At 40.0% G+C, this 144,179-nt stretch overlaps 4 protein-coding genes across 4 annotated transcripts in view; 2 read left to right on the top strand and 2 right to left on the bottom strand.

Annotated features, from left to right (window-relative positions):
* Positions 1–1,199, bottom strand: part of ppm1h (protein phosphatase, Mg2+/Mn2+ dependent, 1H) — a gene marked incomplete at its 5' end in the record, with an annotated part of 12,791 nt that extends 11,592 nt beyond the window's left edge. Inside the window, 1 exon segment of the mRNA XM_059535924.1 lies at positions 991–1,199. Within this exon segment, the coding sequence (XP_059391907.1) occupies positions 991–1,199 (209 nt within the window).
* A 16,009-nt stretch (positions 1,200–17,208) lies between these two features.
* On the bottom strand, positions 17,209–21,834 carry avpr1aa (arginine vasopressin receptor 1Aa). The gene is made up of 2 exons (XM_059536543.1): positions 20,524–21,834; positions 17,209–18,148 (listed from the first exon to the last, which is right to left on the bottom strand). Exons 1-2 carry the CDS (start codon positions 21,392–21,394, stop codon positions 17,856–17,858), a joined length of 1,164 nt encoding a protein of 387 aa, XP_059392526.1. The 5' UTR covers positions 21,395–21,834; the 3' UTR covers positions 17,209–17,855.
* Positions 21,835–61,904: 40,070 nt separating this feature from the next.
* On the top strand, positions 61,905–115,287 carry LOC132124771 (GTPase IMAP family member 6-like). The gene is made up of 5 exons (XM_059535923.1): positions 61,905–62,305; positions 114,075–114,139; positions 114,218–114,298; positions 114,405–115,131; positions 115,242–115,287. Exons 1-5 carry the CDS (start codon positions 62,286–62,288, stop codon positions 115,285–115,287), a joined length of 939 nt encoding a protein of 312 aa, XP_059391906.1. The 5' UTR covers positions 61,905–62,285.
* On the top strand, positions 62,297–64,038 carry LOC132125210 (uncharacterized). Its single transcript, XM_059536493.1, has 2 exons — positions 62,297–62,520; positions 62,626–64,038. The coding sequence occupies exons 1-2, from the start codon at positions 62,448–62,450 to the stop codon at positions 63,963–63,965; spliced, it is 1,413 nt and encodes a 470-aa protein (XP_059392476.1). The 5' UTR covers positions 62,297–62,447; the 3' UTR covers positions 63,966–64,038.
* Positions 115,288–144,179: the final 28,892 nt, after the last annotated feature.

Below are 144,179 nucleotides of genomic sequence, written 5' to 3'. Positions count from 1 at the left end.
CAGACAGACAGACCGACGATAGATAGATAGATAGATAGATAGACAGACAGACAGACAGACAGACAGACAGACAGACAGACAGACAGATAGACAGACAGACAGACAGACAGATAGATAGAAACAGTCAGATAGATAGATAGATAGATAGATAGATAGATAGATAGATAGATAGATAGATAGATAGATAGATAGAAACAGTCAGATAGATAGATAGACAGACAGACAGACAGACAGACAGACAGACAGACAGACAGACAGACGGACAGACGGACAGACGATAGATAGATAGATAGACAGACAGACAGACAGACAGACAGACAGACAGACAGACAGATAGATAGATAGATAGAAACAGTCAGATAGATAGATAGATAGATAGATAGATAGATAGATAGATAGATAGATAAATAGATAGATAGATAGATAGATAAATAGATAGATAGAAACAGTCAAATAGATAGATAGATAGATAGATAGATAGATAGATAGATAGATAGATAGATAGATAGATAGATAGATAGATAGATAGAAAAAGATGAAAGCTAACAGAAAATAATACTAGTAAACACTACAATAGAATATAAATAATGTGGCTTATTCTTCTCTATCTTTATACTATTTAAGTGCAGATATACCGCTCTGAGTTTTTGGGAATGAATAGAAACAGTATCCATAAATCATAGCTCACTCACAAGAGTTGAATGTTGATGCCAAGCATATCATAAATGCATCAAACTCAACCTGGGCTGTGTGAAATCTGAATTCATAACCATTATCAACGCAGAGTCATCCAGACAGCTTCACGTGAGTTAGATTATGATATAACGCGCATGCGCCCTGATAAACCTGCAGGGAAATGAAAGTATGGAAGCGTGTCATGGATCTCTCATTTTCTGTTCCTCATGCGATGATCACGAAGAACGCGAACATCCCGCAGCATCCGCGTGCTCAGATCAGCGCGCGTTGTCTCGCGCGTCGGTCGCTACTCACTCCGCGTATCCGGCGGCCCAGGGCAGCTTCATCTCCTTGAGGATGTGGATGGGTCTGGAGACGTGATCCGCGGAGCACTCCACCTCGTCTGGAGACAGCGCGAGGAAATCCGGTCTGCTGTACGGGAACCGGAGCTGCGGGTCCGGGTGGAGCTCGTGCGCGCTGGAGCCAGAGGCCATGAAGCCGCCGAGGATGCTGGAGACCGCCGACCGCGAACCGCACGCGTGTCATCATCGTGAGGGAGGAAGCGCACTGGACGCCGCTGCTCTAACGCGACGCACTAGAGCGCGCGCTCGGCTCGGCGTGACGTGACTGAAAGCGGGTCATCGGGTCACTTTGGTGACTTTGACTCTCATACTGTTCACATTTATTACAGTACAGTACTTATCGCAAATAAATCAATAAGTAGTAACATTTTATTTTACAGTGTCTTTGTTACACAAATGATTAAAGCTTGTAAAAATGGTAAATTATGCATAACTACATTAAACTAACCCTAAACCAAACCCTAATTTTAACCCTATTAATAAAGTAGATAAATACTCTCTAACTAACAAGTTCACCTTAAAATAATGTGTACCCAATCAAATAGATTTTTTTTTAAATCAGTTCATGTCAGTTCAGTAATAACAAAGTAAGCCACATCATTAAATGGAGTCAGGGCTGGACTGGGACAAAAAATCGGCCGGGCATTTTTGCCCAGACCGGCCCACTATATGATCATAAACACCACCCATCTTTGCACGCCCTTAATTATATGCATACCAACTCCTATTCATTAAAACCACTAATGCCATGTAATGAGTGAGTATAGGAACGAGTGAGAGTTAACAAATGAAATAAGTCAAAATTGTATATTTATTAATACAGTTGAACTATACTCCACAGCGGTGAATCCTAAAACAAGCTATAAGCGACTCAGGCATAGCAATACCAGTGTTTCTTACAGGACTTTTGTTAAAACTATGGTGGTGTGTCCTCGGTCCTTCTAGGGGGGTTCGGGGGCATGTTCCCCGTGAGAAAATTTTATGCATTTTAATGTTAAATTCATTAATCTGGTGCACTTTGAGAGTTCAAAATTAAAAGCTCCAACCCATATTCAGTGTGCAAATTCAAACCTCTTTTAGTTACAGTGTCTATTTACATTACACCTATACATAATAATAGTTATAATATTAATCCAATGACAGTAATAGCCATATTTTGTAAAACAAATGCACAAAAAAATAAAGGAAACTTTCTTAATTAGTTGTACCAATGAATTTCTATACTTGAAAGAGATAAGCACATGATCTTTTATTTTGACGCAAACTGCATCAAGCTTTTATTTTGGCGGAAAACATGGTTTACAAACGCCTCTTATTAAATTTCTAGTGAATTGCGGTAATCGTCAACTATGCAGATGTGGAAATAATCTACACTCATGACATGGCCTAAGTGTTTTGAAAGTAGTTATGTTTACCGCAGGCTCTACACTTTCTCATCTCTCTCCTGATCCTCCGTCCTCACTATCATCATCTGCCACAGGAGCTGATGAAGGTCAGAAAACATATATTTTGACACAGTTTACAGTGTCTGCTTTAAGGGCCTGGTTCTATTTTTTCACGCTATTTATCTGCACATTCTTTGCGTTTCTTCTCCATCTTTTTTTTACAGATACACACTCACTGCTGCCGCTCGCTCATTCGTTTAAAGTTGTGATTGGGCCAGTCCAGTGTCAATCAAGAAAAGAGCCAATGGGCCGCTGATCTACGTGTTTCATGGGCTGGTCTGTCAGAAAAAAAAACTAACACTGACTTTGACCAATGCATTACACCGGCACAAACCCAGCGCCGCCAATTAAGCAAAACAAAACGAATGGGCCGCCGATGTACAAATTTTATGGGCCGTTTAAAAAAAAAAAAAAAAAAAAAAAAGTATGAGTTTGAGATATCGGCCCAAAAAGCACGGTATGCCCAATGGCCAGTCCAGCCATAACCAGTACAATAAAATAATATTTTTTCTGGGATTTTTTTTGTTCATAAAATCGATTCATATCAGTTCATCAGTCACCAATAAGGTGGGAAGTCGTGGCCTAATGGTTAGAGAGTCGGACTCCCAATCGAAAGGTTGTGAGTTTGAGTCCCGGCTGGCAGGAATTGTGGGTGGGGGGAGTGCATGTACAGTTCTCGCTCTCTCTTCACTCTGTGTGTGTGCATTTCGGATGGGTTAAATGCAGAGCACAAATTCTGAGTATGGGTCACCATACTTGGCTGAATGTCACTTCACTTTCACTTTCAATACAAGCCTCATTACTAAGTAGAGTATAATTTAAATAAATACTTTAAGTGTTAAAAAAATGTAATTTAGTAACAATGAGGCTATTTAAAATCACATAAATGTCATTGGAAAGTGCAGTCTGTGTTAGCATATACAAACTTCTGTAAAAAGTCTATTTGTATGTTTTATTGTCCTAACATGCTGTATTCAGCATATCAGACTTTACTTCATATTTCCAACTTTATCTGATTTAATCGTGTGTGTTCAGTACTGTTAAACAACAATAATCCCACAAGCATTTTGAGATTTGTGCACAATCCCTAGAAATATATGCCATCTGTTACAGCTGATAGCTGCCTAACACGAATGATATGTAATCCATCTCAACAAACAATACAGAAAATTAGAGAAAGATGAAAATTATCACTGTTTACTCACACGTAGTTGTTTTAAAAGCGTCTATGCATGTGTAAAACAGATGAATATTAACTCATAAAGCTATCATATAACTTCAGAAGACTGTACTGAAGTTAATTCGTTGATTTATTTTATTTTGTAATCAATAACTAGAAATACCATACCAGCATTTTGTTTAGGGGAAGAAAATAAAGCGCTGTCGTGTCTCATAGCGGCCGCTAGATGTCAGTGTTTCCTAACAACAAATGACCAACCTCCTCCATTCAACATCACTGTTTAAATACAAAATAAATGCAACTGTGATCTGTTATAGTTACTGTATATGAAAAATGATAATATATATTAAAAATATTATTAAATTAGTTTAGAGTACTTTTTTACTCATGAAAAGTTAAGATTACAAAGGGGGTTACATCTGAATATTTTCACACACTTTTTTCAACATCAGTTTTATTTCCTATTTGGCTTTGTGAATATGCTTTGTTTTATTTTTTATTTTATTTTTTTTAATATATATATTAAACACCCTCAGTGGGCCTGCTGGGTAGATTTAGGAGCTCAGCGGTGCCAAACGCATGTGCTGCCTCTCAATACTGATCTTATGGACGGTCTAAGAGCAAGATTTAGGATCTGGTTTTGGCTCATTTGTTAGTTTTATTGCTTTTGGCACACTCTGTCAAGTCCGATGTGGAAAGTGTGTCGGTGTGTATTTACTGCTGCTTGGCTGTTTATGAGGGGAATCTGTATCATTCTTTCTGCCTGTTTTGGAAGGATTTCTGCTTATTAAAAATAAATCAATCAATCTAATAAATCTGTTAGAAGTTCATCTCATGGATTGAAGCTTTGCTGGGGAACTGATTTGGACTCGTTTGCTCCTCACTTCCTGTAAATGATGCTCTGAGGCACTAGTGTAATTGCTGTGAAAATGCATTTGTGCCACCTATGAGCAGCATTAAACAGTTACTTGAGAAGCGCTTCTGTGCCATCTCTGCAGTGTAAATCTGGCAACCGCGTGAACAGACTTCCCATTTTGGTGTTAATAAGCATAAGCATACAAATAGCACTGAAAATTGTATGCATGCTTTTTGGTTGAATTAAATATTTAGTTGACATTGCTCTCCACCAGCTCATTACAATGCATTATGAGACTGGATTCAATATATTTCGGACGAGCGTTCACATCTCAAATACGCCTATGGTTTGATTTGAAGAGCTTGGAAATATCTTGGAAACAAATCTTAAAATTGTTGTTGTAAATCACTCAGTTACTCAACTCAATATTTGTTTCTTATTGCACTTCATCTTTTTATATTAAACTAATAATTCTAAATGAATTCTAAATGAATTATGAAACAATGACAAAGCCGAGAAAGCAAGTCACTAGCAAAAACATGCCATGGTAAAATAATTTTTTTTTTTTTTTTTTTTTTTTTTTTTTGGTGGACTTGTACCATGGAAGTACATTTTTTGGAGATTTTCTAAGATAAAGCCTGCCTCTGGATATCAGTGTTGCCAGATTGGATGGACGATTTCCAGGCCAAAAGCTCACAAAAACCCGCCAACTCCAACAAAAAACCGCCCAAAACTTTAACTAACAAAATAATGTGATACAACATGTCAGTCAAAGGTGTTAAGAGCCATTTTAACTCCTTAAAACTAAATAATAACGTTAGATAAATTTCCCATGGATCAAATGGTGGCAAATACAAAGACAATTACCGAATATGATTAAAATAGGTTATGCAAGCAGTCACCGTCAAAACATTTGATTGATTTACAATTGATTTACCGATACCCTCGAAAAAACATATGCATCATTTTCAATGTCAACAGTCAGAATTTAAATGCATAAGTGTCCAGTATAAGTGATAGGAAAAAGCAACGTAATTAGGTATTTCACACTTGTTTATGCACACATATAACAGTCAAAACTGTGTTGTCATTCATTGATAAATACTGTATGAAAATTAACAACAACAACAATAATAATCGCCATCCGAATCCATGAGTTTATCACTGAGGTGGTATGTAAATTCATTTTCACAGCGGTCCACATGAGAAATAATACCGCCCTAATAGGGGCTTTAGTCTTTTGTGAAGTTCATATTGTAGAACATTACATTTGCACAGTCAAAACTAAGAAGATATACCAATCTGTACTGTTTAAAAGATAAAAGACAAAATCGTTTAGATATAGATTAGATATAAATAGATTATGTTATAAATTAAATAATTTAACTGTGCTCTATTTTAGGAGTTGCAGTAATATTAGGGTCTTGGTGTCATCTTTCCCTCAACAGGTGTAATTCACGTTTTGAGTGTTAAAACACTCTCCCACTCTTTACCATGTAACATATATTTAGGCATTATGATCACTCATACAGTTCATACATTTAAAATTAGATCCGTTATTGCTCATGAATCATCACGTGTGTCTGTAGATCACTAGTGATTGGCTAAAAGTACGGCCGCGACGTCCACATCATCATCAGCACCTCTGCACTGCAGTTTATAACAACGTGATGACTGTTCGGATGCAGTATATGCACACTTGAGCTTGTTTGTTAGCCAATTAGCCTATACAATTTATATTTTTGAAAACCGCCAAACTGACCCCAAACCAGCCCAAATTTTGTCCACCCGCCCAAGACAATTTTTACCCGCACAATCAAATTGGAATCAAATTGGAAGCCGCCCAATCTGGCAACACTGCTGGATATAGCCAATTAAGCAGTGCTTCGCTGATATTTGGTCATGTGGTGGTGTCATTTTCACTCCGCGATCGCCTGATTCGTAGATTCATAAGACCTTTCTTTTCATTTCTGTGCCATGTATGGTTTAAAATTAATATAACCCTATATATCCAACTTTGTTATTATCTGACACTACATTTAGTGACGAACACACAATCCAGATTCTGCTTGACTTAGTGGAAAATCAGAGCGGGAATGGCGTGATTTAAGATTTCAGAATGTTCTGGAGGGACAATAAATATATCCAACAAAATCTCACCATCATCTGGCCGTTCACACGGTACAAAAAAATCCTTAATTCTTCCCAGATGGATCTCAACTAAGAGAAGCTCATGCCAGACTGATCCAAGAGCAGCATCTCTCCACCAGATCCCACGAGAACTCATCTGAGATCAGGACAAACTCCATCAATAACTCACGAGACACGGGTCAGCGAGCAGGACTCGATTCCATCTAAAAGAGTGACATTTCTTAAGAGTGATTGGAGTGGAAATGTCAGACGGTGAAGCTGTGTGTTGTGTGGTGGGTTTTAATATGTTTGCGGTTTGATGTGTAGCTCACAGACTCCTGAATGTCTTCATGTTTATGAAGACAGATCTGAGACATTAAGACACTGAGCCTACCTGTTTGTGCAGTTTAAAAGAGAAGATCTGCGACAAGCCCACATATTAATAAACATGAAAACACCAACGGAAGATATCTACAACCTCCCATTTTAATAAATGCTAATTTACCGCATGCTTTCTGTGAACAGCGACAGCGTGACATCTATTGAGCGGATCAACGTCGTTGATATTTGTGAATCGAGCATGTTCATGACATATAAAGGACCTTTTATGCTCAAAAGAATAGATCTCACGCTAAAGCGTTACAACTGTTTAGTGAATCTGATTGATTGCCTTTCTGTTTTAGTGGTGATTGCTCTATTGATTGCAAATGTTCTATTTGGACATGTTTAAATGTTAGGCTTCTACTTGTCAGAAGTAATGTTCCCCTAATGTTTAAAAAAAAAAAATCAAATGGAATGTTCGTTCAACATTTATAACCAAGAAAGAACATTTAAAAACTGAACGTTCTGGATCTTTGCATGCACTGAGAACATCCATGTCGACTGATTTTTATATTGGCTTTTCGGATTACCGCGGAAGATAAGAGTTTGATTCTTATTTTTTTTTTCATCGTGACAATCTTCACAAATTTGATGAATTCTGAAACCTAAATAAAACAAGCAGAACTCCACACAGCTTCAACGTCACCACTTTAAGCATCAACGACTCTTTCAGTCTTTGATTAAAAACAGTTTCTCTGAAAGTCTGAGTTTGAGTAGTTTGCACGAGAATGATTATTAACACAATGAGGCTGTGAAAGCATCTAGTGAGTAGATGAGTTTACAGTAAATCCTATTAACACTTTTTAGCCTTTTTGAAGACGAGAAACACTTTCAAAAAACCTACTGGCGTTGACGCATGATGTCTGCATGCATAAATGTGTTTGTGCATGTGTTTTGAGTGTGCTTTTACGGAAAAACATTTGTGTTGAGTTTATCATATAATAACCGTTGACCTGCCCGGGGTTAATTGCACATATTCGGTTTTCTCTCAGCTTTTGCTATGTAAAAATATACAATAGGATGAGGACAAATGTTCTTGTGTTTCACTATAGGATGGGATTGTTTTCTTGCATTGTAATCAGCACTGAATTCTGGGAAATGTGCATTTATCATCGGTGACCCTTTGAACACTGGGATATCCGTTTAACATATACAAATAAGAGATATATGATGGAGATTTCCCTCCTGTCATGTGACACAACACTCAATCAGTCCCTCTCATACTGTAACGACCTTAATGAACATTTCCCACGACAACAGAGAACACAGCGAGAGAAGAATAACAAAAGGCCTGTTGTTATGGATGGGAGTTTATAAGCAGCAGAGGGAAGGGACTTTAGTTTGTAACCTGAAACCACTGAGATACAAAGTTAAGGAAAGTTACTTTTAACTAATAGTGCAATAGTTATGCAATTTGAAAGGTTTATCATTTGGTTTTGAGAGTCCCCAACAACAGGTTTACATGCATGCAAGGTAAAAAAATTACTTTTCTTATAATATGCATTTGCATTTATCAGTGACTTTCAAACAATTCGTTCAAAGATTCATCTTTCCACACCCCAGTGCATGTCAAAATGTAGTAAGCTATGACAGGAAACACTGGACAAAACAGTCAGTCTTAAAAAATAAAGGATATACATAAACCTAAATTGGAAATAAAATGGTTATCTATTCCTAAACTCCTGTTTTCTCATATTTTAAAGCAGTCAGTATAACTTGGGAAAGAAATCAATTCGTGAACATGATATAGACATTTCATATTATTTGTAAAAGTATTGTAAACGCATTTTTATTACATTGATTTATTGAAAAGTTACACATTTTTTGAACAATTGCATTTTATGTATTTTCTAAATATGGCAAAACTACACATTATTAACAATTTTAAGCAGTGTGTTGGTATTAAGTTTAATGATTCCATAAAAATTGGACACCCATTAATAAGAAGGAATTTTCAGTAGGCTATAATTTTTTTTTTACATTTTACACATTTTAAATTACACATTGCATTTTGATAGATAGGTGAGATGGATAAGATTTTTGAGATAATAAGATCAACAGTGTACCTAACTGATTAACAATGATATGTACAAACTAACAAGGTGTATCATAAATAAACAATTATTATTGATTATGTGAAGTGTACTTCTAGGCATCTTTGGTTTCCTCATTTGCTCTTTTGAGTCACTTTTCAAAAGTTGATAAAAGTTGCCAAATGCATTTTTAAAATAGCTAAATTTGTTGCTAGGTGCTTTTTGAAGAACGAGTTGCTAGGGTAGTCTGAAATGTTGCTAAATCTATTTGCAGCCCTTAACACAGGGACAGGAGAGCTGTCAGTCAATAAATGGGCAAACAAAGTAACTGGCATTACTTCTTTGAAAAAGTAACTCAAAAAGCAATGCAATAGATTACAAGTTCCTTGAAAAGTAATCTGATTACATAACTCTACTTAAAATGTATTACCCCCAACATGCACAATACAACTTATTGTAGCTTATTAAAGTAGACTTGAAGTGTAAGAAAGGTAGCTGATGTAGTGGTTATGTTAAGGGTTAAAAGATGTAGAATATGGCCATGCAGAAAAGGCATGAATATGCAGTAATTAATAAACATCAAATGTGAAGTAATATGCATGCTTTTGCTTAGGTGCTTTTTAAGTGAGTCGTCAGTTTAAGAATGAAAAAATTTATAGTCGCAACAAAATCGATATAAACCTTCAGAGCTACTCAGGGGTTGCTGTGGCGTAAACAAGAGAAAATCAAAGCTGGATGTCCCGAACGCATCACTGAGCTCAGAACATCTACAGATGAGCTCAAGAGGAACAGAGATCTTTTCCAAAACAACAGTTGCCATGAAAGGTTAGGAAAGCACTGATGCTTGTGTAATGTTGGAGGTGTTTCCTGATCGTTTATATTCACTCACAGCTGGACTTCATGAGAGCACAGAGCTCTGGGTTTGGATCAGCTACTGGGATTGGGATCCAGTCACGCTGGTTGGACCTTGTTTTGGGATATATGCCCCCTTGTCATGTCAAGTTAACATCTCTGAGAGAATCTACGTCTCTGACGTTATCTTCAGGGAAAACAAAATTGACTTAGGTGGTTCAGTAATTATAAATGAAGGAATATTGCCTGATTTCAGTGAATCCTGAGCCTCGGATTGATATCTTTTCACACAGAGCATACTGGAACGACCACATCAGACGAATTCAGCTGGAAAGAGCAAATGGAAAGGAGTCTGTTTTACTGAAGAGAAGAAACAATTAATCTCCATCAAGACAAGACAGAAACCCGTATTCAAAATCCAGATGTGCATCTAAAGCCAGTATAATGGAGTTACGAGCCTGATTTTGGACATCACATTTCACAATTAAGATCAATGCAGCAAGGCTTTGCCAACTTATTTGTTCATTTGTTAATATGACAACCTTTTTAAAGATGTTATCTGATTTATATGGTGTGCATCAAAGCTGTACTGATCTTGAATTTTATAAGGGCCATTCAATGCAGTCCAGTTATCCATGCATTAAAAAATACTTATATTCAGTAAAATATTAAACCCTTCAAATCATATGTGACCCTGGAACACAAAACCAGTGTTAAGTGTCAATGGTTTGTTATGAGGATAATATTTGTCTGAGATACAACTGTTTGAAAATCTGGAATCTGAGGGAGCAAAAAACTTTTTATATTGAGAAAATCACCTTTAAAATTTCCCAAATGTATTCTTGCTATGCATATTAATCATAAATTAAGTTTTGATATATTTATGGTAGGAAATGTATAAAATATCTTCTTCGAACATGATCTTTACTTAATATCCTAATGATTTTTGACATAAAAGTAAAATCGATAATTTTGACTCATACAATGTATTTTTGGCTATTGTTACAAATATACCCCAGAGACTTAAGACTGCTTTTGTGCTCCAGGGTCACATATAACAAACCTGATTCCAAAAAAGTTGGGACGCTGTACAAATTGTGAATAAAAACAGAATGTAATGATGTGGAAGTTTCAAATTTCAATATTTTATTCAGAATACAATAGATGACATCAAATGTTTAAAATAAGAAAATGTATCATTTTAAGGGAAACATAAGTTGATTTTAAATTTCATGGCATCAACACATCTCAAACAAGTTGGGACACGGTCATGTTTACCACTGTGTGGCATCCCCTCTTCTTTTTATAACAGTCTGCAAACGTCTGGGGACTGAGGAGACAAGTTGCTCAAGTTTAGGAATAGGAATGTTGTCTCATTCTTGTCTAATACAGGCTTCTAGTTGCTCAGCTGTCTTAGGTCTTCTTTGTCGCATCCTCCTCTTTATGATGCACCAAATGTTTTCTATGGGTGAAAGATCTGGACTGCAGGCTGGCCATTTCAGTACCCGGATCCTTCTTCTACGCAGCCATGATGATGTAAGTGATGCAGTATGTGGTCTGGCAGTGTCATGTTGGAAAATGCAAGGCCTTCCCTGAAAGAGACGACGTGACGTCTGGATGGGAGCATATGTTGTTCTAGAACTTGGATATACCTTTCAGCATTGATGGTGCCTTTCCAGATGTGTAAGCTGCCCATGCCACACGCACTCATGCAACCCCATACCATCAGAGATGCAGGCTTCTGAACTGAGCGCTGATAACAACTTGGGTTATCCTTGTCCTCTTTAGTCCGGATCACATGGGGTCCCAGTTTTCCAAAAAGAATGTAAAATTTTAATTCGTCTGACCACAGAACAGTTTTCCACTTCGCCACAGTGCATTTTAAATGAGCCTTAGTCAAGAGAAAACGCCTGAGCTTCTGGATCATGTTTAGATATAGCTTCTTTTTTGACCTATAGAGTTTTAGCCGGCGACGGCGAATGGCACGGTGGATTGTGTTCACCGACAATGTTTTCTGGAAGTATTCCTGAGCCCATGTTGTGATCTCCATTACAGTATCATTCCTGTATGTGATGCAGTGCTGTCTAAGGGCCCGAAGATCACGGACATCCAGTATGGGTTTTCCGGCCTTGACCTTTACGCACAGAGATTGTTCCAGATTCTCTGAATCTTTGAATGATATTATGCACTGTAGATGATGATAGCTTCAAACTCTTTGCAATTTTTCTCTGAGAAACTCCTTTCTTATATTACTCCACTATTTTTCTCCGCAGCATTGGGGGATTGGTGATCCTCTGCCCATCTTAACTTCTGAGAGACATTTCACTCTCAGAGGCTCTTTTTATACCCAATCATGTTGCCAATTGACCTAATAAGTTGTAAATTGGTCCTCCAGCTGTTCCTTATTTGTACATTTAACTTTCCGGCCTCTTATTGCTACCTGTCCCAACTTTTTTGGGAATGTGTAGCTCTCATGAAGTCCAAAATGAGCCAATATTGGGCATCATATTTCAAAATGTCTTACTTTCAACATTTGATATGTTATCTATATTCTATTGTGAATAAAATATAAGTTTATGAGATTCGTAAATTATTTCATTCCCTTTTTACTCTTTTTGTACAGTGTCCCAACTTTTTTCTTTTTTTGGAATCGGGTTTTTAGTTTGATTTAAATCTCTCAATAAATAAATGCAAGAATTTTAAACCACTTTGTTACTTCTTATTTCTTTCTCTAATCAAACTGCTTTTTAACCACAAAGTTATATATATATATATATATTTACACACACACACACACACACACACACACACACACACACACACACACACACACACACACACACACACACACACACACACACACACACACACACTTTAAAAAAAATTTAAAAAGTGATTATTTTGTGTCCTCAATATTCATTTTCATCCTGTTTTTATGTATGTTATGTCTTTATGTAAACTCTCTAACAAAACCTTGAACCAGCTAAGACTGTTTTAGGCTCTTTTTTTAAATACTAGTTTTCACTTATTAAAATCAGTTAACGTGCCCTCAAATATACTCAATATATATTTTGGTAAAAATCCATTATGGTTGTGTAAAACTGTATGAAATAATCAAGCTAGAATTATTAAAGTGTAATCAGAGCAGATTTCCAAAACTTAAAGCACAAGCATAATCATTTATTTGAGTTTTAACATGTTCAGCCAATCAGGAATGACCCAAACACTGTCAAACTCTGAGAGAAACATCTTGATCAGACCCACTTGTTTTTTATGTTTTAGGCCAGAAATCTGCTCTACGCAAGCGAGCAAAACCACAGACGTGTCTGTTTGGAAGCATATGATCCTGTCGGACACTACTGACTTGAAACAAAAAAGCATCATGAAACCTATAGGTATATAAAGGGCATTGAACAAACAACCTATAAAATCATGAAGACGTATGTGTTAAAAAATATGGAGTAAAACCAGACCTGACGCAGAACCTGTGCGTGAGATAAGAGTCCATATTCACTTACTGTGACACATCAGGGTTTTTTCCTATATTAAAACTTCCTCTCATCTTTCTGTTTCATGCTCATTTCTCCGCTACGGCTTCGGCTTCTGGGAACAAAAGGCCGTTCGTCATCAGAAAAGCACTGCAGGCTTTCTTCAGCCGGAATGAGAAAATCAGACCTACATGCAATTTCATTACATCACATCCATGAGAAATTATAGCTGAAGGAAACATAGGAAATATTAATCAGACCCTGGTTAGCTTTAAAACCTTGTTTGACAACCCCAGTGAACTTCTAAATAACCCTGCTGAAGAAAAGAAACAGATTCAGTTAGCTTGCTGATGGGTTCAGATGGTTATGATAGTTTCAGTCTCGCAGTCCTGTAACTAAACAGCTAAACTGGATTTGGCAAGCTCTAATCTGACTGGCTTTACTCAACTTCTGACAGGTTTTGTTATCAGACTGCCTGGAACGAGGCTGATACAATAAACCCTTTTGAGGGAAACTAATTACTTGATTTGCCAAGGTTTTCCAGGTTAGTGGCATCAAATGTTTGAACGATATTGAGGGTTTTGTCTGAGATGTACAGTGCATATAAGTGAAATACATATTCATTATTATCTGTCTTTTAGATGCACAGAATTATTCCCACCTGTGGAAATATTTCTGAAATCTATTACACACTCATAGAAATACAGGTCTTAAAAGGGGATTTTGTTTCCAGCGATGCCATAAAAGAGAGAATTTGGATTTTCCCAAAAAGAAACTTTCAGCAAACCTAAAGAATCTATTTCCACAACAAAGAACCTTTTATACAGTAGAAAGGTGCCAAAAATGATAACTGTAATGATAACTAATTATTATTATGGATAAAACAGGAACGGGTAACTGGACAGAATCAATGTTATTGTAAACGAAACTACTAAAAACTATTAAAAATTGTCTTTTTTAGAAATATTGCCTTGCTACCTAAATGAAATAAGTACTGGAATTACAAATACAAATAAAAGCTATTTCAAAATAAAATATTAATATTAAATGAAAATGTAAGCTTAAATTAAACATTGCCTTGACAACCAAAAAAAATACAATTAGTTTAAGTACTAAAATTACTAAAACAAAATAAAAAACCACTAATAAAATAATAAAAAATACAACTATATTCAAAATATGAAGATGTACCATAACAGTACAGTATATAGCAGAATAACACTGAGCAGCATGACCAGAGTTTATTCTGGATGTGCACAACAAAGGAAACCAGTTTAAACCAGTTAAGACCAGCAAACCTGATTGTTTTAGGCTGTTGTTGTTATTTTTCGGCTGGGAGGATTTCATGGAAGCGATCACAAAAGCACAATGTGTTTTTGGGTTTTTACATCACATGTCCTCAACACCCTACATCCCTCAGAAACACAACAACTTAGATCATTTACATGGAGCACGATCCGGCATAATTTGTTCCGTTGGTGATGTGAGAAACTTTCTCTCTCTCTCTCTCTCTCACACACACACACACACACACACACACACACACACACACACACACACACACACACACACACACACACACGTGTACAAACAGCAGCTGTTTGGCCTCTGCTCACAGACTGGAGAGGAGAAGGTTAGTTAATGCAGGAGAGGACGTGTGTCCTCAAACAGGAAACTCTCAAGCTATTATGGGATGTTTGGAAACGATCCTACCAGGCAATTTGCATTGTGCGACTTGTGATGAAGTGCAGAGAAGAAACAGAAAAATCAGTCCACTTTTTGCTTTTTGTTTAGTGCTGCTAATGGAACACACTCGATCTTTCACTAAACTACCAATTCTGGATCAAGATCTATCAGTTTGACAGCTGGTTAGTGGCTACTTAGGCTACTTAGAAAGTTGTTCCAAACGATATTAAAAAGCTAATAACATGTTCAACTTGCAGTTGTTTATGTGGTATGAAGTTGCATTTAAATAGCAGACAGTGCTAGAAACGGCTCGGTTGCTAAAAACACATTTGTTACCACAGATGCAGAACTAATATTTCATGAAGGTTTGATTTATTGGATTTGGTACACAAGTACACCGAGACATTTGTGAGAGGTGCAACACATGTAAAGTTGGCAGTAACCCATGCTGAGTTTGGAAGCCCAGTTGAGATTTTTTATGTCAAAACGTGGACTTAAAAAAAAAAATATATATATATTTTGCAAATATAAACTGATATGAACACACCATTATCTTTCTAATTTTTTTATTCCATTGTGGAAACAAAAAAGTCTTAAGATATAAGTTGAACTCTGAATTCTGAGAAAAAGAGTCACAATTGTGAGATATTCAGTCAGAATTCCAGGATATAAACTTGTGAGGAAAAGGTGAGGAGTTGTGAGATATTAAACTCAGAATTCTGAGGAATGAAGTCACAATTCTGAAAAAAAAAAACTTGGAATTGCAAATAAAAAACTCAGAATTCTGAGAAAAAAAAATAATAATTTCAAGATTTAAATACAGAATTCTGAGACAAAAGTCAGAACTGGCAGATACAAATGCAGAATTACGAGAAAAACTAATTGTGAGTTTATATCTCACTTTTCTTAGAACTGTGAGAAGAAAAGTGTGAACTGTGTGATAAAAAGTCACAATTTTTTGTTTTTATTCCATGGCAGAAACAGGCTTAGCTTAACATATCATTATTTTCTAAAAAAAATAAAAAAAATTAACACATACAAACAAATATAGACCATCTGTCACTATAAAGATATCCTGTTATCTGTCATTTATTTACAACGGTCATTTATACATAAACAGCATTAACTCTTAGAATTTCTCAGTATATGTTCATTAAAACTGTCCAGACCTGACAGATGACCAGTAAAGACATGCTTGGCCATGTGAAAACATTCATTTATAGAACGAAGCTCATGCCCGGTAATATTTCATAAGGCAGACTGTTTCCTATGTTTTATTTAGAGCAGCATTCATTTATTGTCTGGAAACTGATATATTTTGCTTCCAGCGATCAGCTCGCTCTCGGCTCGGTCCCTGGCAGCAGGTGTCTGGTTTACTTTGGCACGAGGGTCGCACACTCGGGGCCAAAATAAATCCAGCGCCGGGCTTAAGTAGACGCTTATCACGGGAAATGTCTCGCTGGACTCATTGTGCCACAGAGATTTATGGCATTTTCTATGTTCCCACTGTTTCCTTAATGGACACGAGACGAGAGATCGTAAAGCATGACGTGCACGGGCGTAAATACATTTGTAATACAACATAACATCAAGTGCCTTTTGTAAAATGTTTCTACATAAAAAAATAAAATAACAAATAATTCAAGACTTTTTTTAATAAAAAGTACACTACTGTTTTTTTTTAAGTATGTTTCTTTTGCTCACCAAGACTGCAGTTACTTGATCAATTTTTTTTTACAAATGTGAAATATTAGTACAATTTTGAATAATATTCTCTATTTGAATATATAGTGAAATGTAATTTATTTCTGTGATGCACAGCTGTATTTTCAGCATCATTCCTCCAGTCTTCAGTGTTCTTCACAAATCATTCTAAATATGATGATTTGATGCAATTATTTGAAATAGATATGTTTTGTAACATAAACGTTTTTACAGTCACTTTTGATCAATTTAATTCGCCCTTGCTGAATAAAAGCATTCATTTTGGATAAAAATGGCACTATATCACGCTTTCCACAAAGTTATAAGGCAGCACATCTGTTTTCAATATTGATAATAATCAGAAATGTTTCTTGAGCAGCAAATCATCATATTATTCTGATTTCTGAAGATCATGTGACACTGAAGACTGGAGGAATGATGCTGAAAATACAGCGGAGCATCACAGAAATAAATTACATTTCACAAAACATTTGCATAGAAAAGTGTTATTTTGAATTGAAATAATTTTTTACAATTTTACTGCTTTAACTGGATTTTTTTTAATCAAATAAATGAAGCTTTGATGAGCATTTAGATTTTTTGTTCAAAAATATTACATATTATTCCAAATGTTTGGCCTATGTCCTTATAACTTTTATTAACGCAATTGTATTTTAAAAATCTGTTCTTCAGCAAGAAGACAGAATTTCCGACATTAATGAAACCATGAAATGCAGATTTCGGCTGAAGTAGCGACGAATTCCAAAGTCCCAAAAGAGATCTGAACAATGTCTCGAACTGTGCTCAGATCTCCATATGAACTCAATCATTTCTCATCAAATGATTATTTCACAGCTCCAGACTCTTACTGGATGATTACAACTACCATTTTTACTTTTAAGATGCTTCAATGAAACAGAATGAACTCCCTTGAATCTCCTGAGCAGTAATAGTGTGTTTTATCTCATCAATCGGCGTCCGAAGCCTGGGGTATTAAAACCCTGCTGTGAGAGTCTCACCAAAGTGCGGCTCAATAAAGTCAGATTCCCGGGGGCCGCCTGCGTCACGTCTCGGCCGGGGCTGCCCTGCTGGTTTTGGGGGAATGCTCGAACTCTTTCCAGGTGCCTGAGCTACACGTGGGGCTGCGGTTGGCAATCTTGGTGAGCAGCGTGGTTCTCCGTAGGCTGCTGTCCGAATCCTCCTTCCGGAAGCTCTGCTGGATCTTGTGGCTGCAGGGGAAGCAGTGAGCGAAATCCTGCAGGAGGTGTCCGCTGAAAACCATGTAGATCCACGGGTTACAGCAGCTGTTCAGACTGGCCAGCAGCGCAGACAGAGTGACGGCCGTGTTCTCTGAATCTACACACACACACACACAGAAACAATAACTGTAAATGCTTGAAATGAAGATACTCTCCAATAAATAATTCTCTCCACAGCACAGTTCCTATGTCTCACTGTTGTCTGTTTACTGTAGCAAAGCAACAACAGTTAACACAGATTGTAACAGTTTATCAACAGATTAGAACATTCGTCATCCAATCAGAATCTACAGTCAATGTATCAGCCAATCAGCATCCTTGACCACATGTTTATAGTTTATAGTAAACGGGAAAAATATATATTTTATAAATTTAGAATAACTTTTAAAAGAAGTTTATAAAATTTGTTATATTATATGCTAATTGTTCTCCAAACAAGCTTTTCAGACTTATTTTTGCATTTAAAAGTATCTATCTATCTATCTATCTATCTATCTATCTATCTATCTATCTATCTATCTATCTATCTATCTATATAAATAAGTATAAGAAACATCAACTTTATTTTAGTTGGGTTTTAATCATTTTTATCCAGGTGTTATGCCTATTGTGTTGCAAGATATTAGTGAAAATTACTATTTAATATAATTTCCTATTTACATATAATAAACTAATACATCTTTCCTTCTTTATTTCTTTTTAGACAAACAAACAGTGGAATGTAACATTTTACCTACAGCTTAGAACATGCGTCATCCAATCAGAATCTAGAGTCACTGCATCAGCCAATCAGCATCCAGAACCAGAACTATAATTATGTAACTATGTAATAATAATTATATTATAGTATCCAGATTTACTGATACAGATAAAATAATCCATATAAAATATATACTCAAAAGTTTTAAAATTTACATAATGTTTTCTTCTTTCTTTTGTAATTTGTAACCAGTTATTATGCATGCTGTTTTGCCAGATATTAGCAAAAAAAAATTCTAGTGTGCCAAGCATCATATCAATAAGCAAAAACACTCAGTATTTTACAATATGTGTCTTAGAATCTACAGTCACTGTATCAGCCAATCGGCATCCAGGTACAAAACAATGTTTTATAAAAACAATGGTGTCTTTTTTCAGCAAACAGATATCCATATTTATTTATACAGATAACATTATCAGTACATATTTAAATCTATAATTGTTTATTCAGAATTGTATTTGTATAAATAAATATGGAACACCAGTCATTCCGAACTGTGTTAATCCTTCTGTGTTGCCAGAAATCAGCAAAAATAATATATGACAAAACTAATCATTCATTTGTTTTGATTAAAGTAACTTGTAACCATGTGAAAATGGTGTGAAATTGGCTTAACTAAACGTCCCATAAGCTCATGTGGAATTTTAAAGTCAGATTTACACATCCGAAATCTGCAGCGGTTCTGTTTAGACACACTATTCTGGTCTCATGACTTCATTTCTCAAATTATCTTTATAAGCATATCAGAGAGACTATATTTAACACGTTAGCACTTCTTTCCATTAGCAGCCATTTGTTGTGTTTTAAATTTAAACAAAGCTGCTGTGCTTTTGAAAGCATCCAATAAACATCCTGGTAACATATAAACCTGAAAATCATTATACATTCAATACAATCAAGTATTTGCACATTTAATAACAATTCAGTATAAAAATCAATGCATTGGGGAAAACTGATTTTTTGTTATGTTGTTACCACATTGATGCCCCATGATTACAATCCAGATTACACAAATGTATGTATGTTTGGGGTCAGATCAGGTAGAAATTAAAAACCTGCGCATTTTCACTTTGCACAGTGTGCAATCCAACATTAATACATCAATGCAAATATGAAATATGAATGAAATGCATGACATTTTAAATCTTAAGCTGTGCTAGCTAACATATTTAATGATATTTAAATTATAGAATGTTGTTCATTATATACTGAACGCTTACTTAGATATGCTTGAAATGGATTAATAAAAATGTCAGTTTGAATTTATCTTAATCTCTTGAGCATTACATAACATACTTTTTTATTTAGACTATATCGAAGTATGGGTTACCCAGCATATTTAATACTGTTAATCTTAATATGCATGAAATATATGAAAAGATTAGATTACATTTTTAACTCTTTGAATATGCATTAGACTGTTAATCATTATGCAAACATAATTTTTGTTAATGATAGCCTTATTAAATGCAACTTACTATATAGTGCTCAAAGAGATAAAACGCAGGGTGCACATTTTATGAAATATATGAAAAGCAAGTTAAGTGCACAATTATGTGTTAAGCATTATATATTATAATATAATGCTTGTAAATTATATATAATTTTTTATTTAAAAGATAAGGCTATTTAAAGGGTGTTACCTTGCACATTTAACACCTGAATCATAATTTCATGGCATGCACGCGAATCTTTCCCTCATTTTCACTCACCATCCCAGCTGAAGTTCTTGTCCCACACCGACCACATCTGCACGGTGAAAAACGGCGCCCAGCAGATGATATACGCGAGGACAATGACGAAGGTCATCTTGACGGTGCGTAACTTCGCTCTGGAGATCGTGGTGACGCTGCTCACCGAGCTCTTCCCGATCAGCCCGTTCTTGTGCGCGCCGTCCTTCGGCGTCTTCTTGGTCTTATATCTGATGTTCATCCTGATGCTGTGGCATATGAATCCGTAGCTGGTCATTAATATGATCACCGGGATGAGGAAGATCCCCGCTGTGATCCAGGTGATGTATGCGCGCACTCCCCAGGGCTGGATGAAGTGACCCCAGCAGTCGTACACCTCAGAGCCGTTCTGGATCTCACTCAGGGAGAAGATGAAGTACTGAGGCGTGCTGAGGAGCAAACTGCTGATCCACGTGCCCGCGATCATGATGTGGGACCTCCGGGTGGACTGCTGGAGGGTCTTGAGAGGGTGGCAGATGGCGATATAGCGGTCTAGAGTCATCATGACCATCATGTAAGTGGACGCGAACATGCCCATCACCTGCAGGTGCTTGACGATCCTGCACAGAAAGTCCGGGCCGTAGAAACGGAAGGTTATTTCCCAGCACAGCTGTGGGAGGACCTGGAAGAACGCGACCACCAGGTCTGCCAGGCTCAGGTGTTTGATGAACAGATGCATGCGGGAGGTTTTCTTCTTGGTGTTGTGGATGGCCACCAGCACGCTGCAGTTCCCGATCACGGCGACCGCGAAGGAGACGCTGAGGACCGCGATCTCGATTTTCGCGACTTCTTCGTCGCGTCCGAACGGGTCGGTGGAGTTTTCCGGGTGCGATGCGTTGCTCAGGTGTCCCATTGTAAGATTCGTCAAGAATAACAGCAGTGCTACGTGTTAAAACGCGGGCGAACGACGTGCGTAAATGGAAACGCCGGTGTCCCGTTGCGCGATGCTCCGCTACGCTGCAGATGAAACCTAGTGGTTAAATATCTGTGTTAGAGATTTAAAGCCCACAAGGGTTGAATTATAAACTATAAACTTATAAATCTCCATTTGCTCTTGACCCAGACTTATTAAAGGAGTTATCAGAGTTGCTTTGGCTTAAAAGCGTCTCGAAACAAGAATATCTAATGCCTGTGCAACCCAGATCTATAAAATGTCTCTCCTCGTCTGTCTGTGGCTCTCCTCAAAGCCTTTTAAACCCGCCTCAGATTCCAGTCACGACGCGTAGCGCGCGCAGAGCCAAACCCACCGGTGTTCAGCCGCTCAGTTCAGTCCTAGTACATACACCCCCCCCCCCCCACACCACCATCACCGGACCCACCCCTCCTAAAGTCTGCTTTATGTGAAGACCAGCCTTGACACATTCCTATATAGTACAGAACCATAAATATTCTCACACTATATAACTTCAGTCATTTCCGGGCTGATTTTTTTTTTTTTTTATTTTTTTTTTAAGATACATTAAAATTAGGCCTAAACAATATGAGTCAATATAATACAAATATATATTGTATTATTTAAATTGTCAACAACATGACCCGGTTACCTTCCACTTTAAAATTATATTACGTTATTGAATATATATATATATATATATATATATATATATATATATATATATATATATATATATATATATATATATATATATATATATATATATTTATATATATATATATATATACATATGCATTAAATTTATTACAAAAAATAATGTTATTTTAATTGTGTCAAGACACAAAAGTTTTAAGTAGTTCATTGTTATGTAAAAAAAAAAAAAAATAATAATAATGATACATTATATAAATAATACAAACAATACAATACCAACATAATTAAAAATGTTGGTAACACTTTTCTATGCAGCCCATATTCATAATACATTATAAGGGTATTATTAAGGCATTATAATGAATGCGTTATGCATCAGGAAAAAAAACATCCTTATAATATGTTGTATCATCTCATGAATATTCATAAGAATAAGAAGTCTCATATCTTGCCATTTTTCTTATGCAACTTGCTTAAAGTAGTCAAAGACCACTTATAGTAGTAGTAGCAGCAGTAATAATAATAATAATAATAATAACAACAACAAAATTTTTGTCTCTCAAACAGCCATAAGATCAGATATCAGATCAGATGTACCCTTTGGACAGCTGTTGATAAGTAACTCTGCAACTACATATCAACTAGCGGTTATTGGAGTATTAGTATGTCTGCTACTGTAAAACACTTTATTCTACCATTCTTGAGCATACTAATACTCTAATGAGAGTCAGTTGGCCTGTACAGTAGTTGCAAAGTTGCTTATAGTCAATTGCACACAGACTGAAGTAGTTTAAGTCTTTGGTTCTTTTAATTGTGATGATTTTGGCTAACATTTAACAAAAAAAAAAAAAAAAAAACCTGGAAGCCCAGGTTTCTTTGACAGTGGCCTTCAGCTCATCTGCATTGCTTGGTCTCTTGTTTCTCATCTTCTTCTTGACAATAGCTCATTGATTCTCTATGTGGTTCATGTCTGGTGAGTTTGCTGGTCAGTCAAGCACACCAACACCACGGTCATTTAACCAACTTATGGTGCTTTTGGCAGTGTGGGCAGGTGCCAAATCCTGCTGGAAAATGAACTCAGCATCTTCAAAAAGCTGGTCAGCAGGAGGAAGTATGAAGTGAATTAAAATAACCAAAGACTCAGACTACTTCAGTTTGTGTGCACTGAATTGATTTAATACACAAGTTTCACAATTTGAGTTGAATTACTGAAATAAATGAACTTTTCCACGACATTCTAATTTATTGAGATGCACCTGTAGAAATTGTTACCAAAATGTTTAATATTTTGTTCGACAACAGCTGCAAAAGAATTGTAAACAGAATAAAACTTCCCACACCATTTGAACTTTAAGACCTTTCCAATCTTTTTCAATGACTAGATCAGCATTTTAAAAAATCTATTTATTTTAAATGAAGAAGGATTCATTTATGAATCATTCAGACCAATTTGTGAATCATTTGAACAATTCATTTAAAATATCCAGCTCAAGAGAACGATTTGCTCAAATCACACATCATTATGACTTGAGGAAGTCTTACTGAACAAAAGAGCAATATCCAGCCAATGAAATATTTTAGGGCTGAGCATAACAAAAGAAATTGTTGGAATCCTGTTTTAAATATTGTTGAAAAGAGCCGTCACAGTCTCAGACGAAGACCAAACAAAATGTTCCAGAAGAGTGAAAACAGGATTTCTGATCAGTAAATTAATCACACACACTTTACCACATGAAGCCTATTTTAGAATTTGACAAAAGGATCTAACAAGAAAAATCTCTAAGCAGTAAATGAAGGATTATTTGTTATTAGTGTCCCAAAACTCCACATTGTTTTCAGTTTTGGTTTGAGTTTATTTCATCTGAACTGAAGACAAAATGAAAAATAATTCAAAATAAATCAAGGTAAGATATAAAGTAGCTAAATTGCATGAATAGATTTGAGATTTGTTCATTGTCTGAAGAGCTGTGAGTGGTAATAGCCTGTGCTAAATGCGTCACTGGACAACTCACTGAAGTCATTCGTGATCTGGTAGGTAACTGATTCCTGCATTTACTTTATGGATCATTTGCTGACTCTCACTGTCTCACTTTATTCAGCTAATGGCACTGGATGTGCAGATTTAGCTTCAAAACACATTTCACTTTGGACAAGTGACTCAACACAGGAGCAGAATTTTAAAAATGTCCTTTAGGAATTAACATGATTTACAGGATGCATGATCTTTGACATTAAAAGGGATGTTGAAAATGTACTCACCTTCAAGCCATACAAGAGGTAGATGAGTTTGTGTCTTCATCAGATTTGGAGAAATATAGTATTCCATAACTTGCTCACCAATGGGAGTGAATGGGTGCCGTCAGAATGAGAGTCCAAACAGCTGATAAAAACATCACATGATCCACAAGAAATCCACAGCACTCCAGTCCATCTTGTGAAGCCAAAAGCTGCGTCTTTGTAAAAAATCGAATTCATTTCTTTTACATTTAAAACATAGTTTCTGGCCAAAATAGGAGTCCATAATCCATAATAACATTTCCTTCAGAGAATAAGTCTATCACCTGTTGTCTCTCACATCAAAATACCACCATATATTTATTTAGAGCTGTTTTGTCTTATAAACAGTGCTTGATCAGAGCATATTTCTCTCCTGATTCAGATGAGATGACTTTATGGATTTGTATTTTACCTGGAGTTAAAAACACCTTAATGATGGCTGTGTTTCTTACAAGCATGCAGCTTTTCTCTTCTAAATGTGTTAACTGATGGACTGGAATGATGTGGATTACTTGTGGATTATTGAGATGTTTTTATCAGCTGTTTGGACTCTCTTTCTGATGGCACCCATTCACATCCATTGGTGAGCAAATGATGTACTGCTACATTTCTCCAAATCTGATGAAGAAACAAACACATCTACATCTTGGAAGGTGAGAACATTTTCAGAAAACTGTTGCTTCAACGACAAAAACATACAGTATAGGAAATATTTTCACTTCTGTTATGTTAATAATCCTCCACATTTTGCTGTCCTCACTGTATAGTTGCATTACCAGTATATTATCTGCATCAGTTTTGTTTTATGCTGTCCATGAAGCAGTTATGAAGATATCAGTAGCATTTAAAAAACCCTTTCTGGCAGTCCTTGTTGAATATACAGCTAGTGACTGGCCATTAAAATGTATACTGTAAGTATCATTCACACACGACTGAGATGCAGTAATGGAACTAAGTGACTAACGTCATTGTACTTTATTTTTTCCGTAAGGTTTGTCACCCATTAATCCCTTTCTACCTCTTCATTCATCTTTTTTTAGAGATAAGGAGGGATACGCGTATAAAAGCCTATTAATACCCTTCTCATCCTGTGTGCCAGTCTTCTTCAAATATTTGCCTCACTTTGTCTGTTTTTTTCTTCTGTTCGTTTTGGGTGCATTATGCTCACCGTCTCTCTGCCAGCTGAATGCTTCCTCTATCTGTCTTTTTAACCCTTTGTAGCAAAATTAAAATTACTAAGAAAAATGTGCAAGAAAAATATTACAAAAATAGCTCACACAAAAAATATGAATTGCCATTAATTACTTGTCACTGTTGAATGAAACATGGATCTTCATGCAGATCTTCAGTTCAGAGGGATCACATCTGATCAGAAAACTTTCAAGTAGCCTATTGTAATGTGAAAAAAACAATATATATATAATCATTTAAATAATGCATGCAACATATTACAAAAATAATACAATGATATATAATTTAAAAATACATGCAATATAATGCAAAACTAATTCTATTATTTAAATATTACAACTTAAACAACTATCTAGAAAATATAATTCAATTTCTTTACGCAAAATACAATTATTAGTTCTTTTAAATTACATTTACTTAAGAGATTTGCCCACAAATAAATATCAAAGAAAAGTTTCTGAGATTTGCCCTTTTTATATAAAAAAAGAGTCCAAAACATTCCCGTAGACACTTTATTCCCAGAAAGAGAACATCCTGCGGTTCCAGTCTGGACAATGGGAAGTGTGTGTGGGAGCCGGAGATATCAGTTCCTGATGTTTGACTGCAGGACGACCCCGTATGAGTTCTAGCTTTTCATGGGGTTATTTTAAATTATATTAATGGTGTTTGCTCAGTCAAGAATTATTATTACTGTTACTCATACTTAGGTTTCTGTATGAAACATCAGTGTGGCGTCTTGAACCGTTTGTGCTCCACATATTAATTATTCCTCAAATCATGTATCTTTTAAGGAGAAAGTACTGTTAAGTACTGGCCTAGGAAACACCCATAGTGCTCTAGTAAAAATGCCCTGACAACAGCCTGAAAACTACCAGAACACTCTAGCAAAAGCATAGCAATAGCAATAGCCTAATAACATTTTTTTTTTACTAACTATAACTCTTGATATTTATTGCACACGGCAGTGTTGAGCATATTTTAGCTGAATTTTCCGACATTTTTCTATTTCATTATTTTTTTTACTAACATACAGACATGAACATGCTCAGGTTCCACATGCGTCTCTTATTATTTAGTTTTTCAGTTGCTTGTTTTAACAACTTTTCATTATGTTTCTCTTTTACAATCTTCTCAGACTTTCCTTAATTTTCCTAATCATCCTCTTCTATAAAAATGTTTTACTCTGCAGCATCCAGCTTGTGTTTGACTTTAATGCAGCTCATAACTAAATAAAACAGGCTGCGTGACTCTAAGGAATCACTACTAATCACTACTAAGACATTTGGCATGCAGATGCAAATGATTTCTACATTTATAAAATAAACAGCTAAATCAAATAAATACGTATAATGATGTCTCTGACTCTTATTGCTCATGGCTAATGTTTGACCCTGCATGTGCCAGTGCTGGCACGTGTGTCTGAGCCTGTTGAATTGCACTCTAGAGGCTCGACCTAATATGTTTTACTTACGTAATGAGAAAGAGAGAGTTTGTGCAATACAGTGTTCCAGAATTCGACATGGCTATTTGTCACAAACCACTTACACTTGCAAAGAAAGCTGCTGTACTGCTGGCATGGATGCAATCGATCCCATGTGATGCGAGAAAAAACACATTTCTGAACATATAAAACATATTTGATTTTGGTATCACAGTATAGTTTGAGACAAGAAAACCCAGAACACTCCAGCAACAACATATCCCATATATAACCATCTATAACACCCTACACTTCAAAAAATGCTTTTCATAACAACATTTTTTACTTGCCTAGAAAATCCTTCTTGATTCAAGAATCGTTAGATATTTTGGTGTGAAACTAGACAAAACATCTAAGTAAGAAAAGCAGTGACACTCTAGCAACTGCATAGCAATGCACCAAGAAAAACATACAGAGACCTGAGCAACACTGTTTGCAACTCAACTTACATCCATGTTTTGACACGCTGAGCTGAAAAGGATATTAAAGAAGCAGCATGTGGAGCGGGACATTACATAAAACAGGAAAAATCTCAGCTTGTTCTGAGTTTTGTTTTCATTAATTGACACGATAAATGAATCTTATTTGTCCTTTGTCTTTCCTGTGGGAACGCATGTTGGAAAAACTGAAACTCTGAGGAATCCTCCTCTGAAGGGAAGATCGCTAACGCTGAAGAAACACTCAGCCGCCACGTATGTTTCTTCTAAGTTCAAGAGTTGGCAGCTGAAAACTTGGTTTTATACTGTCGAGATCCAGAAAGTCTAATAAAAAATTTATCACAAAAATCCAAATCAGATGGTCAGAAGTTTACCTCGGAGAGGGATCATGAAATCAACGGGAGTCAATTATCATGTTAACTAATGAAGCGGTGTGAGAAACCGCTCCTGCAACACTGTAAACCTCTTGTCACTTTATTCTGAAATGTTATGCAAGAATTTATGACATGCTTTCATATAAAGTGTCTTTCATATTAATCTGATGGGATTCATAAAAAAAACCTCACTGTTATTAGCATCAGTGAGAGGTGCTAAAGAGCAAAAGAACAAACAAACAAATTCATTCATTAATTAATTAAAATATCTTTCTTATCTGAATGGAAAATTCTATGAAGAAAAATCTAAAAATTAAAATGGCTAACTAAACAAATGTCCACAAATCTGTGATGGTATAAGATTTAGTAGAGTACATCCAACTTGTTTATTTGGAAAATGAACTACTTTATTCCATTAATCACTGCAACTTGTGAATAAGTGAATTACAGTTTTTCTCATTTGCTAAGACACACTAAATGAAACTGGGATCTGCTTGATCTTCATCATCACATTATTAGCACAGCAGAAGTCTTCTCTTGAAAATGTTTTAACACTTTTTCATTTGTTTCACACATTTTTCACACCCTTTTTCAAAACAGTTACCACAGATCTCATTGAAAGGCCCCAAACTGTTTTGGATTCACTGTGTTGAACAAAAGAAAAAAATCTATTCACAGCTGATAGAAACTACTTGCATAATTATAAATCTCTATGCACCTGTGTGAAACTCATTTGCACAACTTCAATCAGCAATCAGTCCTGATCCATCTATAAAAGATGCCACTTCTGTATTGCTATTTGCAAGCATGGATCAAAGAGGCCATAGGCACGGAAGGAGAGTAAGAGGCCAAGGCAGAGGGGTGCCAATATCACCATGTGTGCTGCCATCTCCAATGATGGAGTCCTTTGCCACATACCAACTATTGGCCCATACATACAGAACGCCTCATCACATTTCTTGATGCATTGAAAGAATTACTGATTCCACCTGAAGAGAGAGGGCTGTTGAGGCCTGGCATGACTCTGTATGTCATAATTTGGGACAATGTGGCTTTCCACCACTCTCGCCTTGTGAATGAATGGTTTGCAGCACAGCCTCGTATTATGATACAATTCCTCCCTGCATACTCGCCTTTTCTGAACCCAATCAAGGAGTTCTTCTCTGCTTGGAGGTGGAAGGTGTATGATCACCGGCCATATGAGCAGATGCCCCTCCTGGAGGCAATGAATGCTGGTTGCCTGGTAATAGGTAAAGAGGACTGCCAGGGATGGATACGCCATGCAAGGAGGTATTTCCCTCGGTGCATTGCAAGGGAAAACATTCAATGCGATGTTGATGAGAACCTGGGGCATAATTGTCAGGAACGAATGGACTAAATGTGAAAGATAAAATGTATATATATTTTTTTTCCAGTATCCATTTGAGTTTGTAAAGTATCATATTTCATATTGATGGCTGCATTTTGTATTTTGTTGTCCATTGTGTAATGATTGATTGAAAGAATAAATTAATTTGACCACAAGTTGTGGTGTTTGATGGAAATATTTGCTTATGTTGCATGTTTTTAATGTTTTGTGAGTGTTAGAGCATTTTGCTAACAAAATGAGTCATTTTGGCCATAGAGCTTCAGTTTTATCCTGTGTGTTAACGGTTTTGAAAATGTGATGTCAGAGTGGGCAAATGTGTTTAAGCAATCGAGAAAAACTGTAAATAAGGTAATAAATAAAATTAAGAGATTTATTCAATTAAATAAGGTAAGTAAGAAAATAAGGTAGAAGAACAATATAAGTGATCGTAAATCATTATAGATTATAAATTCTGAAAATGTTATTTGAGAATTAATGTCATGCTTTCATCTTTGTTTCATACTAGTTCATACTAATTTAAAAAAGGAAAAAATCGAACAATTGTTACAATAAATGGGGAGAAGTTCCAAAACGAAGCAAAGCAAAACAAAGCAAAGCAAAGCAACAACAAAAAACTAAACTAAACAAAACAAAAATCTCAATCACAGACATGGAGATTTATATAAGAAAAATATTACAGTTTAAATAAAAAAAATAATTAATTAATATTTACAAATCACAGACATTCTGATCTGGATGGTATAAGATTTCTTAATGTTTGAACTTTTTTAATAATGAGGAAATTAACTACTTAATTACTTTCATGAATAATTGTAAATGGCTTAAAAATGAAGGAGGAAAACCATGTAAGTGAGTAACATTCAAGATACTTGACATTAACTTCATAATACAAGCACTTTGAGAGCTGAGAGACTTGATTATTCTTCACGTGTTATGGGAATCACTAATAAGCTCATTTCTGTTTCCAAGGTAAGATTAACTTTCATAATTAGTCTATATATTTTGGGATTCATAGTGGTAATGCTATACACGGAATAAAAAAAAATATATATATATATATATATATATATATATATATATATATGAATAGTTCTCTGAATTGTGGCATCAACAGTAAAGAAGCATTTCTAATCAATTAACCTAACAGATGAAAGATTTATACATTATTGCTAAAAATCAGCAGTGAGAACGAATGGGAATTTCACCTTTATTGCCCTCTATCATTAAACCTGGTTTGATGACCGTTTTATATTAAAATCAGAAATCAGATGTAGGCTTTTATGAGACTTGTGAGACACGCATATTGACCCATAAAACTCTGTTCAGAAATGGGTCTGTTACATAAGTTTTATATATCTATTAAAGACGGGCTTCTTTTGTGATATACGCACAGCTTTGCAAACAAAGATGTAGATTTTATTATCTCTAACAGATGCAGACCTTATATAACATGCATGCCTATGAACGGTTATGTAACTCTGTGACTGACACCTGAGATTTGAAAACCACATGTGGAAGTAATCCAGATGTACAGACATAAAACATTATGGGAAATGAGTTCAAAGCATTTTTTTTGTGATGGATACATTTGCCCAAACTTGGTGACAGTTTGGATGGTACCAAGATCACTGAAGAATCAGGGCTGATTTGATCACTATCATATTCACATAGATACTATATATCATGGATGAAACCCCTGTGCAAGACGGTGAAGCAGTAAATAGCTTTCATTTCTTGAATAAAGCTTCTGAACTCTTAGATATTTATTCTTGAAATATATGGAATATTAAACAGAGACTTGCTTGAAATTCCCCAAAATATTAACTTAGAGCTGGGTGGATAACTAACCAATTGTAGTTTGTTATTCCAAATAATATTACAAAAATTGCAGTTAGTAATGTAACCCATTACATTACATATCAGAAACATAAACATGCAAATGCCTGTGTTACTGTGATGTGTTACAAATGTTATTAACTTGTTACCATAAAATCAGTCTGAGTGATCATTTAAAATACTTAATGAGTAGTTAATACAATGCTGAAATGTTGAGAAAATTATTTCTCATATTTGAATTGACCCAGTGGTCAAATTATGTATTATGTATTATGTAATTATTGGTCTTTGTGAGAATATCCAGAAAACTGGAAGAGTTTCTGAGTGCGTGCAAGTGGTAAGCTATTCTAAAAAAAGAAAAAAAATTATATAGGCAGACATATTTTATTATCAATAATTTATTATTTTAATTTATAGACATATTTTAAAGTGCCTGAATATAAAACTATCAAAGTTCTTTTCAGAACCTTTTTCCATTTTTGCAATAGCTTAAATTCAGTTGATGTCAGGTTGATTTTAGTGGATGCATGAAGTCATGTGGCATTCCATTCAACTTGGAACTAGTTCGACGTAATTAGAATTTCCAATGTTCTACTTGGAAAAAGAACGTTATGCCAGTTGACATTGGACATGCAACTTGGAAATTGGCGTGGAAATCTAAAACTCTTTTTTAGGCATGATGTCACCTAAACATCACAAACCCAGAGAGATGAGCACAGTCCATGATAAATAATCACCTTTGAGCAAATTTATTTGTTTCTCTTGAGAGTCTGAAAATAGACTTGCTTTATGGATAGAAGTAGGCAATATCAGTGAATATCAGGCAATATAATTTTTGAAGGTGAAGTGTGTAGTGTCACCAAACATAAGTTACATAAATGAAAAAAAAAACACTTACCACATCTGCCATTGGTTGACTCACAGATGGCCCCGCCCCAAACTTATGCCATTGGTCAGATCAGCATAGACATGTCAAGCTGTTGATGAATGTGACAGGCTTTATATTTTTCTAGGAAATCAACCAACAAATGTTGACCTGTATGTTCACAAACTAGAACAGGAAATAATTTTTAACCTTGTCCACAAACTTTTGATCTGTAATGATTATGTTAATATAAACGTTTCAAGTTACAAAAAACTGACAGCCCACATATATTTTCCACTCAAATCTTCCCAAAACATTTAAAATGCTTCTCAAAGTGCTTCTTGATACTGATACTTTGACATGAGACGCACTCATCAGTTTTTAACTCCTCAAATGCACTATCATTGTTTTCCCACTGAAGTTCAGACCAAAGGAATCTCTAATGGACTTGAAGGATTTTACGACTGATCACAAGGGATCACAAAAGACTGAAAGCCGAGAACTCAGATTTCAAAGATTAGTTAAAACCAAGAAGCTTTTATCTGTTTATTCTGTCCATTTAAATTGTCATCTAATCATATTCAATAAGACTTGATGACCACATTAATCATTGTAGGGTTTTGTGTAAATCATGGGAGGCTTTTCCACAAACAAGATCCAAGTAAAACAGTCTTTAAAACCCCCCACCAGCTCTTGGATGGCGGTTCGAGGGAAGATGATTCACCCCGATGGAAAAGTGACTCCTGCATGTAAAGTGTCGTGTGAAAGTCATCCCTGACTGGGACTCGGGGGGATCATGGGATACTGTGAGTGTCTCCCCCTGGCATTCTGCATCGTTTCTGCTTCAAACTGACCTTTTGTACTGATCACGAACCTGTTTCCTCCAAACAATCAACATTTACCAGACCTCCACCAGTGCTGGGGAGGCTACTTAAAAACTAGCTGGCCAAACTACAAACTACTTGTCATTTAAAGCAGTTGAACTTCAGTGAAGTGAAACACTCAAGACAAAAAGTAAATAAATACAATTATTTCACAAGAACATCTCATTTGGGGTGACATATATTGAACAGACACTTTTACACTTAACACAATTAACTCTAATATTTAATTTATATGTTGTGAAAAGCTTGGTTGAATATATGTGGCTACAAAAAGTATCTCAATTAATTCAATAAAATGAAGGTGTTTGTTTTTGTGAAAAGTGTGTTCATCCCATATGCGTAATGGTTTTTATACTGTACAAACTGTATATTCTCTGGCCCTACACCAACCCTACACCTAACCCTAACCCTCACAGGAAACTTTGTGCATTTTTACTTTCTCAAAAAAACTCATTCTGTATGATTCATAAGCGTTTTGAAAAATGGGGACATGGGTTATGTCCTCATAAGTCACCCTCTCCTTGTAATACCTGTGTCACACACACACACACACACGCACACACACAAACACACATTCACACACACACACACACACACGCACACACACACACACACACACACACACACACACACACACACACACACACACACACACACTCACTCACACACACAAACATATATATATACACACACACAAACACACATACACACACATATACGTGGGTGGTGTTGGCACAGTGGATAAGACACATGCCTTTGGTGTGAGAGACCTGGGTTCGAATCCACTGTGAGACACCAGTGTGTCCCTGAGCAAGACACTTAACCCCTAGTTGCTCCAGAGGCGTGCGACCTCTGACATATATAGCAATTGTAAGTTGCTTTGGATAAAAGCGTCAGCTGAATGAATAAATGTAAATATATACACACACACACACACATATATCTATCTATCTATCTATCTATCTATCTATATATATATATATATATACATACACACACACACGATGAATCAACTTGTTGAAAAATTGGCTTGTTATTGGAAAGGCTAAGTTTAATTATTACTCCCCAACGCTGACCCCAGATCATTGTGAAATGATGATTGATGCCCGTTTGGAAGAAGTAGAGGGAAAGGGCAATGGTTTGTTCTCTATGCTCAGGCCACCCTGATCTCTCCTGAGTTTCTCTCTGAACCCTTGCAATGAACTAGGTCAGATGTCTGCTATTTTAACACTAAATTCGCCAATAATAGAAACCAGTTTTGTTTACATTTTGGCCCCTGCTAGAACATACAGAAACATGCGTGCTCACACACAGCAGCAGCTATGCAGTACAAACATCTGCTCATGACCCGTTGACAAATTAGTGGATAGGAGCCCTTGTGTTTGGAATCAGAGTGTGACGAATCACATGTTTTCCTCCGGCACAGGCCTTGTGAGACCGCCCAGTGCCTCTTCATTCAGAAGCGGTCGTCTGACATACACTTTTACATTTACACCCTCCTTTTCAGCTCTGCAGGGCTGCCTTTAATTGCTCTTAATTGTACTTAGAGTTTGGAGTTTGTTCAAAGTATTAAAATGGCAAACTACCCAGACAACTTGTAACCACCAAGAAACCCCTAACGACCAATCAGAACACCTTAAACTTTAAATAAATAAATTAATAAAGTAATAAGGATATCCCAACACACAGCCAGCAACAAAAGCATTAAAACCATCCAGAACACCTAAACAAAGTATATATACCAGTTTATAGCAACTACCCAGAACACACTAGTAACAGTCCAGCAATATGATAAAAACCAAACAGAATACAAAGAATGGCAAATGCACTGCAACATGTTAACAACCCCTCAGAGCACCTTCAAACCTACATTAAATCACCCCGAAAAACACCCCAAAATGTTATGGAAGAGTATTTTCAAATTAAAAGTAAAGCTTTTAAAAAGTAAAAAAAAAAAAAACTTTAAAAGTAAAACTTCATTAAAAGTAAAGCTCTAGTTCCTCTAATATCAGGCCTACATGGAAATGCATGAATAAACTCCCCTCACTGACTGTCTGCAGGGATGAGGGAGATACAGCGGCCTGATATCATGAGTACTGGCAGGCAACTTATCGCACTTCATTTTAGGATGAGAAGTGTTTGTGAGAGTGACAGACCTGATAAAGACCCTTGTCAGGACAGGAGAGAGTGCGTACGATAACAAACCTCTTGTACTTTTCCAAATCTCTTCAGCGAATTGAAATGCAGCAGGAGGAATTGACTATGAATGACTGGCACGATTATATAGTGCATTCAGTCCTCTGTCCTATTGTCCTGGCCAGTGATTTTGATAACGATAATTAAACAATAAAAAAAGTTTGCTGAGTGTGATTTTGTGCAGGTTAAACACACACACACACACACACACACACATTCTCTCTCAGACACACACACACACACACACACACACACACACACACAACACCAACAACACTAAAACCACGAGTGGCGCCAAGTTTCTGTCTTTCAGAGTGATTCGTTGAGTCATTCATTCAAATCATCCATTCAAAATGAATTAGAAACCAACCAATCAGCTTGTCTTTATGAATGGATCTTTGAACCATTGACTCAGATTATTTGTTCAAAACACATTAATTAAACTCACTCATTATTAACTTCTTGTTTGTTGATCTGTTGTATAAAATCAATAAAATATCATGCTGGTATTCGGGATAGCTGAATCTTTTTTAGTGATATTGCTTAACGATCATATCTCTATATAAAAATAAAAAACCTATATAGGGATATTTTTTGCTTAAATAACTTTGATATATTCTAACTTTATAACTATATTCTAATAATCTTCATCACACAGACACTAAACACACACACACACACACACACACACACACACACACACACACACATACATATATATATATATATATATATATATACTTTTTATTGCACATTATAGTTTATAATTTGTCATAGTTATTTGGTGTATTTGGTGTAATGAAATGTGTTTATGTGGTTTAAGATACATTATTGTTGCTCCTCTGTGCCCCGCCTTCTGAAACGCATTGATTTTTACAAAGTTCATCATTCTGAAAAGCGAGGTGTGCTCTGATTGGCCAGCTATCCAGTGCATTGAGATTGGCCAAATGTCTCAAGCGTGTGACGGAAATGTTACGCCCCTCAACATACTGTGATTCCGGCTCCCAGCGCTACAAGACAAAAACAATAAAATCCATTACAAACTAGGCATTTGTTGTATCCAGTGAGGACATACTGATTAACAAAATAACATAATTGTTTATTGTTTATTATTTAGATCCCCATTAGCTACTCCATTAAGCAGTAGCTATTCTTCCTAGGGTCTTAACAATTTTTACCAGAATATTAACATCAAAGCAGTACAACAATGAGGACAAATACAGAAGTGCACACAACATCTTCTAAATCATATAACTAACATACACACACAACACACGTATACACTAAACATAACATAACAATTACAACATAAGCTCGTCCAAATACACAATATTACCACTCTCATAGTATAGTATAGTAAATATAATATAATATAATAGTATAAATCTAATCTAATCTAATTTAAATTGCCATATCTCATTATGCAGTCATTATTAATTACATAATTGCAATTACTCCAAAGTAAATAAATACAATCTCAGTCTTTTGGAAAAACTAAAATTGTTCCTCTCTGAAACCAAAAACAACGGGAGCGAGTTCCATGCCACCATTGCTCTAAAACACGATGTTGTTTGACAGACAGTTAACAGGTAATAACAGCGACTTCACAATATGGCAGCAACAATAATACTACAGAGAGACTAAAAGTTACGCCGTCTTTCTTTGTGTGAACGTTTGTGTGGTGTTATGCAAATCTTCCCACATAGTGATGTAGACATGTAGGGGGGCGGGGTTGACTCAACTTTTATAAAGAATATCTCTTTGGATTTGAGACTTTAGTTTTTGCAACTTCACAGATCTTCTTTTTGCACCAAGAGCTTGTAACACTCCAAAGAGAAAGGAAAAATTGCATCATATGACCCCTTTAAGACAACAATTACGATATTAACGTAGACGTTTACTAGAGTCCAATCATGCATTTAAGTTTGATTTAATAAATGAAAAACAGTCACAGCTAGAGTTCAATAAACAACTGAGTTAATAGCTGCATGTCTAACTGCACGACTCCTGCTGGTTTATTTGTTTCTAGATACTGAAATAGGTCCCGACCAGACCAGAGAATTTGACCTCTTTGTTCCCTCACAGATCACAAAGTATTTCAACCAGGACTGTGGAATTCAGGGCCTGTGGTCGTGTGGACTTCGACTTGGGATTTAACAGTGACATGACAGGTGAAAACCAGACTTAATGATTCTCTTCCTGGAGAAAACCAATTCACCGGGCGACTGGAGGTCATGGCTGTGAGGAACAAACTAAACCAAGTGAATGTCAAGCATTTCACAAGAACGCTCAGAAGATGTCTGCTGAATGCAAGTCAGAAAACATGCTCTCAAGTGGAAATGTCACTTGCACGATCATCATCATCATCATTCTGGTGATGTTTTTATGTCATTATGGTTCAGATCTTCTCTCAGGATTGCTTTTACAACTGTGGCTTTCCATCATTTTGTTTTATTGTTCATTAGAAATTTGAGATAATAAATTACAATGTGTTTTCATATCACTCTTGTGGAATGATGTAACCAAGCTTTCTGTTCGTACTGTGCATATTGCTTTATGCATGTTGTTATTATATTCTGTATGTGCAGCATACAGTATGTTGCACAAACCATATTGCACAAATATGTATTTCTGCAGACATGTTTTTTTTATGAGGCACGTCAGGTCAGAATGAGAACCTAAGGGGAAGAAGTTTCAGCGTTCACGTCAAGCCAAATCACATATATTTATATAGCGCTTTATAAAGTACAGATTGTTCCAATGCAGAGTCACATAAGCTAACATTACAATGCTGAAACATTCAATTTAAGCTGCACAAAAGATAATAGTATCATTATTCAGCTCAGTTTAGTTCAATGGCAGATAAAAGCAGACTTTCACACAGAGAGACTAATGTGTCTAATCTCGCAAAACACGTTATTGCAAACCATTAAGAAGTTCTCTTAAACATTACTGTTAATATTTAAAGGAAAGTAAATGGTGATGCCTGAGGGGTAGATTATTACAAAAATAAAAACTTTAAAAAATAAAATCACATATAAAATATATTAATTTATTTTAAGAATTGTATATATATAATTTACGAGTGTACAGGTCAAATGGACAACTGTTATTATACTTTAATAGCAGTTTTTATGGTGCCTGGATCAGTTTGTAAATCACTAACCTCTTTCCAGTTCAAAAGCAGTATTTTTATGTTGTCATTCATGGAAGAAAGTCATGAGGGAGAGTAAATGAAGACAGAATTGTTATCCTCAGGTAATTGCAATTCCTTACAGTTGAGAGTTCTCTCATTAGTTTGTCTCCGAGTGGCCTGTGTCCTCCTTTTACACTCCAGGTGCATTCACTCCTCGTGCTATGTGGCCCATTTCTTGCAGTCTGCAAAGCAGTTTAGAGTCAACACATGGAAAATCTCTGGGTTTCAGGATGTTCAAACATCTCTGGTCATCATTGTGTGTGTAAATGCAGATTCAGCTCTCTTGGATTCTCTCCACAGTTCTCCTTCTGTGTGGATTCCTGCACTGTTAATCTTACTTAAACTTGTCGTTTTGCCAAAGCAGTGTCCTTTTCACCTATAACATGTGTGCAACCACTACAGGCCAGATTCACACTGATTTATTGATGCTCCTTGTGCTCCTCATTTGATCTTGAGACAGATGTTGATGTATAATGGATTAGGTGTACCGTTGTCCACATGTATCTGCTTTGATTGGGCGCAGGTGGCAGATAAAGTTCAGGATTGGTTGTCTCTTGAAAGCCATGTGGATTACTTTAGCGCAATGTTAATCTAAATCTAAGAAAGTTGATGTAAAAACTATAAAATAATCTAAAACTAAACTTAAAAACAATGTTTGGAAAAACTTGCCAAAATGTAAAGTGCCTATGGAAGCCTGTTTTCACCACTGACTAAAAATTTAAAAAAGGTAGTTGTGACTTTTTTCATACAGAACTGTTTTTTTTTCACAATTGCGAGTTTTTATCACCAAATTCTGAGAAATAGTCACAATTTTGAGAAATAAAGAAAGAACTGCAAGATAAAAACACACAATTGCGAGAAAAAGTCTTTAAATGGGACATTATGTTGCACAATTCTGACTGTAACTAGATATTGCAAGTTTTTATTTAACAATTCTTTGAAAAAATCCAGAATTGAGCTTATATCACGCAGTTCTGAGAAAAACAGTTAACGTGACATAACGTAAACTTAACATTTTAACGTTTATATTAAGCAATACTCATTTCACATTTATACAGTGTAACTCAATTCTGTGAAAAAGTCAGAACTGCGAGATGTAAACTTGAAATTGCAAGAAAAAGTTTCAATTACCTTTTTTTAATTCAGTGGCGGAAAAGGGCTTCTGTCCCAGATCTTGAAAAAAGTAAAGAACATTTTTTTTGTAATTACAGCTTTGACCAGGGCCGGAATAACTAACAAGCAACAGTCCCAGAAATTCAGCTAATGTTTAGTATTGTTAATGAAAGACAGCGGAGACCAGGACAACTAGAGCCCCAGATACAGATCCCCTGTAAAGACCTTGTCTCAGATGACCACCAGGACAAGACCACAGGAAACAGATGATTCTTCTGCACAATCTGACTTTGCTGCAGCCTGGAATTAAACTACTGGTTTCGTCTGGTCAGAGGAGAACTGACCCCCAACTGAGCCTGGTTTCTCCCAAGGTTTTTTTCTCCATTCTGTCACCGATGGAGTTTCGGTTCCTTGCCGCTGTCGCCTCTGGCTTGCTTAGTTGGGGACACTTCATCTACAGCGATATCGTTGACTTGATTGCAAATAAATGCACAGACACTATTTAACTGAACAGAGATGACATCACTGAATTCAACGATGAACTGCCTTTAACTGTCATTTTGCATTATTTACACACTGTTTTCCTAATGAATGTTGTTCAGTTGCTTTGACGCAATGTATTTTGTTTAAAGTGCTATATAAATAAAGGTGACTTGACTTGACTTAATAGAATGTCCGTTCAAAGTTATCTTTCAAAGATACATTTTAATTGGAACATTCATCTTTTTTTTATGTTACTACAGGATGTTCAGAGAACATTTAAAAATAACTTTCCCATGTTTGCAAAAACATAAAATACAATGTTCCCTTAACGTTCCAATAACAAAAAAAAGTTTTTAAAACGTTCTTGAGAACATTCAGAATTAACATAATTGTATCTTAATTGGAAAGTAAGCAGAGCATTTTAGAATTTTTTTTTTTTTTTAGCTGAGTATCTAACCAGCCAGATTGTGCAATGATTTGGTCTATGACAGGAGTGACATCTCAGTAAAAGTAAATCTATTTAATAAACAAATCATAGTTTATTCTTCTTTGAGCAATTAAAATGTTGAAATGTATTTTATTCTGCCATTTCCACATTAAATCTACCTAAACTTTGTTATAATAATCAGTGAATCAGATCTATCATTATTATAAAGAGATTTTGAAAAACTCTAATAACCACGCTGTAGCTTTGTGTTATTTCTGATTGCTCTTTATAGTAGCACATCAATACAAGGATCTACTTCCCATGTCCATTATAAAGTCATCAGCGAGCTTATATGATAATTCCTCTTCTTCTGGTCTGGCCAAGATCCCAGATAAAGTTCAATTCCCAAGCCAGCCTAGGAATTCACGATGTAAAAACCCTAAAAAAATGCGCAAGGATAATGAAGAAAATATGCTATATGACGGCAACATGTTATTTTTACAGGATGTCTGATTATTAGGCACGTAGTGTACTCGTCTAGTTACACAAGCTTGATTGCATGTGTAATTTCATTCTCTAATGTGTTAAAAAGGGTTTTCAAGGGTTAATTGATATGATGTCAAGTTCCTTTAATTTCTTGCTATACTAAAACAACAACATAAAGATACATTCTTTGTGGTAGTGTGCCTCAGAGTCCAGAAACATTAAAAGGAGAGTTTATTCCAATACTGGAATCAAAAGGACAATATCAAACAAACACAAATGCACCATGTTTTAATAAAAGTTCACAAAAATCCTGTGACTGGAACGTTAGAATATATACTGCTTCTAGGAATGGTACTGCATATTTTGTGTTTAATACTGACCACTATTGCATGGCTTGGCATTTGCTTTGTTTTTTTGAGATCTGCCAAACCAGATTCACTCAGCATTCCTCAACCTACCCAGAATTATAGTCAAGACTATACAATGCATTGCAGCAGTGCCACTAACTGAAGTCTGGAAGGCTGGGAAGTGATCATCAGCTTCTGGAAAGCTTGTTTTCATTCAACCGGACACATCTTTGGACTGGTTGTGCTGCATGAGGCATGCTCATCATTAAAAGTCCAATATATGTTATATAAACAGATGCCTGGTCAAGAGGCGATAAGAGAGTTTGTGGGATACTTCAGGTATTCAGTTGGGTGCACAGCGTATCTTCCTGTGAAATGCACCGACATTCTGCGCTTGGATTGAGAAAATTAATAAAATGTTGCACAATCCTAATCCAGAAAAATCATTCAATCAATAATGGCAGAGGCATGTGGCTATTGTGATAGAAAAATCTATTAATTTAATGAAAAATTTCCCACATTCCCCTGGGATTAGCAACCACATTTATGAGGTGTCATAATGATGGTTATGGCTCATTAATGCAGGTCTAGTCTCTTGTTAGGGTGCCGTGTTACACCTCCTTGAAATGTCACCCAATCAGCGCTGCCATAGTGATGCACTTGACGGCCTCTTTACATTCAACCCTCAATAATGCTTCTGACGCACACAATATGATATTTTGATGCTGTATGTGAGGCACAAATGTAAATTTAAACCTCTGTTTAGATCATCTACATTTTTTATTGCATTACACGCTTAAAAGGGTTCAGTTTCAGCACAGGATTCAAAAGGTTTCGGTGAACAGTCCTTTTTTTTTTTTTTTTGATCCTGAAGAACATTTTTCACCTTTAAAGGTGAAAATATGCTGACATTTACTGTACTCACTGTCAGGACATTCAAGATGTAGATGTGTTCATTATATTTGGAGAAATGTAGCATTGCATCACTTGCTCAGCAGTGGATCAAAAGCATTGAATGGGTGCTGTCAGAATGAGAGTCCAAACAGCTGATAAAAACATCACAATAATCCACAAGTCAGTTTACATTTTGTGAAGAGAAAAGCTGTGTTTGTAAGAAACAATCCATTATTAATATGATTTTAATCCATAAGATTGGATTGCTTCCTCCGCTTAAAAAGTGGTCTGGTCTGAATCAGGAGAGAAATTTGCACAGATCAAGCAAAAAATCTGCAAAAATCAAAATAAAAACTATGCACTGAAAAGCATGCTAAAGTAGTGTAATTGTTCAGTGAACTCACCCACTGGAAGTCAGTATGTCAATGTTCCAAAGCAATAATTGTGAGAAATGTAAATTCATTAAACCCTAATCCCAGCGATACTTGAATTATGCAAAATCGATTATCTATAATGGCAAAGGTAAATTGATTTGATTTTCTATTGTCACTGGTGTTACTGAGATATTAAAATATGAGTCAACATTTTATTAAGCTATGTTGCATTAAAAGGGATTAGAATCATAAAGAAAAACTGGCCTCTCATATTTAAACAGGCTTTCAGGGATGTTATATTTTAATCAAACAGAGCAAAAGATAAAACGACCCTCTGATACCAATTGTCCTCTCTTAGTCACCAGATGTGCACTGAACAAATTTGATTATCAATGGGTCAAAAATGATGAAGGTCTCTCTGTTCCCTTTCTGCTTTGAGGGTCTATAATTAGATCACAAGACACAAAAAGGTTACAACCAGAATCAGTACAATCGCATTTTACAACCCAATTAAACCCTGAAAAATGTAGTGTTGAACGCATTCACATTAAATCAGTGTATAAACACAGAACCAACTTGAATTAAGTGTAAATGCAGAAATGCCACACTCTTTTTAGACACCATCAGGTGGAAGGGAAATAAAATCACTGTAACAAATCAGTAAAACATACTAGCATTAAACAATTGTACTTCCCCATTATATTATAGTACACGTACCGAGAACATCTAGGTTTATTTGAGGGTTTAAAATCTGAAATGTAGAACTTTTATTAACTGCCAGAAAAATAAAGCCTTTCTTATTATGGCCTGGAAATTTCTGGACCATTTTCGTGAGTTTCACGGTGTGCCAATCATTTCCTTTTAGACGGTAATATGAAAAGTCACACTTATTTTGTGAAAAATGCACTACAAAGGTATTTTATCAAAATCGTGATTAGTACAGCCAAACCAAACACGAGAGCAACATCTGATCCGCTGGAGCTGAGTCATATGACACCACGCTGCGCTGACTCACATTGACACGGCTGATGCTCGTAATTGGTCCAAATTGGCAGCAAAGCCGTTTCTTAGGATTCCACACATCATTCTAACGAAAAATATCAGGTTCAAAGAATGTCAGCATTAGAAGAGTTGACCTGCTGCCTGCTTTACTTAAGCACAAACACAATAATACTGTCCAAAATCTGCAAGGAGATGGATTTTTTAAATATAGGAGACTTCAGTGCTTAATTGAATTGCTCAAAGTTCTGGATGTACTTTCATGGGGTAGAAAGATAAGGTTGAAATAAATGAGCTACGATTCACATATCCCAGATATGTGATCTGACCGTGTGAAAAATCCCAGGACAATTTAACAGACTTCCTCTGGGGTGCTTGAAATGTGTGATTTGTTCAAAAATTAAAGCTGACAAGGCCATGCAAAAATACACCAAAATACCTTAGCAATCACTCAAAACATTTTGGCGATCACATAGCAATGTTTCAAACACTTTGGATGTTATATTAGAATTTCAGATCTCCCGGTCTTGATTCAACAAACTACCAACCTGACACTGCGATTTATGTCTCTTTTTCATTTCCTGCGTCTTTGTATGCAAAGCTGTAAAAGTGATAAATATTGATCAGTCCCAGTGGCCACTGTGTCGGTCAGCGGTTTCTTTTATGGAGATGAAATCGCAGCTGTAGGAAAAGTCAATATTACCTCCCGCCCCACATCTTCAGACAGAGAGGTGTTACTCTCGCTGAAATTGACTTTCAATTGCCTCACTGTCACGGGCACGTAATTGTCAAACTGACAGATAAGCAACTGTTAAAGACTCCAGGCAACAGTGGAACAAACTCACCTTCACAGTTGCCTTAAGATTTCACACCATTCACCAAGGTAGGTGTTCGTTTTTTTTGGTTCATGGAGGTTCATGTTAGTCGCTTGACTTACAAACAAAATGGTTGAATCCTTTACACATTTTCTCCCAAAATGTGCACAGAAAATGCAAGAAAATGTCAAATAAAAAACAACCTGTTCTAAAGCAAAACAACAACCAAACAAGCTACATACTATATATACTACTGTGTACTGTATACTAAGTCTTGGGCCATTAGTTTTTTCACCAAAAATTAGCCATTTATTACTATCTTTTGCTGTAGTGTGTCAGTATATATGTCAGGATATATCATTTTACATTCCCAAACATTTATTTTGCTATTAATTGTAATAATTCAATATATACAGTAAATCTAAACTTTAAAAGAGACAATGCTTTTAAAAGATATTCTCTCGTTTAGGGGGATGGACATTGTTAAATTAGATGGTTGATTTTATTATTTGTTGATTATTCATGCAAACATACTGTGATAGATTTCATTAGTTATCAGTGCTATATGATATGAACTTTGCCGAGTGCTGTTAAGAAAGTTTTAGCATGGCTTTGTGAAAGGTTAACTACTGAAACTGAAAGAAATGCTATATTCTTAGTGTCTTAGTTTAATTCTGCAGTGTATACTTGTTCTCTGTACTAGTGATAATGCTACTGTTTTTGATAACTTTGATACCGTTTCGTACAGACAATATCATGATACCCTACCAAATGTAGAATCCTGTCAGCAAGAACACCAAATCCATGCAGTTCATACCATTCATAACAATAATCCAAATGCTGCACAATGTTCAATGTCTTCTAAAGCAAGGGTGCAGAATTGAATGTCCCTAAACTTTCAATGCATAAAGCTTCTTTAACATTTCTCCTGTAATTTTTCACATTTAGAAAATGATATGAGGGTGACTAAATAGTCATTTATGGGTGAAAAGTTCAAGGGCTAAGTTGAGAAAGTCGAAAGGAAGGAGTCTATTTTTCCACCTAACTGATGGCTGCTCAATTATCATCCATTTTTTTCCCGTTCGACTGGATAAAAAGTATCTGCAAACTCCATGATCAGCCACCTGTGTCTGAGCGAAATGACAAAATCTGCTGTCTGTTGAGCCGTGAAACTTCCATAAACAGAGTCATATATGACCGGCCCTCTATATGACGATGCCAATGTTGGCGTTTGCAAGAACAGCTGTTTAAATTAAGAAATCTTTAGAGCAGGGTTCATGTGAGTTGATGACAATCCAATAATAAAGGAAGCGTTATTATGGATTATGGACTCATATTATAACGGGAAGTGACAGTTTGAAGGTAAAACCCTTTAACGATGGATTTGTTTCTTACAAACATACAGCTTTTCTCTTCTCAAGACATTAATTGATTGACTGGAGTGGTGTGGATTATTGTGATATTTTTATCAGCTGTTTGGACTCTCATTCTGACGGCACCCATTGCTGAGCAAGTGATGTCATGCTGCATTTCTTCAAATCTGGTGACGAAACAGCTAATCTACATCTTGAATGGCCTGGGAGTAAGTCAGTTTTCAGCACATTTTCATTTTGGGGTGAAATCAAAATCTCAGGATGACTTCAAGCAAATATTTTATCTCAGAGAAGTAAGGCAGACAAACAGTGTTTGTGAATCCATGCTCTAGAGTGATAAAAAGGTAATAGACCTTCAACTACATTTTATAGGTCACAGATTTTCACCTAAACATAAAAAAATTTATCATTTATGATTTTCTGGCCAACCCAGTTCTCCGTGAAAATCCTGGAAATGAAGTGAGCGGAAAACGAGACCCGTGCTGAGTCTCCACTTCAGCGCTGTGGTTCGAGTCAGAAGATGCAACTGTGGAAAGGAAATTCTTCTCATTCATTTCTGGAGGGAAAATGTCAAGGTCTAGACATTTTGGTTTTTCTACAGAAGCACTGAAAGATAACATCTTGGCTCGCAGCTTGAGATTTACAGTTGTTTTAATACATGACACTGAGATTTTAAATCACTCCAGTTCAAGCAATTAAAATTGGATCTGAACGCGAAACCCTTCAGGGTTTGGTTTGGATTAAAGCATTAGCGAACACCCCAACACAAACAGCAAAAATATATGATGTTGCATTTACAGCAAAGACGACATCTTGACCTTGGCCAACAGCACGGATGTCTGGGAGATAAGGCGATGAAGAGAGAGTTTTACGTTGCCCTCGGGTCTGAAGGAGTTGACAGCACCATCCTGCACAAACATGGCAGAACAGTCTGGTCTCAAAATGATGTCTAAGACAACCAGAGATGAATAAAAATGGGTCAATGAAGAACATATTGCTCAAAGAAACTTACGCATGAGAATCTGGAGTCATAATTCTTTAAAGATTATTTGCGGCAGATTGTTAATATGACGTAAATGTTTGCAAGGCCTCACAATGAAAAGAGCAGATGGGTGATTTCCTCATGCTAAATATCAAATATATGGCTTAGTGTGCAGGGCAGTGCTTAATTTGTAAATTGCGAGGTCCCGGAACAAAATAACAGATCTGTCATTTGATTAGAGGAGGGAGAGGTAATGGAGCAGTCGTGCAGTCACATTGGTGGATTAACACCGTGAATCAGTTGCTATTATTAGGGTTTGTATGGCCACGAAAAACCATATTTATTTAATATAGCAAGTAGGTTAGATGAGTAAATAAATTCACACAGACTATAAGATCATCTGAAAACAGCATGAGTCAGGGCTGGACAGTTTTTAAGGCCAGGAAATCTCACCCTCATCCAGGCCATCCTACACCCACAACAATTTCTGAAACCACAGACACCCTATTATTTGTATAGCCATCACATAAAAAGGTCTAAATCCTTCATCTGGAGAATAATTAAAGGCTTTCTCTTGAACTGCACATTCACTTCTCTTTTCCTTGTTCTTTATTTTCCCCAATATCTCTGTCTCTTTTTTTTTTTTCTTGAAACTGTCACTTCTCCAAAAGCAGGTCTGCTGTTATAAACAGAAACGTGTCCATCTTGTTGCAAAACAACCCCATCATTGCAACTTGTTAGAACCCAGTATTTAACTAGCCGGTATTTCATACAAATATATTATATATATTAAATATGTCAAATTTAGTACAATATCTTTATTGAAAAATCCTCATACTGAACACACTATTGCATTAGTAGGCTGACTCATAACCATGTGAATATCTGTCTGCTAAAAAATTTTAATGTAACTTTACAGTCGATAGAAATGTGGCCCTGGAGCACAAATCCAGTCACAAGTAGTTTGTAACAATAGCCAAAAATACATGGGTCAAAATTATATTATTATTTTATGCCAAAAATCATTATATTACAGTACAGATCATGTTCCAAGAAGATATTTTGTAAATTTCCCATCATAAATATATCAAAACTTTATTTTTGTTTGTTTTGCATTGTTAAGAGCTTAATTTGGACAACTTTAAAAGCTATTTTCTCAATATTTAGATTTTTTTGCACCCTCAGATTCCAGATTTACACATTTTTATCTTAAGTCATATCCTGAGAAACCACACAATCAATGGAAAGCCTATTTACAGTATGCAGCTTTAAGATTATGTATAAATCTCTAATTCAAAAAATGGACTCTTATGACTGTTTTTGTGGTCCAGGGTCACAAATGTCTATTAGCACAGTATTCAGACTTATGATAATAATGGGGTGCTCCTGATACCATAACAGATGCAATCAGTTTAAAACTCAACCTTTTTTTATACTAAAACAAAAAAATGCAGTGGCTTATTTACAGATGAAACTGACCTGCACTTGAAGCCCTGGATAGGTCAGTAATTTCGCTATATTTCACTGCCTCTTCCGTCCGCTTCAAATTCAAATCATAGATATGTATAGGCCTATGATTTGAAAAGTGCAACGCTGGCAATCAACACAAACCGATTTATGATTTATTATTGAATGTAAAAAAAAATCAGAAATCATCCCTTTGGTACATTGGGAATGCAAAAATATAAGATATAAAGAATAATACCAAAAAATAAATAAAAAACAGGGCAGTGAGCCAAATCAGCCACCAGGCCAAAGTACATTAAAGGGGTCATCAGATGCGAAATGCACTTTTACATGGTGTTTGAATATAAATGTGTGTTGGCAGTATATGTACACAACCACCCAACAATGATAAAGATCCTCCAAGGATTTTTTTTTAATCTCCTAAAATCATTAACCCTTTCTCAAATCAAGCCGTTCTGATTCCTGACATCACACAGACCCAGGCCCCTCCCACAATAGTTGATTGACAGTGGCTTCAGTCTTTAGTTTTGTCACAGACCTGCCCTGAGTGACTGTCATCATCCTCCATTGTTTCACCTCGGAGCAGATGTAGATAAGAACGACTCCTAAGCAACTGAGGAGTTTTGTTGATGGATGTAATAGTGAAGAGTCAATACAGTAATTTTAACTCTCATTGACAGAGATCATTTTTTAACCTTTTCTTGTTTAACCCGTGTTTATTATGTTAATTGCCAGATCCAGCTTGTTCAGAAATAAATTAACCCTGGTGCAGAGGGACTTTAAAACAACTGAAACTACTTACTGTACTTGAATGTGAAAAACATTGGTGGACAAAAGCAGTGGTTTGACCAATGAAAAATGCTGGCAGAAACTTTCTGTAAATCATGGGCATTTTAAACTTTACAAATATCTGCATAAACCATACACTAACTTAAAAATGTCACTAGCTTTAGGCTGTTTCTAAAAACCTGTCTTACAGGTTTGGTATCTAAATTAATGGGTTTCCTTTAGAACTAATCCTTGTGAAGCGTAGTTGTCTTAGCAAAGGAAGAGACGGGACAGAACTATACTTTAGAGTGTTTCTAAGAAAAACAAAAACATAAAACAAAAACGATTTAACGATTTTTCTAGTTTTGTTAATGTGGGTAACTTGATTCACAGATATTTAAAGTTACATTTGGCTACATTGTATTAGATTGTACAATGAAACTATGCAAGACAACCCTCATCTCACTCTTCACACTGATTCTGGTATTTCACACCAAAGCTGTACAAATAGAAGGTAATGTACCTGCTCGTTACGTTTAACCAAAAATGTCAAATGAATAGTGTACCTGTAGCTCATGATTGTTTTCATTTATTCATCATGATGTCTTTCCAAACTTCGAATGATTTTCCTTTTTCTGAATCAGTATTTTGGTCTCATTATACATCTAAAATTATTTTAGAAGCAACAATTGATCTATCTGTAAGCCCCTCCCCTTGAACACTGATGAGCCAATGGCAGTCGAGTATCAATTGCACTTGGAGTGCAAATTAAACATCTTTAAGTTTCAGTGCCATAGAGAAACATTGGAAGATCTGAAGCTCTCATAGATTTGATGGTGTTTATGCTACAAAAATTGTAAAATGATGTGCCTGGGGCACTTGTAACACTGATTCCAGTTATCCTAAGCGGTTAGGCAATAGAATTTTGAATTTATTTTATTATTCAACCTTCATTTTCTGGTTGTCATATTCTCATTAAGTTACAATTTTCATCTGCTCAAGCAGAATGCTAATGCTTAGGTTAAATGCACAAGATAAAGTATTCCTATCCCATTTTCTGTCTTTGCAAGATAGTTTCACTTTCTCCTCCAGCTTCTCATGATGAGGCTCTGAGGATCCTGGTTGTGGGAATCAGAGGTCAGTCCAGATTCAGTGCTGCAGATCTTCTGTCAGGAAGGAAAGATGGAGGACAGGAGGACAGAGAGATTGTAAAGACTCCAGTAATTACAGACGGGGCTCGTAGAATGATGCTGGTCACTGGACCAAACCTCTGTGAGGAGGACGCAGCGAGACAGACCTTCACAACAGCGCTGTTTCTCTCGTCTCCTGGACCTCACGCCATTTTAATGCTCCTGAATCTGGAAGATCAACAATCACAACAGTGTGATATTGAGAAACAAGCCCAGGAGCTGCTGGGAGCAGAAGTCCTGCAGTACTGCATTGTTCTTCTGCTCCAAAACCACCAGCAACCTTTGACAGGAGCGTTCAGAGGGATTGCTGGAGAAATGATCAACGCATGTGGAGGAAGATTTCACATCATAAGAGACTCTGAACCAAAACCTGCTCAAAGAGCAACTTAAGTTAGTTCAGCTCAATGATCACAGATTTCACTCAGTATTGAGACAACAGTTAGAAGTTGAACGGCTGGAGCTTTTGAAAAGAATCAATGAAATAGATGGCAAACTTGGAGAAAGTAAGATCTCAACTGCAATAAGTGACAGTTCTGAGTGGTCGGATGGAGTCTGATAATTTCACTGATTGCATTTGTTTTGGCTACTGAACAGAAACACACAATGTTAATATTTGAGGCAACTTTAGCAGGACTCGTGACATTTATGGCGTCTTTAAGAAATGTTCAAAATTCAGCAATGTAGCTTTTTCACTAAATTTGGCTCTGTGCTCCACAGTTGTGGCAGTCCTTACAAACTATCTACCAGTGTGCAAGTCAAATGATAAAGAAAAAAAGTTACAGATTACATTTTTTTACACTGACAGTGGGTTTAGGAGTAACCCTTGGATCCATCGCAAGCATAAGGACTTTGTCTGATGTTTTCACTGCATGCTGTGCTGCTGTTGGAGTCACAATTGGAGCTTATGAATTCATAAATTAATCATTCGAGCCCCAAAAACTGAATTTTGAAGAATTACTCAAGTTATTTCTGTTTTGTGCTGTAGGTGCTGAACTCACAGTGTTGAGTGTGATTGCGCTCAGTACACTGTTTGGAGTGAAACTAACAATATTTCTGCTAATAATTGTGATCACAATAGCAAAGTCCATGAAGAAAACTTTAATTAACCTCCTACTTTTGTGATGTTTCCATGTGATTGTGTGTTTATTGCTTCATTTGTTCGGATTTTAAAGAAGTCGTTGAGTTTTCTTTAAGTATTTACAGAATACTTGCTTGGCTTTTTTCTTGTAATATCCATCTTTTCTGTTGGGTTCTTTTATACTGATAAAAGAGTTGAAAGCCTCTTATGAGGATACAGTGAGACAGCAGAGGCAGATTCTCTTGTCTCTTGGACTTCACAATATTTTAATGTCCCTGAATCTGGAAAATGAAGAAACACAACTGTGACACTGTGAAATAAGTTCTATAATGGTGTAAACGTTCTCATTTTGAGGCAATATTATGTGCACTTCAAATGTGGCATGTTCTTGTAAATATGATTCTTCCCTCAACTTTTACAACTGAAGTTTCATGACACCGACTGATTTAAATGCAAAGGATGATCACTCCAAATGTTGATGTAATTTTGTTAATAAAAGTTCATTGATAAAGAAAATCTATTTATGACATTACAGTATTTTGAAAGCATCCTCATTTACAGCATTTTTACACAAGTGTCTAAATCTTTGCACAGGACTGTAGCGTTGCAGGTAGGTCTCCTGAAGCATCTCGGAGATGTTGGCACAGTTTTTCTGGATTGAGTCCGTCTCAGTTTGTTCTGTTTCTTCATGTCACTCCAGACAGACTGACGATGATCAGATCAGATCTCTGTGTGCAGCACTGGCTGCTGTCAGACTAAAATATCACTGCATTATTACAATTAATGTAAACTGATATTTCCTTCTGACACACTACAGCAAAAGATAGAAATAACAATTTTTCTTTTGGGCTCATTGAAGTTCAGACGTGCCACTGCATTCTGAATCATTTGAAGATGTCTGAAAATAAAAAAGATATTTAGGGCAAGTTCACCCAACAAATTTAATTCTTTCATTAATAACTCGCCCTCATGTTGTTCCAAACCCGTAGGACCTCCGTACTTCCTCGGAGCACAAATGCATATATTTTATAGACAGTAATGTAACTACCACGATCAAGGTACAGAAATCTAGCAAGATCAGTAAAATAATCCATGGTTCAACTGTAATTTTACGAAGCTACGAGAATACTTTTTGTATGCAAAGAAAACAAAAATAACGACTTTATTCAACAAATTAGTCTCTTCCGCATCACCCTAGTGCCATTTTGGAAAGTATCCACTGTGCCACACGGATACGTTGTTTTTGTTCAAATCAAAGCGTAAACAACATAGAAAACGTATCTGTGGGATATTAATATATCATATATTAATCACAGTGTCATTTTTTTGTCATTATACAGGGGTAGAAAATATTCTCCTATTTCTTCTAGTTTTTGGTATGAAATGGTCAATTTTATTGTGTTACTGTAACCCTCTTTCTCTCTCTCCACACGCTCACTGGACTCTAGCACCTCCGTTGCTCTGCGTTGTGTTATATGTTCGTGGGTGGTGGTAGAAAGCGGAGACTCAGACACAGAGTGGTTCAGGATTGTGGCTTGACCGTTTATTCCACAGCACGGCATCTATAGCGTTGACAACATGAACTGAGGAAAAGATGAGGCAATACTCCTATATCAACGCTACGGTACATGACGAGGCCCAAACAACGCAAAAGGCACTTGAATCTGTTTTAATTCAATAGCGTTATGGGGACACCTTGTGGACAACCCAGATATATATACCGCCTTACATCCACCCCTGCGTCCCAGCCATCTAATTAACCAAAACTCCAGTGTGGTGTAATCTATGACAACAATAATAAAAAAAACATGTTGTGAATGAATGAATAGCACCTGATGTGTGTGATAGGCGTGGGTAGCTAACTGTTATCGGGGTGCGTGCAGTATGGTTCTACGTGTTCTCTGCTGCTCCTCTTACTTCTGGCCTTCAACCACAACTTTCTCCCTCTTTCTATCTTTTGGTGGTCACTCTCCAATTTCACCACTTGGGTCTCCAGTGAGAGTTTAGTTGGGGGATGCCGGTTCCTTCTCGGGTTTCTTCTTGGGGGGTTGGACCCTTGACTGGGGGCGGCATCACTACCAGTCACAAGCACTCCTTCTCCATTACTTGATTCCTCTGTCCACAAGTCAGCCTCCTCTTTGCTCATTTGCTCTTCCTCTTTATCTTGGGTTCCAATAAGGGCTCTGTCCAGCATCTCCTCTTAATCGTCACTCCTTGTTTCCTCTTCACCCTCTGATTCAATGCCTGCCCCACAGGCCTCACCATCTGACTCGCTCTCTTCTATGATCACTCCTTCCTCTTGTTCCACTGGGAGAAACATACACTGCGTCAAAAGGTTCCTATGAACCACTCTCTCCGCTCCCCCATCCTCTCGTCACACCACGTACACAGGCAAACCAGGTTGCTTCTTTACCACAACATATGGCTGTCTCTCCCATCGATCTCCCAGCTTCTGCATCCCCTCCACATGACAGACCTTGACTAAGACCCTATCCCCAGAACTAAAGTCTTCACTCTTGGCCTTTTTGTCATAATACTTTTTCTGCTGTCTTTTTGCCAGCAGAGAGGTCTGATTAGCCAGGGCATAGGCCTGCGACAGGGTGTCATGCAGGGCCTGGACATACTCGCTGTATTCACATGGCGGGGTTGTTGTGGTGGACCCGAAGATGAGGTCCACTGGGAGCCTGGGGTGTCTACCAAACATAAGGTAGTATGGGCTATATCCAGTGGAGTCATGTTGCGAGCAGTTATATGCATGTGTCATTGAATCTACATACTCATGCCACCGGGGCTTTAGATGCAGATCCAGTGTTCCCAGCATGTTCATTAGGGTACGGTTGAATCTTTCGGTGGTCCCGTTGCCCTGGGGGTGGTAGGGTGTGGTGTGGGTTTTAGTGGTCCCAATACACTTGCATAGCTCCTTCACTATTGCACTTTCAAAGTTACGGCCTTGATCTGTGTGTAATTTAGCAGGGAAACCGAAACGGCAGAAGAAATTCCTCCACAAGACCCTGACCACTGTGACTGCCTTTTGGTCCCTGGTGGGGTAGGCCTGTGCGTAACGAGAAAAGTGATCCGTAACAATGAGCACATTCTCCATACCACCCTTGGATTTCTCCAACTTTAAGAAGTCAACACAAACCAGTTCCATGGGGGCACTGGTATGGATAATGACAAGGGGAGCCCTGACATTGACCGTGGGAGTTTTCCTAAGACAGCATCTCTCACACTGTTCGCACCATTCTTGGCCAGTAAAATCTTTCCCTTATCATCTGTAGTGTCCTCTCAAATCCCAGATGCCCTGAGTCATTGTGAAGGGCTGTTTTGACAGTTTCACGCAGCCTCTCTGGTAGTATTAGTTGCTCCACCACCCCTTTATGGCAGTCTCTGATGCTACGGTACAGGATCCCTTTTTTACCACTAACCTCCTCCACTCCTTTAGGAGGCCCCCAGTGGTGCCCACTTTCATCCTCTCGCTGTGGCTTGGTTTGTGGTTCTTGCTCTTAAAGTGGAGGATGGGACCGATAACTGTGTCTTCCTTCTGTCCCACTCGAAGCTCCTGTGTGGTCATAGCAGGTAGAGCCTCCATCCCCACATCCACATACGCCTCACTGGCCTCCAGTGACTGACCACTTTCAGGCTCCTCTGTGACTGCTGCTATGTACTTTCCTGAGCCCTCCCCAGGCTCCTGGGTGGTATGTGCCTCCTCATGTCTCTGTTCACCCGCCCTCACCTGTTGCGGGCATGACTGCAGTCTCCGCAACTTCCTGATTGGACATACGTGAGAGGGCGTCAGCGTTAGAGTTGTCCTGTCCCCTCCGATACTGGATGTCAAAGTCACATATGGAGAGATGAGAAACCTATCGCTGACCTGTGGCGTCGAGCTTGGCTGAGGTCATTACATATTTCAGAGGGTTATTGTCGGTCAGAACAGAGAACTTGCGCCCGTAGAGGTGGTCATGGAACTTATCTGTCACGGCCCACTTGAGCGCGAGGAACTCAAGCTTGTGTGCTGGATACCTCATCTCAGGTGGGCTTAAGCCTCTGCTCGCATACGCAATGACCCTTTCCACTCCATCTTGTACCTGCGCTAGCACAGCACCAAGCCCCATTCCTGAGGCATCAGTCTGCAGCAGAAAGGGTTGACTGTAGTCTGGATAGCCAAGCACTGGTGCATTTATCAGCTTATCTTTTAAAGACTGAAAGGCCTCCTCACAGTCGGCAGTCCACAGAAATGGCAGGGCAGGTCAGGGCCTGGGCTTTTCTGGATCCCTCTTTTCTTCTTTCTAGGGTCACCGGAGGTAAGGCGGTATAATGGAGCAGCCAGGTTAGAGTATCCCTTAACATACCTCCTATAGTACCCCGCAAACCCCAAAAACCGGAGCACTTCCATACGATTAGTAGGCCTCACCCATTCCTTGACCTTACTGATCTTCTCTGGGTCTGTCTTGATGCCCTCTGCTGACACCCAGTGACCCAAGTACTGCACTTCCTTCCTTACAAGCTGGCACTTGGAGGGTTTCAATTTTAAACCATGCTCCCTAAGTGTATCAAACGCCAGCTGGAGCCTCTCTAGCTTACCCCAAAGCCTCTAGAGCTTCCTCTATCCTTGGCAGAGGGAATGCGTCTCGGGTGCTGCAGGCGTTGAGCTTCCGGTAGTCGATACATAATTGAAGTGATCCATCCTTCTTGATCACCACCACCACAGGGGATGCATACGGACTTTTACTGGGGCGAACGAGTCCTGCTGTCTCCTTGTCCATCAATAACCGCCTCACATCTTGCCACTGGGAGGGGGGTATTTTGCGGTACGGCAGTCGGAAAGGCCTCGGGTCAACCAGTGGAATCTCATGCTGTACAGTTGTGGTGTGACCATAGTCCATGGGATGCTGGGAGAACACATCTGCGTTTTTGTCCAGCAGATCCTTGAGTAGAGCACGTTGGTCCTCACTTTCAACCGCTGCTTCACTTAGATCAACCCTGCAGCTAGCCACCACTTGGTCCAGACTTAGACATGCCCCTCTGTTCCCAGCTTCGCCATGCTTTTTATCTGGGAACTCCACCACCTTGTCCACAAGGACTGCGCTGGCCAGATTTGTGTGTCTTTTGATTGTAATGACTCGCTGGGAAAGATTCATCACTCTAACTGGAGCACAACCTCTTTTCACATTTGCAAGCACTTTGGCCACCAGGATGTCCTGGGGGAGCGGCAGGGATTGATGGCCTTCTATCAGGGCTGTATAAATCTTCCTTTGGGGACCAGTTTTAATACTACACATTAAATCCATCTCTTTTCCACCAGGGATGTTTATTGTACGGCCAGTGTAAACAGCAGGGCCTACAACGTCATGCATTTCACTTTGCTCGGCGCTTCCCACCCACAGTAAGGCTGTGTACCACTCTGGATGCCCTTTGCTGGTTGGACAGATAATGGGGAGGAAAGGGGAGAAGAGGTAATTCTCGACTCTAGTTGTGACAGCTTAGCCATTTGTTCTTCCTGTATGAGAGCTAACTTCTTAACCATTTCTGTCAGCTCTGATACTTCAGATGTGTGTTTTGGCCTATCTATCTTGGTGTTTCCACCCCCTCCTGATGCTACATGCACCTGAGCATATGTTTTCTTTGCTGCACTATGCATCTGAAACTTCTTAGTTTCTCTAGTTAGACTTCGGAGCTCTGCCTGCAGCTCTCGGAAACTGAAGAGCCTGGGTGCCATTGGTGCGATTCTGGTGTACACCTCCTCGTCGGAGAGGCCTCTCATGAACTGCCGTGTTAGTTTGCTATCTCGATCCAGGAAGGGCTTACCTCCTCTTTGCTTCTCCTCTACTGTTCTCAACTTTGCCTCCAGTGCTATAGCATAAGAACAGGCAGACTCCCCTGAATTCTGGCTCCGCTCGTAGAAGTCAGCCAGAGGATCTAGGGATCCTCGAGTGTCACTGTATTCGGGCCCGCAGTTCCTCAAGCGCTTTCTCAGGGGTCTGATCATGTGGAGGTAAGTTAAGGATGAGATTTCGGGCTTCACCCCCCAGGTATCGCACAACAGTGGAGAAGCGGAGGTGCATTGGGAGCTCTATTGCCTCCAAGAGATATTGCATGTCGCGAATCCAGTCTTCCACCAGTATCTTACAGTCTGGATTTCCTGTGAAGACTTGAACATTTTTCACCTGATGAGTTTGCATGAAACCTCCATAGGCTGTCATAGGAAGGCACTGGTTGGCGACTGCTCGAGCAGGAGGCATGAATTGTGTCACGTGTGGATGGGCATACTGGCTGGCAGATGCAGGCACAGGGGGGGCTGGAGAAGGGTGGTATGGAGAATGAGCGTCAACATGCATGTTGAGGTGGGAAGCTGGAATCAGTGTCCGTTGAGGAGATAACTCAGGAGGAGCATCAGTGGCAGCCTGGTCTAACGCTACCCGAGGGCTGTGTTGAGTTATGTTGGGAGCCCATGCATTTGCAGATGGGGCTAGTGGGGTGGCTCCACTATAGCCTGGAACTGGAGTTGTGAGAAATGTGGCCTCAGGGGAATGCACTTGAAAGGCCTGGTCAGCAGCTACGTGCTTAACCGTAGTATTCGTCACTGGTGGGATCGGAAGACTCTGCGCGGGCACAGATGGGGGATATGAATAACTTGGGTAAACCTGGGGGCCAAGCCTAATAGGCTGGGCTGGATGTGGCACAGCAACTGGGTAGGGTTGGAGCGACTGCTGCACAACTGGCCTCTCAACAATGACATGATGTAGGGAATCTTGCCAAGGCATAGCTCCTGAGGGCCCATGTCTACTGCGTTTGCGAACAGAGGCATCAATCGTCATATCTATCTGGCCACCTGGTCTTGCATCTGGGCTGTTGTCGAAACAAAGTGGCGGTACCTGCCCTGAGGCCCCAGGGCCTGTCAACCTTCGTGCATGGGCTGGCGTCACATACTGGTCAGCATAGGGCGCGTTCATAGGGGCTGGTGGGCCAATGGTGACATGCCCCACTGGCGTCGGGAGACTAGATGCACTGGTGGAGGAGCACTGTATGTCTTGTGGGGAGTTTGCATATGTCTGCGACATCTTAAAATCACAATGTGTTTACTATGTGCAAGCAGGTAATATAATGTAATGCAATGTAATTAGGTTCTAAGAGATGTTGAATCTATGTAAAATAATGCAAACCCATATAAATAAATTTGTTCTAAAGTAAGCTATATGTTTCAGTGAGGTGAGCACAATGAAAAACGTAACCAGCTTATCCAAGAAAGTTAACTGCTCCTCAACTAAAATTAAAAGTTTAAACTAAAGTCTCTCTGAGTATTAAGCAGATGCACAGTAACCCTTTTCAGTAAATAGTTTCCCAAATCTCAATAGAAAAAAACAAAACAACAAAAAAACTCACTTTTCAATAAAACTATCAAATAAGTTTTACATCACAGCAAATATTTAAAACAGTTAAATAACAGTTAAGTTACCCAGCAGACTGTAAAGGATATAGCTGTGATGGCAGATATGTAACCCCAAAATCACCAGTCCTGTTAAGAATTTCAGTTTGTTAATATAGTTCAGTATTCAAACCACTGGCTGACAGTGGTTTGGTGACAATCCGGGTCACGGAACCAAAGATGTAACCCTCTTTCTCTCTCTCCACACGCTCACTGGACTCTAGCACCTCCGTTGCTCTGCGTTGTGTTATATGTTCGTGGGTGGTGGTAGAAAGCGGAGACTCAGACACAGAGTGGTTCAGGATTGTGGCTTGACCGTTTATTCCACAGCACGGCATCTATAGCGTTGACAACACAAACTGAGGAAAAGATGAGGCAGCTACGGTACATGACGAGGCCCAAACAACGCTAAAGGCACTTGAATCTATTTTAATTCAATAGCGTTATGGGGACACCTTGTGGACAACCCAGATATATATACCGCCTTACATCTAATTTCATTCCATTTTTAAATGCACACAAATTATATTTTAACACTGACTGCATTATTTTGCATAAAATATAACAAAATATTCTATGGTGCATGCATTACAATAGAAAAATACTTCTTCACTTTGCATTTAACATAAAATTTATATAGGTTATCTCATGTAGATGCAACCAAATGTCTCAAATGAATGATAATTAAAAAAAATATTAAGCTTTTACAAAATATTTAAATTCTGCAGATATTAGAATTTACAATAGTTTTACATTACAATAAGAATGTAATTGTTAGTACTGTTTTACACTGGTTTTGTCATGTTGTAGTTCTATGTAGCATTACTGTATGGATTGTAACAGTAATTTGGAGAGACAGCAAAAGCATCAACTAATCAGGGGTTCCCAAACTTTTCAGCCCATGACCCCCAAAATAACAGTCCCCGTACCTCAGGACCCCCACTTTCCTCAGAGGTGGTTAAAGTATACAAATATTTTGCACAAGGGCACACATGCACCCTATAGCATAATGACAACACAAAGGAACACATCAGTCTAAGAAAAATGATAAGAACAGTTATATTATTTTATAATAATTTACTCATTACTTAAATTTCAACAGTAATCTTGCCTAATTAGTTGGGCAGGCAACATACTGGAGTACAACTCCACATTGGAGTTTTATTATTTGATTTATTATTTTAAATTATTTGATTTCCAAAAATTATCTTGCGACCCCTCTTACTAAGAAATTACTTTTAGGGGTATGCTAAATGAGTATTATAAATAGGCTAATAGTGATGTGCTATAATTTTATGACAAATGCAAAGATATGCAACAACCTTAGGTAAATAAAATTGTTAAAATTAGCTTTCAAAAGCTTGCTGTGACAGTATATGGCACAGTGATGGTAATACTATGGTACTATACCTTGGTACAGATTGATTGCTTAATTCCAGTAGCATAAAAAATAAATAAATAAAACAATTTTTTTTTTGCTTTTTGTAGGCCTGTAAATTAATGAACTAATAAATTAACTTAATTAAATTTTATTGATATAAATAAACACATATTTTAATAATGATCTCTTGAATTTCAGCAGGGAAGTGAATGCTGCTGCAGTGCACATGAAAGTGTGAGGTTCACAGCCAGAGTTAATCATAAACTCACAATCAACACCTAAGTTGATAAAGAAAGTTCATAGTGAGCACTGTGAGAGCTAACCCAGATCCGTTTTGGAACAGCGTTTATATTTACAGTAGATTTAGGAATAACCATTGGATCAATCACTAGCATAAGGCCTTTGTCTGATGTTTTCATTGCATGCTGTGCTGCTTTTGGAGCCACGATTGGAACTTCTTAAATTCATCATCGGAGCCCCAAAAACTAAACGTCAGAGAATTATTGCTATTATTTCTCTTTTGTGCAGTGTGTCTTGAACTCAATGCACTGTTTGCTCAATGCAAACTCAACTTAGTGTTGATTGCATGTGGTTTTGTGTTTACTGCATCAGTTGTTCTGATTTTAGAGATGTTGTTGAGTTTGCTTAAAGTATGTCTGGAATACTTCCTAACTTCTTTCTGGTTCCATCCAGCATCACTATTGTGTTCTTTAATGCTGATAATACAGTTCAGAAAACCCCTGAAGAGGATAAAATAAAACAAAACGTCACAACTGAGCAACTCACTAATCTCCTGGATGCCATTCTCTTTTTAAGTCAAGTTGATAAATCAAGTTTATACCAAATAGTGTCAAAACAGGGGTGTGTGTTAACTAAGACAAACTAAATAGGCATAGTGACTAGAATTTTAGTAAATGCTCTTTTATACTATTTTGCCATTTAATATATTTTAAAACTAGTAACATTTATACATTTGGCAAATGTTTTATCCAATGCAATTTCTTTTTTATCAGTTCTTCCTACTGTTTATAGTGACCACACTAATTTACAGTTTTCATTTTCCCTTTTATGCCGGGGTCACGCTGCACAATTTTTAAAGTCATTGGGTCACTGTTCTTCTCACACTACACGAGTGACGGGGGTGCCATTATTTGCTGTTGTGTGCACATTACACAAAAGATCAGTATCAGGGGATGTCATAAGTTACACAAAGATCAGTGACAGGGGACGTCACACATTACACAACTTTTCAATAGGAAGAATCTTTGACAACTCTGTCTGGTCAGCAAAATATGTTTAACACAACACATGTGAGAAGGAATGCTGGAAATAAATATGGAAGCAGACATGGCCAAACGTTTTTAAATGTAATGGATTGGATTTGAACATATCAACACGCCCTGTTTGTCCACAATTTTGAATGTGTCTCTTTTGTATAGAGACACACATTCTGGCAGTATAAAAATATATTGTCTGATGTTTGCATACATGCATATCAGTGTACCATTCCTACATCCTTCATGAGTACACATTATTTCTGATGACTGTATACATATATACCAACGTACCATTGTTTCACATATGCAAAGATTTACAGCTAATTTACAGCTACAGCTAATTTACATGCGCAGTAATTACAGCTATTTAATTGGCTGCTGTGCTGTTGCATTAAGGCAGACAAACAGTGTGTGCTGATACGGTCACATTCCATGCGTTCTGCTTAAAGACTTTTGGCCCCGTCGGCCTTCCATAATTAACATAAGCTCACACGTGACACAGGACTTTTGGGGCAAAACTGGATTTTCCTGAAAAAAAAAAAACAGTTAAAAATCACTTTCTATTTAAGTTTCTCATTATGATGTTTCCTACTTTCACTATTTACACCAAAGTAAATGTAAAAAAAAATGCAAAAACAAAAGGTTATTACACTTTAAACAATGATTAATTACATTACTTCTTTTAACCATTTAAAAAAACGTCCACATACATAATGTTTTAGTATTATCCCCACCTTTCTGCCATAATACCATAATTTGAGTTTATGTCATTACAATTAATCTTTTCTAAATGTTGGTAATTTGTGGATTTAAACCGGATTGTTTCTACACACTGTTTCTCCTGTTTTACATGTCAGGGATGTTGAGAATCTCAGCGCTGTTTCATCTGGTTTTAAGTTAGCATGAATCAGTAGTTTGTGGGTTTCTATTGGAGAACTTGTCTCGGTTGCTTCACTCTGGATCTCACCGCTCTGTTTATAACGGTCACGTGATGGACAGCGGTCAGTATTTACTCTGAGCTCGCGCTGCGCTTTCTTCCGGTTTCGTTGTGCGGTTTCGTTCCGCATTTGTCGTTTAAATGCTTCTCATACACAACACAGAAGGCACCTGTTCGATCGCTAACACACTTAAGTCTCACTAGAACAAAGGAAATAAAACTTGCAAAATGCGACCTACTAGTAACAGTCTGGTTTGATATCTTCTCTGACATCGAATGCAGACTTGTGGAGCATAGTTGTTTTACCAAAACAAAAGAAAGGACAGAGTTACGTTTTATAAACTAACTGTTTGTAAGTAAAACCTTATTTATATTCTTAGTTTTGTTGATAGGCTAACTTGAGTAACAGTCTACATTTATTTGGCTTTAGGTTTTACAATGAAATTGACCAACACAAAACCCGTCTCGCTCTTCACACTGATACTGCTATTTCACACTGTCCAAGCAGAAGGTAATGCACCTGCTCATTAATATCAGTATTTTGAATGGCTTGTTTTTAAAGAAAACCTTTAATAATTTTTTGCATCTTTGCATGATGGTTTAAACATTATTTTAGCTTCTCATGATGATATTGATGAAGTGAGGATCCTGGTTGTGGGAATCAGAGGTCAGTCCAGATTCAGTGCTGCAGATCTTCTGTCAGGAAGGAAAGATGGAGGACAGGAGGACAGAGAGATTGTAAAGACTCCAGTAATTACAGACGGGGCTCGTAGAATGATGCTGGTCACTGGACCAAACCTCTGTGAGGAGGACGCAGCGAGACAGACCTTCACAACAGCGCTTTTTCTCTCGTCTCCTGGACCTCACGCCGTTTTAATGCTCCTGAATCTGGAAGATCAACAATCACAACAGTGTGATATTGAGAAACGAGCCCAGGAGCTGCTGGGAGCAGAAGTCCTGCAGTACTGCATTGTTCTTCTGCTCCAAAACCACCAGCAATCTTTGACAGGAGCGTTCAGAGGGATTGCTGGAGAAATGATCAACGCATGTGGAGGAAGATTTCACATCATAAGAGATTCTGAACCAAAACCTGCTCAAAGAGCAGCTCTCATAGCGGAAATAGACAAGTTAGTTCAGCTCAATGATCACAGATTTCACTCAGTATTGAGACAACAGTTAGAAGCTGAAGAAACCGTTCAAGATGTGCATGAAGAAAATCAAATGCTTTCTGAAAATCATGACAATTCAGCAGAAACTGCACGATGGATTTTACTAATTTTACTGAACACTGCCTTCATTTTCACTAAAATAACACGTGAACAATTTCATTTCGCGGAAATGCTATTTGTGCTTGTTAGTTTCATGGTCACTATAAGAAATATCCTCAATCCAGATGTTGCCGTTCCTTTAAATTTGATCCTATCCTCTACTTTCACTGTAGCCGCTGCATATCATGACTTTGCAAATTCACAACGTGGACAACAAATCATAATGTTTTTAGTCATGATCTTTACATTTCCCAGTATAGTGTTCATAGCAGGTCTAGGGCTGACTGTAGGAACAGCTGTCAGTGTACGGACGTGGTCAGATGTGCTCATAGCGTGCCATGCTGCTCCCGGAGTCACATTCGGGGCTCATTTATACACTATTTACTCCATTATACCAGGTCAAATGCAGGCTCGGACAACTCTGGTGTTTGCATTCAAGTTATTCCTGTTTTGTTTTGTTGGAGTGATGCTCTCAATGGGGTTTGTGACTGTGTTTTCTCTGTTTGGTGTGGAGAGAACAATATTTCTGCTAATATTAGGATTTGCAAAAGCGTTTTTCCATTTAAAGAGTGATGCGGTGAAATTTGTAGTTTTTTTCCTGATTTTTCCATGCTGTTGTGTATTTATTAGTTCTTTAATTTCATTTTTATGCCGTATATTATGTCATTATATTTTCACAGTAATTTGAGGCTGATAATAGTGACTAAATCAAAAGACCCTAACAGATTTTGGATTGTAAGTTAATGCTGATTTTTGATTTTAATCAAATGTAAAAAAAAAAAAAAAAGGAACAACACTATTTTATTTTATCATTTATTATTTATTTCAAACACATATTGATGTTTCTTCAACGATGGGTAATTTTGGCCCTTTCGATGGGTAATTTTTGGCCCATTTTGCCATTTTGTGCTTTCAGGAAATTATCTCTCTTACAAGACTATTTTATTTAATTTGTATACTAACAAGTGTTTAGCATCGGGCGAGATATCAGGAACAACATTTATTGCACATTTTTAATGATGTATTAAGTTTATCAGTGTTATGTGGTGAATGTTTTTTTTTTTTTTTTTTACTGAAATATAATTATTTTCATATTTTGAATTTTATGTAGGCAAATACACAAAATGAAAAAATATTTTGAAACCTTATACATAATTTTGTATAAATAAAACACACATTTCTGAATTCTGCTGTTATGCATTCATTATATGCATTAAAATTATATATATTTTTATAATTTTTAATAGTCACTCTTTGTTTAGATCTCATTTACTTGCTAAACCAAATGTCTCAAACAAACTCCCGACTTACTGTAATGAGGAATGACTATTCATCAATTACCATTTGAATTTAAATTCTTGAAGATTTTACCTAGAACATCTGCTGTCATCTATTAAAGCATCCATGGACAAATGAACAAAGACAATCATTGTAAGAGTCTTCAATCGCTCATATAAAGATGTCTGTTAAATGTGCACTTATTTGCTCTGCAGACGAACCAATGCAGTTTTACTGGAAATAACTCAAATAATGCTGATGTTGTGATTTTAACCAGCAGTGCGGATCAGATGTTCTCAAATGGAAATTAAACTGTACAAATAAAACTGACAGTATGAAACATGCAAATAGTACTTAAATATAATTTGTTCATCAGTGTCATATCAAAACTCACAAATTCTCCTCCACCAACAAGACTATTAAGAGCTGATCAAAACAATGCTGTGCATTCAGTGTCTTTAAAGAATAAACCTGGATTCATTTTACTGCTGCCAGCTTTAAATGAAAATTTGAATTATGTTCTACAAAACCATTCATGTCTAATACCTTAAGCATTTCTCATTTATCAACTATGTTTTCACTGTCAGTCAAGCATCTGTTATAGTTTCTGATGGTCTTTACATAAGTTAATTTCTGAACTAAATGCCTTCTGGGGTTTTGTTATCTTTGTAAATTTTTTGTTTTCTTTCTTTTTCAAACATATGCTCATGTTTCATTTATTCGCTGGATTTTCTGCATGCTCACATGTATGCAACGCAGCTGGGTGTGATGATACTTATTCCTTACGTAAAGATGCTTTACATTTAAGACTTAAAGGAGAAGCAGCTCCTAAATTGTGTTTTTAGGAGCTCAGATTCTGGGCGGGTTTTGTTTGTTTTTTGTCAAGTCGAAAATAACTCAGGGACTCACTTCAGCCAATGTCATTCAGTGTCATTCACAGATGTGCTCTTATCGTGTTACGTGGCTTTTTTATTTTGCACCAAAATTATTAGACATGCATTTTCAATGTCTATACTTGGGTCGTTTCTGTTTTGTATCATTGGGGCCACACTTTCAGTGGGGTTTATAAGTGTGTTTGGTGGGATGATGACAATAATTCTGCTAATATTAGGATTGACAATAACAAATTTTCATTTAAAGAATGAGATGCTAAAGTCTATATTCTGGTTAACTGTTCTTATAATGCTTTTTTCATGTGCTTGTGTGCTCAGTGGTTCAGTAATTCTTACTATTTTAGGGTTGATAGTGAATTTTCTCAAAGTAAAAATTGAAAACCTGCTCGGTTCTTACCTGTTTTAGGTAGCATTATATTTTGGTTTGTTAATAGTAATTTGTCAAGGGCAGACTACATTCATTATTCTAGTTTAAGTCACAAACAGCATATAAAACACTAATGACTCATTATTATGTATAAATTTTACTTATAATTGTTGGTAAGATCCTCTAGCTCTGGATGAAAATATGTTAAATGTCCACTTACCTCCTCTGCAGGACTTTAGACAAACCAATGCAGCTTTCACATCATGTTGTTGTGATTTAACTTCATCTGGAGATTTGACTGTAAATAAAAAATACAACTTACTGTATGAAACTTACAAATGTTAATAAGTAATACATGGCTATTTCAACTACAGAAATACTCATTAAAACATTGATGTGTATTAAGTAGGATATTTTATATATAGTATATACATATTGGCAACTACTATATATATTACACGTCAGATTATTAATATACATAAAATATAAATAAGCTTTATAGTATATAAACTTTTGGTAACATTAAAATTGCAAGGGTTTTAAGCTTGTTGTGGAGAAATAAAACCACTACCCAGACAGCAAGCAGTTTCGGCCCACATCTGGCCCACATCTGGGCCGAAACTGCTTGCTGTCTGGGTATTCACTTGATTATCTGTATTTTCTTTCAAGCAGTCCTCTAGTATTTCTTCTTTATGATTAATTGTGTTTAAATTCTTCATATCTTTTGGCAGAGAACAGAAATATGTTGAATCTTCTCTTTAAATATCACTTCAAATTACAACCCCAATTCCAAAAAAAAAAAAAAAAAAAAAAAGAAAGAAAAAATTGGGACGTTGTGTAAAATGTAAATAAAAAGAGAATGCAATGACTTGCAAATCTCATAACCCCACATGTTATTCACAACAGCACATAGAGAGCATATCAAATGTTTAAACTGAGGAAATATACCAGTGTGTGCATGAAAGTGTGAGGTTCACAGCCAGAGTTAATCATCTGAGGGTGCAAAAAAATCTAAATATTGAGAAAATGTAAAGTTGTTAAAGTTCTTAGCAATGCATATTACTAATAAAACAATAGGTTTTGATATATTTACAGTAGGAAATTTACAAAATATATTCATGGAGCTTGATCTTAAATATCTTAATATTAATATGATACTTAATATCTTAATGATTTTTGTAATTAAAGAAAAATCTATAATTATGACCCATACAATGATTTTTCTGTCTATTGACAGAAAAAATACCCCAGAGATAATACTGCTCCAAAATTAGAAAGTTAATGCATTTTTAGTGAAAGTAACAGCGTTCAGTACAATGAAGAAAATATTTCTGTATATTACAGACAATATCAGATTCTACATTTCTTAATTTACGATTTCTCTTAGAATGTAATTGTTGTGTTTTATTCAGTGACCAGACTCAAAGAAAATCTGTGATCATTGAGTCAAACTAACTTGTCTATTTCTGCTATAAGAGCTGTTCTTTGAGCATGTTTTGGTTCAGAGTCTCTTATGATGTGAAATCTTCCTCCACATGCGTTGATCATTTCTTCAGCAATCTTTCTAGATATAGAACTTGTTTCACAATAGCACACAGATTCTTGATTCTTGTTTCAGAACCATTAAAGTGGTGTTTTATTTTGTTTTATCCTCACGCAGAGGCTTTATGGACTGTATAATCAGCACTAATAAAGCCAATAGTAACACTGGATAAAACAAGAAAGAACTGAGGAAGTATTATATACCTTAAGCAAACTCAACAACATCTCTAAAATCAGAACAAGTGAAGCTATAAACACAGAAGCAGATGAAAAAAAATCACTACAGGAAGAAGTAACTCAATTACATTTTTCTTTATCTTGGGATCAGATTGGAACACAGCAATTGTGATCCCAATTATCATAAGAATTATTGTGAGCATCACTCCAAACAGAGCAGTAAGCACAATTTCACACAACACAGAGAGTTCAGCACCTACTGCACAAAACCGGAATAGCAGGAGTTATCCTTGGACATTCAGTTTTAGAACTCAAATGATAAATGTGTGATTTGACGAGTTCCAATTGTGACTCCGAAAGCAGCACAGCATGCTATAAAAACCAGAAAAAGTCTTTAAGCTAGCGTTTGATCCAAGGGTAATTCCTAAACCTATAGCAAATAAAAACTCTGCTGGAATTATTCCATTGGTCCCATTGTTACTTGACTTGTTCATTGTGAAATACTTTAGAAATGCAGCCACAACTGTGGAGCACAGAGGCAAATGTAGTGCAAAAGCAACATGTGGACTCAAAGCGTTTCTTAAAGATGCCATAAATGCCACAAGGCCAGCTAAAGATGCCACACAAATCAATATTTTGTCTGTCTGTTCAATAGCCAGATCAACCACAATCAGTGTAATGAGCAAACTCCATCCGACCACCCTAAAGTGTCATGTATTGCAGATAAGACCTGATTTTCTTCAAGTTTGCCATATATTTCACTTAGTTTTTTTAAAAAGCTTTCTAACTGTAACTTGTGTCAATACTGAGTGAAATCTGTGATCATTGAGCCAAACTAACTTGTCTATTTCTGCTATGAGAGTTGCTCTTTGAGCAGGTTTTGGTTCAGAGTCTCTTATGATGTGAAATCTTCCTCCACATGCGTTGATCATTTCTCCAGCAATCCCTCTGAACGCTCCTGTCCAAGGTTGCTGGTGGTTTTGGAGCAGAAGAACAATGCAGTACTGCAGGACTTCTGCTCCCAGCAGCTCCTGGGCTCGTTTCTCAATATCACACTGTTGTGATTGTTGATCTTCCAGATTCAGGAGCATTAAAACGGCGTGAGGTCCAGGAGACGAGAGAAACAGCGCTGTTGTGAAGGTCTGTCTCGCTGCGTCCTCCTCACAGATATTTATGATTGTGATATTGTGATTTTGAATGTGCTGAGACACATCTTTACTCTGTTTAGCACTGACCTGGTGAGCAATTCCAGCTGCAGTGTTGAACCGATTCCCCATTGAGAGTCTCCACATCATCCTGTCCTCTTATTCATTTGTCTTACTTGGACGACCGGCCTTTTTGGGGGACTTGAATGAATTAGAGTCATTGTAAACCTGCAATATTTGAGAAAGCACAGATTTCTAAAGACGGAGTTCTTTTGCAGTGGCTGAAAAGGTCATTCCTTTGGCTTTTGTCTGGAAAACCTCCTGTTGCAGGATTTTAGTCACTTTAGAGCGGCCCGTCATTTTGCAATCTCAGTGAAAATCGAAGGAATGCATCCAGTTAAACAGGGTTTGCACCAATAAAAATAGGGTTAAATAGGGTTAACCCCAATAACTTGAAGGTATCTGTAAGTGTTCTCAAATTTTAAGTTATTTTTCAAATGTCTATATATATATATATATATATATTTTATACTGTGCTTCTGAATGCAATTAATTATTGAAATATGCTTTAAAAACCTTGATAACTTCAAACAGGACTGAGCAGTGTCCTTGAAATGTATGATATTAGTTATAATAAAAGTTTGTTCTCTAATTTTGATCTCCACTGTATATATATTCTTTTTGATGATAATGAAGACTGTATGTGCAGGTTAAACACCAGGGTTTATGCCAGTGGTTCCCAAATGTAATGTTATGTGGAAAGTTTTATGAGAGGCTAGGCAGTAGATAAAAAGAGTCTCAGTTTCTTATAGCCTTTTTTAAAATGTATGTGTTCTGAAATGGCTTAAAAGTTGTATTTTTAAATCAGGAGAACAATTCTTGTCTCAAAAACTTGTAAAAATTAAGTCACAATGTAAATAGTTTTTAACCTGCGGTCTGTCCCAAAAAGCAAGTTTCAGAATTGACAAAAGCATAAAAATCACTAGGTTTGGTCTCAAAATTATTGCTTTAATTTTCTTTTTCAGCTGATTGTTGATAAAGTTGACTAAGCTTATGATTAGCACTATAGTCTGCGAACATATAAGTGTGATGTTGACAACAGACAGCCACTCACATAAAACATGAAGTGAGTTGGCAAGATTCACTTCCCTGCTGCAGGACAACAGATCATTATGAATATATGAATGATTTAAACAGATAAAGAGGAAACACTGTTGCAGTGAAAGCGCAATAGGACTGCTGAAAGAAAGTTTTTTTTTTTGCTTGATTCACCCTCTTGTGGCCCCAGGAGAGAAACCAAAAGCGTTTGTTCTCCCCAACTGAAATTATGCATTTTAAATTTGAATATAATTTGAATTATGTCACAAATTAACTGTTTACCCTATTTGTGATTACACTTTAACATTAACGCATTACAATTCCTGTATCTTGAAACTACTGCAGTTTCTTAACCCATTTAATCTTAAATTTTTCCCAGACATGAAAATATCCAAATGATGTGTCATTAGTAACCCTTTGAAATAATCAATAATTATTGTTTGAAATTATTTTGGAAAAGTATGTGAAAAAAATGTGTTTTAAGTTCGGTCACAATTGTGACCGGTGGGATAATGTGTGTACTGAAATAACATATTTCTGCAGTCATAAAAAATGGTAAGATATCCATATAGCTATTTTAAACTGTTTGATCACATTCTAGGGTTACTATTATGCATAAAAAACTTATGCAACATTGATAGTTTTAAAAACTGAGATTTAAAAAAAAGTATATATATTTTTTCAAAATGTTTACTTTTTTGGTAAAATATAACTTTTTTATATTAATTCTTAGAGTATTACAACATTATTGTAAAATTTTTGTAACATTTGAATTTTTAATTTAGTGCAATATTTTGTCACTGAAACATTTTATTGTCATTTTCACTAGCAACTGCAATTAGATTTATATTGTATATTTAAGTTCTTTGATATCCCACTGGTCACTATTGTGACAATCAGCATGTTTACTCATTCTGTGACCACACTCAACAAAACTAAATATATGTGAATGCATATATTTACTGTATACTAGACATCCTAAGGATCACGTGTACCAAAAATCTTATGTTTAGACACTTTACTAACCTTTAGTTTTGGAGCATTGATGCAGCCATCATCTTCTCAAGGTGCAAACAGGAAGTAAACTGCTCTGGTCACGTGACAATTTGCACTAATCATGTGAAACTGCACATATTTAATTGAGACCCTTTATTTTTTCCATATTTGCAGGAAGTACAATAAAACATCAATCAGTAAGGTTTTTAGAGCTTTATAAATGAAAACCTTTTTTACGGTCACTAAACGGGTCAATGTAAAAAAGAATCACAAACTATTTACAGTTAACCATATTTGTCATTACACTGACAGGAACTTACCCAGAATTCCATTTCACCAAGCCCATTCAACTGATTGGAGAAGCTGCTGTATTCATCGATTCTGTGTCACGTGTCTTCCTGACCTCATGTTCAATGAAGAGAACAGCCAGTGAAAAAATCCTCCCCTGAGACATAGATTTTCTCAGATAGGTTTTAATCAGCTTTAGGGAAGAAAAGCTTTTCTCACCTGAAGCAACTGTTACAGAGTTAGCAGGATTCTTAGGGCTATGCTCAGATTAGGATACATGTCAAGGATATTTTCTTTATAAATGTGATCAAGCATCTCATGTGGTGATGTGTACAGTATGTGGGGAAAGCACTGATTGCAGCCTTTACTTCGGTCTTTAGATCTTCAGCATCAATCTCATGCATAGTATGCTCCAGTCTTTGGCAACACTCTTCTAGTTTGCATTCCTAATCAGTGATTTTCATATTGTCATGGAACTAAAGAAATCTACAGTATACAGTTTATAAAAGCTTTCCATGTTAGAGAACCTCTCCTGTTGTCATAACGTTCACCTTGGAGATTGAAAATGAGCCCAAATTCAGACCCAGAACAATAAAACCCACAGAAGAGGTGGGAGTTTAAAGGCGGAATCTTTATATTTCCAAACTGCAGGGAGATAAAGAGTAGATATAAGTCATGATCTGCAAGATTAACCACAATCTGATGTGATCCGACCACCTCAGAGAAAACCAGTGTTGGGCTGCTGCAAGAGCTTTAGAAGCACAGCAGCTGTGGTCAAAGAGTTCTCGTGTGTTCTGATTGGTGGATGATGATGATGAGTGGATAAAGACTAGAGCAATCAAATAGTGAGAGAGTGATCTGCTCAGCTGGTTATGTTTGTGGATGTTTCGACGTGGAAAGCAGTTCGGAATGGAAATATTGATATTTTATTTGTTGACTACATACATTTCCTACCTTAATTTCAGTAAATGTTATGAAATTGGAGAACTAAGCCAATAGTAGCAATGATGGTGTCATTTGATTTGGATAGGAACTTCAGATTGTGAATCATTTGAGTCAATTCGGGAGTTCAGAGCATGATTCATTTGAGTCAGTTTGGGAGTTCAAAGCGGGTTTGCAAATCATTTGATGGGAGTTCGGAGCGGGTTCGCGACTCATTTGAGTCAGTTCGGAAGTTGGGAGCGTGAATCATTTGAATCAGTTCGGGTGTTCGGAGCGGGTTCGTGCATCATTTGAGTTAGTTCGGGAGTTCGGAGCGTGAATCATTTGAGTCATTTTGGGAGTTCGGAGCTGGATGGCGAATCATTTGAGTCAGTTTGGAAGTTTGGAGCAAGTTCGCGAATCATTTGAGTCAGTTTGGGGATCGCGAATCATTTGAGTCAGTTCGGGAGTTGGGAGCATAGACATGTATAGAAAGGCTAGATAGCTTACCGGCGCTGAGAGCCAATGGGACCCGACGACGTCACACGGCGGCCATCTTAGGACAGGACCGCTCGTCCAGTTATAACATTAAAGTCTATTGTGCATGTAGTGCTGAAATAACTATATTTTGCTCAATTTTCAACCGATTTTCAAACGGCTTGGTGTGTCATAAACTTCAGGGATGCGGCTATTTAACTGCATACTTGTGAAAAATTATAGCCACGGAGTTTATTAAGAAAATAGTATATTAAGTAGACTAGACAGGTAAAGTACTAGGTATACCCATACACACACACAGTAATGATGTCAATATTTATAAGGTACATGAAACATGAAATAGTGCAATTTAGTTTATTACTAATATTTACATTATTAAATACATGTGTAAATTTATGTATAAGATAAATCTGTCTCAAGTTGCCATTCTGTAAAATAAAGAGAAAAGAGATGGGTCTTAGTTTTTTGTTTTTTTTACTTAGGTCCAAAGGCACACAATTAGAAAAAACTTACAAAAAAAAAATACAAAATATACCAAAAAAAAAAAACCCATTAAGACACAATTGGACACAAAACTCTTTCCATCAATACAATATAATCAATACAGCTCCCTCCCTCTCCTCCTCTGATTTTCCACAAGCGTAATCAGAAGTTCTGTAAACAAAAAACCAACAAAGTAATCCAAATGTAAAGATGTTTTTAAGAAACCAAACCACTTGGAAATCATGTGTAACTCAAAGCTATGTTGAAACGAAAGACTAACCCTGCCTCTCCCACCAATTTACAATTGCTTGGTGACTCACTTACGACCTCTTCACTGCTAGCCAGCAAATAAATACAACCACATCCACAAAATGACATTTAGACAAAAGATTAGGTTGTCAAGAAACGTTGTTGGTCTCAGGAAACCTGTTAATAATTGAAAATGTCGACTGTGGTATCACTTTAGAGTAGAGGGCAGCCATGAAACACACAGCTACGCTGCAATGTTAAGCGTTTCTCAAAACGTGAAGCAACAATTTAAACATCGGCATCAGCACAAATCATAGCCACGTTAATAAGGTTTGTAATAAACCAAACCGTTTGTAAATCCGTCAAGAATTCAGCAAGTTACGAGCATTTTAGTTGGCGTATGTCACTCACCTTCCGTCCACAGCAGCAGGGAGCAGCAGCGCAGTCTCCTGACCTAAGATGGCCGCCAAGTGACGACACAGCTGACTCCGCCTTGAGCCATCTAGCCTTTCTATACATGTCTATGGTTGGGAGCGTGAATAATTTGAATCAGTTCGGGAGTTCGGAGCGGGTTCGCGAATCATTTGAGTCTGTTCGGGAGCACGGAGCAGGATCGCGAATCATTTGTGACAGTTTGGGGATCGCGAATCATTTGAGTCAGTTCGGGAGTTCAGAGCGGAATCGCGAATCATTTGAGTCAGTTCGGGAGTTCGGAGCGGGCAAAGCGGTTTCGCGAATCATTAGTCGCCGGTCTCGAGTCCCACGTAGGAGATGGAAGGATATAAAACTGGAGCGACGACAGTGAAGGACGAGAGACCGGCGGTGGGCCGCAGGTGCCACTGATTTGCCCAATCATTGCCGGCCTCACTCCTTGTTCCCACGTCCCTCGGCCCTGCCCCACTCGCCACATACTGTAACGCATTACTTTTTAAATAAATTAACTCTGTTACCGTTACCATATGGTGCATTATCCGTTACTTTTTTAAAAATTAATTAATTTTGACTGAAGTGCAGCCTAACCTTTTTGCAGCAGCGACGCATTGTAGGATTGGTGGATTCCAACCACTGTAAACACGAAGACGCACTGTGCGCGTGTTTCCGTTTATTCAAGTATGTGCGGCAGTCATGGCGAGTCAAGGCAAGAGCAACACGAGTTTCTCAAAGTGGAAATATTCTCATTATTTCACTTAAGTTGAGCATAAAGACAAAAACCTTTTAGTCAAATGTAAGCTGTCTTTCTGGTTCGAATGTCCTATCCTAGCTCATGAATTTCCAATTCGTGTGCTCAGATTTTGTAAACCGTACCCTCGGTTTTTGAATCTGTACCCACAAATTCATAATCTGCGCCCTCACATTCGCAATCCGTTCCCATGGATTTGTAAACTGTAGCCTACTCACGCATTCATGCAGCAAGCTCCTACTTGTTAACATACAGTTTTAATGAATATTATTATGTGGAATGGGTCTACAGCAAAGTGTCTTAAGTGATTCACTGTATGTTTTTCTCATACAGGTGATGTCGGGTCTCAGTACTAATCACCTGCCTTTTTGGTGTGTGTATGTATGTGTGTGTGTGTGTTTGGATGGTTTGACAATTCACCGCGTCTGCCTGTTTGTGTTTTCCCCGCCTTCCTTGTTTCCCCGTTGTTAACCTTAATTGTTCGCCACCTGTTATCTATGTCCTTCTAATTTTTTCCCCTTTATTATTCCCTGTGTTTCTCTGTCTATTGTCAGACTGTTGTTACTCGTACCAATAGCTCCGATCTTCTAGCTGCTCTTTGTACTCACCTTGTCGTGTCTCATCCTCAGGCTCCAGTGTGTTTAGCTAATTTCTCTGCCCTTGTTCTTACAAGCCCAGAGCTCCTAGTAGCTTCCAGCTGTCATCCCCCCGGTCTCGGCGGTTATACGTACTTCTGTGGAACATTACTCATCTGCTTTGACTCATCTGCTTCTCATCCTCTCACTACGAGTGAAACCTGTGAAACGTGACTCATCTGCTTCTCATCCTCTCACTACGAGTGAAACCTGTGAAACGTGACTCATCTTCTCTGCCTCCTCTGCTTAAATAAAGCCTTGAGTTTACCCGCATCTGAATCCAGCCTGCTTTCTCCTGACAGAACAGTCTGACCAGATTATGGATTCAGCGGGATCTGATCCACTTCGCTCGGCTCTCGTTCAACAGGGAGTTTTGTTAGGGCAGCATGCCACCCAGCTCAACACCACCGCGCAGGATGTGGACGCTCTTAGTGCCCGAGTCTCCGAACTCCTCACACGGGTGGACGGCCTTCAGCGAGAGGCAACGAGCCGGGGGTCCGTTCTTCACACCGGTATGTCCCACGAGTCCGAACCCCATGCCAACAACCCGCCGGTCTACGATGGCGATCCTAACGCCTGTCAAGCGTTTCTCTCCCAATGCTCGCTGGTGTTTTCTCTGCAGCCCCAGCGTTACGCAAATGAAGAGACCAAAGTAGCTTACATCCTTACACTTCTCTCGGGCCGTGCCCGCGAATGGGGAATTGCCGTATGGAGATCGCGGGCTTCCTGTTGTGCCACCTTCGCGGATTTCAGTCAAGAGATGGCCAAATTGTTTGATCGCTCTGCTCAGGGTGACGAGGCGGCAACCCAGTTATCGCGACTGTCACAGGGGAGGAGCTCCGTCACTGACTATGCCATCTAGTTCCAGATTTTAGCTGCGGCATGCGGCTGGAATGAGAGCGCGCTGCGCGCCCGTTTTCTTGAGGGGTTGGATTTCGCCATTTCTGATGAACTCGCGGCCATAGAGTTCCCGCAGGAATTGGATAATCTCATTAATCTCGCACTCCGTATTGAGGGTCGTCTCAGCCGCCGCCGCATAAAATGGCAAACACCTGCCCCATGGCGCCACCTAGAGTCCTCTTCAGCCAGTTCAGCCAGTTCAGCCGGCCGACAGCCCTCGGAGTAGGAGCCCATGCAGTTGGGTCGTTCACGGCTTACACCACAGAAGAAGCAGGAGCGTCTGTCGTCAGGGGCGTGTCTATACTGCGGCAAGGGAGGCCACTTTGCCCTTCAGTGCCCGTTAAAAGCCAGGGCCCACCAGTGAGGCGGAGAGTCCTGGTGGGCACGGTTCTCAGTTCAAGCTCTCCTGCAGCACGCACTCAGCTGCCTTTCCAACTCTCCTTCCAGAGTCGTTCACACGCTGGACTCGCCCTTGTGGATTCAGGGGCTGAGGGGAACTTCCTTGATGCTGCCTCTGCTCAACGTTGGAGAATACCGCTTATTCCTTTGGTTAGTCCCGTATCAGCATGGTCATTAGCTGGCCATCCCCTTACCACAATTACCCACGTCACACCCAAGATAAACCTTCATATTGCTGGCAGCCATTGTGAGCTGATTGAACTGTTCATTATTGATTCCCCTAAGGCTCCTTTAATTCTGGGACACCCATGGTTGCACAAGCACAACCCACACATTGATTGGGTCAGTAATTCTGTTTTAGCCTGGAGTCAGTCTTGTCACGTGTCGTGTTTGGGTGCTGCTTTTCATCCTGTCTCTGTGTCTTGTGTTCCTCAGGAGGATCCCTCTGACCTGACTGGTGTTCCGGCGGAGTACCATGATCTTCGGGCGGTCTTCAGTAAGGCCTGGGCCACCTCACTACCGCCGCATCGCCGCTACGACTGTGCCATTGATCTCCTCCCGGGCTCTTCTCCGCCTAAGGGTCGTTTATATTCCCTTTCAGGTCCTGAGAGAGAGGCCATGGACAAGTACATACGTGAGTCAGTTCAGGCTGGGCTCATCCGCCATTCCTCCTGTCCCGCTGGTGCAGGTTTTTTCTTTGTTCAGAAGAAGGACGGCTCCCTGCGCCCCTGTATAGATTACAGAGGTTTGAATGACATTACTATCAAGAACAGGTACCCCCTTCCTTTAATGTCTTCTGCTTTTGAATTATTGCAGGGAGCTCAGGTCTTCACCAAGTTAGACCTGCGCAACGCCTACCACTTGGTGCGCATTCGGGAGGGGGATGAGTGGAAGACGGCATTTAACACCCCTTCGGGACACTACAAGTACTTGGTTCTTCCGTTTGGTCTTACCAATGCTCCAGCCGTTTTCCAGGGACTCGTCAACAGCCTGTTGGGTGACATGATTAACCAATTTGTCTTTGTGTATTTGGATGATATTTTGATTTTCTCCTCTTCTCTCCAATTACACACCCAGCATGTCAGACGGGTTCTCCAGCGGTTGCTAGAAAACCAGTTGTTTGTCAAGGCGGAGAAGTGCGAATTCCACGCTGAGTCAGTTACGTTCCTTGGCCACATTATTTCTACGGAGGGGATCAAGCCTGATCCCGCTAAGATTGAAGCTGTCGCCCAGTGGCCGGTCACTGACTTCCGGAAGGCTCTGCAGCGTTTCCTGGGTTTTGCCAACTTCTACCGGCGATACATCCGGAATTTTGGTCAGATCGCTGCACCGCTCACAGCCTGAACCTCCACTAAGGTGTCCTTCAGATGGAACCGGGAGGCGCAGGTAGCCTTTGACATTTTAAAGTCCCGTTTTGTCTCTGCACCTGTTCTGTTGGTTCCAGATCCGGAGGCCCAGTTCATTGTCGAGGTTGATGCTTCGGACGTTGGGGTTGGCGCAGTTCTATCTCAGTGTTCCCTCCATGATGGGAAGCTCCATCCTTGTGCATTCTTCTCTCGTCGTCTCAGCCCTGCAGAATGTAACTATGACATTGGCAATAGAGAACTGTTGGCGGTACGATTGGCCTTGGGTGAGTGGCGTCACTGGTTGGAGGGGTCAGTGCAGCCCTTCTTGGTCTGGACGGATCACAAGAACCTTGAATACATCCGTTCGGCCAAGAGGCTGAGCTCGCGTCAGGCCCGCTGGGTCCTCTTCTTTGCCAGATTCAACTTCACCCTCTCGTACCGGCCGGGATCTAAGAACACCAAGCCCGATGCCCTCTCTCGCCTGTTCGGTGCTCCGGGGAGGGAGCTTGCGGCCGAGGCCATCCTTCCTGAGGGGGTGGTGGTCGGGGCTCTTTCGTGGGGTATCGAGCAGCGAGTTGAGGAGGCCTGTCGAGGGGTGCAGGTGCCGGGAGAGTGCCCGGCGGGCAGGTTGCCGGTGCCGGCTGCGCTGCGCTCTGAGGTCCTTGAGTGGGGTCACTCGTCCAGGTTAGTCTGCCATCCAGGTATTCTGAGAACTTTGTCTGCCATCCGACAGCGCTTCTGGTGGCCTACTATGGCCGCAGATGTTAGACAGTTTGTGTTGGCCTGCCCCACATGTGCCCAAAGTAAGCCTGTCAATCGCCCTCCTGATGGTCTACTGAATCCTCTCCCTATCCCTTCCCATCCTTGGTCACACATTGCCCTTGATTTTGTCTCTGGGCTTCCTCCGTCGAAGGGTAACAATGTAGTTCTCACGGTGGTGGATCGCTTTTCCAAAGCAGTTCATTCTATCCCCCTGCCCAAGCTGCCTTGCGCCCGGGAGACCGCCCAACTGGTGGTGGATCACGTCCTCCGTCTCCACGGGTTACCGGTGGATGTGGTTTCTGATAGGGGTCTCCAGTTCGTCTCCCGGTTCTGGAGGGAATTTTGTAGACAGATTGGGGCCTCTGCAAGTCTGTCTTCAGGTTTTCATCCCCAGACCAATGGGCAGTGTGAGCGGGCCAACCAGGATCTAGGAAGAATGCTCTGCTGTCTATCATCCAACAATCCGAGTTCCTGGTGCCAGCAGCTCTCCTGGGCAGAATACGCTCATAACACCCTTCCTGTGGCCGCGTCAGGTATGTCCCCTTTTGAGTGTGCTGTTGGTTATAATCCACCTCTGTTCCCATCACAGGAACCCGACGCAGTGGTTCCGTCTGCCCTGGCTTTCGTCCAGTGCTGCCGTCGCACCTAGGAGAAAGTCAGGACGATTTTGATCCAAACCTCTGGCAGAACCAAGACTGCAGCTGATCGTCGCCGGTCCTCTCCTCCTGCCTATGTGTGTGGTCAATGGGTTTGGCTTTCTACCAAGGATCTGCCTCTCCGGGCGCCTTCTCGTAAGCTGGCACCCAGATTCATTGGGCCATTCCGCATCACCAAGGTGGTTAGTCCGGTGGCGATCAGGCTCAAGCTCCCTCCTACTCTTGGTCGTGTTCACCCGGTGTTTCATGTTTCCAGGGTCAAGCCTGTGTTCTCTTCCCCCCTTAATCCTGCTTGTAGTCGCCCCACCCCCCCACCCCCTCGTCTTGTGGATGGATCTCCTACCTATACGGTTAAGAGATTACTCGATGAGCGGCGCCGCGGCAGGAGGTTTCAGTATCTTGTGGACTGGGAGGGGTATGGTCCAGAGGAGAGGTGTTGGGTGCCGTCCCGGGACATTCTGGACAGCTGTTGATTGAGGACTTCCGGCGGCATTGAGGTACGCCCCTTCCTAGAACGCCAGGTAACGCTCCTGGGAGGGGGGGTACTGTCGGGTCTCGGGGCTAATCACCTGTCTTTTTGGTGTGTGTATGTATGTGTGTGTGTGTGTGTGTTTGGATGGTTTGACAATTCACCGCGTCTGCCTGTTTGTGTTTTCCCCACCTCCCTTGTTTCCCCGTTGTTAACCTTAATTGTTCGCCACCTGTTCTCTATGTCCTTCTAATTTTTTCCCCTTTATTATTCCCTGTGTTTCTCTGTCTATTGTCAGACTGTTGTTACTCGTACCAATAGCTCCGATCTTCTAGCTGCTCTTTGTACTCACCTTGTCGTGTCTCGTCCTCAGGCTCCAGTGTGTTTAGCTGATTTCTCTGCCCTTGTTCTTACAAGCCCAGAGCTCCTAGTAGCTTCCAGCTGTCATCCCTCCGGTCTCTGCGGTTATACGTACTTCTGTGGAACATTACTCATCTGCTTTGACTCATCTGCTTCTCATCCTCTCACTACGAGTGAAACCTGTGAAACGTGACTCATCTGCTTCTCATCCTCTCACTACGAGTGAAACCTGTGAAACGTGACTCATCTTCTCTGCCTCCTCTGCTTAAATAAAGCTTTGAGTTTACCCGCATCTGAATCCAGCCTGCTTTCTCCTGACAGGTGAAACATTGTTGAAAACATGCAGCCTGTCTCTACTGTGGAGTCGCCGGCTTTCAGTCAGCTCCTTAGCATGATAACATAGATTTCATTTTTAAACAGCATTTATATATATATATATATATATATATTTATACGTATATTTATGTATGTATGTTTCTCGAAATTGATTCTGAATAATTCAGATTGCTTTCATTTATTTGTTTCAAAATGTTTTGTGATATGTTGTCCATTGTTGATAGTTTTCGTACTTAAGCTGTGAAAGGAACATTTTTAAGGGCTCAACACAACAGCTTTTATGATGCAGAAGCCACTTTAGTTTTTGATTCTGAATATATTATTCAGGTGTTTTGTTATTTATTTCAGAAATCCTTGTGATATACAATATTCAGTTTGTGCTGGTCTAACTTAATCAAAATAGTGTTTAAAAATGACTTTCTGTTTTACTTTGTGATGGTATAGACCATAATGCATAAACGCGCATTAATGGGAAAATTAAAGAAAGTTCTTTAACTAAAAAGTTACTTTTAACAGTAATGCATTACTTTTTGGTGTAAGTAATCAACAAAGTAATTGAGTTACTTTTTGAATTAAGTAACTGTAACTAGTTACTATTTCTTAGTAACTAGCACAACACTGGTGTTGTAATAACGTTCACCTTGGAGATTGAAAATGTTTCTTTTTTGAGACCCCAGGAGCCCAAATTCAGACCCAGAACAATAAAACCCACAGAAGAGGTGGGAGTTCAAAGGAGGAATCTTTATATTACCAAACTGCAGGGAGAGGAAGAGTAGATATAAGTCATGATCTGCAAGATTAACCACAATCTGATGTGATCCGACCACCTCAGAGAAAACCAGTGTTGAGCTGCTGCAAGAGCGTTTGAAGCACAGCAACTGTGGTTAAAGAGTTCTCGTTTGTTCTGATTGGTGGATGATGATGATGAGTGGATAAAGACTAGAGCAATCAAATAGTGAGAGAGTGATCTGCTCAGCTGGTTATGTTCATGGATATTTCGACGTGGAAAGCAGTTCGGAATGGAAATATTGATATTTTATTTGTTAACAACATACTTTTCATACCTTAATTTCAGTAAATGTTATGAAATTGGAGAACTAAGCCAATAGTAGCGATGGTGGTGTCATTTGATTTGTATGTGAACTTAGGATTGTGAATCATTTGAGTCAGTTCGGGAGTTCAGAGCGTGATTCATTTGAGTCAGTTTGGGAGTTCAAAGTGGGTTTCCAAATCATTTGAGTCAGTTCGGGAGTTTGCGAGTTCGGAGCGGGTTCGCGAATCATTTGAGTCAGTTCGGGAGTTGGGAGCATGAATCATTTGAATCAGTTCGGCTGTTCGGAGAGGGATCGCGATTCATTTGAGTCAGTTTGGGGATCGCAAATCATTTGAGTCAGTTCGGGAGTTCGAGCGGGTTCACAAATCATTTGAGTCAATTCTGTAGTTCAAAGCGGGTTCGCCAATCATTTGAGTCAGTTTGGGAGTTCGTAGCGGGATCGCGAATCATTTGAGTCAGTTCGGGAGTTCGGAGCGGGTTCGCGAATCATTTGAGTCAGTTCTGGAGTTCAAAGCGGGTTCGCGAATCATTTGAGTCAGTTTGGGAGTTCGGAGTGGGATCGCGAATCATTTGAGTCAGTTCGGAAGTTGGGAGCGTGAATCATTTGAATCAGTTCGGGTGTTCGGAGCAGAATTGCGAATCATTTGAGTCAGTTTGGGAGTTCGGAGCGGGATCGCGAATCATTTGGGTCAGTTCGGGAGTTTGGAGCATGAATCATTTTAATCAGTTCGGGAGTTCGGAGCGGGTTCGCGAATCATTTGAGTCTGTTTGTGAGCTCGGAGCGGGTTCGCGAATCATTTGAGTCAGTTTGAGGATCGCGAATCATTTGAATCAGTTTGGGAGTTCGGAGCGGGATCACGAATCATTTGAGTCAGTTCGGGAGTTGGGAGCGTGAATCATTTGAATCAGTTCGGGAGTTCAGAACGGGTTCGCGGATCATTTGAATCAGTTTCGGAGTTCAGAGTGGGTTCGCAAATCATTTGAGTCAGTTTGGCAGTTCGGAGCGTGAATCATTTGAGTCAGTTCGGGAGTTCGGAGCGTGAATCATTTTAATCAGTTCGGGAGTTCGGAGCGGGATCGCGAATCATTTGAGTCAGTTCGGGAGTTCGGAGCGAGTTCGCGAATCATTTGAGTCAGTTCGGAGTTCTGTAATAAAATCTGTAATAGACTGATAGCCTGGTTTCCTTTATATTAGCACTGTTTTGGACGGATTGCTTGAATGCATTCGCTTACTGGATCATTGGACTGAAAACTTTCCAGGAGTTTAGCAGCATAAAATTATCTGATCGCAAACTGAGAGGCAACAGTAATTTTGTGTTAACTGCTGTGTTGCTGCTTTGTGTTAATTCACTGGCCACTTTATTAGGTACACTGGTTGGATCCCCTTTTGCCTTCAAAACTGCCTTTGTTCTTCATGGCATAGATTCAACAAGGTGTTGGAAACATTCCTCAGAGACTTTGGTCCATATTGACATTATAGCATCACGCAGTGTCTGCAGATTTGTCGGCTGCACATCCATGATACGAATCTGTCCTCCACATCCCAAAGATTTTTTTTAAAATTTAATTATTGTATTGCTCCATGGTAAAAACACAAAACATTTCATTTTCTTCTTTAGATAATTTAAATTCCCATGTGCAAAAGGGAACAGAAAGAAGATTAAATCTTATAATATCTTTCCCCTATTCCAAAAACAAAATAAAAAATAACCTTGCTTACGCAACTTACAGCCAAAATTACACTGACAAAAACAATGTTGGTTTAAATATCAGCATTCATGCAGTATAATAAATCAGGCAATGCCCTGACAACAAATCAACATGTAATCCAATACATATACAATACACCAAAAAACAAACAAAACAAAAACCAAAAACATAGACCTCACCATATTAATACTGACTGAATATACTCTGTTTATACTTATACTTAAACTGTCCAATATTACTACAACTTTTAAGATTTTCATGCAATGAGTTCCACAATTTTACTCCAATAACTGAGGGGCACATTTGTTTTATTGTTGTACGTGCAAATTGATGTTTAAAATTATACCTTCTCCTACTGAACTCTTTTTCTAACTGAAAAAGGTGTTGTATTTTCTCTGGTAAGATTTTATGTCTTGCTTTAAACAAAATTATTAATGTTTGAAACTTAACCAAATCTTCTAACTTTAATATTCTGGATTTAACAAATAATTTGCTTGTATGTTCTCGGTAGTTGACTTTATGAATAATTCTTATAGCTCTCTTCTGTAAAATAGATAAAGGTTTTATATTTGTCTGATATGTGTTCCCCCAGACTTCTATACAATAAATAAAATATGGTACGATGAGTGAACTATATAGTATTTTCATTGTTTTATTATTTAATACCTCCTTCACTTTGTTTAAAACAAAAATGTTTTGGGAGATTTTTCTTTTAATGTGTGTTATGTGAGGTTTCCATGATAGCTTATCATCCATAATTACACCAAGAAAACAAAACTCAAACACTCTCTCAATATTAACTCCATCCATGGATAAAGCAACAGGTTCATTTATTTTCCTATTTCCAAAGACCATACATTTTGTCTTCTCTAAATTCAACGACAACTTATTTATATCAAACCATTTCTTCAATTTTGTCATTTCATATTCAATGGATTCTACTAGTTTCTGTATATTATTTCCAGAGCTGAAGAAATTAGTATCATCTGCAAATAAAACAAACTGTAATAATTTGGAAACATCACAAATGTCATTAATATATAAAAGAAAAAGTTTAGGTCCCAGAACAGAACCATGTGGTACCCCACATTTAATTTCCATAAGTTCAGATTTGACATCAGTTAACTGTACATATTGTTTCCTGTTATGCAGATAACTTCTCAAGCAATTAAGGGCCATTCCTCTCATTCCATACAAACTTAAGTAAAATATCATGATTCAAAGTATCAAATGCCTTTTTTAAATCAATAAACACTCCTACTGTGAATTTCTTTTCATCTGTTGCTGTTGTTATTTCTTCAACAATATTCATTAAGGCCGTTGCTGTGGACCTTTTTTGTCTTAAGCCATACTGGCTTTCACTCAGCAGGTGATACTTTTCTAAAAAACTGTCCAACTTGTAAACAAAAAGTTTTTCCAGTACTTTTGAGAATTGTGACAGTAATGAAACTGGTCTATAGTTATTGAAGCTTTGCTTATTTCCTGCTTTAAATAATGGAATAACTTTTGCCATCTTCATTCTATCTGGAAAAATACCCCTTCCAAAGGAAAGATTACAAATATAACAAAGGGGTTTGACAATACAATCAATTGTCTTTTTTAATATAACCATATCTATTCCATCACAATCAATGGAAGTCTTACTCTTGGACTTAGAAACAATAGTCATAATTTCTGATTCACTGACATCCCCTAAAAACATTGACTGCAGCACTCTACTATCGCCTCTCCATCCTCTTTGCAATGACGTGTCATGTATCTTGATACTATCTGCCAGATTTGGCCCCACATTTACAAAAAAATAATTAAATTCATTTAAATCATACAGTGTCTTATTATTATAAATAAAATGATCAGGCAGGACTGTGTGTGTCACACACCTGGACTCATTTTGTGTGTTTTTGCCCCTGTGACCCAGTTTCTGTCTTCCGTGTCTGGTTTGATTAGTTTCCAGGTGTGTCTCTTCATTTCCCCATGTGTTCCATGTCCCTGTTAATTTAGTCATGCCATCCACCTGTGTTTCCCCAATTATCCCTTCTACTTAAGCCTTGTCCTTTCAGTTCTGTTTTGTCGGGTCGACTCGTCTAAATGTCAACTTGTTTACTTGTCCACTTGTCACCTGTTACTTGCCTCTTGCCACCTGTTATTTTGCTACTTACCATGCCTATGTTTGAGTTAATAAATCCTTGTTTCGTTTATCCCTCGGCTTCGTGTTCCTTCCAGCAGCGTAAGCCGTGACAGAAGACCCGACCTAAAAAGTTATAAACTGCGTGTTTTCCCTCCGTTTTTTTTTCTCCGTTTTTTCACTGTCTTTTTCTTTCCGTAGTGTGTCATGGATCCCCTCTATCGCCCCGAATACCTCCTCCTCCTGCTGGAGCAGGAGGGACTGTCTCTCGAGGACCATACCAGACGGTTTCTCTGGATAGCTAATGCCACCAGCTACCCGGACCACGCGTTGTCGCCCGAAGATGGTCCTCGGGAGGATTTCGCCGCCTTTATAGAGTGGAATCTGGTGAGAAATGGGTCACCTCTCACGGTCGGCCCAATGGAGGATCTCGCCAGGTCCACTCTGGACCCAGAGCCCAGCCTACAATCTCCCCACGGTACGAGGCATAAGCCCGAGCCCACCGATGACGGAGAGCCAGAGAGCAACCCGTCAGACCAGGTGCGTGAGCCGGCGACACTGACCACCACGAGGGAGCAAAATGTGGAGCGCCAAATGGGTCAAAATGAGGGGGTTTCCAATTCACCTATGCCAGATCCTCTGTTAAGCCCAGGAAGGGCTCCTGATCTTCCGTTAAGCCCAGACGGGCTCCTGATCCTCCTGTAAGCCCAGGACGGGCTCCTGATCCTCTGTTAAGCCCAGGAAGGGCTCCTGATTCCCCGTTAAGCCCAGGACGGGCTCCTGTTCCCCCGTTAAGCCCAGGACGGGCTCCTGATCCTCCTGTAAGCCCAGGACGGGCTCCTGATCCTCTGTTAAGCCCAGGAAGGGCTCCTGATTCCCCGTTAAGCCCAGGACGGGCTCCTGTTCCCCCGTTAAGCCCAGGACAGGCTCCTGATCCTCCTTTAAGCCCAGGACGGGCTCCTGAACCCCCGTTAAGCCCAGGACGGGCTCCTGATCCTCCGTTAAGCCCAGGACGGGCTCCTGATTCCCCGTTAAGCCCAGGACGGGCTCCTGATCCTCCGTTAAGCCCAGGACGGGCTCCTGATCCTCCGTTAAGCCCAGGACGGGCTCCTGATTCCCCGTTAAGCCCAGGACGGGCTCCTGATCCCCCGTTAAGCCCAGGACGGGCTCCTGATCCCCCGTTAAGCCCAGGACGGGCTCCCGATCCTCCGTTAAGCCCAGGACGGGCTCCTGATCTTCCGTTAAGCCCAGGACGGGCTCCTGTTCCCCCGTTAAACCCAGGAAGGGCTCCAGCCCCAGAGCTTACTCCAATGCCTGCTCCTCCAAAATTCCCACCCTCCCACCCACTCCTGCCTCCTCCTCCGCTGTCGTCTGGCTGCCCCTCTGCTCGCCCTCAGCCTACCATCATTGTGGTGCGAGCTCAGCGGGACCGCCATCCTCCAGCGACGCCTTGGTCGGCGTCTCCCTCACCTCCGCCTCCAGCCTCTGAGCCCTGGACTCCGCCTCGGCCCGTTGACCCGTCGGCTCCACCATGGCTCCTAGCTCCTTCCTCTCCGCCGTGGCCCGGCAGTCCGCAGGCTCTGCCTGGCTCCCTCGTCCCTCCGGCTCCGCCTTGGTCTGGCGTCGTCCATCCTATGCCTCGGGACTCCACTCCTCCGGCTTCGCCTCATCCCTCCGTCCCTCCGGCTCCGTCAGGCTCCTTCATCCCCTCGGCTACACCTCAGTCCTCGGTCACTCTGGCCTCACCTCCGCGGCCTTCCGGATCCACATCGCCGCGTCAGTCACCAGAGCCATCAGTTCCGCCTAGGACCTCCGGCTCCTCCCCGTCACCCTGGCTCTTCTGCTCTCCGTCTCCGCCTCGGGCTCCTTCTCCACTTGCTGCGTTGCCGTGGGTCGAGTCCCTGGAGTCGGTGACCATTCCTCCTCCATGGCTCCTTCCTCCGTCGGCCCCACCTTGGGCCGTTATGGCTGTGGCCTGGGTCCTGCTGGGTACCTCCTGCTTCAGATCCTTCCTGTCTCCTCCCTGGCTCCTCCCTCCGTCATCTCCTCCCTGGCTCCTTCCTCTGTGGTCCCTGTCTGCTGGCCTCCCTTTGTTGTTTCTACGGTGCGAGGACGCACCTACCGGGAGGGGGGAGTACTGTCACACACCTGGACTCATTTTGTGTGTTTTTGCCCCTGTGACCCAGTTTCTGTCTTCCGTGTCAGGTTTGATTAGTTTCCAGGTGTGTCTCTTCATTTCCCCATGTGTTCCATGTCCCTGTTAATTTAGTCATGCCATCCACCTGTGTTTCCCCAATTATCCCTTCTACTTAAGCCTTGTCCTTTCAGTTCTGTTTTGTCGGGTCGACTCGTCTAAATGTCAACTTGTCTACTTGTCCACTTGTCACCTGTTACTTGCCACTTGCCTCTTGCCACCTGTTTTTTTGCTACTTACCATGCCTATGTTTGAGTTAATAAATCCTTGTTTCGTTTATCCCTCGGCTTCGTGTTCCTTCCAGCAGCGTAAGCCGTGACAGTGTGTGCTGTTTTATTACCCATTACTTTATTTAGAATGTTCCATGTACCTTTTATATTATTTTTATTATCATCCAACAGTTTATTATAATAATCCTTCTTAGCCTGTCTCATAATTAATACTATACTTAATACTATACTATACTATACTATACTATACTTTACAATACAATACTCTACAATACTACAATATCTTTATAGAAAAATCCTAATACTGTACACGAGTCATATTTTTCCCTTACAAAAATTAACCATGCTTTTATTAGCCTATATAAAAGTAAAATAACCTTGTTTATTTTTTTTACTTATTTTTTGGTTATCACAGTTAAACAATAGTAACCATTTTCTCTGGATTTATAGTTAAATATTAAAATGTTAATTTTCGTAAGGGTTGTGTTGTTGTCTGTCGTAGCTCCCCCTAAACCTATAAAAAAAATCTGATTTTTTTTCAGCTAAATTACTACTGTAACATTACAACAGATAATAATGATGTCCTTTATATAGTATTTTGAGTGATGACTGATGAGCAACGTGCTGCTGCTTGATTAAATAAATAAAAAAACAAAGACAAAAAAGCATCTTTACAGATGAAACTGACCTGAAACCATGAACAGGAGTTCTGCTTCTCTGCTCCAGCAGTCCACTTTATTCTCTCTCTCTCTCTCTCTCTCTCTCTCTCTCTCGCATTGATTACTCGGAGAAATGATCGCTTAAGTACATTCGGCAGGCAATTATACAATAATGATATTAAATAGTGGGGCAAAATCGTCTGCCAGGCCACCGGGAATTGTCCCGGTTTTCCCGGTGTCCAGTCCGCGCCTGATTTCCACAGACACGCAGAATGTGCAAGTCATATATTGCATTTTTGGGGCTTAATATTCACAGACACTAGTCGATGTCATGTTTTGATTCAAGTGTACTGACCTACTTTTGATTTAGTTATCCAAAATGTGGCATATTCCGTCCGCGTTAGGCATTCCGTTTTTATGACTGGATTCTACGAACCAGACTGTATTTCCGCATCCCGGAAATTATTAGGGCGGTATGTCTCAGAATAGTCAGTGCAATTTGGGAAATAAATCAGTTAAATCTGTATGTGGATGCGTGTAAACATTCAAATGTAATCCCCTTTGTAATCGTAAAAAATTTCATAAGTAACTGTAATTTAATTACTTATTTTTTCGTAGTAACTGTAACTAATTACAGTTACAATAATTTTGTAATTAAATTACGTAACGCCGTTACATGTAACTAGTTACTCCCCAACACTGCGTACATTAACTCAAGAAAGTCAGCGGATGACTTCTGCTTGGTAACCTTTAATAAATCAACGTTGAAATCTCCACAAACTAAAAAAGTTTTGTTTTCGTTTACCTTACTCAATAACTCATCCATCTTTTCTATAAATGTTTCCATCAGAGACCCAGGTCGCCTGCATATACACGTAACAATTATATTACTCATCTTTTCCAACTCAATTTCCACCGATATGCATTCCATTATATCATCAATTGCCATCGTCATACACTGAATTTGTTTACATTTTAAATCTTCATTCACAAACAATGCAACACCTCCTGATCTCTTATTTGTTCTATTAATGTGATACAATTCATATCCATCAATATGAAATATAACACCTCGTTCTTCTTGCATCCATGTTTCTGATAATGCTATCAGCCGATTGAACCTTGATCCAGTCTATAAACATCCCTCGACCACTGTTCACGCCGACATATTCCATGTGATCCCTCGAGATAAAAGTCATTCTCTATACTTATCCAGTTCTTTAATATCTTTAATTTCCATTACTTCGGATTCTTCCGGTGTTCCGTTAAGCTTTATCATTATTTTACAGTTCCTTATCCAAGTTGCTTGTATCTTTTTGGCTTTTTTCAACATGCGAGCTTGCCAAGCGATGTCTGCGTTCTTTTTTGTTAGATGGTCATTAATATATAATCCAGTGCCTTTTAGTAGATATCCTTGTCGCATTAACTCCATCTTATATTTGCCATTTGCAAATCTCATTACAATTACTGGCGTGGCCGGTTTGGAAAGTTTCTTTGCGATAACCTTTCTTGGAATTACATGACAAGCCGCTATGCTATCACTACAAATAGACATTCCCCGACTCTCAAAAAACTCCACCACTTGCCGTTCCAATGTTTGCAGTTCCTCCGGAGGATCCAGCTGGCCTCCGACGCTTCCAGACACCTTTCCGCCACCTGTTCCTCCCTCCTGGGCCACAACTCGTGCATAACTCCTGTGTTTCGTTGCCAGTCCGGTAATAATTACATCCTCGACGCGAGTGTATTGTTCCAAATCCTCCACTCTTCTTTCTAGTTCATCGATTCTTTTGTCCTTCGCTTTGATCATTTCTTCCAGAGTGTTATTTTTCGCCTTGATTTCCTCCTTCAACTCGTTGATCTCGCTGGTCAAGTTCATTAGTGTTTCTTTCAGCGTCGCCTTGATTTCCTCCAACTCTCTTTTTACTTTCTCCATACTTTTTTCTTGTTACCGCTTTTTCTCTCTCCTTTACTTTACAATTAAGTGAATAACATTTTCTATAAATTCTATTAGTTTATCGCCAAACATTCCTGGAGCTCAATCCACGAGGTAGGCTGTAGTGCGTCACGACCCACCATGCTCAAGATGCTCTATTGAATTGAGATCTGGCGACTGTGGAGGCCATTTGAGTAGAGTGAACTCATTGTCATGTTCAAGAAACCAGTCTGAGATGATCTGAGCTTTGTGACATGGTGCATTATCCTGCTGGAAGTAGCCATCAGAAGAAGGGTACAGTTTAGTCATAAAGTGATGGACATGGTCAGCAACAATACTCAGGTAGGCCGTGGCCTGTGTGAATTGTATCCTCTGTTTCCTGTTCTCATCTGACAGGAGCGTCCCCCGGTGTGGTCTTCTATCATCTGTTTCAGGGTTTGATGTGTTGTGTGTTCAGAGATGCTCTTCTGCATACCTTGGTTGTAACGAGTGGCTATTAGAGTTACTTTTGTCTTTCTATCATCTCTAACCAGTCTGCCCATTCTCCTCTGACATCAACAAGGCATTTTCGTCCACACAACACATAACTGCCGCTCACTGGATATTTTCTCTTTTGTAGGTCAAATTACAGGAATGATGAAAACACAATTCAACATAAAACAGATCACAAACCTGATAATGACACAACACCTTTAAGTACAACACATAACGGGTTTTTCTGGTTTTCTCACAACGAACCCAGCTTTGAACTTCATTTTGTGAGACCATACCTGTGGTTATAAGATGAAGTCAAACAAGATAAACGCAAATTGGCTGCTAATATTGATTCTTGCATTTCACATCACATATTCAGAAGGTTAGTAGCTGCTCTTTTTCTTTATCTTTTCAGTTTGTGTTCTCTGGGATAAGAAAATTCAATAAAAGCATTGTTAGCAACATAATTGTTCATCTAAATGAAAAATTACAGTGCTTCAAGCAATTTAGAGTAAGCTAATATTTACCCTTCATTAAATGAAGCTTCACTTCACTAACACTACAGCCCTGTGAAATGTAGCAAGCTTAGCTTCAGCAAAATGGCAAAAGTAGTTTACTACATCCAAGTTATTTTTTTTTTACTGATTTATTATTTTATATTGAACCAACATCATACAAGTCCAGTTCTCTCTCAGTGATCAATAAAATTGTCAGTCAAGCGGATAATAGTTCAGTTTAGTTGTTTTTTCAACATCTGTTCCAAACCAATTTAGAAACAAAAATCAGTATCATGTACAGGGCTGGATTTACCTTATATTTTGGCATAGGCAAAATAATTTTTTTTAATTATTGCAGGGACAATCATTGAAAATAATAATATTTTAAAAAATGATTGAAAAATAATATAATAATGTCATGTAGTCCATAATAGAGTATTATAGACACAGTCAGTTTTACTCACTGAAATAATTATTCTTCATAAAATTATTACTTCATAACTGTATTTGAGTCTTACACACATGCTATACAGATCGTGCATTAATTTGAATGATGACAGCTATTATGGGAGTGGCTTTATGGAGTGCAGGAGATGTAGTTAACATCATCTTGACCTGTATTTGACTGTGACTTGACAACAAATGCTGAGACACTCTTCTACGCTCCTCAAATACAAAAATATTAGCCTTTATAAATATAGTGTTTCTTGAGTAAAGAAAACGCTACACTTATTAAATCAACAGTTCTTCCGAATGCAAACAAGCTGAGATACTCCAAACTGCACGCCGTACTTCATTCACGAGAGAGGAGGATTAATGAGGATTAATGAGGTTTGACTGACAGTTTGAGGAGCCAATGATGTTACGAGGTTTAGTGTCGGTGGTAGTAATGCTACTGCCCATCACTGTATATATAGATATATATTCAAACTATATCAGAGAACATACAGTATCTTCGATTATTTTTCTTACCCTACTGGCAATTAGTTTTTTTTCTTTGTGTGATGATTTAACTTTCCTTTTCAGCTTCTCATGATGATATTGATGAAGTGAGGATCCTGGTTGTGGGAATCAGAGGTCAGTCCAGATTCAGTGCTGCAGATCTTCTGTCAGGAAGGAAAGATGGAGGACAGGAGGACAGAGAGATTGTAAAGACTCCAGTAATTACAGACGGGGCTCGTAGAATGATGCTGGTCACTGGACCAAACCTCTGTGAGGAGGACGCAGTGAGACAGACCTTCACAACAGCGCTGTTTCTCTCGTCTCCTGGACCTCACGCCGTTTTAATGCTCCTGAATCTGGAAGATCAACAATCACAACAGTGTGATATTGAGAAACGAGCCCAGGAGCTGCTGGGAGCAGAAGTCCTGCAGTACTGCATTGTTCTTCTGCTCCAAAACCACCAGCAACCTTTGACAGGAGCGTTCAGAGGGATTGCTGGAGAAATGATCAACGCATGTGGAGGAAGTTTTCACATCATAAGAGACTCTGAACCAAAACCTGCTCAAAGAGCAACTCTCATAGCGGAAATAGACAAGTTAGTTCAGCTCAATGGTGGCAGCTTTTATTCAATTCATACATTAACTGAAACTGAAGAAACCATTTAAGATGTGCATGAAAACCAGGTTTTATCTGTAATATATAACTTTTGGAGGAGCAGTTGGAATCATAGGATGAATTTTCTTCATTTCAGTAACCGCTCTTGTTATTTACACTGAAGGAAAGGACATACAACTGATTTATCGGGCAGCATTTACTGTACTTATATTGTTTATGGTCTATCTAAGACGTTTTCTGAGTCCACATCTTGCCATACCACTTAATTTAGCCTTATTATCATCATTAGCAACTGTACTTACAAAAGACTTAAAATTAACTGATGTATATGAGTTTGAGAGCAATGGTCAAGACTTCAGATTAAGTATAATTTATATATTAACAGTTTTTGTCAGGCTTCTAGTACTTCCATGCATTACAATAATATCTTTTGTGTATTTCATGGGTTTAGCTCTGGTCTTGGGAACAATCATCAGCACTAGGACGTGGTCAGATGTGCTCATAGCATGTTATGCGGCTCCTGGGGTCACAGTTGGTGCTATTGCATTCAATGTTTTCGCCACAATGATTAGCTGTGAGCAGTCAATACAAGCACTAGGGTAATTTCTGTGTTGTACCACTGGGGCGAAATTTTCCATTTGGTTTGTGAGTGTGTTTGGTGGGATGATGACAATAATTCTGCTAATATTAGGATTGACAATTATGTATTTTGGTTTAAACAATGAAATGTCAAAGACTGTACTCTGGTTAATTTTTCCTACACTTCTTTTTTCACGTGCTTGTGTGTTTATTGGATTAGTCATTCTGTCCATTTTAGAGTTGCTAGTGAATTTTCTCAGAGTAATAGTAGAAAATCTAATCAGTTCTTATCTGTTTAATGTTGTATTATGGTTTGGTTCATTAATAGTAATTTGGCAAAGGCAGATTTCATTTATCTAGTGCAGGGATCCTCAAATCTGGCCCACAAGATCCACTTTCCTGCAGAGTTTAGCTCTAATCCTAATCAAACACCGGAGCATGCGAATCAGTGTCTTCAGGATCATTAGAAAATCACTGGTAGGTGATTTTGATCAAGGTTGGAGCTAAACTCTGCACCGCATTGGCCCTACAGGACAAGACTTGAGGAACCCAGGGGCCCATTTCACAAAGGAGGTTAAGTGAAAACTCTGAGTATGTTAACCCTGAAATGAGGGAAACTCTAGGTATTCTGTTTCAGAATAGGAGGTTTGTCAAACCCGAGAAAGCAGGGTAAGTCAAGCCTGTTCTGAAAGAGAGTTAAACTTATAGTCAGAGTCAGTTACCATGGTGACTTACTCTATGAACCTAACCTGGTCAGGAGCAGGTTTTCTTCGGTAAACCCAGAGTTTCTTTCGGTCTCCTCCCCCTTTTTAAACACTTCATTGATGCACGCTGGAAAAATGCTCTTCTTACTAAGTGTTTTTTTTTCTTCTTTTTTCTTTTTTCCCCAAGTACAAATATATATATAAAAAAATAATAAAATAAAGATGGATTTTCTATATAAGAAAATGATATAAGATACTTAGTCTTGTTTCCTGGGGGATCTAAATTAAGTGCATTTTACTTAAGTAAAATGAAATGCCAGTGTGGTAATAAAAATAATCTTAATGCAAATGGAAAACAAGATTATTCTGAGTGTCTAAGTGCAAATCTTCTGTAGCTCCGTCCTCCATCAACACATATGGTTAAATACGACACATGTGAATAACGGCTTCAATGGTGTAGGCAGTAATGTTTTGGGCATGGAAAACTAGCTTGTAATGCGATTGATTGGGTTTGAGTCCGGCTTTTGCCATGCTCGTTCTTCTCACTTTTCCCATCACATGTCACCTTAGAATTGATTTTCAATAAAAATGAATAAAATGTTCTAAAAGTTTAAGTAAAGTGCCTAACGAGTGTTTAATAACGAAGCAACTATTTATAATTGTAATAAATATAGTCATTTACAATCTGTTATTATTGCATCCTGTTAATGTATAACAATACTGAGGTGCAAATGTATCTGCCAGTATAAAGTATAACTAGCATTTAATTATTATTACACTTAGCCTGTTGCAAAGAACTGCTACTTTTACATGGTAAATAGAATATATCACGATTTTCACTGTACATTTTTTCTGTAAATAGCATGTAGAGCTACTTGCACTTTGTTAATGTTAATTCCACTTAGTGTAAATAGTCACTGATGTATTTTTCTTACTCCATTGGCAGATCATTTGTAAAATAAGAAAAATGCACTTAAAATATTATTATTAATATTATTATTTTATAAATATATATTTCCCCATAAGATACCATAAAATGATTAGCTATTAGATCATTAATCTAACGTTCTGCCAGTTTTCACCTGTGATATTATAACACTGAGAAGAATTACATTTGTATTGAGTCTGAAGTATGCAGACGGCTTTTTGGGAGCTGTTGCCATGGTGAATCATAATATGAGTGCTCCATCGATAATGGTTTTTTATAGTTGTGGTGCACGTGCTTAACTCAGAGTCAGTCAATTTAGAGTTGATTAAACCAACTCATTTCAGCTGTTCTATAACCGAAAACTCGAAAACCGAAAGAGTTTCCCATCTCAGGGTAAGTCAACTCAGAGTTCAAGTTTAAACTCAGAGTTAGTTGAACCTCCTTAGTGAAACAGGACCCTGATCTAGTGTAAGTAACAAACATTGACTAAAACACAAAAGACTCATTATTATATACATATTTTACTTATAATTGTTGGTAAAATCCTCTAAACTGTAGCTCTGGATGAAAATATGTTAAATGTCCACTTACCTCCTCTGCAGGACTGTAGACAAACTAATGCAGTTTTCACATCATGTTGTTGTTGTGATTTAACTTCATGTGAAGATTAACCTGTAAATGAAATCCAACTTACTATATGAAACTTACAAATGTTAATAAGTAATATTAAGATGCTGCAGATCTTCTGTCAGGAAGGAAAGACGGAGGACAGGAGGACAGAGAGATTGTGAAGACCAAACCTCTGTGAGGAGGACGCAGTGAGACAGACCTTCACAACAGCGCTGTTTCTCTCGTCTCCTGGACCTCACGCTGTTTTAATGCTCCTGAATCTAGAAGATCAACAATCACAACAGTGTGATATTGAGAAACGAGCCCAGGAGCTGCTGGGAGCAGAAGTCCTGCAGTACTGCATTGTTCTTCTGCTCCAAAACCACCAGGAACCTTTGACAGGAGCGTTCAGAGAGATTGCTGGAGAAATGCTCAACGCCTGTGGAGGAAGATTTCACATCATAAGAGACTCTAAAACAAACCCTGCTCAAAGAGCAACTCTTATTGCGGAAATAGACAAGTTAGGATTTTACTCAGTACCGAGACAATCAATGAAGATGAATGCATGAAGAAACCCCACTCTTGTCTGTAACATATGACACTTTAGGAGGAGTTGTTGAAATTGTAGTATGGATATTCCTCGTTTCATCTACAGTAAAGGAAATGACAACATTTTGAGGCAACATTTGCTGTAGACACATTCTGAGTCCAGATATCTTCATATCGCTAAATTTGACTTTGGTATCATGGTATCAGTTATATAATGGCCGCAAAATGTTTTAGAACAGTGATAGGCTATAATACGGAAAAAAAAAAACTTAAACATATTACTCAAAATCCTGTTGTGGCAATAATATGTTAGCATACATATAGATGGTAATATGTTGTACTTCACTTGGTACTGAATTTTTACACGATTTCTTTCTAGTAGTATGTTGTTTGCAATGTATGTCCAAAAATTGTGAAGTCGTGTTTTATATGCTTTTGTGTCTTTGGTGGGAGAATGAATAAACCTAAGCTGCACATCAGCTGTTGAACTCATTATGGTCTTCATCGCAGTTTGGATTGTAAATATTCCACTTCATCCAGCGTTATTTGTGTTCTACAGTATTGTATTAATGTGCCTAGTAAGCATATGTTAGAAATGATTCAGTCTGTAAGCGAGCTATCCAATGATTCAGAATGAATCGCAAACCGAATCAAACAGTTTTTCTATTAAATATAACTTATTCAAAAGAGTATCGCGCTAGTTCACTTATAGCCTTTCAAAACAATATTTACACACCACACCATTGCTGGAAAAGCTCTCGTATACAGTGTTTTTCGGTAAGTATACGATTATATCCATCATCACACACATTTCCCTAACATCTTACTGTGGGAAACGTTCTTATTGGTTTCTGAACAGCGTCAAACTCGTCCGTGCTTTCAGTTTCACAGCCTGGGATGATATTGAATTTTATTGAAAAGAGTTGGTTCTGCTTTGTGTATATTACACAATTATTCATTTTGAATGGGAACACGACTCTCTGCTAATTATATTATTCCTATAGGTTTAGGAATAACCATTGGATCAATAACTAGCATAAGGCCAGTGTGTCCTGAACTCAATGCACTGTTTGCTCAATGCACTGTTTGGAGAGACACTTACAATAATTCTGCTAATAATCATGACTGCAACTGCAATGTTCAAATTAGAGCCCACCATGCAGGACACTACAATCGACTTAGTGTTGATTCCATGTGGTTTTGTGTTTACTGCTTCAGTTGTTTTGATTTTAGAGATGTTGTTGAGTTTGCTCAAAAGTATGTCTGGAATACTTCCTAAGTTCTTTCTGGTTCCATTCAGCATCACTATTGTGTTCATTAATGCTGATAATACAGTTCAGAAAACCCATGAAAAGGATAAAAATAAAACGTCACAACTGAGCAACTCACAAATCTCCTGGATGCCTTTTTCTTTTTAAGTCAAGTTGATAAAACAAGTTTATACCAAATAGTGTCAAAATAGGGGTGTGTGTTAACTAAGACAAACTAAATAGGCATAGTGATTCTAGAATTTTAGTAAATGCTCTCTTATACTATTTTGCCATTTAATATATTTTAAAAACTAGTAACATTTATACATTTGGCAAATGTTTTATCCAATGCAATTTCTTTTTTATCAGTTCTTTCTACTGTTCATAGTGACCACACTAATTTACAGTTTTCATTTTCCCTTTTATGCCGGGGTCACACTGCACAATTTTCATTGTCAAAAGTCATTGGGTCACTGTTCTTCTCACACTACACGAGTGACGGGGGTGCCATTATTTGCTGTTGTGTGCACATTACACAAAAGATCAGTGTCAGGGGACATCACACACTGTAAAAAGTTTAACTATTATTTACTCAATTTTATTGGTGAAACATTTTTACACTCAAAAAAATTGAGTAAATTTTAAAGCTGTGAAATCAATGAAATATACTGTATGAATTGAGTAAATGCAAGTAAAAAAATTAAGTAAATCTGAGTCAATGTCAATGTCAATGTCACCTTTATTTATATAGCGCTTTAAACAAAATACATTGCGTCAAAGCAACTGAACAACATTCATTAGGAAAACAGTGTCAATAATGCAAAAATGATAGTTAAAGGCAGTTCATCATTGGATTCAGTTATGTCATCTCTGTTCAGTTAAATAGTGTCTGTGCATTTATTTGCAATCAAGTCAATGATATCGCTGTAGATGAAGTGTCCCCAACTAAGCAAGCCAGAGGCGACAGCGGCAAGGAACCGAAACTCCATCGGTGACAGAATGGAGAAAAAAACCTTGGGAGAAACCAGGCTCAGTTGGGGGGCCAGTTCTCCTCTGACCAGACGAAACCAGTAGTTCAATTCCAGGCTGCAGCAAAGTCAGATTGTGCAGAAGAATCATCTGTTTCATGTGGTCTTGTCCTGGTGCTCCTCTGAGACAAGGTCTATACAGGGGATCTGTATCTGGGGCTCTAGTTGTCCTGGTCTCCGCTGTCTTTCAGGGATGTAGAGGTCCTTTCTAGGTGCTGATCCAGCATCTGGTCTGGATACGTACTGGATCCAGGTGACTGCAGTGACCCTCTGATCTGGACACAGACTGGATCTGGTGGCCACGGTGACCTCGGAACAAGAGAGAAACAGACAAATATTAGCGTAGATGCCATTCTTCTAATGATGTAGCAAGTACATAGGTTGTTATGGGAAGTGTTTCCGGTTCCGGTTTACCTAATTAATGCAGCCTAAAAATCCTTTAACGGATTTGGATAATAAAAGCATATTAGTATGTTATGTGTATGCCAGGTTAAAGAGATGGGTCTTTAATCTAGATTTAAACTGCAAGAGTGTGTCTGCCTCCCGAACAATGTTAGGTAGGTTATTCCAGAGTTTGGGCGCCAAATAGGAAAAGGATCTGCCGCCTGCAGTTGATTTAGATATTCTAGGTATTATCAAATTGCCTGAGTTTTGAGAACGTAGCGGACGTAGAGGATTATAATGTAAAAGGAGCTCATTCAAATACTGAGGTGCTAAACCATTCAGGGCTTTATAAGTAATAAGCAATATTTTAAAATCTATGCGATGCTTGATAGGGAGCCAGTGCAGTGTTGACAGGACCGGGCTAATATGGTCATACTTCCTGGTTCTAGTAAGAACTCTTGCTGCTGCATTTTGGACTACATTAGCATTACAATAATCTAACCTTGAGGTCATAAATGCATGGATTAACATTTCTGCATTTGACATTGAGAGCATAGGCCGTAATTTAGATATATTTTTGAGATGGAAAAATGCAGTTTTACAAATGCTAGAAACGTGGCTTTCTAAGGAAAGATTGCGATCAAGTAGCACACCTAGGTTCCTAACTGATGACGAAGAATTGACAGAGCAACCATCAAGTCTTAGACAGTGTTCTAGGTTATTACAAGCAGAGTTTTTAGGTCCTATAATTAACACCTCTGTTTTTTCAGAATTTAGCAGTAAGAAATTACTCGTCATCCAGTTTTTTATATCGACTATGCAATCCATTAGTTTTTCAAATTGGTGTGTTTCACCGGGCTGCGAAGAAATATAGAGCTGAGTATCATCAGCATAACAGTGAAAGCTAACACCATGTTTCCTGATGATATCTCCCAAGGGTAACATATAAAGCGTGAAGAGTAGCGGCCCTAGTACTGAGCCTTGAGGTACTCCATACTGCACTTGTGATCGATAGGATACATCTTCATTCACTGCTACGAACTAATGGCGGTCATATAAGTACGATTTAAACCATGCTAATGCACTTCCACTGATGCCGACAAAGTATTCAAGTCTATGCAAAAGAATGTTGTGGTCAATTGTGTCAAACGCAGCACTAAGATCCAATAAAACTAATAGAGAGATACACCCACGATCAGATGATAAGAGCAGATCATTTGTAACTCTAAGAAGAGCAGTATCAGTACTATGATACGGTCTAAATCCTGACTGGAAATCCTCACATATACCATTTTTCTCTAAGAAGGAATATAATTGTGTGGATACCACCTTTTCTAGTATCTTGGACAGAAAAGGGAGATTCGAGATTGGTCTATAATTAACTAGTTCTTTGGGGTCAAGTTGTGGTTTTTTGATGAGAGGCTTAATAACAGCCAGTTTGAAGGTTTTGGGGACATGTCCTAATGACAATGAGGAATTAATAATAGTCAGAAGAGGATCCATGACTTCTGGAAGCACCTCTTTCAGGAGCTTAGATGGTATAGGGTCTAACATACATGTTGTTGGTTTAGATGATTTAACAAGTTTATACAATTCTTCCTCTCCTATGGTAGAGAATGAGTGGAACTGTTCCTCAGGGGGTCTATAGTGCACTGTCTGATGTGATACTGTAGCTGACGGCTGAATGGTTGCAATTTTATCTCTAATAGTATCGATTTTAGAAGTAAAGTAGTTCATAAACTCATTACTGCTGTGGTGTTGGCAAATGTCAACACTTGTTGAGGCTTTATTTTTCGTTAATTTAGCCACTGTATTGAATAAATACCTGGGGTTATGTTTGTTTTCTTCTAAAAGAGAAGAAAAGTAATCGGATCTAGCAGTTTTTAATGCTTTTCTGTAGGATATGTTACTTTCCCGCCAAGCAATACGAAATACCTCTAGTTTTGTTTTCCTCCAGCTGCGCTCCATTTTTCGGGCTGCTCTCTTTAGGGTGCGAGTATGCTCATTATACCATGGTGTCAAACTGTTTTCCTTAACCTTCCTTAAGCGTAAAGGAGCAACTTTATTTAAAGTGCTAGAAAAGAGAGAGTCCATAGTTTCTGTTACATCATCAAGTTTTTCTGAGGTTTTGGATATGGTAAGGAATTTGGATACATCAGGAAGATAACTTAAAAAGCAGTCTTTTGTGTTAGAAGTGATGGTTCTTCCATACTTGTAACAAGAAGTAGAATTTACAATTTTGGCTATATGAATTTTGCAAAGAACTAAATAATGATCTGAGATATCATCACTTGGCTGAATAATTTCAACACCATCAACATCAATTCCATGTGACAGTATTAAATCTAGAGTATGATTTCGACAATGAGTAGGTCCTGAAATGTGTTGTCTAACACCAATAGAGTTCAGAATGTCTATAAATGCTGATCCCAATGCATCTTTCTCATTATCAACATGGATATTAAAATCACCAACTATTAAAACTTTATCTGTAGCCAGAACTAACTCAGATGTAAAATCACCAAACTCTTTAATAAAGTCTGTATGGTGCCCTGGTGGCCTGTATACAGTAGCCAGTACAAACATAACAGGGGATTTATCATTAACATTTGTTTCTTTGGATAATGTTATATGAAGTACCATTACTTCAAACGAGTTATACTTGTAGCCTGCCCTCTGAGAAATCCTGAAAACGTTGTTATAAATTGAAGCAACACCTCCACCTTTGCCTTTTAGACGTGACTCATGTTTATAACAGTAATCTTGGGGGGTGGACTCATTTAAAATAATGTAATCATCAGGTTTTAGCCAGGTTTCTGTCAAACAGAGTACATCTATATTATGATCAGTTATCATATTATTTACAAAAAGTGTTTTCGTAGAAAGGGATCTGATATTCAATAAGCCAAGCTTTATCATTTGTTTATCCATATTGCTTCTGTTTTTTATTTGTTGATTCTCAATTAAATTGTTAATCTTAACTTGGTTTGGACGTGTTTTGTTTTTTCTAGTTCGGGGAACAGACACAGTCTCTATAGTGTGATATCTAGGTGAAAAAGTCTCTATGTGCTGAGAATTAACTGACCTCTGTGACGGGAGGCAGCTAGCAGACGGTCGGTTTAGCCAGTCTGTCTGCTTCCTGACCTGGGCCCCAGTTAGTCAAGTATAAACACTAAGACTATTTGCCATATTTCTAGAGAGAAGAGTGGCGCCACCCCAGGAGGGATGAAGACCATCTCTTTTAAACAGGTCAGGTCTGCCCCAAAAGCTCGTCCAATTGTCTATGAAACCTATGTTATTCTGTGGGCACCACTTAGACATCCAGCCATTGAGTGATGACAATCTGCTATGCATCTCATCACCACGGTAACCAGGGAGGGGACCAGAGCATATTACAGTGTCTGACATCGTGCTTGCAAGTTCACACATCTCTTTAATGTTATTTTTAGTGATCTCCGACTGGCGAAGTCGAACATCATTAGCGCCGGCATGAATAACAATCTTACTGTATTTACGTTTAGCATTAGCCAGCACTTTTAAATTTGCCAAGATGTCAGGCGCTCTGGCTCCCGGTAAACATTTGACTATGGTGGCTGGTGTCTCTATATTCACGTTCCATACAATAGAATCACCAATAACTAGAGCACTTTCATCAGGTTTCTCAGTGGGTGCATCACTGAGTGGGGAGAACCTGTTTAATGTTTTGAACGGAACAGAAGAGCGGTGTTTTGACCCACGACTACGCTGCCTCACCGTCACCCAGTTGCCCTGCTGCTGGGGCTCTGTTTCCGGAACCGAACAATGTACAGGAATCCCTGAGCTAGACGCATCCAAAGCCGTATCTAGAGCCCTAACATTTTTACTGTCCTCAATTAAAGTTTGGATGCGTGTCTCTAATTCTGAAATCTTCTCTGTCAGCCTAACTATTTCCCTGCATTTATCACATGTGAATCCCTCATCAGCGACAGAGATAGATAAACTGTACATGTGGCAAGAGGTGCAAGAAACAATGATAGGAGAAGCCATTACTCACCGTGCTTGATGAAAATTCTTACTGCGGTTGTTTGATGAACTTGTGAAAAACTGGAGCGAGGGAGAGGAGAAAAGAAAACAGCGATTAGTTCGAATGAAGACGCTAATGACAAGCTAACGAGTGCTAACGCTTTGCAGGTGTACTGCACTCACGGAAATAAAATAAAAGTGAACGATCAAAGTTAATCTGATAAGATTGATTGATAATATCAGAAATATGGTGTGAATTAAGTTATATTTTACCACTTTAAAAAACAGAGAGTGATAGTAAGATAAAGATTCTAGAGAAAAAAATAAAATAAAAACAGCTACACGGAGCTACAATTTGCTACAGAAGGCCAACAGGAAGTAGAGAAAACACTGTCCAACAGCGACCGCATCTGGTACATTAACAAATAAAATTGAGTAGAAATAATTGAACATTTAAACATTTAAAAACAATATTTATGAGTAATATTAACTGTTTTATTTTCTCTAAACCTTTGTAAAATAGTACTCCACACAACCACCAGTATACATGACATTGGCCTTTATTGTCAATGAGTACAGCACATTTTACACTGTATACAATATTGCCTACATTTAAACTCATTTAACAAACATTTTATAAGTAAAAATTAAATATTTAAAAATTCAGGTAGCCTAATTCAAGTGTAATCAAATCAACCTAATATCCACCGGATCAGCACTGGTCCTCGTGCCGGAGACGACTGGCCTCTGCGGGTGAACTTTGAACTTCATACCGCCGTCCTGCGTTTCACTCACAGCCGATAGATACTGCGAGTGACTGACATAACCTGCCAATAAACAAACAGTGACAGTTCTGAGGACATTTTATCATCCAAATGATAATAATTATATTTATTATCATTATGAATGAAGTCATGTGCTTATGCAAAGCGTTTCAATCATGCAAAAAGACAGGCGCGACTCTCGTTTAGGTGTCGAATTACGCCTCTGTATGTTGTCTTGCATTAAATATGATTTAAAGCACAGTAAAGATTTTATAGATAAAATAAAACATACACAAACCTGAATTTCACAGAGGAAATGCACCAAATCTGCGACGCTGAGAAGAGAGCTGTTGTCTGGAGACTGGACAGTTCAAACTGCCCGCACTCACTGACTCAACCAACCGTCGAGTTGTCGTCATGTCAGAGGGTGGGGGAGGGGTGCATTGTTTAATTGAGTAAACTTACTCAAATTTTAAGAGTGTGTTAAATATATTAATAATATTGATTTGAATTAAGTAATATTTTTGTTTCTTGAAACAGATCTGTTTAATTCAACATTCTCAAATATTTTGATAGAAATTTCACAAATATATTAAGTATATTATAAAGAAATAATTGGTTAGTCAAATACTAAATAATTTTATCGAAAACAACTTAAATATATCTGTAAATTTTAGATAAAATGAACTGTTGGATTTTTACTCAATTATTTTGGTATGTTTAACTCAAACAATCAAGTACACGATATTCAGAGATTTTATTAAGTTAATAAAGTTAAAAATTTCTGTAATATTTACTAAGCCACAGAATTATTTTTTACAGTGCACATTACACAACTTTTCAATAGGAAGAATCTTTGACAACTCTGTCTGGTCAGCAAAATATGTTTCAAAACATAACACATGTGAGAAGGGATACTGGAAATAAATATGGAAGCAGACAGGGCCAAACGTTTTTAAATGTAATGGATTGGATTTGAACATATCAACACGCACTGTTTGTCCACAGTTTTGAATGTGTCTCTTTTGTTGAGAGACACACATTCTGGCAGTATAAAAATATATTGTCTGATGTTTGCATACATGCATATCAGTGTACCATTCCTACATGATATCTGATGACTGTATACATGTATATCAACGTACCATTGTTTTACATATGCAAAAATAGTAATTACAGCTATTTCATTGGCTGCTGTGCTGTTGCGTTAAGGGAGACAAACAGTGTGTGCTGATACGGTCACATTCCACGTGTTGTGCTTAAAGACTTTTGGCCCCGTCGGCCTTCCATAATTAACATAAGATCACACGTGAGACAGGAGTTTTGGGGAAAGAGGTGGGAACAAGACATTACATCAGCTTTGACGTATATGGGAACTCCTCCCTTCTCCACTTTTGCTGAAATCTTATGGGCTAACGCCAGCTGGGGACAGCTGGCCAATTGACGCGAAGCATGCAAATACTGACAGGTCAGCGGGCAGTATAAAATGCATGGCCGCGAAAATTACGTCAGAATCACAACTGAATGCTAGCACAGCTGATCAAACAGTGACCATAGCGGCTAACATAATGTCTCGTTCCCGCCTCTCAGGGAACCAAGGTTACGATAGTAACTGGAGACGTTGCCTTCTCGAGATGGTAACTCGACATTACGTCAGCTTTGACGTATATGGGAACTGTATTCAATCACCCCCACACATAAACAAGACAGTTCTAGCCAATGGTCGTGTCACTAAGAGTGCTCGCATCTGATAGGCGGAACTAGACCAATGAGACATCTGCTCCGACCCTAACAAAATATGCATATCTTCGAGCAATAAATCGAAGGCTGCACTAAACAGGACAGACACAACGCAATAAGCACTCAAGCATTAGAGTTAAACACAGAGTTGACTGCGTTTGCGGTGACAACTGCATAAACCATAACACAGAGTTAGCAGCCATGGTAACTACTGTATAGCTGGTTAACAGTTTACAACACATGAATAAAACTTAACTCACCGAAAGTACATGTGATGCTACAGAGGGAACATCCAGCTTGTAAAACCTGGCGAATGTGTTCTGGGAAGACCAGCCAGAAGCAAAACATAAATACTGGATAGACATACCTCTAGACCAGGCCCATGAGGAAGCATTTATATTGTCCTCATTGCAGAATGAGCTCTGATGTTGAGGGGACAATCCTTCCCCTGGCATTCGATAGCATCCACAATCCAGGGAGAAAGTCTCTGTTTAGAAAAAGCACATCCCTTATTACATCCACCAAGCACACGAACAGCTGGTCCGCCTGACGAAAGGCGGCCAAGCGATCCATATACATTCGTAAAACCCTAACAGGGTCCCGGCGCTCTAAGCATCTGCATCACGTGAGGCTGACAGCTCAGCAGATAAGGCCAGCAGGGAAACAACCTGTGCTCCAAACGGTGTATTGAGTGACTTCCGAACATAACCCGGTCACGGCCGGAGAGTGTCATTACAATCGCCGGGTCCAAAACAGGGCTCACATCGCCATCGAGTCCAAACATATTCCCAGATATATTTCAGTCCGACACAGTAAAAACACGCTCTTCTGCATATTCACACGCAGTCCCAGCGTATCCAATGGCGAAGCATTGTTTCCACGTGACTGATAGCACATCTCTTGAGTGGGCTAAAATCAGCCAGATAATCGTCCAGATAATTCAACATGTGCATTCCGCTCGATCTGAGGGGAAATTTCACTCTATCGCTCCCTCTCGAGCAGACTGAGAACTTCCTGTCACAGAACAGGAAGGTTTTGGGGCAAAGTCAGTGACGTGACCACGCCATTGAAGCGGGGAGGTCTGCGCTTAAACTGGAGAGAATATCCGTGGTGAATTATTCCCAGTATCCACGGTGAAACGCCCGGGATAGCCCTCCTACCATCCATGAAATGACACAGCGAACGCGTTAGGTCCACGGCTGCTAATGGCATGTTTTGACCAGGTCCCTGCCCCTGCGAGGCTAGAAGCACTGGTGGGAGGGTGGTTCACGGCGGGCATTGTATGGTGTGGCACTCTCGCGCCCTCGCGAGGCAATTATAATCATGGGTTGTGGCTCTGCGCTGCTCTGAGACAGGGCGAGTGACACAGTGTTGGGTGTAAGAGGAAGATAAAGCTCTTTTGTTGATTGTATACATGCTTCTATTGTGGAACTCACACAAACAGCATTTAAACACACATAGCAATCGTCACCCGTAGTAACATGGGGGACATGATGCATCTGAACCAAGCGTGCTGCACAAGCCCTGAAAAGTGAAGCCAAAACGTCTCGATCGCCCCCTGGTGAGTGGTCCTAGTATAGGTCATAAACCCCGCCTCCCCATGTTATTCAATGGGACGCGAGACCAACTAAACAATTAAATTACCCTTCAAATATCTTTTTTCCGAAGCTGTTTTTTGTCATTTACTGTAGTTTGTATCACGCTAATGTAAATTCAAGTGTTCGTTTTTAAAATAAGTTGTTTTTAGATATAGTTAGTTATTTAATGCTCTAAAAACGGTGGTGTGACGTCGTGATTGACAGCTGTGATTGACAGCTCTCTGAGCCGGAGGAGGCACTGAAGCATCAACAGGCTTTTTTCATGATCTTCGGAGGACTGAGGAGATTGTATTTACCTTATTTTAATGAGATTGGAGTGGAACGGAGCAGACAGAGTTCACAGGAGCAGGACTCCACTTCCAAAACAGTGCAGATTACGGTATGTGCATTCTGCGAGGGAGAGTGAGGGCGGGGCACAGGGGCGGGGCCGTTGATTTCGCGGCTTTAAGGCTTTACTTCCTGCTTGCTACTGCGCATAGCTACTGCGCAGAACTGGTCCCTAGATCGCTATCTGCGCAGGCGCAATTCCAAGATGTCAGCGCCATATCGGGACACTGGCGGCTTCAGTTTTGACCAATGGAAGAGAGCGAAGGCGAGTCGTCCATCTTTTTTTACAGTCTATGATCTGAACAGGGAGAGTGACACCATGTTTTTGGGGTTTTGGCATTCTCGCGCCCTCGCGAGGCCATTATAATCATGGGTTGTGGCTCTGCGCTGCTCTGAGACAGGGCGAGTGACACAGTGTTGGGTGTAAGAAGAAGAAAAAGCTCTTTTGTTGATTGTATACATGCTTCTATTGTGGAACTCACACAAACAGCATTTAAACACACATAGCAATCGTCGCCCATATTAACATGGTGGACATGATGCATTTGAAAATGGCGCTAGGGGGACAGGGCCTCATGCGTGCTCTCTCTTCCACTTTATCGGTCGGTCGGGGAGACGGCTCGGTGGCCAAGGATGGTGCGCTGGCTTTCTCGCAGCACGGGCTCCTCAACTGTCCCTGACGTTTCCTCCCAGTCTCTTACCACAGCTGGTTTCGACTGAAACGAGCATCCGATTTGGCGGGCTGTTTAGCCAGTCTTAGAGCCTGACGAGGTGCAAAAAAACGGAACGGCGCTGGGACTGCGTGTGAATTTGCAGAAGAGCGTGTTTTTACCGTGTCGGATTGTAACATATCTGGGAAGATGTTTGGACTCGACATCATTACTGATGATGCTGTTCGTCAAGGCCACAAACTCATTTAACCTGTCCAAAACCAAACGGCTTCTGAGTAAAAGGAAATCTGTACCGTATGAACTGTCGTCAAATTGCTGTGCGAGTGTCAACATTTCCTCCACAATTTCACCAATTTCTACCATTTTTCAAAACATTCAGCAAAATCATCTATTAATAATTGTTTATTACCATCGACTGTGAGTGACGTCACTTCCCAATGCAAACACACCCAATAAAATGGCCCCACCCCTGTCACTTGATTGACAGGTTTCTTTGTAGACGTCGGAAATTGAAATGCAAAAGGAATTGCGATTCCATTTGAGTTATGGCAGTCTACATGCGCTGTGCAGAGAGAGTGAAAAAGCAAATGTGGTAATTAATATTGCTTTTTAAATATGAAAGGCTCATAGCTCGTAAGACATGAGAATTGTATTTGCAAATGGACTTTGCTTTTCAATTTGAAATTTGGCACTCACTGTGCATTCACGAAAGGATTTCCGGTCTTGCAAGTGAGTGCAAAGATACTCCCTGTTGTGCTAAACATCAGTGCAGAGAACCGGAGAAATCCAAATATTACATTCAATATTTTTACAGGATTTATAATATCACTTCAAATGCAAATAAAATATACACTGCTATTATACTATATAAATGTTAACTGAGCCAGTGGATTGGTGTGTGTTTGGGTCTGGCGGATGAATTAAATACACAAATTTTCCCTATTATTCACGAAATGAAAGTTGAACTCATGGTGTGACAGCTACATAATGTATTTGTATCTTACCAATTATGTAAATTTACAAATTACTTATTTCTCGAAAATGTTTGTATTGCATAGATTTTTTTATAAAATACGTGCTGCGATTTATCTTCATAAGTATCCATTTCTCAATTGTGCACAATACATCAGTCTGTTTCATCATTATTTTCACAACATATTTTATTATTTTACACAGTTAACTAATACATGACTAATTTTAATATCTGTTTTATCTGATAATTAATGCAAAGAATAACAATATGCATGCGCTGCTCATAGATAATTTATGCTGCACATCTTCCACAAAACAAATAAACATTGATAAAAACACACATGAATGCAAACAGCGATCTTTTAATTAATGCAAACCTACCATAATTACATTACGTTTAATTGTACAGTTACAGTTACAAATTATGTTATCAAATAAAGTTAATAAACATCTCGGTTACGTATGTAACCTTGGTTCCCTGAATAGGGAACAAGATGCTGCGGTGACGTCACCACGTATGGGAACACCTTCGGTGTGACGAATGTCTGAAGCCCTATACCATCCCGCCAATCCTATTGGCCAAATAGCGCGTGGCACCGCCCATGCATGCGTACGCATATATATACCTCTATGGATGATATTTAGCTATCAGGTACGTCAGGTGTTATGGTATAGCGTTCCCATACGTGGTGACGTCACCGCAGCATTGAAGTGACCTATGAAAGGGAACATCTCAGTTACATATGTAACCTTGGTTCCCTGAATAGGGAACGAGATGCTGCGGTTCTGGCCGTGCCATACCTTGATAGCTTCTTCTTCATTCATGAAATCTGAGGTAAATGGCGCGCCGATACCATATACCATAACACCTGACGTACCTGATAGCTTGGATCCAAGGAAGCATCTGCTCAAGCTGAGAGAACCCGGGAGCCAGGAGCCATCCTCACATCCAGACTGTAAGACCTGATAAAAGTGCTCGGTGAGGACCAGCCTGCCGCAGAACAAATATCATCCATAGAGGATCCACTAAGAAAAGCTTGAGAAGAAGCCACTGCTCTCGTGGAATGACCTTTTACTCCTAAGGGCGAAACGAGCCCGCGCGCCTCATAGGCCAAGGATATAGCCTCCACCAGCCAATGGGACATGCGCTGTTTCGTAACTGCATGGCCTTTATTCTTATGTCCAAAACAGACAAACAGCTGGTCAGACTCACGCCATGGGGCAGTACGATCCACATAAGTCTTTAACGCTCTCACAGGGCAAAGACTTAGATCCCCAGACTCCGCCACAGCAGGGGAAAAAGCCTCCAGGACCACCTGCTGAAAATGAAAAGGATTAGACGCGACCTTAGGAACATAATTAGGCCTAGGTCGCAACAACACTTTCACAGAGCCCGGTGCAAACTCCATGCACGAGGGTGAGACAGAGAGAGCCTGTAAATCCCCAACTCTCTTGAGGGAGGATAAAGCCATGAGAAGAAGTATCTTCAGAGTCAGGATCTTATCCAATACAGTTTCCAGGGGCTCAAACGGATGCCCTGACAAACCCAGTAACACAATGGATAAATCCCATGAAGGAACTCGCACAGGGCGGAAAGGTCTTAACCGTCGCGCACCCTGTATGAAGCGAGAAACCAGTGGATGACGACCCACTGAGACACCACCTATATACTCATGGTAAGCTGAGATAGCTGCCACATAAACCTTCAGGGTGGCTGGTGTCATTCCATCTGAAAAACGGTCCTGAAGAAACTCCAGTATAGAAAGCCACAGGGCAGTAAACTGGATCCACATTATGAGTTTCGCAACATGTCGTAAACAGTCTCCACTTGAAAGCATATAAGCGTCTCGTAGAAACTGCTATAGAGATTAGTATAGTCTCGGTGGTTTCAGCAGAAAGACCGGGACATATCAACTCACTCCGCTCAGAGGCCACGCCCACAGATTCCACAGATCTGGCCTCGGATGCCAGATCCGTCCCTGTGTTTGCGATAATAAATCCCGTCTGAGTGGAATCTCCCACTGTGTGTGCCATCGCGGAGCCACCAGCAGCAGCTGTCCCACTCTGTCCCGTCGTATTCTGCACAATACCGCTGGGATCAGATGAATCGGGGGAAACACATACAAACTGGTCCTGGGCCATCTGTGAGCTAGCGCATCCAGACCCAAGGGTGATGGAGGGCATAGGGAGAACCATAGCGGGCAATGCGTAGTCGTGCTCGACGCGAATAAATCCACTTTCGCTTCCCCGAAAATCCGCCATAGGTGATTCACCGTTTGGGGGTGTAATCTCCATTCCCCCTGCTCCAGAGCCTGCCTGGATAGTAAATTCGCTCCGAAGTTCAGTCGTCCGGGGATGTAAACAGCCCGGATCGACAGAAATCTGTCGTGAGACCAAAGAAGAAAACGTCTCGCCAGCCTGCACAGGGGGCGAGAACGCAATCCTCCCTGATGGTTCAGGTAAGACACGACCGCAGTGTTGTCCATTCTGAGAAGCACATGACGGCCGATCAGTAGACTCGAAAAATACTGGAGAGCCAGAAAGACCGCCAGTAATTCCAATTTGTTTATGTGCCAGCTGCGTTGTGCCGCGGTCCACACTCCGTGGGCTGGGCGCCCATGACAAACAATTCCCCACCCGGTCAAAGACGCATCTGTCGTGACAGTCTCTGAGGAACTTCCGGTGTCTCTTGATGATCTGAAAAAATGCATCCTTCAGATCGATCGTGACAAACCAGTCGTTTGGTTGAATCTGAGACAAAATAGACTTTACCGTCAACATCTTGAATTTGCTCGACCTGAATGCAAGATTCAGATGGCGTAAATCCAGAATGGGACGTAATCCGCCGTCTTTTTTTTGGTACCACAAAATAACGGCTGTAAAACCCTGACTCCATCTGAGAGGGGTGTAGTTCTTCTTTAGCCCCTTTGCTCAGTAGAGCTGACATCTCCTATCTCAGCACCGCTATATCCATCGGTTTCACCACCGTTGAGAGAATTCCACAGAAAGGGGGTGGGCCTTTCTGAAACTGAATGGTGTATCTGTGACAAATTGTGCGTAACACCCATTGAGAAATGCCGGGCAAGCGTTCCCACGCGGTCCGAAACAATATTAGCGGTCTCAAAATGTCCGTTTCCTGCAACGCTGTCGCACACATAGAGATGTCCGGGCACGAAAAACTCACGGTGTTCGTGCACAGGGGAAGTATATGCATAGTAGTCGTTGCATCTCATTGTGCGTAATCCTGAAACGTGTCCACGGCAGGAATTAGGCCAACAGATTGAGCATCGGGCTCTGCCGCTAGCGAAATAGCGCCGGCTGTGCGAGCCGTCATGACGGGCCGTTCGAGAAAGACCCTTTGAAGCGCCCCTCGAGCTCTGAAAACTGGATCGTGCAGAGTGTCTGAGGAAGCGTTTGGTGTTACAGTTCGCCCCAATGCTGTTCGAGGCGCTGTTTGCGGCGAAACAGTCAGGGTTTGAGCGTGGGGACTGCAATGAGAGTGTTGGATGCGCGAAAGCAGTCCAACAGCGCTCTCTAGCGGAGGGCACAGTCCCTGGCAGGCAGCAAAAAGATCAGGAGCTGCTGTTCGGTGCCCGAGAACGAGAGGCATTGGCCGTCGAACTCAGGTTCAACCTTTTTCGTTGGCATGTTGAGCCGGTGGAACAACCCTAGGGCCGCAATCCAGCCATGGAACGGCCCACTGCTCGAGCAGTATGTTTGGTAGCGCGAAGCGCCAAATCAGTTGCTCGCCGTAATTCCTTAACCACCTCAGGTGTAATAACCTCCCCTTCATCCAATCCTTTTAACAGCTCCGCTTGGTAGGCCTGAAGGACCGCCATAGAATGGAGCGAAGCAGCCGCTTGGCCAGAGGCCATGTAGGATTTCCCCACTAAACTGGACGTGACTCGACACGCCTTCGAGGGAAGGAGGGGGCGAGACTTCCACGCCGCGGCCGAATTAGGCGCAAGATGCTTGGCGAGAGTCTCTTCCACCGGCGGTATCGCTGCATAGCCATGGCCCGCCATATCCGAAATGGTGGCGAAATACGCAGCCACAGTGTTTGTGATCCGCGCCGAAAACGGCTGTTTCCAGGACCTCGAAACCTCCTGGTGGAGATCCGGGAAAAAGGGTAAAGGCCTCCGGGGCTGTGCAGGTATCCAACTAGTTAAGAAGTAGTTTCCTCACAGGAAAAGACGACAGGCTCAAAAGTTTTTCTGTGTATTAGGGTAGGGGAGAGCGAGCGATGTGGAGAATAATTTTCCAGCGCTGAGCTGTCCTCAAACTCCATGTCACACGTGTCACCCCAAGCTATCACCTCGTGCGGTGCCTCGGCAGTCGCAGAAGTGGTGTGGCGGGGGTTAGACACGGCGACATCGGAGAACACATCTACCCTAGAGCGCAGCACTTTGAGCCGCAGGCCATCGCAATGGGGGCATGAAGAAAGGCCGCTAAGTGCCTCCTGTGCGTGGTGTAAGCCTAGGCAAACTACGCACCTGTCATGAGTGTCCCCCTTAACGAAGTACCTAGTACACGGGTCCTTGCACTTTTTGAAGCTCATCGCGTCCGCGGAGAGGAGTATACTGCTCGTTGATGATCGCTGTGAAAGCGAGACAATAGGGCACAGAAGATTCGCTTCGTACTGAAGGAATGAAATCTGAGGTAAATGGCGCGCGGCACCAGGTATATATATGCGTACGCATGCATGGGCGGTGCCAAGCGCTATTTGGCCAATAGGATTGGCGGGATGGTATAGGGCTTCAGACATTCGTCACACCGAAGGTGTTCCCATACGTGGTGACGTCACCGCAGCATCGAAGTGACCTATGAAAGGGAAACATGCTTTATCAGAAATATTTGTGCGTCTCGTTTGACAGTCAGCAACCTTGATCTTACGTAACAGTCAGAACAAAACCAGCTCTTCGAAAATGAAATGTATTTCATATTTGAGTGGTTTGTGTTTGAAAGAAGAAATCCCTGTGGACTGATTAACCTGACGCTGATGCTGATCCGCTTAATCAACAGAAGAATAAAGCAATCTCCGCATTGTATCTTGATGAATTTCCACATAGAGGTGCTCGCGCTGTGCTCTCTTCTGGTTTCGTTGTGCGGGTTCGTTGTCGTTTAAATGCTTCTCATACACAACACAGAAGGCACTCTTTCGATCGCTAACACGCTTAAGTCTCACTAGAACAAAGGAAATAAAACTTGCAAAATGCGACATACTAGTAACAGTCTGGTTTGATATCTTCTCTGGCATCGAATGCAGACTTGTGGAGCATAGTTGTTTTACCGAAAACAAAAGAAAGGACAGAGTTACACTTAAAGCGTTTTATAAACGAACTGTTTGTAAGTAAAACCTTATTTATATTCTTAGTTTTGTTGAAAGGCTAACTTGAGTAACAGTCTACATTTATTTGGCTTTAGGTTTTACAATGAAATTGACCAACACAAAACCCGTCTCGCTCTTCACACTGATACTGCTATTTCACACTGTCCAAGCAGAAGGTAATGCACCTGCTCATTAATATCAGTATTTTGAATGGCTTGTTTTTAAAGAAAACCTTTAATAATTTTTTTGCATCTTTGCATGATGGTTTAAACATTATTTCAGCTTCTTATGATGATATTGATGAAGTGAGGATCCTGGTTGTGGGAATCAGAGGTCAGTCCAGATTCAGTGCTGCAGATCTTCTGTCAGGAAGGAAAGACGGAGGACAGGAGGACAGAGAAATTGTAAAGACTCCAGTAATTACAGACGGGGCTCGTAGAATGATGCTGGTCACTGGACCAAACCTCTGTGAGGAGGACGCAGCGAGACAGACCTTCACAACAGCGCTGTTTCTCTCGTCTCCTGGACCTCACGCCGTTTTAATGCTCCTGAATCTGGAAGATCAACAATCACAACAGTGTGATATTGAGAAACGAGCCCAGGAGCTGCTGGGAGCAGAAGTCCTGCAGTACTGCATTGTTCTTCTGCTCCAAAATCACCAGGAACCTTTGACAGGAGCGTCCAGAGGGATTGCTGGAGAAATGATCAACGCATGTGGAGGAAGATTTCACATCATAAGAGATTCTGAACCAAAACCTGCTCAAAGAGCAGCTATCATAGCGGAAATAGACAAGTTAGTTTGGCTCAATGATCACAGATTTCACTCTGTATTGAGACAACAGTTAGAAGCTGAACGGCTTGAGCTTTTGAAAAGACTAAGTGAAATAGATGGCAAACTTGGAGAAAGTAAGGTCTCATCTGCAATGCGTGACAATTTCGGAGTGGTCGGATGGAGTCTGATAATTTTACTCATTGCATTTGTTTTGGTTACTGAACAGAAGCGCACAGTGTTCATTTTTGAGGCAACTTTAGCAGGACTCGTGACATTTATGGCATCTTTAAGAAATGCTCTAAATTCACATGCTGCTTTTTCACTAAATTTGGCTCTGTGCTCCACAGTTGTGGCAGCCCTTACAAACTATCTACCAGTGTTCAAATCAACTGATAAAGAAAAAAAAGTTACAGATTACATTTTTTTTACACTGACAGTGGGTTTAGGAGTAACCCTTGGATCCATCGCAAGCATAAGGACTTTGTCTGATGTTTTCACTGCATGCTGTGCTGCTTTTGGAGTTATGGTTGGAGCTTATGAATTCATAAATGTATCATTCGAGCCCCAAAAACTGAATGTCGAAGAATTACTCAAGTTATTTCTGTTTTGTGCTGTAGGTGCTGAACTCACAGTGTTGAGTGTGATTGCGCTCAGTACACTGTTTAGAGTGAAACTAACAATATTTCTGCTAATTGTGATCACAATAGCATTAGTAAAGTCCATGAAGAAAGCTTTAATTAACCTCCTACTTTTGTGATGTTTCCATGTGATTGTGTGTTTTTTGCTTGATTTGTTCAGATTTTAGAGAAGTCGTTGAGTTTTCTTTAAGTATTTTCTGAATACTTGCTTGGTTTTTTCTTGTAATATCCATCTTTTCTGTTGGGTTCTTTTATACTGATAAAAGAGTTGAAAGCCTCAGATGAGGATACAGTGAGACAGCAGGAGCAGATTCTCTTGTCTCCTGGACTTCACAATATTTTAATGTCCCTGAATCTGGGAAATGAAGAAACACAACTGTGACACTGTGAAATAAGTTCTATAATGGTGTAAACGTTCTCATTTTGAGGCAATATTATGTGCACTTGTTATTTTTATGGTCACATCAAAAATAATCTGAATTCAAATGTGGCATGTTCTTGTAAATATGATATGAACTTTTTCAACCGAAGTTTCATGACACCGACTGATTTAAATGCAAAGGATGATCACACCAAATGTTAATGTAATTTTGTTAATATAAGTTAATTGATAAAGGAAATCTATTTATGACATTACAGTATTTTGAAAGCATCCTCGTTTACAGCATTTTTACACAAGAGTCTAAAGGACTTTGCACAGGACTGTAGCTTTGCAGGTAGGTCTCTTGAAGCGTCTTGAAGAGTCTGTCTATGTTTGTTCTGTTTCTTCCTCTTACTCAAGACAGACTGATGATGATCGGATCAGATCTCTTTGTGCAGCACTGGCTGCTGTCAGACAAAAATCTCATTGCATTATTAAAATTAATATAAACTGATATTTCCTTCTGACAAACTACAGCAAAAGACAGAAATAACTGCCTTAAACATTTTTTTACCTGTAGCTATTGCAGTGAGATAAATGGAGGTGTGATGTGATCCATTGAACATAAACCGCATTTGCTCTTCTGTGTCAGCTGCTCCATACGGATACGTTGTTTTTGTTCAAATCAAAGCATAAGCAACATAGAAAACGTATCTGTAGGATATTAATATATCATATATTAATCACAGTGTCATTTTTTTGTCATCATACAGGGGTAGAAAATATTATCCTTTCTTTTAGTTTTTGGTATGAAATGGCCAATTCATTATGTTACTAAAACTAACTTCATAACATTTTTAAATGCACACAAATTATATTTTAACACTGATTGCATTATTTTGCATAAAATTTAACAAAATCTTCTATGGTGCATGCATTACAATAGAAAAATACTTCTACACTTTGCATTTAACATTAAATGTATATAGGTTATCTCATGTAGATGCAACCAAATGCCTCAAATAATAATAATAAATAATAATAAAAAATACTAAGCTTTTATAAAATATTTAAATTCTGCAGATATTAGAATTGTTACAGTTGGGTGTACTCTAGCATGGGAATAAAGCGCTCGAGGAGGGTCTTAAACATAAGAGGAGTTTACTGAACATCGATGGAGATAATATAGACAATATACAACACTACTACATAAACTAACATCAGGATACAACATCAACTGAACTCACATTAGATTAACAAAAATTTAAAAAAAAGGAACACTCACAAAATGGCGTCAGGTGCTTGCGGAGCACTGGCTGCAATTTTAGTTTTTATGTTGTCTCTTAATGTTGTAGGTTTTAGATTTGAACAGATCTACAAGCATAATGGAAATAACGCATATATACGGGAGCCCGTTTATAAAGTCTGTGGATTCTCTGTGAACGCAGATAACAAATTTTTTGGATATGGCAGTTCTGCTTTGATCACCACGCAGACCCATTTTGCTGTCAGGAACAGAGCTCATGGAAGGCAGCAGGCTGACGCTTTTGGCACAATATTATCTATCTGTCTGCTGCTCGCCGGAGATATTCACCAGTGTCCGGGGCCAAACGGCTTGCAAATGAAACACCGGCCAAAGACGAGTTGCAACAGTGACTGTCCTAACTGCGGTAAGGCTGTGAGGATTAACGCTAAAGCGGTCGCTTGTGACTTTTGCGATGCTTTTGTTCATATAAAGTGTGGAAATATTGCACCTAAAATCTATGATCTGGCCGTAAGGAGTAATTCTGACATTCCGTTAGCATGTAACAGGTGTTGCATGAATGAAATGTGTCACGTGAACGTCATTGATTGCTTGGAGGAGTTGGATATGCAGTGTTCTGATGATATTTTGGTTGATGCAAGGAATGACTGTGAGGCTGTCTTTAATCGGAAAGGGCTTCACTTTATTCATGTTAATGCAAGGAGCTTGCTGTCTAAACTTGAGGAGATCAGTCAACTTGCAAGAACCTCTAAGGCTGCTGTGATTGCCGTGTCAGAAACCTGGCTTGATGGATCAATACAGGATGTTGAAGTCGAGCTTGCGGATTACTCCATTTACAGGCACGATCGGAACAGAAACGGAGGAGGAGTGTGCCTATTTATAAGGAATGATTTGTCATATAACCCGCGGGCTGATCTACAGGTGGAAGGTTTGGAGACTGCATGGATTGAGCTATTGCTTCCTAAAACTAAACCCATTATCATTTGTGTTTGTTATAGACCCCCTAAGCAAACAGATTTTTATGAACTTCTTGAAATGGTCTGCTATAAGAGTAATGTATGTATGGAGAACGAATGTATTCTTATGGGGGATTTTAACACAAATGTATTGCAGCCTAGTAAGAGCAGCCTGAAAGAATCTCTTTTAACTTTTTGCAAGGTGTCGGGCCTAAAACAGTTAATCGCTGAACCTACTAGAGTGTCTGCTAACAGTCAGTCCCTATTAGACTTAATATTAGTTTCAGAACATAAAAATATTTCTCAATCAGGCATCCTTGATATTGCTTTGAGTGATCATAGTGTCACCTATTGTACTCGTAAAATATCTAAATCACTATTGAAGACTGGCAGCCATAGTTCAATTAGATATAGATGTACAAAACATTATACAGCTGAGGAATTTAAAGAAATGCTTTCTAGAAGGAATTGGTCAGATGTTTTCGGAAGCAATGATGTTGATGGGGCCTGGTCTTTGTTTAAACAGCACTTTTTAGAAACTCTTGATAATGTTGCACCAATGAAGGAAACCAGAATTAAACAGAGAAGTGCAATTTGGATGACTTCTGACATTCTGGATCTTATTAGACAACGGGATAAATGGTTCAGAAAGTTTAAGAGGTCAACTTTGTCTTGTGACTATGATAAATATATACATTTTCGTAATCAGGCTAGTTACAAGGTACAGAAAACAAAGTCTGAATTTTATGCTGATGCTATTACGTCAAATTTACATCAGCCTAAAAAGCTGTGGAAAGTTTTTACTGATATGGCTGTTAAAGGAAAATCAAAATCTAAGTCTGGCAATATTGGGTTAGTTATTGAGGATAAAATGATTTCTGACAAACAGCAGGTTGCTTGCGTTTTTAATACTTTTTTTACAACTGTTGCTGCCAGTCTGGTCGATAAGCTGCCGAAGGTGTCAGGTAGATATGGCCCATCATTTGTAAACTCCTTTTATAAAACCAAACATGTCACTTCTGATGTTTTTGAAATTGATCCTGTCTCAGAGGAAAGGGTGAGATTGTGTCTATCCACTTTGTCAATTAACAAAGCTACTGGACAGGACCTTATTCCGTCCAGATTTTTGCGCGATAGTGCCAATGTAATTTCTAGGGTGCTCACCCATATAATAAATTTGTCTTTAAGTCAGGGTATTTTTCCATGTGATATGAAAAGGGCCCGGGTAGTCCCCCTTTTTAAGAAAAATAGTAGATTAGATGTTGGTAATTATAGGCCTGTATCAATTCTGACAGCAATATCAAAGGTGTTTGAGCGTCTTGTGTATGAGCAGGTGGAAGAGTACCTTGTTAAACATAATCTGCTATATGAACTGCAGTCTGGATTTAGAGCAGCATATTCGACTGAAACCTGTCTTATTCATTTATGTGATTATATTCGACAAAACTTTGATGAAGGAAAGTATGTGGGTATGATTCTTCTTGATTTACAAAAAGCCTTTGATACTGTAAATCATGCAATTTTATTATCAAAGCTGCAAAGTATAGGCTTCAGAAATTCTGCGGTGAAATGGTTCACCTCTTACCTCACTGGAAGAACTCAATTTTGTGATGTTGCGGGGGCCATATCAGATTCTCGAGATATTACTTGTGGGGTGCCTCAAGGTTCAATCCTTGGCCCCCTTTTATTTTTAGTTTATATTAATGATATGCCAGCTGCTGTGAAATGTAAGCTGCTTTTATATGCTGATGATTCTGCATTGTTGGTCTCTGGGGATGACATCAGCGAGATTGAGAAGACTCTGGGTAACGAATTAAATAGTGTCAGAAAGTGGCTTATAGACAACAGGCTTTCAATACATCTGGGAAAAACTGAGTCCATTTTATTTGGAACAAAAAAAAAGTTGTCTAAAATAAAATTGCTTAAGATCAAATGTAATGGCACTGAAATAGTGTCTCAGAAAAGTGTTACATACTTGGGGTTAACATTAGACCAGTCATTAACCTGTTCATCTATTGCTGACAAAATACTATCCAAGTGTGCAGGTAAATTGAAATTTTTGTATCGCAGAACAAGGCTTTTAGATTTTTCTATCAAGAAATTATTGGTTGTATCGTTGATTCAATGTCATTTCGATTATGCATGCTCAGCTTGGTACTGTGGATTATCAGTTAAACTTAAAAACAGACTGCAAGTGATGCAAAATAATGTTATCCGCTACCTGTTAAATGCACCCCCTAGGACTCATATTGGCAGAGATGCTTTTAAAAGAGTAGGTCTGTTGCCAGTACAGGTTAGAGTGGAGCAGTTAAAGCTGAATCATATGTATAATGTTATAAATGGTTCTGCTCCCAAATATTTACTGTCCAATATAAAAATGGTTCATACACAGCATTACCATAATACTAGGGCCAGTATCCGTTCTTGTAAAGTGCCCAGAGTCAACAATGCAGCTGGAAGTTCTTTTTTTTATACAGGTATCATGTTGTGGAATAATTTGCCAATTTCCCTCAAAATGGTAAATACCAGAGGGACTTTTAGATACCAGGTTAAGGCCCTTTTATGGAATAGAGTAGCTGATCTTTTTAACTAGCACTGAGTGATTTATGATTGCCTGTTTTTAGGATGTTGTTGAAATCCGGATGATTTGTGTAAATGTTTTTGTCTTTGACTTATAATAGGTCTTTGTTTGTGTGAATTGTTTTACCACCAAGGACCATGTTGGAAATAAGTGTTTACACTTTTACATGTTATCCTTTGGATTATGTATGTCTTTCAATCCATAAATAAATAAAAAAAAAAAAAAAAAAAAACATCATTAGGTTAACTTAATCACGGACGAGGAAGAACTGAACAGACAGGGTATTTGAGCACACAGGAGGTAATGAGGGAACTGGAGACAGGTGGGGATCAATCAATTAACTAAACAAGCACAGGAAAAAGACCAAATAAGGAAACAGACAGTCCATGAATGTAACAAGAATTTATAATAGTGTATTTTAATTTTAAGAATGTAATTGTTTATACTGTTTTACACTGGTTTTGCCATGTTCTAGTTCTATGTAGCATTACTGTATGGATTGTAACAGTAATTTGGAGAGACAGCAAAAGCATCAACTAATCAAGGGTTCCCAAACTTTGAGACCATGACCCCCAGAATAACAGTCCCAGTACCTCAGGACCCCCACTTTCCTCTGAGGTGGTTGAAGTATACAAATATTTTGCACAACTGCACACATGCACCCTATAGTATAATGACAACACAAAGGAACACATCAGTCTAAGAACAATTATAAGAACAGTTATATTATTTTATAATAATTTACTCATTACTTAAATTTCAACAGTAATCTTACCTAATTAGTTGGGCAGGCAACATGCTGGAAAACAACTCTACGTTGGAGTTTTATTTTTAATTCTACTTTATAATTTTTTATTTATGGGTAAAATATGCTATTTCTAATCCTTTAATTATAAAATTACTTATTTATTTTAAACGAGTATTATAAATAGGCTAATAGTGATGTGCTATAATTTTATGACATATGCAAAGATATGTAACAACCTTAAGTAAATAAAATTGTTAAAATTAGCTTTCAAAAAGCTTGCTGTGACAGTATATGTCACAGTGATGGTAATACTATGGTACTCTACCTTGGTACAGATTGATTGCTTGATTCCAGTAGCAAAAAAAAAAAAGCCCATTCTCTAGTAATCTCTGGAGCACTCGTCTGACGTGTTGCACGTGTTCCTGGAGAGACGAGGAAAAAATCAGTATGTCATCCAGGTAAACATATATGAACTGATCTGCCATGTCTCTTAACACGTCATTAACGAGTGCTTGGAAAACCAAGTATTCAAAGTGCACTCTAGGGGTGTTAAAAGCGGTTTTCCACTCATCCCCCTTCCTGATGCGGACCAAATGATAAGTGTTGCGTAAATCCTGTTTTGTAAAGATAGATGCTCCCTGTAACCTCTCGAATGCTGAAGACATCAATGGCAAAGGATATGTATTCTTTACTGTGATGTTGTTCAGTTCTCGGTAAATCAATACAAGGTCGCAGGGAACCATCCTTCTTACCAACAAAAAAGAATCCCGCCCCCGCTGGAGAAGAGGAAGGGGGGATGAACCTCGATGCTAGAGAATCAGAAATATATTTCTTCATGGCCTCCCTCTCCGGAATGGAAAGAGAGTAAAGTTTGCCTTTAGGCGGGGACTTACCTGGAACTAACTCTATGGCATAGTCATAAGGACGATGCGGAGGGAGAGAAGCAGTGCGGGACTTACTAAACACTTCAGGTCCAGGTACTCCGCGGGCACGTTTGACAGAACCGTAGCCTCCTTCTGAAAAACAGAAACAGACACAGCGGGACAAGCAGAAGCCAGACAGGACTCATGACAACGTTCACTCAACAAAGTGATGGAGTTGGAAACCCAATCCACTCGTGGGTTGTGTTTGACTAGCCAGGGGTAACCTAAGATGATGGGTGCCACAGGGGAGTCCATGAGGAGGAAGGGAAGGGTTTCGGTGTGGTTGCCGGAGGTGAGGAGAGTTATGGGTCCTGTGGTGTGGGTGATGTGAGGCAGTTCCTGGCCATTGAGTGCGCTGAGAAAGTCTCAGGTGTTGTGCAAGGGTGGTGTCCATGAAGTTACTTTCAGCTCCTGAGTCCAGAAGGGCATGACAGGTGTGAGTGTTGTTGGCCCACCTCAGTCTCACCGGAAGGAGAGTTGATGATGTTGAGGACTTCCCGGCGGAGATCCCACCCGATAGTAGCCTCAATCTTACTACCGGGCTGTCTCTTTTACCAGGCAGGAAAGCAGAAGATGTCCAGAACCACCGCAATACAAGCACAGTCCTCGGGACCTCCGCCTCTCTCTCTCATCCTGAGTCAGTCGAGCTCTACCCACCTGCATGGGTTTCGTGATCAACGACGGGACCAACCGTGTTCTCCCGGCTCGAGTTGCCACTCTCAGGGGTGCCGTGAAGACTTGTGCGACAGGCCTGCGCCCCCAGTCGGTCAATATGAGTGTCCACACGGAGCGCCAATTCAATGAGTCCATTGAGGCTGGTTGGCAACTCCAGAAGGTAGATCTCCTTGTGAACACGGTCGGCCAACCCATGCAGGAACATATCCCACTGCGCCTCCTCGTTCCACTTACACGCGGCCGCCAAGGTGTGAAACTGGAATAGTCCGCCACGGAGTGATTTCCCTGCTTGAGGTCCACAGGCCTGCTGGCCACGGCCCGGTCGAACACTCTCTTCAGCTCCTCTGAGAGGGAGTGGAATGAGGCGCAGCATTGGTCTCGGTTTTCCCACACCGCCGTCCCCCACAAGGCGGCTCTTCCGGAGACTAAAAAGTCAGAACGAATGCCACCTTGAACACCTCGTTCTCAAAGGTGTGAGGCTGTAGAGAGAAATGCATGGAACATTTAGTCAGGAAAGTTGCGGGAGTGGTCAGCTGTTGGATCTGCTGGGTGAGCTCGGACATCTGTGTCACCAGCGCTTGGACAGCGTGTCCGGTGTTGACAATTCTCTCCTGCTGCTGATCCATTCGGGTGGCACTGTGGTGAATGAAATCAGAAAGTGATGTGGAACTCGCTACTTCCATGTTGGGTCAGCTCATTCTGTAACGACCGGAAGAAGGGGAGGAAGCAAGTGCAAGTTACAGTTTTTCTCAGTCGCTTTGGTACATTTCTCGAATCATCCTTGAGATTTGCAAAACAGTAAATGCATTTCTCAAAACAACTCGTACAAATAGCAAAACACCATGGATTACCTGCAAAAGCCAGTCTCTTACTCAAAATCCTTAGATCATCTCTCAAAAATAAATATCTGTGTCAATGAACATGTCAGTGCCATCAGAATGACAAGTCCTTGTGTCATAGTTTATGGATAAGACAGTCAAATCGCTTAATCATGTTGTCAATATAACAGTGTCCTCTGGAGGGATGTTCTGATGTAAACCATGGCAACATTTTGGATGACAGTTACTGTATTGAATTCCCAGTTACAATTTTACTAGTGGTCTGACCCAAAAAAAAAAAACCTTTACAATGCCATTGTGATATAGAAAAGGAAAAAGAAATATGGGCACAAAGTCAATTTTCAGAATTTGTAACTCTTGTGTTGTCCTCAGTATAAGCTTTCCAACTGAAGATTCATGAGATGAACCTTTGAGCTATTTCAGAGAAATGGTTTATCATTGGTTGATCTACATTATCTTCATTAGTCAAGATTCACTTGCACAATTCATGCCAAACTGACAAAAAGTCTAATAATAATTTGTAAAAATAAAAATAAAAAGTGTGCTTGGCAGTTTATAACAACTAGATTAAACATTTTGCATTTAATGGCTTATACGATGAACTAAAGACTAGATGTTTTGAGGGGTAAGACTATTGCACAGAAAACTGTATAATACATTTTGAGCAACATGACATTAGCAACTGCTAATGTAGGAAACCGCAGATAAATGTGCGTAATCAGTTGCATGAATGTACAAAAGCAATCGCAACTTGTTCAAAAGAATGAGAAACTGGTTTTATAATGGGTATAAATAACTAGATGGTGTGGAGGTTGTACAAGTAGTTTTGAGAATTTCATTTCTGATTTGAGAAATGCACCAAAGTGACTGAGAAAAAATGTAAATGATAATTTAATGAGCAGTCAAACAAACAAGTAAAACGAAGACAGGATGATAGTTAGGTGCGATAAGTCTGATAGCAATCCAGGGAGTGACAATGTCCAATGGTGATCCAGGTAGTGGCAGTGAGAAGAGGCAGCAGGAGAGCGTGACACAGGAACTGAGATAAGCGAGCTGTGGAGGTGATGGGTGAAGTCCGTGGAAGGTAAGGAGTGGATGGGGTTCCAAAGACAAAGACGATCCAACGACAAGAAGAACACAGAGAACAGGAATGAGAGACCAGGATTAAACACAGGGACTGCATACAACGCTCTGACATGTCATTAGGATATGTCCCCAAAACCTTCAAACTGGCTGTTATTAAGCCTCTCATCAAAAAAACACAACTTGACCCCAAAGAACTAGTTAATTATAGACCAATCTCAAATCTCCCTTTTCTGTCCAAGATACAAGAAAAGGTGGTATCCTCACAATTATATTCCTTCTTAGAGAAAAATGGTATATGTGAGGATTTCCAGTCAGGATTTAGACCGTATCATAGTACTGAGACTGCTCTCCTTAGAGTTACAAATGATCTGCTCTTATCATCTGATCGTGGGTGTATCTCTCTATTAGTTTTATTGGATCTTAGTGCTGCGTTTGACACAATTGACCACAACATTCTTTTGCATAGACTTGAACATTTTGTTGGCATCAGTGGAAGTGCATTAGCATGGTTTAAATCGTACTTATATGACCGCCATCAGTTCGTAGCAGTGAATCAAGATGTATCATATCGATCACAAGTGCAGTATGGAGTATCTCAAGGTTCAGTACTAGGGCCGCTACTCTTCACGCTTTATATGTTACCCTTGGGAGATATCATCAGGAAACATGGTGTTAGCTTTCACTGTTATGCTGATGATACTCAGCTCTATATTTCTTCGCAGCCTGGTGAAACACACCAATTTGAAAAACTAATGGAATGCATAGTCGATATAAAAAATTGGATGACGAGTAATTTCTTAAAGCTAAATTCTGAAAAAACAGAGTTGTTAATTATAGGACCTAAAAACTCCGCTTGTAATAACCTAGAACACTGTCTAAGACTTGATGGTTGCTCTGTCAATTCTTCGTCATCAGTTAGGAACCTAGGTGTGCTATTTGATCGCAATCTTTCCTTAGAAAGCCACGTTTCTAGCATTTGTAAAACTGCATTTTCCATCTCAAAAATATATCTAAATTACGGCCTATGCTCTCAATGTCAAATGCAGAAATGTTAATCCATGCATTTATGACCTCAAGGTTAGATTATTGTAATGCTTTATTGGGCGGTTGTTCTAGTCCAAAATGCAGCAGCAAGAGTTCTTACTAGAACCAGGAAGTATGACCATATTAGCCTGGTCCTGTCAACGCTGCACTGGCTCCCTATCAAACATCGTATAGATTTTAAAATATTGCTTATTACTTATAAAGCCCTGAATGGTTTAGCACCTCAGTATTTGAATGAGCTTCTTTTTACATTATAATCCTCTACGTCCGCTATGTTCTCAAAACTCAGGCAATTTGATAATACCTAGAATATCAAAATCAACTGCGGACGGCAGATCTTTTTCCTATTTGGCGCCTAAACTCTGGAATAACCTACCTAACATTGTTCGGGAGGCAGACACACTCCTGCAGTTTAAATCTAGATTAAAGACCCATCTCTTTAACCTGGCATACACATAACATACTAATATGCTTTTAATATCCAAATCCGTTAAAGGATTTTTAGGCTGCATTAATTAGGTAAACCGGAAACACTTCCCATAACAATCTATGTACTTGCTACATCATTAGAAGAATGGCATCTACTCTAATATTTGTCTGTTTCTCTCTTGTTCCGAGGTCACCGTGGGCACCAGATCCAGTCTGTGTCCAGATCAGAGGGTCACTGCAGTCAACCGGATCCGCACCTAGAAAGTGGATCAGCACCTAGAAAGGACCTCTACTGCCCTGAAAGACAGCGGAGAACAGGACAACTAGAGCCCCAGATACAGATCCCCTGTAAAGACCTTGTCTCAGATTACCACCAGGACAAGACCACAGGAAACAGATGATTCTTCTGCACAATCTGACTTTGCTGCAGCCTGGAATTGAACTACTGGTTTCGTCTGGTCAGAGGAGAACTGGCCCCCCAACTGAGCCTGGTTTCTCCCAAGGTTTTTTTCTCCATTCTGTCACCGATGGAGGTTTGGTTCCTTGCTGCTGTCGCCTCTGGCTTGCTTAGTTGGGGTCACTTCATCTACAGTGATATCGTTGACTTGACGGGAAGTCGTGGCCTAATGGTTAGAGAGTCGGACTCCCAATCGAAAGGTTGTGAGTTCGAGTCCCGGGCCGGCAGGAATTGTGGGTGGGGGGAGTGCATGTACAGTTCTCTCTCCACCTTCAATACCACGACTTAGGTGCCCTTGAGCAAGGCATCGAACCCCCAACTGCTCCCCGGGCGCCGCAGCATAAATGGCTGCCCACTGCTCCGGGTGTGTGCTCACAGTGTGTGTGTGTGTGTTCACTGCTCTGTGTGTGTACATTTCGGATGGGTTAAATGCAGAGCACAAATTCTGAGTATGGGTCACCATACTTGGCTGAATGTCACTTCACTTCACTTCACTTCACTGATTGCAAATAAATGCACAGACACTATTTAACTGAACAGAGATGACATCACTGAATTCAATGATGAACTGCCTTTAACTATCATTTTGCATTATTGACACACTGTTTTCCTAATGAATGTTGTTCAGTTGCTTTGACGCAATGTATTTTGTTTAAAGCGCTATATAAATAAAGGTGACTTTGACTTTGACAAAGACGAAAGACAGGGCAATAAGTAGAGATCGGGTAATGAGTAGCAGCTGGTGTAGATGAACAATTAACGGAGACGCCCACATGAAACAATCAGTGCTGACGCGAGACACACACAAACTCCACCCACATAGTTCAAAGCCGAGGCCACGGTTTACCAACCGTGACAACTGGCTGTAAGTAAAACCTTATTTATATTCTTAGTTTTGTTGATAGGCTAACTTGAGTAACAGTCTACATTTATTTGGCTTTAGGTTGTACGATGAAATTGACCAACACAAAACCCGTCTCGCTCTTCACACTGATACTGCTATTTCACTCTGTCCAAGCATTTGATTGCTAAACCACAGTGGGCACAACTGGAGTCACATGTGCAAAACTCTAACTACAGTCTGCAGAGCAGCAGTTCATGTGGACCAAACTGCAGTTCGTTTTTCATTGCTTGAACACAGTTTTCAAAACTCTACAGACTTATCCCACGACTTTAACCACAACCTGCACAACACTGTGGATTTACAGCACTTTGTTCAAATGCTAACACACTGCTGTCAAAGCTGTGAAACACACATTCAAAACAGAATAGATTTCAGCCTTGTGCCTTTCAAACACTGCTGATTGCAATTTCAAGATTAGCCCTGAAAATTATTTGTTCGAATTACAGTATGTACTTTTAGTTTCTACCTTTTTTTCTCATTACTGTAATTCTTTAAATTACTACAAACTATTGAAGCAAACTGCTAATTTTCATTTACCTTAAAGAATTATGTTCTAAAAATTTACAGTTTTTTACAGACGCTAGGACACATTTCTCAATACTTAGATCACTTTTGCAAAACTCTTCACACAGTTCTCCTAACCAACTTTCAGCTTGGCAAAGCAGTTCATTTCACATTCAAAATGCACTACAACTACCAAAACACTTTCTTCAGGTCTCAAATCAACTCATTCTTTCAGAACACTAGCAAAAGTCGACAGCCGACAAACACACTTTGTCAACCACAAAACAATGACTTAAAAACGTACTGGGTTACTAACGTAACCTCGGTTCCCTGAGATGAGGGAACGAGTACTGCATAAGCTAGCTTACGCTATGGGAAAAGGTCCCCTTTTCTCGAGAATATGAAGCCAAAAATTATCCTTAATTTTTAAATAATGTAAAACGCAGTGCTGCAGCACAGCAGACCTAAGCGAAGCGGCTCGCGCGCTTATTGGCTGTGCTGTGGCAACTGCAGCAACCTATGGTGAGGCGGCGGAGAGGAACGAACCAATGGGGGCGCTTCGCGCCCATTGGACGTCAGAGCGCGCCAAAATAGGCGTGGCTGGAACTATATAAGCCACCGCTTCGCCATAGGGATCAGGTTTTAAATCGACTGAAGCGATCACCCGGTCCGAGCACATAGCACGGCAGGTTACGCAGTACTCGTTCCCTCATCTCAGGGAACCGAGGTTACGTTAGTAACCGAGTACGTTCCCTTTCGAGAGTACTCTCGTACTGCGTAAGCTAGCTTACGCTATGGGAACACAATGTAAAACGCCGTGCGTGCTCGGGAACTTCGACCTGTCACAGCCCGAGGCGAGAGCCCGGGGCTTTATAGCAGGAGAAATCCCAGTCCCAACAGCCAACCTTAGTGAGCTTTATATAGGGAACAAAAAAAAGGGGACGTGATAAGGCTTAGCACGTCTATATAGAAAGTACCCTGGCCTGCAGGGCAGGGACTTGCAGATTATAGAATCTAATAAATGTGGACGGAGAGGCCCAGCCTGCCGCCGCACAGATATCATCCAGTGGTATCCCGCAGGACCACGCCCATGACGAGGCCATACCTCGGGTGGAATGGGCTCTGATGCCGAACGGGCAGTGAAGGCCTTTAGATTTGTAAGCCAGCGAGATAGTGTCTACTATCCATCGCGATAGGCTCTGCTTCGTGGTGGCGAGACCTCGGGTGCGCCCACCAAAGCATATGAAGAGCTGGTCCGACCTCCTGAATGAGGCGGAGCGCGCAATATAGGTTTTGAGAGCCCTGACGGGGCAGATGAAGCTCGCGTTGCTTTCGTCGCTTTGCGAGGAAAGGGCTGACAGCGAGATGACCTGTGCTCTGAACGGTGTTGAGAGCACCTTGGGGACATAGCCGTGTCTTGGTCTGAGAATGACTCTGGAGTCATTAGGCCCAAACTCGAGACAGTCAGCGCTTACAGATAGCGCATGTAAATCCCCCACTCGCTTGACTGAGGCCAGAGCCAGTAGAAAAGCGGTTTTGAACGAAAGAAGCTTCATATCGACAGACTGAAGCGGTTCAAAAGGGGGGCCCTTTAAGGCCTCTAGGACCGTAGACAGGTCCCAGGAAGGGATTGAAGGGGGTCGGGGAGGGTTCATCCGACGAGCTCCCTTAAGGAAACGAATGACCAGTTCGTTTTTTCCCAGTGATAGGCCGGCCACCGGAGCATGAGAAGCTGCAATGGCTGCCACATACACTTTGAGCGTAGACGGGGATCTGCCCGCATCTAAACGCTCCTGTAGGAAGGAGAGTATCTCCGTCACGTCACATAAGTGAGGGTCTAGGTTCCGTGTCCCGCACCAGGTGGAGAACACTGACCATTTCTGCGCGTAAAGGCGCCTGGTTGAGGGCGCTCTGGCTTCCGTAATGGTCTTTAACACTCCCTCAGGGAGGTTCCCGGGTACCCGTTGAGGGGCCATACATGAAGGGCCCAAAGTTCGGGGTGGGGATGCCAGAGCGCGCCCTTCAGCTGCGTGAGGAGATCTTTCCGCAGCGGTATTGGCCATGGGGCTGTACTGGACAGCTGCATCAGCTCGGAGAACCAAGGTTGGGTCGTCCAGAGTGGGGCTACTAGCAGCATAGCACATCTGTTCTTCCTGACCCGATCGATGACCTGCGGTAGCATCGCGACCGGTGGGAAGGCATAAAGCGGGCGTCTGGGCCAATCGAGGGCCAGCGCGTCCCTGCTCTTTGAAAAATATATTGGGCAATGAGCGTTGTCTTCTGAGGCGAAGAGGTCGACCTCTGCCCTGCCGAAGATGCTCCACATCAACTGAACTGTTTGTGGGTGAAGAGACCACTCCCCAGGGGGAACATTCGCCCTGGAAAGCATGTCCGGGCCCCGGTTCAGGATGCCAGGTACATGCGCTGCCTTTAGCGAGCGCAGATTGTAATGTGCCCATGTCAGAAGACGTTCGGTCAGGGTGTGCAAGGTTTTTGACCTGACACCACCCTGGCGATTTATGTAGGCCACCACTGACATGCTGTCTGATCTGACCAGAACGTGGTGGCCCTTTAAAACTGGGAGGAAAGCTTTCAGGGATAGTTCGACCGCTATCATCTCCAGACAGTTTATGTGTAACAGTCGCTCCGGGCTCGACCAGAGGCTGGAGGCAGACCTGCCCTCGTTCAGGGCGCCCCAACCGAGGTTGGATGCATCTGTCGAGACTACTTTTCATTTCGAGACAGCGCCCGTGCTTACGCCTAACTGATACCAGTTGGCTATTTTCCAAGGGGCCAGAGCTGTGATGCAGCCGTGGGTCACCTTGATGCGCGCGCGGCCGGAAATCCAGGCGCGCGCTGGAACACGGTCTCTCAGCCAGCGTTGTAGTGGGCGCATGCACAGCAGGCCCAGTTTGAGAACCGCAGAGGCTGATGCCATCAGACCTAGCATTTCTTGAAATCATTTGAGCGGGTAAAGAGACCCGGCTTTGAACGACACGGCTAGATGCTGAATAGTGAGAGCGCGCTGTGACGTCAGACACGCTGTACACGTCACAGAGTCTATGTCTATCCCAAAAAAGGAAATCCTCTGGCTGGGAGACAGAGCGCTCTTGACAGTGTTGATCGTGAGACCCAGGCATTCTAAATGGCTGAGGATCCAGGATCTGTGTGTCGTCAGTAGTTCCTCGGAATGGGCTAAAACTAGCCAGTCGTCGAGGTAGTTCAGTACATGGAGAGCGGCATCCATGCACCGTGTAAACGTACGGGGCACTACGGAGAGGCCGAATGGAAGAACCATGTACTGATAAGTCTGCCCCTCGAAGGCGAATCTCAAGAATGGCCTGTGATGAGGTGCTATTTGAATGTGAAAGTAAGCGTCTTTCAGATCCACTGAGAAAAACCAATCCCTCGGGCGAATTTGCGCGAGTATTTGTTTGGTAGTTAACATTTTGAACGATCGCGCCATAAGCGCTTTGTTCAAACGTCTGAGATCTAGGATGGGTCTGAGACCGCCATCCTTTTTTGGTACGAGGAAGTAGTGGCTGTAAAAGCCTGACTCGCGCTGTGCAGGGGGGACAGTTTCTATCGCCCCTTTTGCAAGAAGGTTTATCAGTTCGGCACGAAGGACGTGTCTCATTTCGCTTTTCACTTTCGTTTCGACCAGGCGCGAAAGCGCGGCGGTCTGCGAGCGAACTGGAGCGAGTAACCTCGTTTTATTATATTCAAAACCCAATTTGATATGCCGGGGATGGCCTGCCATGCAGCGGCTCGTGCGGCTATGGGTTGAATGTGCTTCGGGCACTGGCCGCCTGTTATGAGGGGACCAGTAGCTCGAGTATGCTGTGCTTGGGACACTGTGGTGACAGCGCTTATTTGTAGGGTTGCGCACTGAGAAGTGGGCACGCGCGCTACATTTAGAGCACCTCCGGCGCGAGCGGGAAGGTGGGCATGAAAGGGGACCCGAGTGTGTTTTTGTGACACTTGGGGGAGTGTGTATACATGTAGGGGTGCGTACTGTGTAGTGGGCACACTGCCTACATAGAAAAAGCTCTTTTTGTGCTTTATTGAGGTCGCCGTGAAAACAGCGTTTGTGTGCAGGCGTGCGTGCATTGTAACAGGCTCGTTTACTGCAGTATAGACATCTCCAACCGCCTTTAGTGAGGGGATTGGAGGAAGTACGTGAGGTTTCTTGTGTGGTGGTCCGGCCGCAGCGGGACTTAACCACGGTCTTTTCAGCACGAAGGTCAGGAGGGCTTCGGAGGCTCGGGGTTCAGCACAATCCTGGGCCGAGGTCCCCGTCTCTCTGGCGGTTTGCGGCTCGTAGAGCGAGAGCGGTGCTGGGTTTTGGTCGCTGGGCGAGACTGTAAGTCTGGCTGCGATGGCTTAGAGGTCTGAGGGGGCGGCGCATTTCTACGGCGTCCCGCAGCAGAGCTAGAGCGTTTCGGCAGGAAGTGTCTCATTGCTTGTGACGTCTTCTGAGCCTCAGTGAAGCGTTCAGCGAAACCCTTAACCGACTGGCCAAAGAGGCCGGAAGGCGAGATAGGAGAGTCAAGAAAGGCGGATTTGTCGGCGTCTTTCATCTCCGTGAGCGTGAGCCAGAGGTGTCGCTCTAAAACAGCGAGGCTTGCCATGCTTCGGCCGATCGCTTGTGCTGTGGTCTTTGTCGCACGCAGGGCTAGATCAGTAGCGCTGCGGAGATCTTTAAAGTCATAGGTATCTGGGGCAGACTCGTCCAGGTTACGGAGAAGTCTGGCCTGAAAAACCTGCAGCACAGCCATGGTGTGTAGAGCCGAAGCAGCTTGACCAGCGGAGGTGTATGCTCGGCCAGCGAGAGCTGAGGTGGTGCGGCACAGTTTGGATGGATGCACAGGCTTCGACCGCCATCCTGCGGCTGAGGGCGGGCAGAGGTGTGCAGCAATTGCCTCCTCGAGAGGGGGGAGGCTCTCGTAACCATGGTCTCGGGCGCCGTCGACAGAGGAGAGCGCTGACGAGACAGGAGGTTTCAAGCGTGCGGAGAATGGGGCTTTCCACGACTTCGTGAGTTCATCGTGAACTTCCGGGAAGAAGGGGGCGTTTCTTTGCGGAGGGGCCGAAGAGCGCCCCTGCAAGAACCATTCGTCCAGCCTGCTTTTAGCGGGCTCGTCTGGAGGAGACCAGTCGAGCTGAAGGTCGCTGACAGCCCTTGTAAGCACGCGAGTAAGCTCCGCGTCGATATCAGCGCGTTGTCCGGTGCAGCTGGGGGCTGTAGAGGGGGGGGGGGTCCGCAATGGAGCCCGACCATTCCTCACTACTGGACGCAGCGAGAGAAAGGCTGTCGTGTCTGTCCTCTTCCGCCTCAGGCGCTCCGAAGGAGAAGGGGGCGCTGGTGAGCAGAGACTGGCGCTGCTCGTCCACGAAGAGGACAGGCGAAGGAGAGAGAGCGGGCGAGGCACGCGGGGAGTGTTCCGGCGTGAGCTCGCGTGTAGCAGTGTGCTCAGGCATTCTCTGATCGCGGCGTTTCTTACGCGGCACTTGAGAGAGAAGAGGCGGAGCGGGTGGAGCATCGTGGCTGGTTTGAGCTAATCGAGCCCGCAGGGTCGATATAGCCATGTTGTCGCACTCAGGGCAGCCGCCCTTGGAGAGTGCGTTCTCAGCATGCTCGCGGCCCAGGCAGGAGACACAGAGGATGTGGCGGTCCTCGCTGGGCAGAGGGCCTCGGCAGGAAGCGCAGGCCCGAGGCATTTGAAACAACGCCTCGAATTTTGGAGAAAAAAGTGTGATGCAGCGGCAAACACACTAGCTTTATAAAGGATATAGTCACGCCGGATGGCGCAGCAGGAAGCGAGTGCTGAAGGCGGCGTCGAGATGAAGCACGAGCCGACGTCCTCAGATCTGCGTTGCAGTGCTATCCCGCTGAGAGGCTTTTCGACGGCGTGTAGAGGCTTCTCCGGAGAAGACAGCGAAGTGCAGGTGAGATCGCTGAAGGAGATGAAATCTGATCCCTATGGCGAAGCGGTGGCTTATATAGTTCCAGCCACGCCTATTTTGGCGCGCTCTGACGTCCAATGGGCGCGAAGCGCCCCCATTGGTTCGTTCCTCTCCGCCGCCTCACCATAGGTTGCTGCAGTTGCCACAGCACAGCCAATAAGCGCGCGAGCCGCTTCGCTTAGGTCTGCTGTGCTGCAGCACTGCGTTTTACATTATTTAAAAATTAAGGATAATTTTTGGCTTCATATTCTCGAGAAAAGGGGACCTTTTCCAATAGCGTAAGCTAGCTTACGCAGTACGAGAGTACTCTCGAAAGGGAACACTAACAACATGTAGCATTATACAATGATTTCTTGTGTAAAACAAGGACACATCTCTGTTTATAATTCACTGAAATATATGTTACTGGAATGAATCAGACATGATGCAGAATTCGTCAATATTTAATGTCGTTTATTTTTTTTATTTTTTTGCACTGAGTAGTTCCAAAATAGAAGAATTTGTATACATACCATCCACTGATACAGATACAATAGTAATGCTAATCTACTAATTGTCCAATTGTTTTTATAGCATTTAATTTTAAGATTTAAAATATATTTCATTCAAATATTACTGTAGAAATGTAGCAAATTGCTGTCTTATTCAGTTTTGTATTATGTTATTGTTTTGAACGTAAGTTTAACAGTTTTGTAAACAGTATGTAAGCATGTGCAAATTGGCCCACAACATTGCTTTGTACTGTATTAAGTGGGATATTTTATATGTAGTATATACATTTTGTTAAATCTGTGATGCTTGTTTTTGTCCCGGTTTATATTATATAGTTAATATTTAAAACATATTAATGTTTCTTTACCATTGTACAGTGTAATTTCACATGATGTATTATGTTTAAAAATAATATTTAAAATCTTTTAACATAAAAACAAAAATTACAGTATTATCCTGTTACGCATGTACTGTATATGAATTTTTGAAACATTTAATTCTTAATATTTTTTTTTTTTAAGTTAAATCTTAACTCTTTGTTTAGATGTCATTTACTTGTTATGAAATGTCCTGACTGTCAAATTCACTATATTCTTCATTTTGTTGGCCTTCTTTTACGGATCTTTAGATGTCTTTTGGTAGAAAACAATTCATATATGTGACCCTTGACCACAAAACCATTCTTAAGTTTCAGTTTTTTTAAATTGAGATTTATACATAATCTGAAAGCTAATAAATAAGCTTTCGGTTGATCTATGGTTTATTAGGAGGACAATATTTGGCAGATATACAACTATTTGAAAAACTGGAATCTGGGGGTGCAAAAAAATCAAAATACTGAGAAAATTTTAAGTTGTTCAAATTAAGTTCTAAGCAATGTGTAACCTGGGGAACAATCGGCTAATATAAAAAATCTGACTTGAATCAGTGATTTGGAAGTATTTATTTATTTTATTTTATTTTATTTTATTTATTTATTTTAACACCCGCAGTGTTCTGGTGTTCAGAGCTCACGCAGAGAGAGGCGTCTCAAAACACTTGAACACAGAATTAGCCTCTTTTTGCTCTTGTACCGAGAAAAACATACAAAATATGTCAAAATACCTGTCTTTGAAAGTATGTTCAAAAAAACTGTCGGTTATGTCTTACGTGAAAGTAAACAGTTAAGAAAAAAATCGGATGTGTATTATATTGGATGCATTCATTGTCTTTCAAAGTGACCAAGACTAATTTAGCTACTGGCTGCTGTAATGTTAATCCAAGAAAATGAAAGAAAGAAAATCACTGCTCTCGACTGAATTACTTTGTAGCTTTAACAAGAATAAATCCACAGTCAATCTAAAAATTATTCAGACACCATATTTTATTTTTGAAAAAAAAAAAAAAGTTTTAATAGGTGCAGGACACGATAATTCATTTAGGTAAGTGAGTATAGCAAAATAAATAGAACTGTGACATATTATACCCAAAAATTCTTCATACAGTGGACTACTAGTGAAATTGATATAAAAAAAAAATGGGACCAAAATTTATTCAGACATTTTGACCTCACCATGTTTTGCTTATGTGTTTTTTTACCTGAATAGCTAATACAACCTTTTCACACCACAGACTGAACAAAATTAAGCATTGCTTGGCAAGTGTTCAACAAAGTATTGATAGTTTGTAAATATTGCCATACTAACATTTGCCTGAAGTTTCGGTTGATTGTAATCCATTACATATCTTTCTATCAAAGTTATCTGACATTATTAAGATGAATTTGTTCTAACAGTTCAACTCTGAGTTCTTTTCATATTTTATTACCATTTTATAAACTAGAGCAAATAAACTGTGATAATGTAAGAAATGTTGATGGTGTCTGAATACATTTTGGTTTGACTATTAATTAAATTTTTAGTGTAGACTATGCAGTGCTGTTTTACATTTAATTATTTGTTTTCTGTAAATGGACCCCTACAAACATGAAACAACTTAAACATTGTGCAAATAGCACAAATAAATAAATAGAATGAACATATTAAATAAACAATTTCAAAAAGGGCCCACTGGTACAACCTGCACTGGGGCCCCGCAAACCCAAGCTATGGCCCTGACTACCACTAAAGGTATACCATTGCTAGGAGTCTTTGGGGATATCATCCACTCGCATGGCAGAGGCGCTGGCACCCTCCAAGCAATGGCACTGGTCGTGCTAGCACTCTGGGGTGGCAGAAACGAAGATGTGCTAGGTGATATGGATCTCAGCTCTCTTCATCTCCTGGTAGCAGCGATGACTCAGAGACTGAACGTGCGTGTTTAAGGTACCTAAACAACGACAGTTGCAACAGGGCTGAGAGCTGGGTTGGAAAATATATGTGTAATAATTAAAACCTTTGTAATCGTCGGGAAAAACGAGGCGAGAATCGGCGGACAATCAAATGAAACTTTAATAATAAAATAAACACAAAACAGCGCATCAGCCCCTCACGGACGACTGATGCGCACAAAATAAAAGCAAAACATAAAACAAAGCCCAGGCCTGGTCCTCTCTCGTCCTTCACTGTCGTCGCTCCAGTTTTATATCCTTCCATCTCCTCTGTGGGACTCGAGACCGGTGGTGGGTCGCAGGTGTCGCTGATTTCCCAATCACTCCAACGGCCTCGCTCGTGTTCCCACCTCTCTCGGCCCCGCCCCACTCGTCACATACCCCCATCGCCCCTCGCAGGCCGGGGGGTACCCTCGAGACTGCGCTCTACCCCCCCCCCCCCCTCCCTCCGGGGGGGACCACTCACGGGGACCTGCGGGAACCTGGGGGTAGGACAGACGAGAGAAAAGGAGATGGAAGGAGGAGCGACAGAGACGAGAGAGGGGAGAGAGGAAAAAAATAATAAAAATTCCGGTTCCCAGACGCACTGCTGCTCGGCCCTCCACCAACTGGGTGATTTCCTCCGCGGTGCCTGGCGGTGGCACTGGACGGCCCTCGGCGGACGACGCGACAATCCTCCCCCGCCCGGTGGACGGCGACGGCTCCTCCGGTCTGACCAAGGTTAATTCCATCTTTTTAACCTGCGGTCTGTCCCAAAAAGCAAGTTTCTGAATTGACAAAAGCATAAAAATCACTAGGTTTGGTCTCAAAATTATTGCTTTAATTTTCTTTATTAGCTGATTGTTGATTAAGTTGACTAAGTTAATGATTAGCACTATAGTCTGTGAACATATAAGTATGATTTTCACAAAAACAGCCAATCACATAAAACATGAAGTGAGTTGCCAAGATTCACTTCCCTGCTACAGGACAGCAGATCATTTTGAATATATGAATGTATTAAACAGATAAAGAGGAAACACTGCTATAGTGAAAGTGCAATAGGACTGCTGAAAGAAAGCATCTGAATATATGTGATCTCAATGAAGTAAGACTGTAAATTGTTTTTGAATGTTTAATATTTGACGAATTTAAAATAAAAATCCACATTCGAATGCAAAACAAGGCGGGCAAGCTTGACACGCAGTAACACTTCTGTCACATCATTCACCTCACGTTCGCGCACCGTCTGCACTGTCCCAAAAAATTGCCTACCCGCGGGTGACGAAATTGACAATGCGGACGGCTGAAGTATACTTGACCTTTATCATCTCGCACAAGATTAAGTGACGTGACATACAGCCAAGTATGGTGACCCATACTCAGAATTCGAGCTCTGCATTTAACCCATCCAAAGTGCACACACACAGCAGTGAACACACACCCGGAGCAGGGGGCATCATTTATGCTGCAGTGCCTGGGGAGCAGTTGGGGGTTCAGTGCCTTGCTCAAGGGCACCTAAGTCATGTTATTGCTGGCCCGAGACTCAAACTCACAACCTGAGTCATACTCACTAACCACTAGGCCACGACTTCCCCAGAGGCAATGACACTGGATTATAAGGTTTATGTTAGCCTATCCAGTTAGTTGAAACCACAAGAAAAAAAGAGAACATCAATGTGGAGAAGATCTTGTTTACATCAAAACATGCTTTTTGATTAATACAATTAAATTTAACCATTAAAAAGGAGTTGAGAAAAAAATAAAACAGAAAAAAAAATTTAATCCAGAAAAATTAAATTAAAAGTAACTACCCCAACACTGTTGGCTTGTATTCTCCACAGGTGCTCCCACATTACAGGGTCAAACTGAGACATTCATTCAATTTTTCCCATGAAAATTTCCAATGCCAGGTTCAAACAGCCAATCAGAATCAAACAATCTAAAACCTTCTTCAGTGTTTTACTTCCAGAGAAAATCATTCCTGGCTAACCCAATCAATGGCTGTGTTGGTTTTTAGCCTTTCTGACAAACTGTGCCAATTCTCCATGTGTTTCTTGTGGTCCGAAGACCTTTCATGCATTTTGGTAAGACAAATTCTTCCAATTACTATATCCATCACCACTGAACACATTGGAGCAGTTATTAAAGATGCCACAGCTAAAACACACAGAACAGTCATTTTTTTACCCTCTATACTAACCACGATCAGCTAATCTTTTCACCGATTTTAAATATTAATGAATTAATTGCTGTTTGTGAACCGTCAGCCATCACTGTTCACTGGGAAATGTTCCTTTATTTTAATGGGCCATCTCTTAATAAGCTCACAGCATTCATTATCTGACAGGTGTTTCGGCCAGAAAGCAGGATCATCATTCATTAAAACTCCCTCTGTGCTATTCGCGTTTGTGTGCTGTTCATGTTCGCAGGCTACACTCACCTGCACATTGTCATCATTTCCCGGGACTGTGAGTAAATTCATCCCTGTGTCTGGTAGACATGGGAGAGAGGCTGCTGCTTCTGTTGGAGCAGCACTAACTGTAGGAGTTTGTGGGAAAAAAATGACTTGTGGGAGCCACATTCTTTTTTTCTCTTCAAATTTTCGCTCTTGCACACTGTGCAGTACAATAGGAACATTCCAGTATTTATGATGGGGGGGAGCATTCGAGCAGAACAAATGCGTGAACATTTTCATTTTCTGGAAATGCTATATCATCCTGCCCGCGGATGACGAAAATGACAATGCAGACAGCCGAAGTATACTTGATCTTTATCAGTGGTGCACAGGATTAAGTGACGTGACATACAGCCAAGTGTGGTGACCCATACTCAGAATTTGTGCTCTGCATTTAACCCATCCAAAGTGCACACACACACAGCAGTGAACACACACCCGGAGCAGGGGGAATCATTTATGCTGCAGTGCCTGGGAAGCAGTTGGGGGTTCAGTGCCTTGCTCAAGGGCACCTAAGTCATGTTATTGCCGGCCCGAGACTCAAACCCACAACCTGAGTCATACTCACTAACCACTAGGCCACGACTTCCCCAGAGGTGATGACACTGGATTATAAGGTTTATGTTAGCCTATCCAGTTAGTTGAAACCACAAGAAAAAAGAGAACATCAATGTGGAGAAGATCTTGTTTACATCAAAACTGAAACCAATCGGTTTACACAGAACATTTTCTAGAGAGACACCGTTGGACTTGCGTCTCGCACAAGAGAGCCGCATGTTTAGAAAGCCATGTAAAATTAATGCAAGGTCAACTTTCTGGTGGGTTTTTGTCCCCCATCCGATTGCATCTCATGTTTTTAAATTTAAAAATGTAGGACCCAAATCACTAAGTGCTCCTGGCTATTGCTACAAATATACCTGTGCTACTTATGACTGTTACAGATGAGGTAGTGCTAAACGTAAAACAAAGGGAGAGAAGAGGATCTGGAACAAATAAGGAGTTTACTGATGACAAAGGGGATACAGACTATATTAACAAGATTACATTTAGCATACATTCAACAACGATACATCAACAACGATATACAACATTACGATAACGATCAACAATCACGGACGAGGAGGAACTAAACAGAACGGGTATTTATACACACAGAAGGTAATGAGAGAACAGGAGACAGGTGAGGATCAATCAATTAACTAAAACAAGAAAAGGAAGAGGACCAAATAAGGAAACAAGTTCATAAACGTGACAGTTCGCCCCCTCCCGGAACGGTGCATCCTCGCACCGCAAGAGGAATACCAGCGGAGGGAGGGTGGGGGTTCTGGAGGCGGGCGAGGAGCAGGCCAGGAGCAGGTGACGAGGGAGCATGGAGGTAGGGACCAGGGCGGAGTGGATGGAGGGAGGAGCCAGGGAGGAGCCCGGAGCAGGAGGAGCCAGATGGTCCACCAGAGACCAGCCAGGACGGAGATCCATGGTGGAGTCGACGGCGGGAGGAGCCATGGTGAAGGGGCCGACGACACCAGGGGGCACCAGCTGATGAGGTCGATGAACGGGCTGTTCTAGGAGGAGGAGAGAGAGGAAGGAAGGGAGGAAACACAGGAGAATCAGGGCTGGACGGAACCAGCGGAAGTGGAGCAGAGGAACTGGCAGGTCTAGGAGGAGGTGGGAGAGGGAGGCTGGGAGGGAGTACAGGAGACACAGAAAATTCAGAGCTGGGCGGAACCAGCGGGGACACAGGAAATTCAGAGCTGGGCGGAACTAGCGGAGAGACAGAAAATTCAGAGCTGGGCGGAACTAGCAGAGACACAGGAAATTCAGAGCTGGGCGGAACCAGCGGAGAGACAGAAAATTCAGAGCTGGGCGAAACCAGCGGGGACACAGGAAATTCAGAGCTGGGCGGAACCAGCGGAGAAAAAGAAAATTCAGGGCTGGGCGGAACCAGCGGAGAGACAGAAAATTCAGGGCTGGGCGGAACCAGCGGAGAAACAGAAAATTCAGGGCTGGGCGGAACTAGCGGAGAAACAGAAAATTCAGGGCTGGGCGGAACCAGCAGAGAAACAGAAAATTCAGGGCTGGGCGGAACCAGCAGAGAAACAGAGAATTCAGGGCTGGGCGGAACCAGCGGAGAAACAGAAAATTCATAGCTGGGCGGAACCAGCGGAGCTGACTGGAGGAGGTAGGAGTGGGAGACTGAGAGGATATACAAGGGGATCAGGGCTGGATGGAACCAGCGGAAAAACAGGGGATGCAGGAATTACCTCCATAGACCAGTCCATTAGATCCATAAGTTGCTCCAAATTTCCCGAGATCGCATAGAGCTCACCCTCAGTCGCAGGAGTGTGGGCAGGGCTTTCCTCCACGCCCTCGATCTCCACGAGGACTCCCACGATGCACGGTGTTGCCGGCTCACACACCTGGTCAGTCCCGCTCTCGACGTCCTGAATTTGCTCGGGTTCTACGGCTGCGGTGGGCTCTGGCTCCGTGTGGCTTGATGGTGGCTGGCTGGTCTTTGGGTCGGGAGTGGGGCTGGAGATATCCTCTTCAGCGGTGCTGATGGTCCACAAAGATCCATTTCTTCCATCCATTTCTCATCCTTTTCATTACATCTCCAGCACCCACTCCACAAAAGCGGCGAAATCCTCTCGGGGACCGTTCGCTGGTAGGCGTGCCTTACTCCGCTCGCTCAGGCCGGTATAGAAAAAGTTAGAGAGCGAGCAGTCGGGGAAGTGAGTAAGGCACGCCAGATCTAAAAAGTCCCTGGTGTGGTCCTCCAGCGAACGGTCCAGTTGCTCCAGGCATAGGAGACGGACTGCTGGGATGGCCATTCCGGGAGAGGGTGGAAAACAAAAATAAAAAAACCAAAAAGAAAGAAAAACGCCGCTAAATAAACTATACTGTTTAGGTCCGTGATTCTGTTACAGATGAGGTAGTGCTAAATGTAAAACAAAGGGAGAGAAGAGGATCTGGAACAAATAAGGAGTTTACTGATGACAAAGGGGGTACAGACTATATTAACAAGATTACATTTAGCATACATTCAACAACGATACATCAACAATGTAGCATAAAAAGTTACTTGACTAAGGGACAGGTCACTTTAGACACCTGATATTGGACCAGTGACTAGGTTCGTTACAGGAGGGTAAGTAATCAAGGCACACAAGGACACAGATAATAGCTGGAAATGACTCAGATGTATTTTGTTAGTGCAAAAGTAATAATAAAAAAACAAATGTAATACAACCACAACAACAATAGAAGAAAAATAAATAAAACAAATGAAATAATTGTTCTTTTCAATCCCTTGTTGTTCTTTTTATTATCTTTGAGCTCTGCTCTCTATTTAAATAGGTTTAGCTTTTCTTTCTATTTGTTTCTAGGTCTTCGACTTATATTTCAGTTGTTTAGTTTCTATTTTGGTTTATAGATATTTAGTTTTACTAACTGTTAGTTTAATAAGAGCTTTTCTTATATTTAGGGTTTTTCTATCTTTATATAAAAGATCATAGAAAATATGAACCCAAATTAAAACAATTGAAATAATAAAAGAAAAGTATAATATCACAATAGTTCAATTTGAAACAATTCGAAAATAATTCCAACAATATAAGTCAATAACTTCTCAGTCTGTGTATAAATAAATGTTTCTTTGTCATCCAAAGTGGAAAAAATATGTTAGTGTGTGCAAAAGTCTCTTGGTGTAGATGAAAGCTTCGTTTCAACAGTCAATGGTGCAAAATGATCGCTTAAGGAAAAGTCCGATCCTACCGATCAGAATATATGCAATGAACTGGATTCCACGTGATCAGTAGAAGCACTAATCCATTGGAACGCACAGGTTTACTCCATCCGCACTTCTCAAATTCACAGAGATTCAGTTGGGAGGCTCGCCATCTCATCGTATGAAGGGTTTGATCCAATCACACCAAAAAAACCTGACCTGTTCATACAAACAGCGTCTTAAGTTTCAAAAGCATTTACACACCATTTCCTTTAGAACAACACAATATACACACACTACACACTCATCAATCATCTATCAATCTATATGAAAATAGTATTCAAAAACCCTTTTCTTTCTTATTCAGCATAGATAAAACATATCAGAATATGTAATTATGCACAATATAGCATGTAAGTGCTTAATTGGAATATTACATCACATTTCACACTCCTTCAGAAACTATTACAAACATAAAACACTTCAGAACTTCAATAAACAATTATAACATTCAGTTTTCAGTAAGATGAACAAATATTACTTAGAAACTCACCAAATCCGGGGTTCATATGCTTTTAACCCACATTGGATTTCACAGGGGTTCTCAATCAACAATCATCAGCGGCAATATCAACAATCACGTTCTAAAAGTAACCCAATATAGTTAAATAATAGGTCTGCAACATATTATACATCATATTATTCGAATATTAGAAAGGATTATTTAGATATTTGCCTCAGATTCATCTTAGCTTTTTCCTCTCGCGATCAGCAATGTGTGTGTCTCTCGTTGCTTTCGCGTCTCGTCTCAATGACGTCACGCGCAATCTCCGTCCAGAGTGATTATGTTAATTAGGCATTAAGTCATTTTATTAATTTATTATTTTAAACTGCAATGACGTTAAGCTTTTTGTTTAAATATATCCTGTATTTTATTAGAAATATAAT

Source organism: Carassius carassius, chromosome 43 (genome assembly GCF_963082965.1).
Source record: "Carassius carassius chromosome 43, fCarCar2.1, whole genome shotgun sequence".
NCBI lineage: Eukaryota > Metazoa > Chordata > Actinopteri > Cypriniformes > Cyprinidae > Carassius > Carassius carassius.
The sequence above is the reverse complement of the archived record's forward strand: the minus strand, read 5'-3'. Positions and strand labels throughout refer to the sequence as shown.

Bases quoted from the DNA above. Each gene is read 5' to 3' on its own strand.
- avpr1aa (XM_059536543.1), bottom strand. From the start codon at position 21,394: ATGGGACACCTGAGCAACGCATCGCACCCGGAAAACTCCACCGACCCG. The intron at 18,149-20,523 runs GTGAGTGAAAAT...GTGTGTGTGTAG, and splicing joins CAAGAACTTCAGCTGGGATG to ATTCAGAGAACACGGCCGTC.
- LOC132124771 (XM_059535923.1), top strand. From the start codon at position 62,286: ATGCAGACTTGTGGAGCATA. The intron at 114,140-114,217 runs GTAAGTAAAACC...ATTTGGCTTTAG, and splicing joins GTTTTATAAACGAACTGTTT to GTTTTACAATGAAATTGACC. The intron at 114,299-114,404 runs GTAATGCACCTG...ACATTATTTCAG, and splicing joins TCACACTGTCCAAGCAGAAG to CTTCTTATGATGATATTGAT.
- LOC132125210 (XM_059536493.1), top strand. From the start codon at position 62,448: ATGAAATTGACCAACACAAAACCCGTCTCGCTCTTCACACTGATACTG. The intron at 62,521-62,625 runs GTAATGCACCTG...ACATTATTTTAG, and splicing joins TCACACTGTCCAAGCAGAAG to CTTCTCATGATGATATTGAT.